General features: G+C 38.3%; 2 protein-coding genes and 1 long non-coding RNA gene across 3 annotated transcripts; 1 reads left to right on the top strand and 2 right to left on the bottom strand.

Moving 5' to 3' along the window:
• Positions 1 to 10,620: 10,620 nt before the first annotated feature.
• Positions 10,621 to 16,158, top strand: LOC127831883 (uncharacterized). The gene is made up of 6 exons (XM_052356958.1): positions 10,621 to 10,940; positions 11,839 to 12,165; positions 12,734 to 13,048; positions 14,138 to 14,356; positions 14,902 to 15,032; positions 15,829 to 16,158. Exons 1-6 carry the CDS (start codon positions 10,865 to 10,867, stop codon positions 16,039 to 16,041), a joined length of 1,281 nt encoding a protein of 426 aa, XP_052212918.1. The 5' UTR covers positions 10,621 to 10,864; the 3' UTR covers positions 16,042 to 16,158.
• Positions 16,159 to 20,787: 4,629 nt separating this feature from the next.
• Positions 20,788 to 110,731, bottom strand: LOC127880581 (phospholipid-transporting ATPase ABCA3-like). The gene is made up of 26 exons (XM_052427894.1): positions 110,566 to 110,731; positions 102,787 to 103,349; positions 101,041 to 101,292; positions 95,917 to 96,170; positions 92,197 to 92,434; positions 89,174 to 89,347; positions 70,243 to 70,424; positions 69,596 to 69,619; positions 67,090 to 67,230; positions 65,597 to 65,632; positions 62,349 to 62,466; positions 56,609 to 56,763; positions 53,041 to 53,196; positions 52,380 to 52,590; positions 51,055 to 51,304; positions 41,223 to 41,367; positions 39,068 to 39,194; positions 37,882 to 38,281; positions 36,890 to 37,488; positions 35,920 to 36,159; positions 33,786 to 33,892; positions 31,519 to 31,728; positions 28,644 to 28,844; positions 27,829 to 28,016; positions 26,610 to 26,780; positions 20,788 to 25,828 (listed from the first exon to the last, which is right to left on the bottom strand). The coding sequence occupies exons 2-26, from the start codon at positions 102,845 to 102,847 to the stop codon at positions 25,405 to 25,407; spliced, it is 5,064 nt and encodes a 1,687-aa protein (XP_052283854.1). The 5' UTR covers positions 102,848 to 103,349; positions 110,566 to 110,731; the 3' UTR covers positions 20,788 to 25,404.
• On the bottom strand, positions 72,738 to 86,816 carry LOC127880584 (uncharacterized). The gene is made up of 2 exons (XR_008049635.1): positions 86,606 to 86,816; positions 72,738 to 74,818 (listed from the first exon to the last, which is right to left on the bottom strand). It is a non-coding gene; the product is annotated as an uncharacterized LOC127880584 (long non-coding RNA).
• Positions 110,732 to 110,942: the final 211 nt, after the last annotated feature.

Raw genomic sequence — 110,942 nt, 5'->3', positions numbered from 1 at the left:
CCATCAATACTGCAATTATAGAAATTTCAAAAATCATGTCATATAAATATTATCCTGAACATGGTGCATTACGTACCAATTTTTTGTGTTGTATATAGCTCGCAAAATTAAGTTTACACTGACCTTTTTACATGATTGTAAATACCGTTACGATAATGGCAACGTCTTTGCAACGACGATAAAATATACGTCATTTAATGCGTGAAAGGTTTCTCCAAACAAAACTAAATACGCTTTGGTCGCAATTTAAGTATGAAATGTATGTTAAATATTTTATGAATATTTGGTTAATAATGCGTATCACTATGGTGCATTGACAAATTATTAAGAAAAGAACACTTCATACCAGTTCATATGCCCGACAATCGAAATGGAGATAGTATTTCAAGAACACTTAGAAACAAATTGTTTTGGCTAACAAGGGTATTGCTTTGCTACGCTTTTCCTCCCCCTTTTTAAACAAGATTGTATTTATTTATTTTGTATTTAATATTACTTTGTATAGAAACATTGGAAAACGACTGATATTAGTTAGTTATTTTCTGAATAATTATTTAAAAAAAACGCATGCAAACACAGTTTTGTCTGAGAGGACAAGGGGGAACTATCTATGAATTTCACCTACAACTTGCATTAAAGCCACACACCTTGAAATGAAATATATGTAATCAATACATATATATGCAATTTGAAAGTGTGCAAAGTTGTCACTAAATCGATAGCCTACCGGTAGTTAGCAAGTAATTTAATCATTTTTTTTTAATTTTTAAAACCGAAGTAAGATGTTCTATACGTTTACGTCCATTACGACAAACGCGATTATTTTCCAAGTTTTTTAAAGCGCAAAAAAAGACGGATTCTACCTTGTAACACAAGATATATTTTTATTGGCATAGATAAAATTAAATCTATAGGCTAGTTAGCAAGTAATTTATTATTTTTTAACCGGTACCGCTTTTAAAACCGAAAGTAGGATTTCTAGACGTATACGTCCATTTTCAACAAACACGATTATATTTAAGTTTTAAAGCGCAAAAAGACGGAGTTCTACCTTGTAACAACCAGATATATTCTAATTGGCATAGATACAATATGTTTCTTATTTGTACTTAAATTTATTTTCATTTCAAGGTGTGTTACTTTAATGGAATCTGCTATCGAACTGGTTCCATGTCAATACTGAATATATTTCACAGGTTCTGGAGCGACCAGAGTTTGTTGAAATGATTCGAGAGATGACAGTTGTAAAAAACACGACGTCAAATGCTTGAGGAAACTGACGTCTGCTGAAGACAAAAGGACCCCTAGCTAAAGTCAGCGGAACTGTCGCCATTTGCATGATGGCGGGAATCTTCTTGACTGTATTCTTGAACGATTTTTTCGCGGATTCTGAGAATATTTTTTTATTGAAATTTCTTGTATTACTGTAAGAAAACAGACACATCTTATTACCAACTAGAATGCTTCTTTTTCTGAGTACATGACAGGTAGATATTTAAATAATATGATTAATTAATGGTAAATAGTTTTCACAATGTTATAGCAATGTATAACTTGCTATGCAGAGTGTTTCGAATATATGTACATGTAAAGTGCATGCCTTGTTAACACTGTGGTGTCTTAAACACTGATTTCCCTGGAGTCACATTGTGAACTTAACTTTAATATCCGAAATGCGCTCTTTGAATGTTCATGTTGGCGATATTGACACAGTTCCACATGTAATCCTGAAAAGCACTGTAGATTAACCATTTGTTGTCTGAAAAATGTAATATGGATGTTATTGCTTTTTGTGAAACATTTTTGAACGAAAATGTGTCTGATGTTAATTTAAATATTCCGAATTTTACATACATTCGTAAAGACAGAAGTCAGAAAAAGGGTGGCGGAAACTTGCTTTATATAGGTAACCATGTACCATTTAAACATAGGCCAGACTTAGAGCCTGATGAAATTGAATCTTATGTTTTGAAATATGCTTTAAAAACACACCATCTTTTCTGTTAAATGTTATCTATCGTCCACCTAATGAGACGCAAAATTGGAAAGAACAATTTGATGCATTACTTAATAAGTTTGAGGGTTTAAACATTGAGTATCACATATTAGGTGATTTCAATTTTAAATACATTGCTGACAGCAAGTCCTATGAATGCAAAATGTGGTCAAAACTGTATTTAAGCAAGGTCTCGTCCAACTAATAAACACACCAACCAGTGTCACAGATAAATCGTCTTCAATAATTGATCATATATATACTTATCGAATAGACAGAGTACGTACTACTTATGTCAAACAAATATCTATAAGCGACCACTATCCGGTATGCATGACAAGGAAAATTAACTATAAAATCTCAAAACAAGGCACTCACTCGAATATTAGATATAGATGCTTTAAAAAGTTTGTGATATCTGATTTCCAATTTGATCTATCGGTTTCGCAACTAAATTTAATTGAAACTGTTCACGACCCAAATATGTCCCTTCAATCGTTATATAGAATTTTGAATAGCGTTTTAGAAAAGTACGCCCCGTACAAGCAAAAGAGAATAAAAAGCACACATATGCCAAAATGGATAAACAGAAAAGTTATTAAAAGTATGCGAGATAGAGATCACTTCCGCAAAATTAAAGACTGGGACAATTATAAACTGTTACGAAATACAACTACTTCATTAATTCTGAAAAGCAATAAAAAATATTACAACAATGCTGTTAAAAATGGTACTTAAAATGGAACACCATCCAAAGAATTGTTTTAACAGCTTAATTGGCTCTCGTTTAATAAAATATGTAAATACCACACGGCAATCTTCATATATAAATATGTCAACAATAAGACTCCAGAATATTTAAATGATATTATAGCGTTTTCTCGAAATCACAAATATAACTAAAGATCTGCCACTGTAGAACACAGAGCTTAATGCATGTACGTAAAGTGTCGCGTCCCTGTAGAACACAGGGCTTAATGCATGTACGTAAAGTGTCGCGTCCCTGTAGAACACAGAGCTTAATGCATGTACGTAAAGTGTCGCGTCCCAGATTAGCATGTGCAGTCTTCTTAGGCTCATCACTGACGAAACTTTCCGGTTACACTGTATTTTAATTAAGAAGAGACTTCTCTTTAACGACAGAATCCATTAACAGCGGAAAAGGTCGTCCCTGATAGGCCTTTGCAGACTTCACAGGATACTCTGGGAGGATTTCTTAAGCCCCGCTTTGCAGACTGCACAGGATACTCTTGGAGGATTTCTTAAGCCCCGCTTTGCAGACTTCACAGGATACTCTGGGAGGATTTCTTAAGCCCCGCTTTGCAGACTGCACAGGATACTCTGGGAGGATGCTTTAAGCCCCGCTTTGCAGACTGCACAGGATACTCTGGGAGGATTTCTTAAGCCCCGCTTTGCAGACTGCACAGGATACTCTGGGAGGATGCTTTAAGCCCCGCTTTGCAGACTGCACAGGATACTCTGGGAGGATGCTTTAAGCCCCGCTTTGCTGACTGCACAGGATACTCTGGGAGGATTTCTTAAGCCCCGCTTTGCAGACTGCACAGGATACTCTGGGAGGATGCTTTAAGCCCCGCTTTGCAGACTGCACAGGATACTCTGGGAGGATTTCTTAAGCCCCGCTTTGCAGACTGCACAGGATACTCTGGGAGGATTTCTTAAGCCCCGCTTTGCAGACTGCACAGGATACTCTGGGAGGATTCCTTAAGCCCCGCTTTGCAGACTGCACAGGATACTCTGGGAGGATTCCTTAAGCCCCGCTTTGCAGACTGCACATGATACTCTGGGAGGATTCCTTAAGCCCCGCTTTGCAGACTGCACAGGATACGCTGGGAGGATTCCTTAAGCCCCGCTTTGCAGACTGCACAGGATACTCTGGGAGGATTTCTTAAGCCCCGCTTTGCAGACTGCACAAGATACTCTGGGAGGATTCCTTAAGCCCCGCTTTGCAGACTGCACAGGAAACTCTGGGAGGATTTCTTAAGTCCCGCTTTGCTGACTGCACAGGATACTCTGGGCGGATTTCTTAAGCCCCGCTTTGCAGACTGCTCAGGATAATCTGGGAGGATTTCTTAAGTCCCGCTTTGCAGACTGCACAGGATACTCTGGGGGGATTTCTTAAGCCCCGCTTTGCAGACTGCACAGGATACTCTGGGAGGACTTCTTAAGCCCCGCTTTGCAGACTGCACAGGATACTCTGGGAGGATTTCTTAAGCCCCGCTTTGCAGACTGCACAGGAAACTCTGGGAGGATTCCTTAAGACCCGCTTTGCAGACTGCACAGGATACTCTGGGAGGATTTCTTAAGCCCCGTTTTGCAGACTGCACAGGATACTCTGGGAGGATTCCTTAAGACCCGCTTTGCAGACTGCACAGGATACTCTGGGAGGATTTCTTAAGCCCCGCTTTGCAGACTGCACAGGATACTCTGGGATGATTTCATAAGCCCCGCTTTGCAGACTGCTCAGGATAGGCTGGGAGGATTCCTTAAGCCCCGCTTTGCAGACTGCTCAGGATACTCTGGGAGGATTCCTTAAGCCCCGCTTTGCTGACTGCACAGGATACTCTGGGAGGATTTCATAAGCCCCGCTTTGCAGACTACACAGGATACGCTGGGAGGATTTCTTAAGACCCGCTTTGCAGACTGCACAGGATACTCTGGGAGGATTCCTTAAGCCCCGCTTTGCAGACTGCACATGATACTCTGGGAGGATTCCTTAAGCCCCGCTTTGCAGACTGCACAGGATACTCTGGGAGGATTCCTTAAGCCCCGCTTTGCAGACTGCACATGATACTCTGGGAGGATTCCTTAAGCCCCGCTTTGCAGACTGCACAGGATACTCTGGGAGGATTCCTTAAGCCCCGCTTTGCAGACTGCACATGATACTCTGGGAGGATTCCTTAAGCCCCGCTTTGCAGACTGCACAGGGATACTCTGGGAGGATTCCTTAAGCCCCGCTTTGCAGACTGCACAGGATACTCTGGGATGATTTCTTAAGCCCCGCTTTGCTGACTGCACAGGATACTCTGGAGGATTCCTTAAGCCCCGCTTGCAGACTGCACTGCACAGGATACTCTGTGAGGATTTCTTAAGCCCCGCTTTGCAGACTGCACAGGATACTCTGGGAGGATTTCTTAAGCCCCCGCTTTGCAGACTGCACAGGATACTCTGGGAGGATTTCTTAAGCCCCGCTTTGCAGACTGCACAGGATACTCTGGGAGGATTCCTTAAGCCCCGCTTTGCAGACTGCACAGGATACTCTGTGAGGATTTCTTAAGCCCCGCTTTGCAGACTGCACAGGATACGCTGGAAGGATTCCTTAAGCCCCGCTTTGCAGACTGCACAGGAAACGCTGGGAGGATTCCTTAAGCCCCGCTTTGCAGACTGCACAGGATACTCTGGGAGGATTCCTTAAGCCCCGCTTTGCAGACTGCACAGGATACGCTGGAAGGATTCCTTAAGCCCCGCTTTGCAGACTGCACAGGAAACGCTGGGAGGATTCCTTTAGCCCCGCTTTGCAGACTGCACAGGATACTCTGGGAGGATTTCTTAAGCCCCGCTTTGCAGACTGCACAGGATAGGCTGGGAGGATTCCTTAAGTCCCGCTTTGCAGACTGCACAGGAAACGCTGGGAGGATTCCTTAAGCCCCGCTTTGCAGACTGCACAGGATACTCTGGGAGGATTTCTTAAGCCCCGCTTTGCAGACTGCACAGGAAACGCTGGGAGGATTCCTTAAGCCCCGCTTTGCAGACTGCACAGGATACTCTGGGAGGATTTCTTAAGCCCCGCTTTGCAGACTGCACAGGATACTCTGGGAGGATTTCTTAAGTCCCGCTTTGCAGACTGCACAGGATACTCTGGGAGGATTCCTTAAGCCCCGCTTTGCAGACTGCACAGGATACTCTGGGAGGATTCCTTAAGCCCCGCTTTGCAGACTGCACAGGATACTCTGGGAGGATGCTTTAAGCCCCGCTTTGCAGACTGCACAGGATACTCTGGGAGGATGCTTTAAGCCCCGCTTTGCAGACAGCACATGATACTCTGGGAGGATTTCTTAAGCCCCGCTTTGCAGACTGCACATGATACTCTGGGAGGATTTCTTAAGCCCCGCTTTGCTGACTGCACAGAATACTCTAGGAGGATTTCTTAAGCCCCGCTTTGCAGAATGCTCAGGATAATCTGGGAGGATTTCTTAAGTCCCGCTTTGCAGACTGCACAGGATACTCTGGGGGGGGGGATTTCTTAAGACCCGCTTTGCTGACTGCACAGAATACTCTGGGAGGATTTCTTAAGCCCCGCTTTGCTGACTGCACAGGATACTCTGGGAGGATTTCTTAAGCCCCGCTTTGCAGACTGCACAGGATACTCTGGGAGGATTCCTTAAGCCCCGCTTTGCAGACTGCACAGGATACTCTGGGAGGATTCCTTAAGCCCCGCTTTGCAGACTGCACAGGATACTCTGGGAGGATGCTTTAAGCCCCGCTTTGCAGACTGCACAGGATACTCTGGGAGGATGCTTTAAGCCCCGCTTTGCAGACAGCACAGGATACTCTGGGAGGATTTCTTAAGCCCCGCTTTGCAGACTGCACATGATACTCTGGGAGGATTTCTTAAGCCCCGCTTTGCTGACTGCACAGAATACTCTGGGAGGATTTCTTAAGCCCCGCTTTGCAGACTGCTCAGGATAATCTGGGAGGATTTCTTAAGTCCCGCTTTGCAGACTGCACAGGATACTCTGGGGGGGGGGATTTCTTAAGACCCGCTTTGCTGACTGCACAGAATACTCTGGGAGGATTTCTTAAGCCCCGCTTTGCTGACTGCACAGGATACTCTGGGAGGATTTCTTAAGCCCCGCTTTTCAGACTGCACAGGATACTCTGGGAGGATTTCTTAAGCCCCGCTTTGCAGACTGCACAGGATACTCTGGAAGGATTTCTTAAGTCCCGCTTTGCAGACTGCACAGGATACTCTGGGAGGATTCCTTAAGCCCCGCTTTGCAGACTGCACAGGATACTCTGGGAGGACTTCTTAAGACCCGCTTTGCAGACTACACAGGATACTCTAGGAGGATTCCTTAAGCCCCGCTTTGAAGACTGCACAGGATACTCTGGGAGGATTCCTTAAGTCCCGCTTTGCAGACTGCACAGGATACTCTGTGAGGATTTCTTAAGCCCCGCTTTGCAGACTGCACAGGATACTCTGGGAGGACTTCTTAAGACCCGCTTTGAAGACTGCACAGGATACTCTGGGAGGATTCCTTAAGCCCCGCTTTGCAGACTGCACAGGATACTCTGGGAGGATTCCTTAAGCCCCGCTTTGCAGACTGCACAGGATACTCTGGGAGGATTTCTTAAGCCCCGCTTTGCAGACTGCACTGGATACTCTGGGAGGATTCCTTAAGCCCCGCTTTGAAGACTGCACAGGATACTCTGGGAGGATTTCTTAAGCCCCGCTTTGCAGACTGCACATGATACTCTGGGAGGATTCCTTAAGACCCGCTTTGCAGACTGCACAGGATACTCTGGGAGGATTTCTTAAGCCCCGCTTTGCAGACTGCACAGGATACTCTGGGAGGATTCCTTAAGCCCCGCTTTGCAGACTGCACAGGATACTCTGGGAGGATTTCTTAAGCCCCGCTTTGCAGACTGCACAGGATACTCTGGGAGGATTTCTTAAGCCCCGCTTTGCAGACTGCACAGGATACTCTGGGAGGATTCCTTAAGCCCCGCTTTGCAGACTGCACAGGATACTCTGGGAGGATTCCTTAAGCCCCGCTTTGCAGACTGCACAGGATACTCTGTGAGGATTCCTTAAGCCCCGCTTTGCAGACTGCACAGGATACTCTGGGAGGATTCCTTAAGCCCCGCTTTGCAGACTGCACAGGATACGCTGGGAGGATTCCTTAAGCCCCGCTTTGCAGACTGCACAGGATACTCTGGGAGGATTCCTTAAGCCCCGCTTTGCAGACTGCACAGGATACTCTGGGAGGATTCCTTAAGCCCCGCTTTGCAGACTGCACAGGATACTCTGGGAGGATTTCTTAAGCCCCGCTTTGCAGACTGCACAGGATACTCTGGGAGGATTCCTTAAGCCCCGCTTTGCAGACTGCACAGGATACTCTGGGAGGATGCTTTAAGCCCCGCTTTGCAGACTGCACAGGATACTCTGGGAGGATTCCTTAAGCCCCGCTTTGCAGACTGCACAGGATACTCTGGGAGGATGCTTTAAGCCCCGCTTTGCAGACAGCACAGGATACTCTGGGAGGATTTCTTAAGCCCCGCTTTGCAGACTGCACATGATACTCTGGGAGGATTTCTTAAGCCCCGCTTTGCTGACTGCACAGAATACTCTGGGAGGATTTCTTAAGCCCCGCTTTGCAGACTGCTCAGGATAATCTGGGAGGATTTCTTAAGTCCCGCTTTGCAGACTGCACAGGATACTCTGGGGGGGGGGGGGATTTCTTAAGACCCGCTTTGCTGACTGCACAGAATACTCTGGGAGGATTTCTTAAGCCCCGCTTTGCTGACTGCACAGGATACTCTGGGAGGATTTCTTAAGCCCCGCTTTTCAGACTGCACAGGATACTCTGGGAGGATTTCTTAAGCCCCGCTTTGCAGACTGCACAGGATACTCTGGAAGGATTTCTTAAGTCCCGCTTTGCAGACTGCACAGGATACTCTGGGAGGATTCCTTAAGCCCCGCTTTGCAGACTGCACAGGATACTCTGGGAGGACTTCTTAAGACCCGCTTTGCAGACTACACAGGATACTCTAGGAGGATTCCTTAAGCCCCGCTTTGAAGACTGCACACGATACTCTGGGAGGATTCCTTAAGTCCCGCTTTGCAGACTGCACAGGATACTCTGGGAGGATTCCTTAAGCCCCGCTTTGCAGACTGCACAGGATACTCTGGGAGGATTTCTTAAGCCCCGCTTTGCAGACTGCACTGGATACTCTGGGAGGATTCCTTAAGCCCCGCTTTGAAGACTGCACAGGATACTCTGGGAGGATGCTTTAAGCCCCGCTTTGAAGACTGCACAGGATACTCTGGGAGGATTTCTTAAGCCCCGCTTTGCAGACTGCACAGGATACTCTGGGAGGATTCCTTAAGCCCCGCTTTGCAGACTGCACAGGATACTCTGTGAGGATTTCTTAAGTCCCGCTTTGCAGACTGCACAGGATACTCTGGGAGGATTCCTTAAGCCCCGCTTTGCAGACTGCACAGGATACTCTGGGAGGATTCCTTAAGCCCCGCTTTGCAGACTGCACAGAATACTCTGGAAGGATTCCTTAAGTCCCGCTTTGCAGACTGCACAGGATACTCTGGGAGGATTTCTTAAGTCCCGCTTTGCAGACTGCACAGGATACTCTGGGAGGATTTCTTAAGCCCCGCTTTGCAGACTGCACAGGATACTCTGGGAGGATTCCTTAAGCCCCGCTTTGCAGACTGCACAGGATACTCTGGGAGGATTTCTTAAGCCCCGCTTTGCAGACTGCACAGGATACTCTGGGAGGATTTCTTAAGCCCCGCTTTGCAGACTGCACAGGATACTCTGGGAGGATTCCTTAAGCCCCGCTTTGCAGACTGCACAGGATACTCTGGGAGGATTCCTTAAGCCCCGCTTTGCAGACTGCACAGGATACTCTGTGAGGATTCCTTAAGCCCCGCTTTGCAGACTGCACAGGATACTCTGGGAGGATTCCTTAAGCCCCGCTTTGCAGACTGCACAGGATACGCTGGGAGGATTCCTTAAGCCCCGCTTTGCAGACTGCACAGGATACTCTGGGAGGATTCCTTAAGCCCCGCTTTGCAGACTGCACAGGATACTCTGGGAGGATTCCTTAAGCCCCGCTTTGCAGACTGCACAGGATACTCTGGGAGGATTTCTTAAGCCCCGCTTTGCAGACTGCACAGGATACTCTGGGAGGATTCCTTAAGCCCCGCTTTGCAGACTGCACAGGATAATCTGGGAGGATGCTTTAAGCCCCGCTTTGCAGACTGCACAGGATACTCTGGGAGGATTCCTTAAGCCCCGCTTTGCAGACTGCACAGGATACTCTGGGAGGATGCTTTAAGCCCCGCTTTGCAGACTGCACAGGATACTCTGCGAGGATGCTTTAAGCCCCGTTTTCCCAGAGCAAGGCTCATATATTTTGATGTCGATATTTATCGGAAATTATGTGGAGAGTTGGTGTTTAATTACTACGATTTTATCAATTCTCAACAACCTTTCCAAAATAATATAATATATTCTTCAAATTAGCATGTGTTAACTTTTCCTTTTCTAGACCGAAGTATGAACAAATTCCTTTGCAAACTAGCAAGCTTACTTATAAAATATTCCCCATAAGTCAGTTGTTTGTATATGGATTTCCTGTTACACAACACTAAGCTTTTGTGATTGGTTATTTACAAATTATAAGCAAACTCTACCGTGTGAAAACTGTACCATGTCATATAAACTGACATAACTGAAAAAGTTCATATTAAAAATAAAAAATGTATAAAATTTTAACAATTTTATTTTGTCTTTATTAGATTACCGGCATTAGTTCAAGGTGAATTTTTCATCAAAACTTAATTAAAAGACAGAAACTTTTCTAGAAACATGATAAAACATTTATTCTGTGTAATCTTGCTGCACCGACGGATCAGTTGCATTGGGCAAACATGGCTAAAGATATGCATATCACTTCACTAGGAAAGTTGTATTGCTCATCGAAGAATAATTTGGTGTGCGCTTGTATTGCAATTGCATGAAAATAGATATTATTGTTGATAACACAATTTCTTTTTTGATAACTTGGATCATACCTTTGCTTTTTTAACTGAAAATCACAGCGATTGCAATGAATATATTTAACACTCGGTGGTTGTTGTATTTCATCTGGATTAGCAGTCATCAGTCAGTGATGCAGTGCTTAGGTAAGAACATTTACACAAAATTAGCATTGAAGAGACTGTTTAACCCTGCAAAGAGATTTTACTGGTTCCAAGCAAAGCTTAAAAACGCATTTCCAACATTACACACCATGTGATGATGATAAAATAAAAAAGATATTTATTGTATACGGTTTTATTAAGATATTTCATTTGTCTTACTTGACTTTATTAAAAATAAAAACTAACCATTTATGTAGAAATGTGAACAGATTTTCATTAAATCTGTAAAACAAGTTACAACAACCCTTCTAGATCTGTAAGGATTTTGAAATGTGATATATGATGCGGGCTTTGGTCACCGGTGGGCCGGGCAGTGGTTACCGCTTGTCCGGGGAGTGATTAACGCTGGTGCGGATAATGGTTCCTGCTGAGGCGGGAAGTGATTACCGCTTAGACGGGCAGTGGTTAAAGCTGGGGCGGGCTGTGGTTACAGCTGGGGTGGGCAGTGGTTACAGCTGGGGTAGGCAGTGGTTACCGCTGGGCAGGGTAGAGGTAACCGCTCAGACGGACTGTGGTTACCACATGGGCAGGCAGTGGTTACCGCTGGGACGGGCAGTGGTAACAGCTGGTCCGGGGATTGGTTAACGCTGTTCTCTGGACATAGTTATCGCTGGGGCGGATGTCTGTATGTTCTAAAAAAGGAATACATAACATTTTTGCATTAAATAGGCAATGCATATATTTGCTCTGGTGAAATCATCCCCCAAAACACTCAACCCAACAGTTCTAAACCAACTGTGCACGTTTTGTTAAGATTGGATTAAAGTGAAGTCTCTAATGGTCTCCTAGTGTGGACGTTTTTGGAAACACAACGCTGCGGGTTAGGTCTAGTAATGCTCATGTAAGCTTAATTATTTATTTTATGATTTTATGTTTACAGAATTTGACAAGTGGTTCTCGATTCCTGAGTTGCTCGGATACCAGTACACTGTAACGAATGAAAATGCGACGTATAAAGAATGCAAGAAGAACTGCTTTGATAAATACAACGGATCTCTTGCTAAGCAACTAGCCGGTTTTGTGCCAAATTTCAAAACCGCTTTCGAGATGTTCGATCTGATGAAACATGAAATATATTTTGCATGGACAGAAGCTAACCAAACATGTGCACAAATAGTTGTAACACATACTGAGGTATTTTTATTCCCAACTGAAAACTGCTCGAGTCCGGCACACTGCCTCTGTGAACAATTGTTTCCAAATACAGGTAAGAGGATTGACAAAATGACCCTACAACATGCTTTTGTAGCAAAACTTTGGCATCCGTTTAAAAGAAATCAAGGCTAATACTTAATTTTCTATTTTAAACCTACGTTCTCAATATAATTTCAATATGAGAAGCCTTAATTCATGTTGACTAAAAACCGTAATTTTAGGGCAAGTTAAAAAAACGCCATCTTATCAGATGAAATTATGTTGTTTGTAATGGTTAGCCAAGTTCAGAATCATAATACATTATTATATCAGTCTCTGTATTTGACTCAACATGTTATCTTATTATCAAATTCAAAATGTAGAAGATCGGTGTAGATAGGGTGAAAAACGAAGTTTTTCCCCCGAATAATGTTCATTTTTTATTTTATTTTTGGCAAACAAGGGGCAAAAGCTCTTAAAAGTGTAGCACAATTTGGCCCCCTTGATACAGATGGGATTAAAATGAAGTCTTTATCGCGATAATAGTCCCTCAATAAGGACGGTTACAGTATTCCAACTGTTAGGTCACTTGGTGCTCAGGTAAGCTAAAATATGATTGAAGTATGATTGAATATTTTCAGAGTTTGAAAAGTGGTTCTCGGTACTCAAGTTCCAAGAATACCAGTTCATTGTAACCAAAGCAAATAGGACATATGAAGAGTGCAAAAAGACATGCATCAGTAAATACAACGGATCTCTTGTTGTGCAACGTTCCGAGTTTTTACAAAACTTGAAAACCGTTCTGTTGGCAACTCGCATGCATTTTTTCGCGTGGACAGAAGCTGAAGAAACATGTGGAATGATTATCGCAATACCAACTAACGTATGGGCGTATAGGAATGCTAGCTGCTCCTCACCGGCACACTGCCTTTGCGAACAATTAATCACAACCACAGGTAACTCGATTGACAGATATACCCGAGGTAACTTGATTGACAGATATACCCCACAATATGCTTTTGTCACGCAACTATGGCATCCAATTAACACCATATGACTTAATACTTGCAATGAATTTCAACTGCTCGCTTTCGTTAAACTGCCTCTGTGAACAATTGATCTCAACATCAGGTAACTCAGGTAACACGATTGACAAGTTTACTACACAATACGGTTAAGTCACACATCTTTGGCATCCATTTGCAAAATATATCAAAGATTATTATTTATTTTATTATTTTTCTATGTTCCTGATATTATTTACATATGTGAACCCTTAATTGATATAATATTGTCCGAAAACCATAATTTAAGGGCAAGTTGAAAAATTAACCATAACTTTTATTAGATGAAATTATGTGGTTTGTAATGGTCGAACATGTTCAGAGTGCATAAAACATGAGTAATTTACTACATCAGTCTTTTCTGAGGTAGTTTGACAGTGGATTTTACTATTTTTTCACTTTGATAGTATAATGCACATTTTTTGTTCATGACTTTACATAATGACCTACTAGTACTTAACGTTTTCAATCAAAATATTTTTGTAGTTACGGTATATGTAAACTTAAACTTAAAAATTAATAAGTTCCAAAAATGGTTCATAATTCGTATAAAATACTAAAAACAGTTTTCAACATTTTCCAGTCACCCTGTAGTGCGACTCAGAAGACCCCAAGAGGTTTAATTGAATAGCAGAGATAGAAGATGTTGAATGCTAACATTAACCTCAAGTACAAAAGGGGGATAATTCTGATATATTTGAGGGTCAGAGAAATGGGCCTTCTTTAGCGGCATCACATAAGATACATACACATTGAATACATATATATATATAATTTTAATTATATAAAAGTATAAAATATAATGTTTTCCCAGCCGTTCAAAAGAACTACTTTCTATTCAATAGTGCATAGTACTACAATTTAATCTGGCGGTTTGTATTTGATCAAATAAAATATAAAAAAAATAAAGGAATATATTAAACAGAAACATTTCTCAAACTACTACGACTATTTAAACTGTTTCGTCGACCCTTAATACAGAGTCACTGTCAGGATCAACACTGCCCGACTTTAATCAGAGCACATGGATTCTGGACAATCTCAACGAGTATTTCGTCAGCTACTACAAGTCCACACTCCCCGAAGCACGTGCATTCTGCAAGACGTTGAACGCGACACTCGTGGCTTTTAGAGATGTTGCTCAGTACTTGAAGCTTAGTGGCAGAATCCAACTTCATGCGGCTGAATATTGGGTCGATGGTATATATATGTGTGAAATGCATAATAAATAGTTTTCGAATTATTATTGTTTATCGGTTATTAAACACTGATTTGGAGTTCTTATGCATATCAATTAAACCGCGAAGTCGTTGGCTTGAGTTTGTTAATAGGTACGCGACAATATAACAAAGAAATGAAAATAAGAAAACAATAATCATGTTATTATTTTTATATGTCCCAAAAACTGTAAATTGCGTGAAGCTCGCAAAAACTAGCCCGAATACTAACCTTCTTACATGATGTTAATAAAATATCGATACTATGAAAGTCAATGTTTGAGTCGAGCTAATATAAACAAAATAATAACTTATTTTAAGTACTATTATCGAATCGCGAAACACGTGCATGTAGGAAACTGAATACCGTTATAGGCCACACTGAAAACGCATAAATTATGTTAATACAGTTCAGAAGTGGTTAATAATGAAAAGCTATATTTAAAGCATCAAAATAAACATTAAACATTACAATAATTGAGCTGAAAGTATTATGTTTTTACCCCAGATTGTTGGTACATATTTCAGACGCAATGCCTGTTGACAACTCTACGTGTCTGAAGCTGAACGCGGCTGAAGGTAGTCTTCAGTCACGTGACTGCAGTGAACTGGCCTACAGTATCTGTAACAGATTTGCATTCCAAAACAACATTTCGCAGGTACACGAATGCTTCAAAACTATAAAGTTTGTAACATTTGTGACAACTATAACTCAGTCCTATTTTTATGTCGTATGTACACATGTAACTCGCCAACATTATGCTTACACTAAATATGTTTCTGTATTGACATCGGGTGCAATAGACAAAGAATTATCCAGTTAATCGTTTCTTCAACTTCAACTTCAATGAGATACTCTTTAACGCCTCGAGGACATCTACTAAAGAGGACTAAAACTGTGCAAATGTAGAGTACGGAGTGCTTCTTAAATTTGCAAATAAAATAGCGTGTCACACACACACACAAAACAAATACGAATATTTGTCAAAATTTAATTGTGATTTGATGCTTATTAAGTTTATTAGGTCAATATTTTTAAGATATAATACACATAACGAATTGACAAACATATCAAAAAGAACAATGAATGCAAGTTCAAATGTCTGACAATCTAAATTTAGATTATTTTTTAATTAAGATAAAAGGAAAATGTTATTGGCTAATACTAGTAATGGGCTTGCTTTGCTGTGCTTTCTCCGCCCTGTTTAAAAAACAACAACAATGATTTACTTTCCTTACTTTACTTAAGTTGTTTTCTTATTATAACTAATAACAGAACAAAAATCTAATAATAATTACTACTTAGTTTTTCCCCATAATTTGATATCAATCCCAATGAAAACATTCTGGTATGACAAGGAAACAAGGTTCATATCTGTGAATTTCACTAAAAGATTTCGTTAAGAGAATCCGATATACACATTGTTTCATATCAAGATTGATTTTACTTCACAGGTTCTGGAGCGACCCGAGTTTGTTGAGATGATTCGAGAGATGACAGTAGTGAAAAACACGACGTCAATGACTGTGAGGAAACTTAAGTCTGCTGAAGACAAGAGGACCGTTGCTAAGGTCAGCGGAACTGTCGCCATTTGCATGATGGCGGGAACATTTTTGATTATCTTCTTGAGCGATTTCTCGAGGATTCTGAGAACAGTTTTTAATTAGACATATAAACAGACACTAATTATTTCAGAACAGAAAGCTTCATCTTCTGAGTGCATGACTTGTAGATATTTTATAATATAAATCAAAGATTAGTAAATAAATAAATTGTTGCCACAATGTTTTTTCCATGTATAACTTGCTATGCAAAGTATTTTTCTGTATCTGTATCTGTTCATATACGTAGAAGGACCACTTCTAGTATATTTCTACGGGGGAGTAGGCTTCTAGACGTGATCCGGGAGGGCTTGTCTGTTTGCGCACCACACTATCGTCCAGATGGTCAACACAAGTGTTTCCACGAAAAAAAGAGTTTTTGTACTGGTTTGTTTGAGCACTAGGAATTTTGAATGCATGATAGTTATTTGTAATATGTCGGTCTAAAACGTTCGACGATGTATTGTCGGAGTAAGTGTTTACTTTGACAGTTCTTCGTTGAGGTTTAAATGTCAGGTATTCATCTGGGTCCACTGCCAGCACCATATCCCCTGCGATATTGTAGAGCATCACCAAACGATTATAGACGCGCCGGTCTTAGTTTTAAAGTAGGAGCATATTTGTAACACATCCTTCTTCTTTGGATTTGTAGTTATTCATTAAAAAACGTGCACCAAGACGTTGAAATTTTTCGATTTTGTCAATATCCTTTTTAAGAAAGGGGTCCCATATGATTTAACCATATACAAGTTGAGATCGAACCAATGCGATAAAAGCTGTTTTACGACATTCTATGGGACAGTGTTTTAAATTCCGTCTAAGAAACCCGAGCGTTTAGTTCGCCTTTTTTGCAAATGTTTGTTATATGATTCGACCAAGTTAAGTCATTTGATATGAGTAATCCGAGGTATGGATTAGAGTCTACATGTTTCAATATTGTTTATCCAACTCGTAGAAGTACGAACTTTTACTTTTAACACTTAGAATATAACACTTTTTTTGCATTAAATTTCATACCCCAGGTTGATGCCCAAACTTCTAGTGAAGCTAAATCTTATTGTAATTTTACATGATCCGAGATGTTACGTATTTGACGGCATAATAAACAATCATCCGCAAAAAGTCTAACCTGTGATCACGGAGTGTATATTGACAGGAGTTGAAACGAGTATTTGACCCTTACTGTAGTCAATTCAAATTTATGCAAAAACTAATCATCTGATTTTATTGGTTTATACGTTATCTTGATGCTTATTAATTCCTCTTTCAAAAAAAATTATAACTTTTTGTATATTTCCGTAGTTATTAATGGATGTATAGCGAGTTAAACACGAGAAATACACATTTTATGTTTTACCCACGCGCGTTTAACCTTGTCGATACTTTGTTACGTAACCAGTAGCTATCGATTAGCGTACATCGAAGCACCGAGGTTATACATTTTGATGTAACCACTAACGTCTTTTTTGTAATTTGACTTTTATTTCTCGGCCGATTTTGACAAATGATATATCATTAGAAAGCCTACATTTCGTTGTTTTCAGATATATAAATATATATGAAGTTTTACTTCTAATTTGGGCAGCCCGGCGAGTTATAACTTTAACTTTTGCAAATATCATACCGTTTTAGAATCTATATTTACGGTAAACATGGTCTTACTTTATACAGATTTGTAACGTTTATATTAGGAGTTCAGTTTTTAAAACTACATCTTGCTTAGGAGAATAGAATTATGTATACGATAGGAAAAAAATGGGTTTAACAATGAAAGTAAATAAGGAATGATTTTGTACGAAAGTAGCTCGCGGTCATAACGCTCCGAACTGATGCTACGGTCTTGGCGATTATGCTTTTGTTTAGATACCGACCATTAAATTTCCGTTGCCAGGATTATTATATTTTTATCGAATATATTGTTCACGAAACATATCAATAAATCTTACTATTAATGAAGCTTAATAAATTAACGGTTTCAGCTCTTGTTTATAACACTGAAAGGGTGATAATTTTAAATGAGACCTCGTATATAGCGGACCCTCTTGATATTTTCGGCTTTGCACACTTGAAATAAAATGGGTGTGAAAAACATTCGTTTGTTGTTTATTATCAAAGAGGTTATTATGTATAATGATATGAAAGGTGATGTACCTTAAATTATCAATTAATTAAACTTATTTAGAGATTCTTGAAAATCACGGTCGGTGTTACGCAGATCATTTCGTATTTTGACATCAGTGCATCATGTCCAACTATTCAAAATCGGATTTTTTTCACTGGGATGATGACGACTTAGATTTAGACGAATTGTTAGGTGATTACACATGTAGCAGTGATGATTCTGAGAATGTTAAACCGTGTAAGAAAGTAAAAGTGACAAAAACAATCGAATTAGTGGGTGTCTACCAGTGTACAGAGTGCCCAAAAACTTACAAGACATTGTCTCGTTTTCGGAGTCATATGATTTCCAAGCACGGATACGAAAGAGTGAATGGTAAATATTTCATTTGTTTCATCATGCTTATTTCATCGATTGCATCTGAATCGGAGGGCATTATTGCTAGTGGTAAAGGGTAACAGATCTTGTTCAGTTTGACAACCAGCTCTTGTTTATAACACAGACAGGGTGTTAATTTTATTACGAGACAGCGTATATAGCGGACCCTCTTGATATTTTTCGGCTTTGCATACTTTAAATAAAATGGGTGTCAAAACATTCATCGTTTGTTGTTTATTTTCAAAGAGGTTATTATGTATAATTATATGAAAGGTTATTTACCTTAAATTATCAATTAATTAAAATTATTTAAAGATTCTTGAAAATCCCGGCCGAAAAATATCAAGAGGGTCCGCTATATACGCTGTCTCGTAATAAAATTAACACCCTGTCTGTGTTATAAACAAGAGCGGAAATCGTTAATTTATTAAGCTTCGTTAATAATTAGCTTTATTGATATGTTTCGTGAACAAAATATTTCAATATATTCCATACAAAATATAATAATCATGACAAAGGAAATTAAATGGCCGGTATCTAAACAAAAGCATAATCGCCAATACCGTAGCATCAGTTCTCTGCGTTAGGACCGCGCGATACTTTCGTACAAAGTCATTCCTTACTTAATTTCATTTTAAAAACCTTTTTTTCTATCGTATACATAATTCTATTCTCCTAAGCAAGATGTAATTTTTAAAACTGAACTCCAAATATAAACGCTACAAATCGGTATAAAATACGAATATGTCAACCGTAAATCTAGATTCTAAAACGGTGTGATATTTGCAAAAGTTAAAGTTATAACTCGCCGGACTGCCCAAATCAGAAGAAATACATAATATATATTTATATATCTGAAAAATACGTAACGTAGGCTTTCTAATGATATATCATTTGTCAAAATCGGCCGAGAAATGAAAGTTAAATTAATTTAAAAAAAAGACGTGAGTGGGTACATCAAATTGTATAACCTCGGCGCTTCGATGTACGCTAATCGATAGCTACTGGTTACGTAACAAAGTATCGACAAGCTATTTGCCGATACGGCCCCGTTTCATATCCGTCTCACCTAGAGTCCGTGCTGTGATTTTACACTAATTGGCAAGACGTTGATATGACATAAAACATTAACGGACCGAGTACAGTCCCCTGGGGGACGCCTGAATCAACGTGTATGCTTCTAGAGAGTTCACCTTCAACTACAACTTTCATAGATCTGTCTTTAAGGATGACAACCAGGACAGTAAGTGAGCTTTAACTCCGTAGTGTGACATTTTTTGTAATAGACGATCATGAGGTACAGTATCGAACGCCTTACTAAAATCCAAAAATTGCAATACGTTTCTTTTCATGAGATGTCAGTAAACCATGCATACAGTAGTTATTAATAATTGTGTCTCTGTAGAATTGCCGGATCTGAATCCATGATTAAATTTGTCAATACACTATATTTATCAAAATGTTAAAAAAAAATCTTGCTCGTTACTGATGTAAGGCTTACTGGTCGGTAGCTCTCAGCTGAATGCTTGTCTCCATTCTTAAATACAGGCCCACATTCGCGTCCCTCCAATCTTAAGGTAGTTTACCGGTGTTTAACGAATACTGAAACATTTCACTCAAGCCCGTCGACAGTTCATTGCACAAGTTTTTAAAACAAAGTTCGGGATGCTATCAGGTCCACAAGCTTTAAACACATATATATTTAAAAGTTGTTTAAATACACCTTTTGAGTTAATTTGAAGATGGGGTATCGTCGGAAAAGGTTGAGAATTTAAGTGTTCTTGTACCGAAGTACCATTGTCTATTGTAAACAACAGAACGGCGGTTTTTACATGTCTAGTCCATGCCTTTGTAGTCTAGTGGTTTCGAAAACATTTATGGCAAAGGCAGAGTCACGCTGTGATGATGTATAATTAATTTACTCTTTGAAATGTATTGATTAATGCGTTAAATTATATGGAGTCACGCTGTGAACTTAATCTTCAATAAGCCCGATGCGTTTTTCAGACGTTCCAGGTAAATGTTGTCGCTGTAAGAACTTCATTCAACTTATTGTAAGTACTGTTTGCGTTAAGCAGGATCCTGATTTTAGTTATTACTTATTCTTCCATAGCAACCATAACTTTAGTCTCATGAAAACCCTGAAGTAGAATGCATATTCTTCAGAAGGGTGTCTTTCCAAACACTGACGTTCATTATAGTTGTCTTGTATAATCACAGAACACAATTTTTGTTTTCAGACTAATACATGATATTCTAACAATCTAACAGGCTTTGTATGGAACAATTTGTGTAAGAACTAAAATAACTAGAAGTTATGAACATAATTTATTTTAAAAACATCAACACAATAAAACATAAAGAGTATAAAATACACCATTTTTCATTAATTAAGTAAAGAAAATGAAGAAATAAGAATATGACAGATAAACCTCATGGTTTTACAGCTATCGAATCACAGTTGAGTTTGAGGTAATAAATATACAAGAGGGCCAAGATGGCCCTAGTTCGCTTACCTGAGATGAGTCGGTTCATTCAATCTTTACCGAACGTCAAACTTGACCTAGATATTGTCCAGACAAACATCCTGGTCAAGTTTCATCATTATTGAACCAAAACTCTTGCATATGGAGTGTTTTTGTTGTTGTAAGATTTGACCTGGTGACCTATATTTTGAGTTTACCCCCCCTTACCAAACATCAAACTTTGCTTACAAAAATAAATATTATGACCAAGATTCATAAAATCTGAAACAAAATTGTGACCTCTAGTGTTTACAAGGATTTTGTATAATATAATGAAAATTTGGACAATCTAAGGGCAATAATTATGGCATTAATTATGTGATATATATAAAACCAATCTTTGTACCAAGTTTCATAATGATTGGGCAAAAAATATGATTTCTAGAGTGTTCACAAGCTTTTTTTTACTATATAAATATTAGAAAACTGCCCCCCCCCCCCCCGGCAGACATGTTATTCAACTGACCGGAACCATTTTCGAGCTCTTTCATAAGACTCTCATATCAAGGAAACAAATGTTCTGACCAAATTTCATGTAAATCGGGCCAAAAATGTGACTTCTAGAGTGTTCACATGTTTTCACTATATACATATAGAGAAAAATGCCCCGTTCACTGGCTGCCATGTTTTTTTACCGATCTCGACCATTTTCGAACTCGTCCGAGATATCAATAAAACCAATGTTTTGACCAACTTTCATGATGATTGGGCAAAAATTGTGACTTCTAGAGTGTTTACAAGGTTTCTCTATAGCCAAATAAGGAAAACTGCCCCACCCACTGGCAGCCATGCTTTTCAACGGACCGGAACCACTTTTGAACTCGACCAACATATCATTAAGGCAAACATTTTGACAAAGTTACATGAAGATTGGGCATGAAATGTGACTTCTACAGTGTTTACAAGGTTTTTCTTTTTCTGACCTAGTGACCTAGTTTTTGACCCAGCATGACCCAGTTTCGAACTTGATCGAGATATCATTGGGACAAATCTTCTGACCAAGTTTCATGTAGATCGGACATGAAATGTGGCCTCTAGAGTGTTTACAAACCAAATGTGGACGACGGACTGACGGACAGACGGAAGACGGACAAAGACCGGTCACAAAAGCTCACCTCAGCAATCAGGTGAGCTAAAAAGTTCTGGGTTTGTCACTGATTTATTATAAACCTAGAATGAATATGTTAAAGTTCTTTGTAACATAAAATGTCATGTATAATAAGCCATTTGGCCCAAATAATTTATGTTTATTTTTGTCTTGTATTTAATAGAATCTTTGTTTCAAAATATTACTAGGTAACACAGAAGTTTCTCAGGTTTGAAAGGTCATAAGAGGCTTTGACTTGTTTAGTCATATATTACTGTAAATAGATACACTGCGGCACTCGCAAATATTTAGATACATTCTGGGTTACTACTCCAAATATGAATGGTATTTAATATAATAAGGCTCAGTAGATATTGCTTGTGTTTTAAACATTTTGCAACATATCGGTATTAAACCAGAATAAAACTGGGGTTTCATTACAAAGGGACAAAACTACACAGGCATACTGGTGAACCCAACAAAGTATTAAGCTAGTTTTTTTTAAGCGACTTGTTTACAGCTATGTGTATCATATATTGGTAAGTTTGAAAAAGCAATTTAAAGTTTATATCACAAAACTGGTGTTTAAAATCCTTATCGATACACTGCGGCACTCGCAAATATTAAGATACATTCTGGGTTACTACTCCAAATATGAATGGTATTTAATATAATAAGGCTCAGTAGATATTGCTTGTGTTTTAAACATTTTGCAACATATCGGTATTAAACCAGAATAAAACTGGGGTTTCATTACAAAGGGACAAAACTACACAGGCATACTGGTGAACCCAACAAAGTATTAAGCTAGTTTTTTTTAAGCGACTTGTTTACAGCTATGTGTATCATATATTGGCAAATTTGAAAAAGCAATTTAAAGTTTATATCACAAAACTGGTGTTTAAAATCATTATAATAGCAAGAAAAAAATGTAAATTACAAAAATTTAAGTTCACCGGTTCTCAAACTCATGACCTCAGCACTGCCACTGGACCATGCAGGCTCCTTCTGTTAAAAGCACATTTTTAAATACTATGTTAGTAAAACAGGTATTTTCCAAATTAACGAGGAGGGGTGTAATATGATTGTTTTGATAAATTGCATACATTCTTTTTTGAATCTATGACAATTGTTTTCAAATGGTCATTTTTTTAACCATTAACAAGTCCATTCAAATAACAGTTTTGTATATGTTAATGTGTAAAGACGATACAAAATACGCTTTTTTTCCTTACATTCTGGGGAAAAAGTACTATGATACAATTAGGATTTCTGTTTGAAATTTGTCAATTGAGTTGATATATATATATGTAGAAAGGTCTGCTAAATATATCATTCCTTAATCAGGTATCAAAGGATTAGCCATAGCTCACTATTTTTATATTGCAATAAAACATGTACTAGTTGTGTGCAGACAAATTACATACACATCAATGTCAGATAATCACATTATTTTGAATTTGGGTTGTGACGTTCAGTTTTTGTCATATGAAAATTGGGACTTACTAAGTCAATATCGCTACAGAAAAAGTAAAAATATCAGGGCCAAGTCTTATGCTTCCAATACAATTAATTCTAACAATTCAATATGAGAAAAAGAATGAGAAACATCTAGTAACAATATAAGATGCAATAAAAAAATCAAACTACGACTTTGTTACACCAAAGCATGAAAACACCATCATAAAAAAAAAAAACATTCACAGATGATTTACCAAGATAAAAACAAACATCTCTTAGTTATATTTTCATACAAATGATATTAACCAATCATTTTGCCTTCCATCCATTTTTTTGTTGTATTTCATGTAGAGTTGTCTTTCTAATTTGCTTCATTTGATCATATTTAATAAATTTACTATTGAATTCTCTATCATTATTGCCCCATTCATTGATATTTGCATTAGTTCTTTAAATTAAATAACATTAGTTTAAGAAAGATTGTTAAATTGAGATTTTTTAAGATTTCTGAAGGTCATTGTTAAATGTGTTTAATTCAAATATCATAAAAAAGTTCAACCTTTTTTCTGGTCCACATACCCTATTTTTTGGAAGATTTATATCAAACAAACTAGTTTTTGTTGCCTAAATAGCTACAATTGTGGTGCAAATTAGAAAACAATTGTTTAGATGAGTCTTGGAAAAACTTATGCTTATACATTTTTCAATCTTGTTTCAAGCAAGTTAAGGAAATAGGAACCTCTGTATGGCCCATTTTGATGGGTTTTTTAAGTACAGACCAGCTGTTGGCCTATGGTAACAATATAAAATAAAAATATGAAAAATATTTCATTTAAAGACCAAAAGGTCATGTTCAGTGGATTTAATAACATTATCACAAATTCTATCGAACGTAGAATTTCATACAAGCTCATAAACATTCAAACTAAAATCATAATTTAGCATCAATTACAAGTTTATCATCATAAAACAGTGTTACAAATGTGATAAATTGGTGGTTAAGCAGAATTACCAACAACATATGAGAATGAACTTCAGTTTAACAATTGCTTTTGGGTTAATCAAATACATAAGTCTGTATCTTAAACTGTATGGAATATTTTCCCTTGGTGTTTCTGTTAAACAATCAAGCCTTCGCTCTTGTCTTATGCATTATCGTTAATATCAAATTTATCACAAATTTGTCAACTGGATTTTTTATGTAAATCCTACCATAAACATTGTGAGAAGAGACAAATTATAAATGAAAATAATAAACACATAAAAATAAAACAGGGCAGTTGGTGAAGCTGCGGCAAAACTGGACTCAATGAGAATAAATAAAAGAAACCATTTATATATTAAGTAACATGCAACTACACAAGTACAAAGTTAAAAATATGATTGTGCATGTGATAAACCATAGAAAGCATACAACAGTCAACAATATTCATTGTCTAAAATAAACAGTAAGTAACAAAGAAACAAATATTAACTTTGGAATTCTAATTTCAGCCTGTATTCTGACAGAATATATTAATATTATGACATAAATATTAATATTGAATTTTGGTTTATGTTACTAGCTTAATTGAATGCTTTGATTGATTTGTTTTTGTTTAAATCAATATAAAGCATGTCTAAATTCACTGTTAAACAATACACATTTGAAAGTTTAACTGTCATGAAATTGGTTCTTCTTGTTTTCTGTACCAACACATCAAAGTAAAAGGTATCATTTCAGAGTCTGAACATCAATAAACGCACACTTATTTCTGCTAAATATATATACAATTTTTTATGTTGTTCCAAAGTGTTATCATCAAGTCTTAAGGTCATATTTCTGCACCAAGACAAGGTCTCTCTGTATTTGTTTTAAATTAACAACACGATTTGCAACATTTCTTTTTGTCCTTTTCCTTCGGCGCAACTTGGTTTTGAGTAAATGTGAGGAAAATTTGCTCCAACGTTGTCTGATGCACCGAATAGTCGTCAACTTCAAACTGCTCTTTAGCTTGCTCCATCACGCCAAAAATTTGCGCCAACTTCGCATTGTCGTCCGGTATCCTGAAATGCACATAGCCTTGATTCGTGTCGAAGACTTCCAGGTCCTTGAAAATCCCTTTCAAGTGGTTGACTAAATCGGTGCTACTGATGACAACGCCATCTTTCAGCCCCATGCGGCAGAACAAAGTGTAGCCGTGACCGAACTTGTTCTTGAGATGTTGGGGGCTGCCCAGGCAGACAAATCTGCCGTTCACCATGATGACAAGCCTCGTACACAGCGCATCACATTCCTCCATACTGAAATAACACACATATTGTTTTACAAGTTTTCTTAGCATAAAAAATATAGAGGGTATTAATATTTGCAGACAAAAAAAAATGGGTCACCACAAGAGTGCGTACCTCAAGTGCAAAATGCATTTTAAGAACATCTTTAAACATATACGACTTACAAAAACTTTTTTTAAACAAGCAAATTCATTTAATTGATATCCCCTAACAAATACATTTTGTTTAGGGATGGGTGCAAATCCCTTGATATACCTATCATCCTTAAAAAATAAAGAAGTGTAGGGTAATTGTTTTTATTCATTACAATTCCTCATTGATATCTATACACCATTGAAGTTTCATTTTGATATCTTACATATTGTCTGAAATATAGCCCTGAAAAGTTTGTGAAAGACGGACTGAAAGACTGACAACAACAATTCTATGTCCCTCTGACTTTGGCAGGGGATAATAATTCAAACAAATAAAAATGAAGATTTAGGAAACATAATATTTGTGTAGTTTACTGTTGCATGTGCGTTTTAAATATCCCCAGACTAGTGACATGTTAAACAATGCAAGAATTGCATGAAGGCAATTTATATTTTTGTTACATTGAGTCCATAAGTTGCCATTCGAAACAAGATTGTATCTACTGTTACTGAACAATACTTTATATATTATTGTAACTAGATAATTTTAAGTAACAATTTTAATTTTATTTCTGTGCGATATTATGGTGAGATTGGACAGATTAGGTAATATTCTTAAAATCCAATCATTCTGGGTCAGACCAACATCCCCCTACCTGTGAGATGTAAGTATGAGGGTACGCCCACTGGCCCTCACGTCAGAGAGCACGTTCCACAGCTGCCTGCGCGCACCAGGATCCATACCCGTCGTAGGCTCATCCAGGAAAATGAACGGCGGGTCCCCAATTAGGGCTATGGCTGTGCTCAGCTTCCTCTTGTTGCCACCGCTGTAACAAAATAGAGCCAATGAATGCTTTGTTGAAGGTCCTCTTGTCTCTACCAGTGTATCAAAATACAGAAAATGAATGCTTTGCTAAAGGTCCTCTTGTTTCTAGCAGTGTAACAAAATACAAAAATGAATGCTTTGCTAAAGGTCCTCTTGTCTCTACCAGTGTAACAAAATACAGAAAATGAATGCTTTGCTAAAGGTCCTCTTGTTAATACCAGTGTAACAAAATACAGAAAATTACTGCTTTGTTATAGGTTCACTTGTCTCTAACAGTGTATCAAATTACAGAAAATGAACACTCTTGTCAAGGTACGAATGAAAAAATTTCTGAAAGCAAAAATAATTTTCATAACTGTTTTATAATTTTTATTACACAATCACACATTTTCCTACTGTTTCCATCACTACTCACATAATGCAGAGAATACAAATATTCACTATTACCTAACATTTGTTTGATTTGAGAACCTATCTTGTAAAGCTGACTTTGTCCAACACAACAATTTGTCAATTCTGTCATAGAGGAAAATAATCTAGCATATGTGAAAAATACTACCACACTGCATTGTTGTCAATTAACCCATTTATGCCTAGCGTCTAGAAAAAAGGCCTTGGCAAACAGCGTAGACCCAGATGAGACACCGCATGATGCTGCGTCTCATCAGGGTCTGCGCTGTTTTCTTAAATGAATTTCTGTAAGAAATATTCTAAATATAGAAATAAATATACTAGACATCCCTAATTTTGGAAATAAATTGATCCAATTTAGAAGGATGGGAGAGTCCACTAGGCATAAATGGGTTAATGGCAAATAACTCAGACCCGTGTGGACTTCAGGAGATAAAAAAAATGTCTCTCGTATCTATACTTATAGTTAGGACACGTTTGATTATGCAATTTAATTCTTTGAGAAATATTGAAAAACTTGCTCCACAAATTTACGTTTAAAAGGGACTTGCAGACCAACCGACAACCCAATAGACTCTAATCAATACCCTCTCAAACTTTGGTTGCTGGGGTTCTAATATTTTCACAAAGAAGCCTACCTATAAAACCCTGTTTCTTTGTCTGCGTGTTTCTGCAGCATCATGATGTTGATCAGTCGCTCCACAATGCCACTGATCTGTGACTCCTCGATGCCTCGCAGCCTGGCGTACATGTAGAGCGTCTCACGGCCTGTCATCTGGTCTATCAGGGCGTCAAACTGCGGGCAATAGCCCAGGTTTTGTTGGACCTTTAAACATTATGAAAAAATTACAACCAAACGTCCAACTGTGGGAAATAGCCCAGGTTCTGTTGGACTTAAATACAATGAAAAAATTTATGACATCATCTCTTATATAGGGAATGAAAAATTTAAAGTAAAATGTTATATTGTCGTACATTTCTAGAAGGGCCAAACAACTGAATTCCATATTCATGACATTATCTCTTATATAGGGAATGAGAAATTTAAACTAAACTGTTACATAGTCATACTTTTCTAGAAGGGCCAAAACTGAATTCCATATTCATTACATCATCTCTTACATAGGGAATGAAGAATTTAAAGAAAACTGTTATATGGTCATACATTTCTAGAAGGGCCGAACACATGAATTCAATGATGGTATTGTCATGTATTAGACATGCACACTGTCAATAATGGTAACATACATGTAGTCATATTGGCTTGGAAGTGCATGATTTCTTAGAAAAGAGTTCAACCTCATTGGGGTTATGTATCAATAAAATATGTATGGCATTTTTTAAATTGATTCTTAAGAATTTCTCCAAATATACCATTGTTACAAGATACATTTATGTTGGAGAGATAAGAGGTAATATACAAAATATGTGTCAAACCTGACAAGTTTTCTACCTTCTTTATGTTACTCTTCACTGAGTATTGATTCAGGTATGCATTGCCTGATGTCAGAGCCTCATCTCCCGTGAGCATTTTAAAAGTAGAAGTCTTCCCAGCCCCGTTCTGTCCCAGAAGTCCAAAGCACTCGTTCTTTGGAATCCCACAGGAGATGTTCTTTACCGCGTGAAAACCCGTGTCGTATATCTTGTCTACATTCTGAAACGAGACAGTCATTTGGAATTAGAATATTTAAAAATAACATTTATAAAAACTTTTAAGTTCATAATATCTTTAGTAGAATTGTAAATTTCAACAATTAGAGCTATTTCACAAACGTTACATATGTACATATACAACTTTGACTGCTATTTTCAAGAATAAATAACTTCAGATAAGTGTCATGCAATTCCTCACTTGAAGCTGATGAAATGAGAAATGTTGAAGTTGCCATTTCATGTATATTGTGTATCAAGCTGTATTTAAGGGCAAATTGTGTAGAACAATTATGATGGATAACAGGTCTTGCATATCTGCACTTCATGGTGATGAAGTTTCAATTTAATGCTTTGAGAAATGTGGAGGTATTTTGCTCCACAAATGAGTAAAATTGTATGCAGAAAATACCGTTCAAAAGAGCGACTCCAATATACCCACTGGTTAAGCATTCAACATGTCATCAACAGTTACAATTTGACAAATTGCAACACCCACATTTTGATTTCTAAACAAGCTTTTTTCTGACCTTTATAGGAAAAATTACTAGTTACAGTTTGGGATTGTGAAATTATGTTGTGAAATTTGTAAAATTGGGATAATAATTGTCATATATTGCTCTTATTTGAAGGAGTTTATATCTGAGAAGGTATTTATTTGCAAAATATACATTTGAATTTGAGGAAATTGCATTAAAAACCAGAGATTGCCAAGCAATATGGTCCCCTACCAGCTCAACCATTGTCAGAAATTCCACCATTGTCAGATTTTTTTAATTATATTTGTTGCCATAGCAACCAGAATTGTTGACGTAGGAACAAAATGAAATGACGTGCATGATGTCCATATTGCCATCTATCCATGTTTCAAGTTTCATGAAAAAATATGAAGAACTTTTAAAGTTATCGCAGGATCCAGAAAACCACCATTTTCAGCAGTATTTCTAGTCTATTTGTTGCCATAGCAACCAGATTTTTGACGTAGGAACAAAATGAATTGACATGCATAATGTCCATATTGCCATCTATCCATGTTTCAAGTTTCATGAAAAAATATTAAGAACTTAGTAAAGTTATCGCAGGATCCAGAAAAGTGTGACGGACAGACTGACAGACAGACTGACTGACGGAGCGCAAACCATAAGTCCCCTCCGGTGAAACGTGAAGGGGACAAAAAAATTATTGTAGTGAATTCACTATTATATTGTCACTTTTATTTGGACAGATTTTTTTAAAATATCACTTTAACTCGCTTGGCAAAAGAACAGATATTCTGAACTATGAGAAAAGTTTCAAAAAGAACTACAGCAAACACCAACAATTGAACTTTCAGCATAAGGGAATTCATCTCAACCCTTTCCCACTCAGAGGCATAGTGAAAATGGCTATGTGCAAACAGCATAAAACCAGAACATCCTGTAAGTAACTCGCAGTCTTTTCAGGTTTTCTGCTGTTTTCTGCTGAATCTAGTGAGACAGGTCTTTAATTAAATTAAACTTTCTAAGGGACTATTATAAGCGTAATAATACGTATCTAAGTGGTTAAGGTTTAACCAGATATTTGCAGGGGCATAATAAGTGTCTTGTTCTGAGAAAATTGGGCTTAATGCATGTGCGTAAAGTGTCGTCCCAGATTAGCCTGTGCAGTCCGCAATCAGGGACGACACTTTCCGCTTTTATGGCATTTTTAGTTTCAAGGAAGTCCCTCCTTGACGAAAATCAAGTTTAAGCAGAAAGTGTCGTCCCTGATTAGCCTGATGCGGACTTCACAGGCTTATCTGGGATTACACTTTACGCACATGCATTATGCCCAGTTTTCTCAGAAGGCGGCTCAATTAAAATTGCATATGAGCCTCTGGGAAAACCAGGCTAAATGCAGGTGTGTGAAGTGTCATCCCTGACTAGCCTGTGCTTAATGCAGGTGCGTGAAGTATCGTCCCTGACTAGCCTGTGCTTAATGCAGGTGTGTGAAGTGTCATCCCTGACTAGCCTGTGCTTAATGCAGGTGTGTGAAGTGTCATCCCTGACTAGCCTGTGCTTAATGCAGGTGTGTGAAGTGTCGTCCCTGACTAGCCTGTGCTTAATGCAGGTGTGTGAAGTGTCGTCCCTGACTAGCCTGTGCTTAATGCAGGTGCGTGAAGTGTCATCCCTAACTAGCCTGTGCTAAATGCAGGTGCGTGAAGTGTCGTCCCTGACTAGCCTGTGCTTAATGCAGGTGCGTGAAGTGTCGTCCCTGACTAGCCTGTGCTTAATGCAGGTGTGTGAAGTGTCGTCCCTGACTAGCCTGTGCTTAATGCGGGTGCGTGAAGTGTCGTCCCTGACTAGCCTGTGCTTAATGCAGGTGCGTGAAGTGTCATCCCTGACTAGCCTGTGCTTAATGCAGGTGCGTGAAGTTTCGTCCCTGACTAGCCTGTGCTTAATGCAGGTGTGTGAAGTGTCGTCCCTTACTAGCCTGCGCAGTTAGGGACAACACTTTTGGCCCAGAAAGGATTTTAGTTTACAAGAGACTTCTCTAAACAAAAACTACCATAAAAGTGGAAAGTATATTCCCTGAATAGCCTTTGCCAACTGCACAGGCTAATCTGGGGTGACATTGCACACATACAATCATCACTGTTTTCCCAGAACAAGACTTATGTTCAATCTGGAGAGATCTGCATTTGCAGCAACGTCTCCTACCTTCAGGATGAGAGAGTCAGTCTTCTGAAGCTCCTGTGCAGAGCTTGCATTGATCCTCCGTGCCTCAGCAGCCACGTCACTGTCCTCCTCCTGACCTTGAAGGTTGACCTGTGACCCCACAGAGGCCCGCATGCCGCCGGTCAATGCATTCTTGATGCGAGAAAGAATCCCGTATTCAGCCAACAGAACAATGGCGAAAAACACAACGCCCTGAAAAAGTAAAACTAAAATTGCAATACTTATGGCATCGGCAAAACAAACATTGCAATATATTTAAATAATTGTGTTTTTTCATAATGTTGTTTTGGAGGTCAGCACACAAACATAAGCTACATGTGTTTTGAACCAGTGGGGACAGTGGTCTAGTGGTAAGATGCTGGGCTAGGGATCGAAAAGGTCCCTGGTTCGAATCCTGCCCAGGCACTGGATTTTTCTGAGCAAAAAATTAATCCCATGCTTGCTCCTCTCCACCCAGGTGTACAAATGGGTACTTGTGAGGGAAGTAAGCCAATGTGCCATGGATGCCTGGTGCGCCATATGTTAACGGACGACTTAAATCCCAGTGATCAGGGGGGTTGATTGTGAAGTCGGCTGAAGATGTATATCGAAGCAGACTATAAACCGCACCTTTAACCTTTAACCTTTTTTTGAAAGGAATTCAGTATTTCTACACTATTTAGGGTTTTATATGATAAAACTTACATTTTTTGCAATTAAAAATGGATTTCTGAAATATGAAATATACAGCAGTATATTGTTAAGTGAGAAGATTGTAGCAAGATACACCATGGGAAAACTATATTGCAATAAAAAACAATATACTAGAATATTGTTGCAGCCCAAATTTGTAACCTCAGAGAATGTTAGATTCACCTCAAAGAAAGATGGAACCGTAGAGAAAGATAACAAAAATATCCGTGAAACTGATGGATGCTCCCAGGACCAATGGACTGTTGATTACAAGAATTGATTACAAGAATAGTTACAAAACAAGAAATGTGTTTGTCAAAAACACTATGTCCCCTTCTGCGCCGCTTTGACTTTTTGTTTGACCTTTGACCTTGAAGGATGACCTTCACCTTGACCTTCCACCACTCAAAATGTGCAGCTCCATGAGATACACATGCATGCCAAATATAAAGTTGCTATCTTCAATATTGCAAAAGTTATGGCAAATGTTAAAGTTTGACCAAACAGACCAACGTACAGACCAACAGACAGGGCAAAAACAATAAGGGGAAATCACACCACGAAAGATGAACAGGCAATAAGCACATGAGAGGAAAGGCTGTATTGTGCAATAAATTGACACTTGGCAGGATAATTGTGTGACCAAGAACTTAGAGCTAGGGACACAGGTCTCACTAAAAATGCATTGTCTCCTTATGTTGAATATTGGTGAGAAGTTCCTCACGAAGTTGAAGTATAAACAATCTGTTTAATGATAAAAGATGGACCTGTATGCGAGACATTGACATTGGAGCTAGAAACAGACACACACTGTCATCACATATAAACATTAAAATAAGTGATATCATGATATTTTAAAGCAGCATTATGCATTTGTCAAGAAAAGCTGTATAATGGCAAAGTTTGACATTGGCACCCTTAAAACAGACCTTGACCTTTGAGCTAGGGACACGGATCTTACAGATGACACCTTATCTCCACATGTTGAACATTTGTGGTTGCTGTTGCTGTTTCAGTCAACTCAAGCTGCAGATGCTCAAATGTGACTTTTAACCTCTAATTGTGATTAGACATACAAACATACACCCAACCATTGTGACTTTAACCTCTAATTGTGACCTTCACACAAACATACACACAACCATTGTGACTTTTAACCTCTATTTGTGACTTGAAATACACACATACACCCAACCAATGTGACTTTTAACGAGTAGTTGTGATTAGACAAAAGCGCCACATGTGATTAAACTTAGTCTTGATCTGAAAGTCATGCAGGTAGACTAACACACAGAAATTCAGGAAAGAGTCTGAAAGAGTTCCTGTAAAAATTCTGTAGGAGTGTTTTTTAGAGAAAATTGTTCAGTCCAAGGACCATAACTTTGCAAAAAATCAATGGACCTGAAAAAAACTTCAATTTGATCTGTAAGTCATGCAGGTAGACTAACACACCAAAATCAGGTTAATATCTCAAAGCAATTAGAGAAAAAAAAAAGCAGAATGCCAGACAGACGGACGGACGGACAGTCCGACTGCTATATGCAACTCTACCAGGTGCATAAAAAACAACATGTTACCTGGATGGCCATGAAAAGAATCTCCCTGCCAATGCCAGGTTTCTCCCATTGCAGGAAATTATCGTAGTACGTGAAACATGTGGTATCGTCACCCTCACCACAGAAATCTACAATCAATGTAAAAAAACAATTGAGTCACGTTCTGAGAAAACTGGGCATAATGCATGTGCGTAAAGTGTCATCCCAGATAAGCCTCTGTAGTCCGTACAGGCTAATCAGGGACAACACTTTCTGCCTAAACTTGATTTTCGGTAAGGAGGGACTTCCTTGAAACTAAAAAAAACATAAAAGCGGAAAGTGTCGTCCCTGATTAGCCTGTGCGGACTGCACAGGCTAATCTGTGACAACACTTTACCCACATGCATTTTGCCCAATTTTCACAGAACAAGACACAGTTCATTACAACTGGGAATTTCTATTTGTTTGTTTGCTTAGTTATATTTTTGCCATTTTCATCAGAATTTCAGTAAAATTGTTACCATCAGTTAACCAACTCATGCCTATCCCAGGTTAGCTTAATTACTTAACATTACCAGTAAACAATCTCAAGAGAGTCTATATAAGTACAAGTTTTTTTTATGTTTTCTTATGTTCAAAATCCATGAATACAAAACAGTGTGTTTTTTTTGCATTTTAAGAATGGGGTCGGGTCCCTTTGGATTGGGAAATTTGCGGCGTTTTGACTAAAATGGGGAAATTAGTGTTGTTGTTGTTTTGCTTTAAATGCTTCAAAATTGAGAATACAAGTGTTTTCAGTATTATATTTACTAAGGTTGAACAAGGATGGGAGTTAAACAAAATATTGAATTTTTTTTGGAAACCTTTCATTGGTAATTTTTAGCTCACATTTGGGAAAAATTTATACTTTTTTACAATTGGGAATGGGGCTGATTAACGGACCCGATTTTGAATGAAAACAAGATGCGTTTGTGAAACACAATGTCCCCCTATATGACGTTTGACTTTGAAGGATGACCTTGACCTTGTGAAGGATGACCTTGCCCTTGACCTTTCACCATTCAAAATGTGCAGCTCCATGAGATACACATGCATGCCAAATATCAAGTTGCTATATTCAATATTGCAAAAGTATTCATAAAAAAAGCGATTTGGGCCACATATATTTGACCTCTGACCTTGAAGGATGACCTTGACCTTTCACCACTCAAAATGTGCAGCTCCATGAGATGCACATGCATGCCAAATATCAAGTTGCTATCTTCAATATTGCAAAAGTATTTATGAAATAAGCGATTTGGGCCACATATATTTGACCTCTGACCTTGAAGGATGACCTTGACCTTTCACCACTCAAAATGTGCAGCTCCATGAGATACACATGCATGCCAAATATCAAGTTGCTATCTTCAATATTGCAAAAGTATTCATAAAATGAGCGATTTTGGCCATATATATTTGACCTCTGACCTTGATGGATGACCTTGACCTTTCACCACTCAAAATGTGCAGCTTCATGAGATACACATGCATGCCAAATATGAAGTTGCTATCTTCAATATAGCAAAAGTTATTGCAAAATGTTAAAGTTGGCGCAAACAGACAGACCAACAGACAGACCAACAGACAGACCAACAGACAGGGCAAAAACAATATGTCCCCCACTACTATAGTGGGGGACATAAAAAAAAAATTGCAACATGATGTAAAATCACAACTAGTTTCAGAGCTTATCAAAGCTTATCAACTGACAACTGCCCTACTTGAATACACAAGTTATATCACCGGGCTTGGGATCAAACTCACAATGCTGGCAAATGTAGTCCAGGGGGCCGTTTCATAAACTATCCTATGACAATTTTAACTTACGAGAGAATTTTGTAATCGAAATAAATAAACAAACTAACTTGCCATGCTCATCAAAAGTATATGTTGTTAGAGATGCCAATGAAAATTAATAAAGTAATGAAAATTTATAATCATATGCTATGGACTTAAGCAATTAAGCATCTTTGAAAAATGTGTACTACGATGTTTATTGAAACCATCCCCAGCACTCTACTAAATGAGCAACCAGTCCATATCTATTATAACCTAGAGAGTATGAAGGTTATGAAATAACAACTCGTGCAGAGACTTATACATTATGTCAAACAATATCTCAGCAATTCCATACCTGGAAAGCAGCAAGGGTTCGTGGCATTCGATCGTCCAGCAGCAATTAACTTGCAGACGGTTTCCCGTACGGGCCCACAAATGTCTTTATAGCCCGAGTTAGTGTACATGTCCATCAGAGCCAGGCCAAGGTCGTAGTTGGGGAAGATGATGATGAAGATGATCTCCAGGGCCTTCCCGATAGCTTCTGTACCCAGGAGGGGGATGCTGAGGGTGTAGGTCGCTAGCAGGAATATCAGACCTGTAAGGATGTTAGTAGTGATATCAGGGCTTTTCTCATAGCTTTCATACTCACCAGTGCAATCCAAACTATGTAAGTATGGAACAGCAATTTAAGACCTGTTTGAATTTCATTATTTTTCCAATCAACTCTGTACTCAGGTCTCACAAGCTGCCAAAGAAAATCTTAACTTAATTTGTATTAAATACTAACTACTTAGGATCAATTTTTACATGAAATCCTGTGTTTTTTATTCTTACCACAAGTGGAAAACACTTAATGAATCCATTCAGCATTTATATGATTATATAATTAATGAGGCATTTAGGAGAATATTTAGAAATATCTTAGAACACCCTAAAATATTGGAACTACAATGTACTCTGTTTTATTTCTTCAAAATCCAAAACTGCTTAAAATAGTATATGAACATATAGGAATCCATTGAAAGAATAAGAACACACTTAAAATTTAATCACTGTTCCTGATAAATAAAGTTTTTTGTAAAATTGATTTAACAATCTCCCAAAAAATATATAATTTAAAAAAATATATTGTTAAAAAAGAAAATGATGTCTTATAAATTGCAATTTAATTGCTTTTATCTGGAGCACAGTTTTACACTTAATTTACTACCTAAAACTGTCAAGACTTCAATACTACAGTCCAAACTTTGTTAGTAGATATAAGGCCAGAAAGTTATTATTGCCATTTTGCAAAAATAGTGTTAGCCCTGATATTGAATACCCACCGGACAGAAGATTTATCATCGAGACCGCCACCATCCCTGTAGAAGGAACGTTGAACAGGAAATGCAGCATGTAAACAAACGGCAGAACTGACCATCCGTAAAGCAAGAAGATCAAAAACACGATACCCAGTCTACCGTCGTTGACGTACGCATCTGTTCCGAAAATGGCAAACAAGATCATTATAATGAATACGGGTACCAGATAATTGAACATGTCCCAAACAAAGCACGAGAGCCAGTATGCGAATGGTCGCACTCCACTGACTGCCTGTAAGTGTTTCGCTCCAACAGATCGTTCTTTGATGAGGAAAATGATGAAACTTGTCGCCATGAAAGCCATTCCAAAGAGAATTGAGATAGCAATTGTGAAGGCTGTGCCGTTTGTTGCAAAGAAAATCCGCCGCACGTTGTCAGACTCTTTTTTCGGCAGAGGGTGGTTTGTGACCTCAATGTTTGAGGTTGGGTCAAACTTTCGGAGGATTCCGTTCATCATGAACTGCAGCGATATGGCGATTCCATGGTATGGTTGACCATTGAAGTGTGCTGTGGCCATGACTTGACTTCCCTGTTTGTCAAAGTCCGATGCCACTATGTATCGTCTGTAAAATGTTGAATAAGAATAATGTAATAACCACTGACAGAGCTGAAAAACACATAGGGCCCAATAGACCATTAAATTGTATAGTGCGCTACTGTATTTTTTTAGAACTCATATGTTCTCTATTTGAAAGAATTTTTCTAGCTATCAGACATAAACAAAAAGTTGTATATACAGACCATATTACAACCCAACAAATGCCAAACATTTGCATATCAATTTATCCCCTCTTAGTTGAAAAGAAAGGGGAATAATGAATGATAATGTTTATTGACACTCAGTAATCAGATGGAATCTTAACTTGGGTTAAATTAATTAAGTTTTCTGCTCAGATGAATTAACAAACTTTTACATCATCATCAAAATTAACATAAAACGCAGCAGCTATATCTACCTGTTGAACGTAGAAATCCCTTGATCTTCTTGAACGGCCTTAAAATAGTCATTGAATGTTGGATACGTTGTTCGATCAACAAGATCTGTGTTTCCAAACAAGCTCTTGTAAGCATCAGCATAACTGGTGGTGGTAAGGTCAGAGTTGACACCCTTACTGTAGGGCACGGTGTATTGCTTCCAAGGATTCATATTCAACACAAGGGCCGGGTCATCGCCAACATCTGGGATTGCTTTTTCGACAGATAGGGCCAAGATGGTGAAAATAATCGGAAGCAGAAGTTGGGCCACTGCGATGGCAATGTTTCGTGTTGCATGGATGAATTTCTTGACAAGCATTCCATAGAACTGCTGGAAAGCGTACACGGCCCCGGTGTTTCTTCGGATGCCTTCATTGTATGCTGAAAATAGCAAAGTGATAAAAGTGTCTTAATGTGCAAACAATTAAACTAGAATGGCTTATTACTCGAAAAAAAATCTTTATGTACAAATCAGTTTCCCACGCAAAATATGTTTCAGATGTTCTACGAAGGTGGTATGCCAAAAACATAAATACGACAGAAATGTAAATCTTAGTTCTATATCAAGAAATCACATCAATCCATGAAAACCCCAATCTGAAGGTGTTTTTTTTTTTATAAAAAGGGGTCATAACTCCAGTTGTGTTGAAAACCTGCAAATCAAAACATAAAGTTGCCCAAGTTCACCTGGTAAAAATGTGTGTTAAGTTTCAGCCCTTAAGCAGTAATACTTATTGAGTGACACGCAACACAAATATTTTAAAGGGGCTACGAGCGACAGTTGTATGGAAAAGCCTCACTAATGCATTCCATACAACGGATAATACTGTATCCTTAAAAATCTCCCCATGAGAGCTATGTTCTCACGAGTGCTAAATATGTCATGTTTTGCTTAAAAAAGGGACATAACTACAGTTATATTTAAATATGTAAACAAAAATATGGAGTTGTGCAAGGTGTGCTGATTAATTTATTTGCAAAATTGTATTCATCTTATACCAAAACATTTTTTTTGTTAAGTGCAAAACAAAGAAGTGGAACAGAGAATAAGACGAATCTGCATGCCCCTCCCCTACCCCACCCTCGCCTTCATAGAGTGGGGGCATAGAAAGGGAAGAAATCAGGTGAAAGGATAAGTAGTAACAGTCTGTGTAAACATTGTCTCACCGATGTAGTTCACAATGGGTTCCTTCAGGTGTATAACAGTATCTGGGGGTGGATTGTAGACGTTCTGGTACCCCACAGCAGTGCCGTTCTTGGGCCCTGACAGAGAACTGAAGGATGGGGAGCCAGGCTGAAAAATTAACATTATCAACTTCAGACAGGTTCTGGGAAAACCAGGCTTAATGCATGTGCATAAAGTGTTATCCCTAATTAGCCTGTGATGTCCACACAGGCTAAACAGAGACGTCATTTAACGCCTCAACAAGATATTCTCTTAAGACACTTAATTTAAACGAAAAACACCATTAAAGCTCAAACTAACATCCCTGATTAGTCTGTGTGGACTGTGGACTGGGTTGCTGACCCCCTAGCACAGACATATAAATTAACACCTGTTTGAACTTTACAACACAATTTATTTCTTAAATCTTTATTGACCTCATAGTCCCTTACTAATCCACAGTATTCGTTGGAGTGTATTCCATAACGTTTGGCATTTTGCTTCTCAATATCTGCGAACGACTCTGGCAAATGATTGCAAATATGGTCAGCACTTGTACAGTGTTCAATTAACCCTTTCCCACTCAGAAGCAAAGTGAAAATGGCCATGTGCAAACAGCATAAAATAAGAACAGCCTGCGAGTAACTTGCAGTCTGTTCAGGTTTTATGCTGTCTGCTGCTCAACAGTATCTAGGGGTTGGAAATGAAGCCTTTAAAACTTGAATCTAGTAAGAAAGGTCTTTAATTAAATATAACTTTCTAAGGGACAACAAAATACGTCAAAATATGTATCGAAGTGGTGAAGGGTTAATAAAACATTACCACGGTGTCTGTAGTGCATAATGTTTTCACATGAAGCATCATTGCAGATGGCAGCTTACCAGTATAGTACACTTAACCCTTCAGATACTGGTATTGCTTTATGATTTATATCCACATTTTTATCTTTTGGTTCCCATTTAAGTTTGTTATTCACTGATTTCTCAATCATCCGGACTTTATAGGAGTCGTTTGTTCTTTTAATAATCTTCATCATCTTTAACAACAAACATATTTTCAAAGGCTGATATTAACTGGAAGATTAGGAAACAACAGCTAATGACATCCCTCTTAAATAAATACTGTTATTGTAATACATGGATAATAATGCCAGTATAATACGCAGATTGATTAAATTGGATTTTTCAAGCCTCACAATTGGTGGTACTTGCCTCACCCAAAATTGTTTTCACCAATTTACGCGAATGTAAGATATGCAGAAAATCATACCCCTGCATCCATCATGGTAACCTTTAGCATAAGTCTGTCAATGATATGTGCCTTATTCAGTAAATTCATGCACCAATAGCAGTCAGGCCAAATGTAAAATACCACGAATTCTACTTAATTCCATCTGTTTCATATGAGGAGAGAGTAATGAAAGTTGCAACTTAGATTTGTTTTACAAATTTTCATTAGTTTTTCCTTTGCAACCTTAATTTTGAGTACAGACTTTCAAAGTTTTCACTTTAAGCCATATTAAAGCAGTATAGTTAACATTCATTATTCAATTGTACTTTAAAAATTCATTCATTTAAGAGTCACATGCACTCTTATGTTGGGACGGCATTAGGACAAATGATATTTACAGCACTTGCGCTTCATCCCTTTTCAGTCTTCCTAGGGCTAGATCTAGACCTACCTTAGTGTTAAGTTCCACAGGGGTTACAGGGTTGTCTACCTTAATGTTTTGTTCCACAGGGGTTACAGGGTTGTCTACCTAAGTGTTTTGTTCCACAGGGGTTACAGGGGTTGTCTACCTTATTATTTTGTTCAACAGGGGTTACAGGGGTTGTATACCTAAGTGTTTAGTTCCACAGGGGTTACAGGGTTGTTTACCTTAGTGTTTAGTTCCACAGAGGTTACAGGGTTGTCTACCTTAGTGTTTAGTTCCACAGGGGTTACAGGGGTTGTCTACCTTAGTGTTTTGCTCCACTGGGGTTGCAGGGGTTGTCTACTTTAGTGTTTTGTTCCACAGGGGTAACAGGGGTCGTCTACTTTAGTGTTTAGTTCCACAGGGGTTACAAGGGTTGTCTACCTTAGTGTTTAGTTCCACAGGGGTTACAGGGGTTGTCTACCTTAGTGTTTTGTTCCACTGGGATTACAGGGGTTGTCTACCTTAGTGTTTTGTTCCACTGGGGTTACAGGGGTTATATTGGGCAGCAACGTTGACTTCTCCTGAAGTGCTTCTTCTTGGTAGTTTGGGTTGTTGACATTGAGATGAGGCATCGTCACATCTTCATCTGCCACTCCCTCACCCACCCTTTGAAAAGGAAACAATTGTCCATTGTAGTTAGAAAGTTATATGAGTAAATGTTCAGAATAATGAAAATACTGAAATTCCATTCAAAGCACCCTGATCCCATAATTAACATCAAAGCGCTGAAGGCACTCAAGTTGTTCGCTTTTGCATAATCTTAGATGCACTTCAGTTTTCAAAATTATGTTATAGCTTTCTATTTCTTAAGTTTGAAATGAATACAACCCATTCAAATTTATAAAGAGTGTTTCTTAAAGCACAGGTCAATCAAATGCTCAAGTTTCAATTTTCTTAAAGCACAGGGGGAGATGTGTGTGCACTGTTTATCCTCATATTTATGTTATACAGATAGCTTCGACAAAATAACACCAATAAGTCTCTTTTTTTCACAATTGGCTGCTGCACTGGCAACCATCTTTAGAATTTTGTTTCCTTGCTAAAAAATAACAAGCCTATAATCATGTACATTTTCTGTTATGTGTATCCAATACTGTATCTATTTTCTTTAATTATTGAGCAACAATTTTGCCAACATGACAGACTTTTAATGCAGCATTAAGCCCCGTTATCCCTGAAAGCAGCCAATAAGTACAGATTACAATGATAAACTGGCAAATGTCATCGCACAAGCTGTTATAAACACTAGACTGGCCAATATCGCTGAACAAGCTCTTAAACCTTATAATGCTGTCTGCTACAGTGTACCAATGGTTAAGTATAAACAGGCAGTGGTTATCGTTACTAGCTGCAGTTGTCATCCCTAGCGTAGCTAAAGCATACTGATTTGCAAAACTGCCTCTCTACTTTAGTGTGAGCTGACGCTCACACTAATTATGCAGGACATATTATTGCTAAAATAATGACTCGATGTTATGACGAGTCGTCACATCTACAACTGACACTCCTTCAACGACCCTTTGAAAAGGAAACAATTGTCCATTGTAATTAGAAAGCTATATGGGTAAATGTACAGAATAATGAAAATACTGAAATTCCATTCAAAACACCCTGATCCCATAGTTAACATCATGCAAGACATATTATTGCTAAATAGAGAATACTAGGTCGGTGCCGAATAAAGCAAAGTTTATTTTGCGAGGCTTAGAAAATCTGAACCACGAGCCTTGGCGAGTGGTTCAGATTTTCGTGCCGAGCAAGATAAACTTTGCTTTATTCGGCACCGACCTAGTATTCGATTTATCCCATCCATTTTCTTAGTCGTAAATTATTTCTTTAAACATAGAATAGGAAAATCGAACTAGACGGAAAATCCCAAAGATATTTTAAGCAAACATTGTTTCATTATTTTAATCGTGTCAAGCCTAATACATTACAAAAAGATCAGTAACCAACCTGTTTTTCGTTTATCATACCTCTACGTCCCCGATTTTTAAGAAATAATGAAAAAAAGACACTAAACAACTGCATCTTTAGCGTGAAACAACATGCATTGTGTCGTATGACGTATTAATAATGACGTCACGAGTACGCGCACTTAATATTTGTAAATAATGTTTATTTGCTTTTTGAGTTGCATTATGTGTAAAAACTATATTACATCTTGGTATCAAATTGTTTGTTTTGTTAAATCTGATTCGATTTTACTAAAAATGATAACTTTATAGTTGAATCCGAGTAATATGAACATTCTTCGCCGCGCGTGACAGCTATATTTCAGCACTGCTGAAATAAAGGTAAATTTATTCCACAGTGGTTTATTTCGACAATGCACGTCTGATGATGGGATAAAATACAGACTCAATGTTATGAGGAGTCGTCACATCATCTTCTGACACTCTTTCACCGACCCTTTGAAATGGAAACAATTTTCCATTTTAATTATAAAGTAATATGGACCAATGTACAGAATAATAAAAGCATTGAAATTCCATTAAAAACACACTTAACTCATAGTTATCATTATGTAGGACATACAATTTGCGCAACAGTTTTTTTACTGACTTAATGTTCAACAATTTACACAAATGCCCTCGGAAGCCTTGTCATCATAGATTCATTGGCCCATACGAATACGTCCAAATAAAGGTCAATGTCACGGTCAAAATGAGGTCAGGTTATGTGGGTGTGTTGAGTGTCCTTAGATAACATCCAGTTATTAGCCTGTGGTATTGATGTTAGACCAAACATGTCTTTTCAGTATAACATCCATGACAATATCACAGCTTATTAGCATGTTGTATTGATGTCAGCAAAAAATGTCTTTTCAGTATAACATCTATGACTGTATCACAGCTTATAAGCATGTTGTATTGATTTTAGCGAAAAATGTATTTTCAGTATAACATCCATGACTGTATCACAGCTTATAAGCATGTTGTATTGATGTCAGCAAAAAATGTATTTTCAGTATAACATCCATGACTGTATCACAGCTTATAAGCATGTTGTATTGATGTCAGCAAAAAATGTATTTTCAGTATAACATCCATGACTGTATCACAGCTTATAAGCATGTTGTATTGATGTCAGCAAAAAAATGTATTTTCAGTATTACATCCATGACTGTATCACAGCTTATAAGCATGTTGTATTGATGTCAGCAAAAAATGTATTTTCAGTATAACATCCATGACTGTATCACAGCTTATAAGCATGTTGTATTGATGTCAGCAAAAAATGTATTTTCAGTATAACATCCATGACAGTATCACATCTTATTAGCATGTTGTATTGATGTCAGCAAAAAATGTATTTTCAGTATAACATCCATGACAATATCACATCTTATTAGCATGTTGTATTGATGTCAGCAAAAAATGTATTTTCAGTATAACATCCATGACAGTATCACATCTTAGTAGCATGTTGTATTGATGTCAGCAAAAAATGTATTTTCAGTATAACATCCATGACAATATCACAGCTTATAAGCATGTTGTATTGATGTCAGCAAAAAATGTATTTTCAGTATAACATCCATGACTGTATCACAGCTTATAAGCATGTTGTATTGATGTCAGCAAAAAACAAATTTTTTAAATAAAATTCATTTTAATTATTAAATACTTACCTGTCATCGTATGCTTATACTTTCCAAGGGGAAATAACTCATCCGGAATTTTAACTGGGAATCCGCCACCTCAATACTGTAATACAGGCCAGGTTAAACATTATAGTGCAATGCAACCTAGCCAAAAATCGGTAACCAACCCTCAATATTCTTTCAATATATATACAAAAATATTAATCGAATAGCGGGGTGGGAGGTGGGACTTACCGATAACAGGTAAGTATTTAATAATTAAAATGAATTTTATTTAAAAAATTTGTTTTAATGTCATAAATACTGACCTGTTATCGTATGCTGATTTTGCAGCTGCGGTGGGAAGGTTTCCCAACACAGTAGAACCCATAAACAGGGTTATCAGCTAATGATATCAAGTAATCTTCGTTAAAACGGTATTAATTATGACTTCTCGGACAGAGTAATATGTCGTAAAGAAGACACTACCGTTAGTGAAACCACAACAAGCCCAAACATATACAAATTGTATTGTTGGCACTTCAGAAAACGAAGATAAAAAGATGACAAAGGTGGTCGGATTCCTCCAGTAAACAGCTTAGAGCACGTCAAAAAGTGGGGTGTGATTAATATATGCCCACAAAACAGACAGAGCTCTTAATTCATGCGGTCAGATCCTAAAAAGGAATGAATCCTTAGATAGGATAAGAGTAACTTTCCTTAGTCGAGGTCTAACCCCGAGAAATAGAAGCCGCAGACACATCTCCCCCCCCCTTTTTGGGGGAAATGAAGAGTGTCTTTTGAGAACCTCGAATGGACTTCCGACTAACAATGCTGAGATAGAACTTCAAAGCCCTGATTGCCCAAAGAAGTTTATCCTCATCTTCATTACCAGTTTTAAAAAAACTTGGAAACTTGAAGGTAGAAGCCATATAGAGGACTTGATATTAAGCAAGGAATCCTGGCTGACACAACAAAGTGAAGACGACATTAGATCCAACTGGAATTGGTCGTATTCAACAGAAAAAGCATGAATTTCACTTCTCCGTATGGTAAAAGCCATAATAAGAAGGAAAACCGTCTTAAAATTATATTGAAACTGTTAATAAGCCTGATGAAAAAGGTTCATAGGGAGCTTATTAAGCATCCCACATGTAACACAAGTCAAAACCGCTTAAGAAGGTAAAGGAACGAAAAACATAGTGTTGACGTTCCATAGTTTGGATCAGTTCCAAAAAAGGTAAGACAGCACAGAGTTGCGATGACTTACACAAAACAAGGTATACGAAAGCATAATCTTTATCCTTTGATGAAGAAAAGAACAAATTTCTTATCATCAAGAAAAAGATGAGAAAAACCTCTATGTATCTAGCAGAGTGATTAAGGTAATAACTATGCTCTCGAATACCAAGTCAAAAATGAATTTCCATAGAACCTTATACAGTTCTGATGGAATTATCCTTGCACAAGTAACAAGGATTGAAACTCTAACAGAAAAACGTTCTTCTGTAGAGATAACTAAAAGTTATTAATGGCCAGACATGTAGTGGCACATGTTTGGATCAGTAAAAATATATCTCTCTGAGATATGATATTTGACCTGTGAAGAAGTTTCCTGAAAATAATTGTACAGGAGACTTAAAAGGTCGTAGAACCATAATCCCATGGTTCATTAAGTATATTGCATGAAATTATGGCAAAAACTCAGTTATTGCAAAAACTCACCAAGAAGGCAAGATATTCCAGTGTATGTCAATGGACGAATGTATAACAATCGCACACCCTGCTGGATCGATTTCTGTGAACTGCATTATTGACGTTGTTCAGCAAACCGGTATATACTGCGATATACGATCGCATAACGCTAATTACTAGCGTTTGATGATAAACAACATTCTTTGATATACTATGTACAACATGCAACTTCACTGCCGCGCATGCGCAATTACATTATTTGAACCCAACGGAAAAATAATTCGAAAGAAAAAACTGCAGGACAAAACGTCCAACAGGGCGTTGAGACGACCTGGTATGAGTAAGACGATAGAGAAAATTTGTTGTTCTTGCAAAGAACGAATAAGTTCCTGATTTCCAGTTACAAGGAGTGATAATATGATCACCTCTGTGTCTGTAAGTAAACCACAACCGATGTGTGATAGTTGAAACCATCACAAGGGAATCGTGAAAATGTGTTGTAAATGAAAAACAGCTAAAAAGAATTTTCGCTTTTCAAGATGTAGATGTGCAGGTGATATTCATTAGAATACCACATAATTGAGAAAATCAAGATACGTTGTTCTATGTGATCGTCCATAACCTTCTCTGCTCACATCTGTATAAGATGTAAGGAAGGTTGTGGTAGAATAAACTATATTCTTGCCAAGATAATCTTCTAGTCTAGACACCACTGAATAGTGGTAAATAATGACAAAAAGATGGAAATCTGTGTCATTGAATAATCCCGAGATAAATACAATTAACTTAAAAATAAAGCTGAAACGGACGTAAGAAAAGACGTCTCAGCAGAAGGACCGGTGACCGGACCGGTAAATACCGACCGGTGACCGGAACCATTTGTCAAGGATGGGTGGGCAAAGAAACCACGGCAAGCCGAACTTTCCCACTCCAAACACACTTGAAAATTGGTAGAATAGGACAGTGTTTAACACTTATAAGTTTATGACCTATCTACAGAATATAGCCTCTTCTTGAACCAATAACAGGCGCCTTAAAAATCCTGGATAATACAGGTCGTGAAGTCATCGATTGCAAAGTACTGAAATATGATTGATAGTGGTACCTCCGGAATCGGAGGTGTGATGGCAGAAAAAGGTGAAAACCCTAGGAGTAACCTTAAGGGGTCAGCTAGCCGGTAGAATGCATGGAAGTCTTAAATTCTGAGTTGATTAATCCATTTACTTCAAGACTCCTAACCGGGACGAATTCGGAAAGGAATACGACCAGTTATAGAAAGACGGCCTGTTATGGCCAGAAGTGTAATAGAAGAATAGTTTTAAGATGAGGTCCCTCCAGATCCTAGGATCTAAGATCTGAGTTCAATAGGTCCTAAGCCATCTACAAGACTGTAGCCGCTATGCGGTCAATCTGATAGGCAATCCTATGTATCAGAACTCTTGTTGATTCCAGTAGCTTGAAAATATGCACTGTCGTAGGAGCAATAGAAAAGCAGAACTCGATACAAAATGTCGTCTTGCTAATCCTGCTAGCGTCATTAATGTGTCCCAACTGTTCAGTGACACTGACTGCAAAGTCTGTAGCCGACAGGTAAAGGCGGTTAAAACAATTCATCCTTCGGGTCTTGAACATAAATTAATAGAGGTCAAATAGTAATGTTCGACCTCAATGCTAGTCTCCGAGCCCACTTCAGCTGATCTATCTGCAAGCCCAGTAGTCTGCATGTAGCCGGTTGAGATATAAGTACAAATAACAGATATAGCATGATTTGGTAACCGTCGCCAGTAGAACATCAGTATTGAAAAACACAAAAAGTCATGTAGATTGTTGAATCCATAAAATATAGTATTCAATACAATCATAGCCAGGGGTATACAACTAGGTAATGTAGACGATACCCGTGATACTAAAAATTGACCGATGAAAACACAGTGGAATACCGGTAATTGGTAACTGGTGACCAAACCGGACCGGTCAATGACCGGTAACTGTAGCCAGGTGAACGGACCAGTCATAATATGACCGGTGACGTTACCAGTTAAAGACCGAAAATGGTGGAATCCATATGGTCTGATATCAATGTCAAGCACTGCTCGGAAAAGAAGATCGTGCCAAAAATCCAATCCGATGGCGATGAGACATCACTTATTCTGACTGGTGATCAGTGATTGGTGATATGACCGATGAATGGTGACCGATGTCTGGTGATCGGGACCGGTATAATATAACTGCGTCAGAATGGAAATATCTGGTGCAGAAGAATGACCATCCACGAAGTCATCTGATAATGTTAACCGGAAAACAACGGTAGATTATCAGTATTAATAGGCATAAGTGTCCTTGTAGTCGTAGTGGAGAAAAGAACAGCTTATCCCGAAGCCTGAAAGTTAAACGAACTTGTGTTCGTATACAACTACGGCTCGGTGACTGCAACATGTGTGGATGCCATAAGAAAAACCATCACACGTGGAATGGAGACATGATATTCCTAAAGGAATAAAATGGCGAACGTCGATATGACCAGTAGGTTCATTAACGCCTAGGTGAGAAGTGGCGACATCCATATAACTGCAATGCCGAAATATTGTTCGGCTACGCTGGAAATATTGTCTTCTACAATATTGTCTCCGTGAGCATTGACGTGATTGCTTACGAGCGTATCAACGCCGAGAACTGCTCAATGAAGGAGAGGTATGTTCGATAACTATCCTGTTGTGCTCAATGAAGTCCCCTGATGTCTACGTGAAGGTTGACGACGTCCTTGTTTCCTGCGATGTCGAGATCTGGATCGGCTACGCTGTCGAGATGTGGATCGGCTGCGATGAGACCGAGATCTTCTAGAATAACGTCTCCGTGAGTGACGACGTGATCGCTTACGAGAGCGGCGACGATGAGAACTGCTCGACGAAGAAGAGCGTGTCCGATGTCTACTCCTTGATGAAGACGATGTATTCGACGACGAATAGGAGAATAATTCAATGAAGAACACCGAGTTCTTCTTCTTGACCGGTGACTGGTGTTATCGGTGGCAGGCCTAACTGATGACTGTTGACCGGTGACCAGACCGGTGATCAATGACCGGACCGGTGACATGACCTGACCGGTGACATGACCGGTGACTGGACCGGACCGGTGATCAATGACCGGACCGGACCGGTGACATGACCGGTGACCGGACCGGACCGGTTTACCGGACCGGTGACATGACTGGTGACCGGACCGGACTGGTGATCAATGACCGGACCAGACCGGTGATCAATGACCGGACCGGTGACATGACCGGTGACCGGACCGGCGATCAATGACCGGACCGGTGACATGACTGGTGACCGGACCGCCCGGTCAGACGTCGATCAAAGGTCCGTGATCAACGTCCCCGGTGACGTACCGGTCATATCATGACCAGTGTTGTCACCGGATAATGACCGTACGGCTGATGCCAAATGGTCCGGCATTGGTCGATGTCCTTGACCAATGCCATCGGGCAAAGACCGGCTGATGGGTGTCGCCATATGGTCTGATATTGACCGACTGTCTAAGAGACTTAGAATAGTACGGTCGCAATCGTGCCCGATACCCGGTGACTGATACTGCAACTATCATCCATGATCTGCGAAGTCACCGGGTATTTATCCACTCTTGTTTCTGCGACCATCATGTAGTCGAATATATGAAAAACAAGAGCAAAGCATATTCAACCATAAACTGGTCACAGACCAGATTATCATACGGCACATAAAATCATTATTTGACCATAATGAAAATTATAATTATACTGCCGTAGATCATAAATTAAACAAAAGTTTAATTCAAAACAGATGAAAAATAAAATGACGATCAATTAGATTGTCATACGGAACGTTAAAATCATTATTGCACACAATGGCAAATGATAAACAATCTGTCAATAGAAGAACACGCTTTGCACGATCTCGTAACACATTAGAAGAACATGCTTTGCACGTTCTAGCAATGTATTAGAAGAGCACGTTTTGCACGTGGTCGTTCGCGCCTGAAAACACCCAGCATGGTAGAAATAAACCATTGTTCGATAAAAACAAGCATGGCTTACATTTTACAAATGAAACAAAATCCATTAAATCCACACAAATTAATCCGAATGAGAAATAAAAATATAAATAACACAATTTATCTATTCAAAACCCCAATCAACCAAGTGAAAAACAATATTTTAATTCAGAGCCGTAAAAGACACGAATACACCTGGTTGATCTGGAAAGAATATTGAGGGTTGGTTACCGATTTTTGGCTAGGTTGCATTGCACTATGTTTAACCTGGCCTGTATTACAGTATTGAGGTGGCGGATTCCCAGTTAAAATTCCGGATGAGTTATTTCCCCTTGGAAAGTATAAGCATACGATAACAGGTCAGTATTTATGACATTAAAATGTATTTTCAGTATAAAACCAATCAAAGCTTATTAGCATGTGGTATTGATTTTAGACGAAACGTGTCTTTTCAGTAGGACAAAGTGAATGTCAAAATGATGTCAGGTGATGTGCGATTGTTGATAGGATTCAAAGAAATAATCTATTAAAGTATCAATAATTTGTAGGAAACATAATTTATGTTATACAAAACTTGTCATTTCAAGATTGAAATTGTTAAAAACCTTATCTTGTCAGCATGCACATTTTCACATTATTTTTCTTTACCTACACATTTTAAAAACTATTTCAAATTATTTCATTTTAAACTTATATTTAAATCTAATACATATCAACCAATACTTTACAATGAATATATGAGAACACATATCTCAACATAATAAAGGTGAACCAATAGTTCAAATATGAACACATTTTTCACAACTGATACATGCAACCAAATATTTCACATATAATACACGTGAAACAAAATTACAAAACTCATCATAAAGGTGAACCAATATTTGAGATCTAGAACATACAAACCAATTTTTCTCAATTTATACATGTAAACAAATTCATATTCAATACAGGCAAACCAAAATGTCTCCTATTTTACTCACTTCAGGAACACCTCCTCCATGGTAGTAGCGGACACACCAAAGCTATTCACCCCCAGCTCTTTCAATTTTGCCTCAATCTCCTTGAACAGCCCTTCAAACTTCTTGGACTCAGAGAACGGTAGAACGTATGTCACCTCCGCACTGATCTGACTCTTGAGCTGAGCTGACGGGATCCGAGACTTTACGAGTGCTGTCAGGTTGTCAACGTTGCATGACTGACCTTTCACTATCACCATGTGGTACCCCGCACCTTTTGTTGTACAAACATGTGATATACATAATTAACAGTGATCTGGGAAACCAGGGCTTAGTGTACATGCATGAAATGTCAACACTAACTGAGTGAATACAGGGGGAAAAAACACATCTAGGATCACACATGGTACAGAGTGTAACTCGAAGTGAATACGGGGGAAGGAACACATCTAGTTTCTTAGTTTTAAAACTTAAAACAAATTTTTTAGAAAAGACATGTCTATTCATATGTCATTGACAATTTGCTACCATATAAACAATTTCAAGACATATTATCACATTTTTAGTGCTGACAAACCTAGAGGATAGCAAGTTGAGGACCAAAAAGAAGCAGAGCGCAGCACCTTGATATTTCTATCTAGATCTGTCCTTAACAACAGTATAAAGTTACACTCATCGTGAACTCTGTATATCAGCTAGTCCGACAGTGTATGTATTTGCAAATAAAGAAGATGGGAGGGACACTACAGGGCTTTATTTATACAGCCACAGGAATCTATACAGCTGACTTGGTTGTTTTTAAATCATAAACTGTAATATAGTATTCTTTTTTGGATGTTAAATTCCATTTATTTCGTAGGTTGACTGATCCACCAATATATCCTTAACACATTATAAAAATTAAAAAAAATGACAAAGGCAAATTTCTATTCATTTTTCAAAACATCAAAATCAACATACTGAAACATTCAACATTCCACACAAAAGTCATTTAGTTAAATCACCAAATTTCATGCCAACATGATTTAACAGTATAGATCACAAAGCTAAACCTTATTAAATATATGAGCCATGCTCTGTGAAAAGGGGGTTTAATGAATGTGCGTAAAGTGTCGTCCAAGATTAGCCTGTGCAATCCGCATAGGCTTATCAGGGACAACACTTTCCGCTTTTATGATATTTTACGTTTAAAGAAAGTCTCTTCTTAGCAAAAATCAAGTTTAGGCGGAAAGTGTTGTCCTTGATTAGCCTGTGCGGACTGCAAAGGCTAATCTGGGACGACACTTTACGCACATGCATTTAATCCCCTTTTCACAGAGCACGGCCCAAATGTGAAACTGGCAAATTACCATAAAGTTTCTTGAGGAACATTGAGGTGCCACAGCATTTGACAACCCCATCAGACATGATGGCGATCCGGTCTCCCAGAATGTCTGCCTCGTCCATAAAGTGTGTGGTCAGGATGATGATACGACCCTCTCGGTACTTCTGCAGTATCTCCCATGTCTGACGTCTCGCTGCAGGGTCCATACCCGATGTGGGCTCATCCAGAATAACCACCTTGTACAAATAGTTAATTTCTTTACAAGATAAAACTTTCATGCGTTTGTAGTCTCTTTGAAAAATAATTTAAATTAAAAACCTTTCTTACTAGATTCAAGTTCTAAAGCTTTCATTTCCAAACTAAGATAGTGATGAGCAGCAAACAGTATCAAACCTGAACAGACAGTGAGTTACTCGCAGGCTGTTCTGGTTTAATGTTGGTTGCATGTAGCCATGTTCACTTTGCTTCTGAGTGGGCAATCGCTTAACGATGCCAGAGTTAAAAGACGATATGTACTAATTCCTAGGGCTCCATATTAACTTTTTATCCACTTGGCGAGTCAGACTTTTTTATTATTTAAATGCAATAAAAAAAAATCCTCATTTATCTATAAGCATACCCATTGTACATTCATGAATTTAATTATTAATTCCAATCTGAACATTGAACATAAGAGACTTTCATACCTTGGAGCCAGCAATCAGAGCTATGCCCACAGACAGTTTGCGTTTCTGACCCCCGGACAGTGTGCTAGATAACGCGTTCCTCTTGTGTTCCATACCCAGAACTTTGATCATCTCCCGCACTTCGTTATTCGCTCTTTTAGTATCGCATCCCTTCAGCTGTAAAACAGGATAACATTTATATATTGAGTCTCCCCATGGGAAAAATGGGCTTAATGCATGTGCGTTAAGTCATACACGCCATAAATTTTCAGACCCATTCCGGGGCATTGAGCTCAATTTTCCGGGACTTTTGCCGATTTTCCGAGACATGTATACATATAGCGATATATATATATATAGACATATATTCATTTTTGGTACTCATTTTTTTGCAAATCGTAAATTGCTAAGTTCAAAAGCCTATCAGAAATACACTAGATCTATTAACGACAAATTAAACATTATCACGTTCGTTTCTAGATATAAGCCACGTGTTTTTCGTGTTAGAAAAGAGCACCAAATTGCTTTTGTGTACATGTCACATCATCTGCAGGAAACGGGTGGGCATATCCAGGGTCGCATACAAACTTTGTAGCGCAGAGAACCTTGATTTCTGAACTTTTGAATAAAAAATCTGTAACGCGTAGTTGTTGATACTTCTTTATTCATTTATAACATTTATAACATTTATAACAAATCATGAAATGGGAACATACATTCATACATAAATACATACATACGTACACTAAAGTCATTAATTTTCTATTTATTTAGTTAGTGTAACTGTCAAACAACCAATCACAGTACAAAAAAACAAGAGGGCCTGAAAGGCCCAAAGTCGCTCACCTGAGATAACAAGATATTATTGGGACAAATCTTCTGACCAAGTTTCATGAAGATCGGAAAATAAATGTGGCCTCTAGAGTGTTAACATGGTTTTACTATCGCCATATAAGGAAAAATGCCCCGCCCCCTGGCAGCCATGTTTTTCAACCAACCGGCATCATTTTTGAACTCGTCCAAGATATTACCGGGATGAATCTTCTGACCAAGTTTCATGAAGATCGGACAGTAAATGTGGCCCCTAGAGTGTTAACAAGATTTTACTATAGCCATATAAGGACAAATGCCCTGCCGCTTGGAAGCCATTTTTTTCAAGCAAACATAATTATTTTCGAACTCATCTAAGGTATCATTGAGACCAATCTTCTGACCAAATTTCATGAAGATTGGACAATAAATGTGGCCTCTAAAGAGTTAACAAGGCAAATGTTGACTCCACACAACGCACAATGGACAACAGACGATGGACAAAAAGCGATCACAAAAGCTCACCATGAGCATGTTGTGCTCAGGTGAGCTAAAAATACAGTAGATCGTTAAATTATAACGTATACTATTAAAGCCAATTAACAACCACATTAAACAATGCCGCCTTTTCGGTTTGACTGCGAACGTGAGAAAATCGATATGATAACAAGACCCCTGTTAAATGATTGATTTTGACACGTAGCATAGTCACCTTTATGGGTTGGGCATTGCCATGGAGACGCTACGGATTAGTGGGAACACAGATGCGAGGTGCAGGTAAGCCTAAGATAAGGTACATGTATATATGGATTTTGTAAAATCCGGGACATTTGACAGATTTCCGTGACTGTGGGACACAGGACAATCCCGGACAATCCATGACGTATGGCGTGTATGGTTAAGTATCGTCCCACATAAGCCAGTGCTTTCTGCACAGGCTAATCAGGGATGACACGTTCTCCCCAGACTGGATTTTTGTTAAGAAGAGACTTACATTAAACTACATGTTCTATAAAAGCAATTAGTGTTGTCCTTGATTAGTCTGTGTGGGGACTCCACAGGCTAACTTGGAACGACACAGGCTAATCTGGAACAACACAGGCTAATCTGGAACAACACAGGCTAATCAGGAACAACACAGGCTTATCTGGAACAACACAGGCTAATCTGGAATGACACTTTACTCACATTTATTAAGACCAGTTTTTCCAGAATCGGACTCTAATTTACTCATTATAAACAATTAATCAAGGCTTTAAGTCAATATGTCATGATTTCGATAACAAATCTGGATTTTGTATCTGTTTAGAGCTGTGGATCAATAGTAAAACAGTGTTATATGATTTACATGTTAAGACAGCAAATAAAGCTCCTAGGTTGCCCACAACAGGTAAACACAACTCTACAGTTTCAGTATATACGGAATATTACGCTAGTCAATTGTTCCATGTGTGTTGTATCAGTCGAGTGGCTTGTGTGATGACGTATCTCACGAGAGGCGGAGCCTTGAGTGTGATAGGAAATAGCGCAAGCCACAAGACTGATACAAACACTTGTTACAATTGACTTGCGTAATATTTGTTTTATTATATACAACTTTGAATCATTTAAGTTAAAACAAGAGCACCTCATAACAGGTGCCATGCTCGGCTGCGGGTGCAGTTTTGAATAGATGAAATCTTGTCAGATTTTTTATTTTTTATTTTTAAGAGGTCATAGTGACCTTGACCTTTGACCTAGTGACCCAAAAATGGAAGTGGCATGTAGAACTCATCAAGGTGAAGCTACATATGAAGTTTCAAAGTTGTAGGTTAAAGCACTTTGATCTTAGAGCCAAATTTCAAAACCTTGACAAAATGTTAAGGTTTTAGCACGATGCGGACGACGACATACATGACACGACGAACTGGCTATGACAATACTTCGGGTTTTCTCCGAAAACAGCCGAGCTAAAAATGAGTTTAAGCGTTCATAATTAACCAAGAATGCTCTTATAATTTTCTGCATTCAAAGTGACGTCATTAAAAGTAGTCCGGCTAGTATGGTAATACGGAATTGGAAAACTAGGGAGTAGTATAATACGGGAATTATTTCTGTGCAGTTGTATTTAACTGATTGATACAACTTGTTTTTTGGGGGGAACATAAAGCAGGTATATAATAAAAGATTGTATTCTTTTATAAGGGATGTCATTTTTTTTTTAAATATCTGCATATTGGATCAACTGTAGAACAAAAATGAGTCAGAATTCAATAAAGGATATTTTAGATATTATTTATGATTAGCGTTAAACATGTCAAATGGTGAGATGGATAAACACATTTTTGCTTAAGATTTTTTATAGACTCAGAATTTGTTTTGGAACACGAAAAATGAAATTGAGCCTCGCACTGTGAACAGGGGGCCTAATACGTGTGCGTAAAGTGTTGTTCTAAACTGGATTTTTGTAGAGTTCCTTAAAACAACAAGAGATGTGTTTGTCAGTAACACAATGCCCCCTACTGCGACACTTTCATTTATTTCATTTTTTTTAAATCATTTAATGGCAGGTACAGATAACTATCTCCCTTTAAAACTTATTACTTCCCTTGGATTTGTTTTTTTGACCTTTGACCTTGAAGGATGACCTTGACCTTTAACCACTCAAAATGTGCAGCTCCATGAGATACACATGCATGCCAAATAAATCAGAAAGTGTCTTCCTGATTAGCCTGTGCATTCTGCTAATCTGGGACGACACTTTACGCACATTCTCACAGAGCGCAACTCAAATACAAACCTTTGCAAAAAAGTAGAGATGTTCCTCCACCGTGAGTAGATCAAACAGGATGTTGTGTTGAGGGCAGAGTCCCAGGTTCTGTCGCACCTTTTCTATGTCCGTACGTATGTCGTAGCCATTTATGATCGCAGAGCCACTTGTAGGGGACATGAATCCTGGAATTAGGGCCAATAACACATACATGACAAACACTGGGCAGGTATTCTGTTATAAATTTGCTTCAATCAAAGTTAGTTCATGTTCTTATATTGTCAAATTATCAAACATATGCTTAACAACTTTTATGAATTCCAGTTTCAATAAAGATTCTGCCAAAAACAAGAAGTCTTAGCTAGAGCATTGGCATTAAGAAATATTGTACTGTTTGGTCTTGTCATGTTATAGAAATTCTATTTTGCAAAAGATGGCATAGAGTGTGTCATTTTTAACAAAGAGAAAACCCCTGCATTATTTCACATCATATAAAACCCCTGCATTATTTCACATCATATAAAACCTTTGCATTATTTCACATCATATAAAACCCCTGCACTATTTCACATCATATAAAAACCCTGCATTATTTCACATCATATAAAACAGGGCTTAACACTAAGGCACGTCCGAACGACATTCACTGCCTGTACCTAGGTCTGAGCTAGCCAATGTCCCAGTAACATGCCCGACAGGTCGTGTGTATTTTGGGCGGGATTATGTGTTCTATATCAATAAACTGCGTTTTAAAAAAGCTTTTGAAAGATGCAAAAACCTTAATACAGTATGATCAGATGACAATTAAATCCCAGAGTGAAGTCGGAGACTACAAACAGATCGTAACTTGAAATAGATTTGGAACCCCCTGATTGCAATCAAAAAGAGGCCAACAATTCAGAAAATCCCCGGCCGTTTTCCTGGTAAATCACGTCATTTCCTATTTTTAAACGGAATTCCGCTAGATACGGTTTTGATTGGTTTCCTCGAAGTGATGTGTTTTCACGATAAAAATACGTTTTAAACTAAAAGCCGGGATCGCCCAGGATTGTCCGGGATCGATGAAAGTATAGAACTCGACATTAACACAAAGTTAATATACAATTATTAATTATTTATCAATTTTAAATCATTTTAATTTATTTGATTAGAAGTGTTTTGACAATCTTTTTTATGCATTTCAATTAGCAAAACTAATATTAATGGTCGATCCCGGCCTTTAGTAGAGAGTTAACCTTATACAATTGTTACGACTACCGTAACACGTTATTTGTTATTTTGCGACACCTAAGATTCACTTACTGTTTGTTGTCAGACGGCAACCGCAGCAATCTATATGCTAAAAAGGTTTTAACGTTCATGTCGTTTAAGTTTGGCTTTACGGGTGGGGATGGGGGTTCCTCGGATAAGAAAAGAAAAGGGAAGGAGGAAAGTATGAGGAAAAAAAAACAAGGAAATTTCTCTCGAATTGGCGTGAAGATTACAAATAGATGTCTTAAGTAGATAAATATTGAATTCATTAGCATTAGTAAGGCAAGCTAATAAGAATGATTGAATCATAATTGAGCATCTCCACACACAAGAAAATACAAGTTAAATGATAATAAAACATGCATGCCCCCCATATGGGCTGTCCGTTGTACTGGCAGCCATTGTGTGAATACGTGTTTTGTCACTGTGACCTTGACCTTTGACCTAGTGACCTGAAAATCAATAGGGGTCATCTGCGAGTCACGATCAATGTACCTATGAAGTGTCATGATCCTAGGCAAACGCGTTCTTGAGTTATCATCCGAAAATCATTTTACTATTTCGGGTCACCGTGACCTTGACCTTTGACCTAGTGACCTGAAAATCAAAAGGGGTCATCTGCGAGTCATGATCAATCTACCCATGAAGTTTCATGATCCTAGGCATATGCGTTCTTGAGTTATCATCCGAAAATCATTTTACTATTTCGGGTCACCATGACCTTGACCTTTGACCTAGTGACCTGAAAATCAATAGGGTTCATCTGCGAGTCATGATCAATCTACCTATGAAGTTTCATGATACTAGGCATATGCGTTCTTGAATAAGCATCCAAAAATCATTTTACTATTTCGGGTCACCGTGACCTTGACCTTTGACCTTGTGACCTCAAAATCACTAGGGGTCATCTGCGAGTCATGATCAATCTACCCATGAAGTTTCATGATCCTAGGCGTATGCGTTCTTGAGTTATCATCTGGAAACCATTTTACTATTTTGGGTCACCCTGACCTTTGACCTAGTGACCTCAAAATCAATAGGGGTCGCTGTGGTGTAATGGATATGGTGTCCGCCTAGCGACCGGGAGGTCACGGGTTCGATCCCCACCGTGGTAGCGTTCTTTAGATCTTCCCCAAAGACACCAAGTACTGGTTCTAGGCCCAGGAAACGGACTCGAGAGCGTTAATATAAGCCTTCGGCTTTCGATGCAATCGAGCTAAAATAAATAGGTTTAAACTAATAGGGGTCATCTGCAAATCATGATCAATCTACCCATGAAGTTTCATGATCCTAGGCGTATGTGTTCTTGAGTTATCATCCGGAAACCATTTTACTATTTCGGGTCATCGTGACCTTGACCTTTGACCTAATGACCTCAAAATCAATAGGGGTCATCTGCAAGCCCATATGGGCTGTCCGTTGTACTGGCAGCCATTGTGTGAATACATGTTTTGTCACTGTGACCTTGACCTTTGACCTGAAAATCAATAGGGGTCATCTGCGATGATCCTAGGCAAACGCGTTCTTGAGTTATCATCCGAAAATCATTTTACTATTTCGGGTCACCGTGACCTTGACCTTGTGACCTAAAAATCAATAGGGGTCATCTGCGAGCCATGATCAATCTACCTATGAAGTTTCATGATCCTAGGTATAAGTGTTCTTGAGTTATCATCCGAAAATCATTTTACTATTTCGGGTCACCGTGACCTTGACCTTTGACCTAGTGACCTGAAAATCTTTAGAGGTCATCTGCGAGTCATGATCAATCTACCTATGAAGTTTCATGATTCTAGGCATATGCGTTCTTGAATTATCATCCGAAAATCATTTTACTATTTCAGGTCACCGTGACCTTGACCTTTGACCTAGTGACCTCAAAATCAATAGGGGTCATCTGCGAGTCATGATCAATCTACCCATGAAGTTTCATGATCCTAGGCGTATGCGTTCTTGAGTTATCATCCGGAAACCATTTTACTATTTCGGGTCAGCGTGACCTTGACCTTTGACGTAGTGACCTCAAAATCAATAGGGGTCATCTGCAAGTCATGATCAATGTACCTATGAAGTTTCATGATCCTAGGTCCAAGCGTTCTTGAGCTATCGTCTGACACCACCGACCGACCTACCGACAGACAGACCGACATGAGCAAAGCAATATACCCCCTCTTCTTCGAAGGGGGGCATAAATATAAAGGTTTTGATAATACTTTGGTCGGGGCACATGAAAGATTGGTCAGGGCTAGTAGGTTCTGCATTTTCTAGCCCGAATGGGCTAGTTGAAAAAAAAAGTTAGTGTTAAGCCCTGTAAAACCCATGCATTATTTCACATCATATAAAAAAAACTGCATTATTTCACATCATATAAAACACCTGCATTATTTCACATCATATAAAACCTCTGCATTATTTCACATCATTTAAAACCCCTGCATTATTTCACATCATATAAAACCCCTGCATTATTCCACATCGATGGACCAATCACAGGTCAAATGTTGCAAGCTAAAAGTGTAATAATTCTTTTCCAGACAAGTTTGTGTCAGCAGAGAGACTGGAACAGAAAGACAAATTAACTATTTTCTAATAAAATTTCAATATTGTGCTGATCCGATCTTGTAAAACAAATTGCTAGGGAAATCCGGCTATATGCATAAGCCTAAAGTGTTGTCGCAGATTACACTGCTTAACAGGGACGACACTTTCAGCTTTTATGTATTTTTTTTTAAAGGAAGTCTCTTCTAAAAGAAAAATCAGTCTAGGTCGAAAGTGTTGTCCCTGATAAGCCTGTGCTGACTTCACAGGCTAAACTGAGATGACACTTTATGCACATAGTGTTGTCCCTGATAAGCCTGTGCTGACTTCACAGGCTAAACTGAGATGACACTTTGCACATAGTGTTGTCCCTGATAAGCCTGTGCTGACTTCACAGGCTAAACTGAGATGACACTTTATGCACATAGTGTTGTCCCTGATAAGCCTGTGCTGAATTCACAGGCTACACTGAGATGACACTTTATGCACATAGTGTTGTCCCTGATAAGCCTGTGCTGACTTCACAGGCTAAACTGAGATGACACTTTGCACATAGTGTTGTCCCTGATAAGCCTGTGCTGACTTCACAGGCTTAACTGAGATGAAACTTTATGCACATAGTGTTGTCCCTGATAAGCCTGTGCTGACTTCACAGGCTAAACTGAGATGAAACTTTATGCACATAGTGTTGTCCCTGATAAGCCTGTGCTGACTTCACAGGCTACACTGAGATGACACTTTATGCACATAGTGTTGTCCCTGATAAGCCTGTGCTGACTTCACAGGCTAAACTGAGATGACACTTTATGCACATAGTGTTGTCCCTGATAAGCCTGTGCTGATATCACAGTCTACACTGGGATGACACTTTATGCACATAGTGTTGTCCCTGATAAGCCTGTGCTGATATCACAGTCTACACTGGGATGAAACTTTATGCACATAGTGTTGTCCCTGATAAGCCTGTGCTGACTTCACAGACTACACGGGGATGACACTTTCAATTTCAGAATCTCATGTAGTTCACTCACCAGTTAGCATTGATATGGTTGTAGTCTAGTTCACTCACCAGTTAGCATTGATATGGTTGTAGTCTAGTTCACTCACCAGTTAGCATTGATATGGTTGTAGTCTAGTTCACTTACCAGTTAGCATTGATATGGTTGTAGTCTAGTTCACTCACCAGTTAGCATTGATATGGTTGTAGTCTAGTTCACTCACCAGTTCGCATTGATATGGTTGTAGTCTAGTTCACTCACCAGTTCGCATTGATATGGTTGTAGTCTAGTTCACTCACCAGTTAGCATTGATATGGTTGTAGTCTAGTTCACTCACCAGTTAGCATTGATATGGTTGTAGTCTAGTTCACTCACCAGTTAGCATTGATATGGTTGTAGTCTAGTTCACTCACCAGTGAGCATTGATATGGTTGTAGTATAGTTCACTCACCAGTTAGCATTGATATGATTGTAGTCTAGTTCACTCACCAGTTAGCATTGATATGGTTGTAGTCTAGTTCACTCACCAGTTAGCATTGATATGGTTGTAGTCTAGTTCACTCACCAGTTAGCATTGATATGGTTGTAGTCTAGTTCACTCACCAGTTAGCATCGATATGGTTGTAGTCTAGTTCACTCACCAGTTAGCATCGATATGGTTGTAGTCTAGTTCACTCACCAGTTAGCATTGATATGGTTGTAGTCTAGTTCACTCACCAGTTAGCATCGATATGGTTGTAGTCTAGTTCACTCACCAGTTAGCATCGATATGGTTGTAGTCTAGTTCACTCACCAGTTAGAATTGATATGGTTGTAGTCTAGTTCACTCACCAGTTAGCATTGATATGGTTGTAGTCTAGTTCACTCACCAGTTAGCATCGATATGGTTGTAGTCTAGTTCACTCACCAGTTAGCATCGATATGGTTGTAGTCTAGTTCACTCACCAGTTAGCATTGATATGGTTGTAGTCTAGTTCACTCACCAGTTAGCATTGATATGGTTGTAGTCTTTCCAGCTCCGTTATGTCCCAGTAGAGATGTAATTTGACCTTCAAACATGTTCAAGGTCGTATTCTCCACTGCAACCTTAGCCTTGAAGGACTGTAAATTAATTCACATATCAGTGAACAGTGCACACTGATAAATGGAGTATTGCATAACTACACTTTATGGTGGAGACATATTTCATGTTTTGATTCAATTGCTTTAGAAGTGTATAAGTAGTTTGCTCCACAATCTTAGAACAAGCCCACCGTCAGTATGACTGCTAAGTACCCCGTGCCAAACTCTGTTTGCCTGGGTATACAAATACTTACATTCACAACATTAAAATATAATATTTTTCATAATTGAGTCAAATCTTTTGATTACTGCATAAATAATATCTGTAGTGCATACAACTAAAACATGATGCTAGGGGGACAAGATTTATTTGCATACATATGAGTCGTGTTCTGAGAAAACTGCACATAATGCAAGTGCGCAAAGTGTTGTCCCAGATTAGCCTGTGCAGTCCGCACAGGCTAATCAGGGACGACACTTTCCGCCTAAATTTGATTTTTGCTTAGAAGAGACTAAATTTAAACGAAAAATGTCATAAAAGCAGAAAGTGTCGTCCCTGATGGGACAACACTTTACGCACAAGCATTAAGCCCAGTTTTCTAAGAACACGGCTCAAATGACTGGTTCAAAACATCATTACATCTATTTGATTATATGAACAATGAAATTCACTGATGGTGACTATATACAATTCAATAACTTTTTTGGTAAAACTTAAATACTTGAGATTGCAAAGTAAGGGAAACAAATAATACAACACCATGCAGGACGTAAGGGTGATACAACACCATGCAGGACGTAAGGGTGATACAACAATACAGATTATTAGGACTTCAACATTTACGATGACATCGATACTTACATGCCATAAAAAAGCAACAAATTAATATCATTTTATTCTAGTTTATATGTTCATAATTGTTCAATAATATGTATGATATATACAGTTATTACAAATTTGTTAAAGGGTACATTAGAAAATCATGCTGTTTTTTATATAAATAGGACAGATACATGTAGTTATGTATTTATTTTAGTATTTTGTTTTGTTAGGTTCAGACTGGACTTCTGATAAACTCTCCAGTATGAGTAAATCATAGATGTACGCTGGCATATCAACTCTTTCAGTGCTGGAACCGAATTTTGAAGGCCTTTGCAAACCGTTTGGATCCTGATGAGACGCCACAGAACGTGGCGTCTCATCAGGATCCAAACTGTTTGCTATTCTGATAGCATTCTTTGAAAAATCAAAGAAAATGCTAATTTTAGAAATTCAGCAGATGACATTTTAGCACACGACAAATTTCCCAGCATGCAAAGGGTTAAGTAGCAGGCGAAATTAAAGAGACTTGTTCAGAGCTTGATTAATAAATGGACAGAAAAAAAATGTAATAAATTCTAAAATGAATTATATCAAAATAAGAGTACCGGTAACACTAATAAATTGGAGAAATACAAAAATCACTATTTCATTTATGGAATATCAACAATTGAAAGGGATAAAATTACAAAGAGTTTCTAAGGCTTTTAATTGGCATTAAAAGAAATATGTATATTACTACTTACAATAAAAACAACATGAAGATTCAAAGCCAGGATGAGCATGTGATAGCATTTTTTATTTTGATACCAAAAGACCAAGTTCCAATTACAGCTAAGGCAAAACAATATACTAATTCTTTGTCTTTGTGATTTATACTATTTTAGATTAATTCAAGATTATTCCAAGCATTATTATTTTATTAATGTTAGATAACATAATTTTTCCAAATACAAAACTCTGTGAAAAGTTTCCTAAATTATTCTCATTTGAACATTTTCCTTTAGTATTCTAATTGTTATCCAAAGCTCAAAAGGTAGATGACAGATTTCAAGAGTATTAGTTTTCATTGAGAGGAAAGAACAAAGCACTCAAAAGCAACCAAAAATATAAAAAAAAACATTGAAGTAAAGCAGCTTCTGTCTCAAGGGCGACTCAAGCTATGGATTTTTTCATTTTTAAATTGGTTTTTTATTCATTGATGATCACAGAAAATCTATGCTTTGGCACTTAAATTATGGCATATTAAATCAAAACTAGTCATTATACGAAAGGCTCAACTTTGCAGCTGACATTTTCTTGCTGTTTAAACATCTTGGAAATTAACAGTTACCTAAAAACCCCTGTCAATTGAAAATAATGCAATGCATGCTAACATTTCATTTTAATACTAATGAAAATAAATTGTTCATTTCACTGTGAAATATTTTCTTTGTAATATTCACTTTAACTATGTTTATGTTAGACAGCTTTTCCAGCTTTTACTGCATTCATAATTCATAAAATATTTATTTTCCACATGTTGCTTAACTTGGGAATGAATTTTACTGATTCATTTCTGGGAATTTCCAGAACTACTTTCACACCATTAGACTAGGCCAATTGTTATTGCAGAATAGCCCACCATTTTTTCCTCCTTTGTCTTAACAAAAAAGAAGTCTGGTGTTGTGGTAGAATTTATAATTTATGTTAACTTACAGATATCTTGTATTTAACCCTTTCCTCATCAAAAGCAAAGTGAAAATAGCTTTGGCAACCAGCAAAAAAACAGAACAGCCTGGGAGTAACGCGCAGTTTGTTCAGGTTTTATGCAGTTTGCTGCTCATCAGTATCTTAAGGTTAGAAATGAAGCCTTTAAACTTGAATTAAGTATGAAAGGTATTTAATTAAATGTAACTTTGTAAAGGACTACAAATGCGTCAAAATATGTATCTAAGTGGTAAAGGGTGAATTCAGATCAACGTATTTAAAGTCGCCCAGAGATTGAAAGCTGCTTATATAGAGACTAGCTTGTAGTTAAGGCCTCCTAACATTCTTGAGTCGCGTTCTGAGAAAACTGGGCATAATGCATGTGCATAAAGTGGCGTCCCAGATTAGCCTGTGCAGTCCACACAGGCTAATCTGGGACAACACTTTCCGCTTTTATGGTATTTTTAAAGGAAGTCTCTTCTCACCAAAAATTTTGTTTAGACACAAAGTGTCGTCCCTGACTGCACTGCGGACTGCACATGCTAATCTGGGACAACACTTTACGCACATGCATTATGCCCAGATTTCTCAGAACGCAACTCAAGAATGTTAGGAGGCCGTAACTACAAACAATGTTTAGGTTTGTGTCAGTGGTCTTACTTTCTTACACCTGTCAAACACGCCTCCATCAAACATCTGAAGCATGCAGAGCAGAACAATATAAGCATGTGAAAATGACATGGCATTGTAATGCATGGATAATATAAGTCGCGTTCTGAGAAAACTGGGCATAATGCATGTGCGTTAAGTGTCGTCCCAGATAAGCCTGCGCACAGGCTAATCAGGGACGACACTTTCCACTTTAATGACATTTTTCGTTTAAACTAAGTCTCTTCTTAGCAAAAATGCAATTTAGGTGCGGAAAGTGTCCTCCCTGATTTGCCTGTGCAGTCTGGGACGCCACTTTACGCACATGCATTATGCCTAGTTTTCTAAGAACGTGACTCATATGATGATAACTACAGGTTTGTTAATAAATAGTATATCTCAAAGTGTCAGTGAAGTCATGGCTATGGTGTTCAACTCGTGACCGAGATGTCTGGGGTTCAATCCCCACTCAGGGAATGTTGCCAGGATCCTTCCAAAGACACCAAGTACTGGTTCCAGGGAATGTTGCCAGGATCCTTCCAAAGACACCAAGTACTGGTTCTTCACAAGAAACAAACGCAAAAGTGGCTATACAAGCCAAAGGCTGTCAATGTAAGTGAGCTATAAAAAAATAGACTAAAGTAAAGATACATCACATACTAGCAAGATACACTGATTATATGATGATACAATGTAAGCTGATATATTCCATGAAATGCACTGATTTGTGAACAACTTTAATGCTTTATCAATATATTCCACCAGCAATTATGTATTCACAAATGTTCCTTTAAATGCACACAATGTATTTAATTATGCAAGCAGCTAAAGTATTTGTTTCAGGCCTTACACTGACATTTGCCAAATTTTCCAATCGCTACACATTTGGCTAAAGGCCTTATTATTTATTCTCTTCGACTTCGAGAGGCGCAAACAGTCATACTTTAAGATAAGAAAACCTCACAATAAGCCCAATACATTTAAGATTTCAAAGTACAGTTCAGATTCAATTTTTTTGAGTCAAAGTCTGCTCTCATGAATATTGTTTTCAATGTTCCTTATTCAACTGCACTGTAAATAATCTGACGCACTGACTATATTAACAAGAGCACCGCATAACGGGTGCCACGCTTGGCTCTGAAAGCTTGTCAGAATTTTTTATTTTTTAATATTTTTTTTAAAGAGGTCAAAGTGACCTTGATCTTTGACCTAGTGACCCAAAATGGGTGTGGCGTGTAGCACTCCTCAAGGTGCATCAACATATGAAGTTTCAAAGTTGTAGGTGGAAGCACTTTGATTTAAGAGCCAATGTAAAGGTTTTAGCATGACGCCGACGGACGGCTGACGGCTAGCAGGCTATGACAATACCTCGGGTTTTCTCCGAAAACAGCCTTGCTAATAAAACTAACAAATATTCTCAGTCTACAGTCTCTAAACATACATTCTCTATTAAATTTAACTACTAAATATTCTAACCCAGATCAGTGATTATTAATTATTCCTACCTTTCGTAAGTTTCGTATACTGATGCCAATCCTAGCGTCAGGCGGGTCACGCTCGAAGTTCTTGGGGTTAATGACTGCTCCATTTTGGTGTCCGTTAATCATGTCAGAGTCATTTACCTTTGACCCACACCAATACGACGGCTGAAAATAAAGGAACATCATGCAAATAAATAGAAAATACTTCGGCAAATGTTGAAGACCGATAAGTTTCTCTAGCGATGCTTCCCAAACCTGAACAAGGAGCCCTGGCAAGTGGTCACCTTTTTTATGCTTCGCAAATAAACATTTCTGTTTTCAATAATTATCTAATTGTATTTCCCACCATTTTCTAATGTTTTCTTTCTCCAAATTGAAAACTAACACAAGGAGCAAAACAAGATAAACATTAAATGACAGAATTGAAATAAATAAAATGACATTATAATTGCCTGTGAAACCTCTGTAGTGGCTATGCTGGAATAAAGCTTAGTTTATACCTCAGCATTTATTTTGACCCTGCATACCTGATGATGGAATAAGTATGATATCAATAATAAAATTGAATGTTTACTGAGACACTATCGACAAACATAGATTGGAAATCATTAACACAGAATATGGCTTTTTACAAGACAATTCAATTTACCTTCGATTCATACAGTATTTTATTTTTATAGTATTGTTTTTATTAATAATAAATGATAGGAAATGTTCATGTAAGATAATTATTACAAAGATGTCATCAAAAGTTATTTCAAATTGAGCATGATCTAACTGTTTATTTTTGGGATTTCATGCACACTGTTTGTTGAATGTGTATTCCGTAGTTAAGCGATTTAATGGTTCTTCTTCCTTTACAAGCAATTTATGCATTATTATCATATTAAATTATTGCATTACATACAATGGATTTTTTCATGCAGCAATTTGAGAACCCATCACTACAAACAATGTCACCATTAATGGCTTAAATGATAAACTTTTTGTAAGCTTCCCACATACAGTGGCAATTTTGAGCTACAAGTTGAATGTTTAATAGTGAAAATGGTTAACACTTTATTTTTATTACAGCTGCACTTCTTTGCACAACTTCTATAAAGCGCAGTATGCCTAATAACTACATACATGCAAAGACAGCAATAATATATTTGGTAAACTAAGAAGAGTTAAGTTTTACATAAGTTTTAATTTATATTTTGTTGACAGCCACCAAAGGGCATTGCCTCACAGCTGTACTTCAAAGGAGGTGCTTCAGGACTGTACTCCAGTAGATCCCCCTCACTGAGAGATACACAGCAAAATGAGGCAGAGCTGGGAGCCAAAGAAGACCAACTGGAGAACATAGTAAGTCTCGAGCTGGGAGCCAAAGAAGACCAACTGGACACCATAGTAAGTCTCGAGCTGGGAGCCAAAGAAGACCAACTGGACACCATAGTAAGTCTCGAGCTGGGACCCAAAGAAGACCAACTGGAGAACATAGTAAGACTCGAGCTCGGAGCCAAAGAAGATCAACTGGAGACCATAGTAAGTCTCGAGCTGGGAGCCAAAGAAGACCAACTGGAGAACATAATAAGTCTCAAGATGGGAGCCAAAGAAGACCTACTGGAGACCATAGTAAGTTTTGAGCTGGGAGCCAAAGACCAACTGGAGACCATAGTAAGACTCGAGCTGGGAACAAAAGAAGACCAACTGGAGAACATAGTAAGTCTCGAGCTGGGAGCCAAAGAAGATAACAGTCTCAAAGAAATAAACACCATAGTCATGTGCCTGTTCATAACTTAACAGCTGCAGGACGGCTACAATCACTTGTCCTGATGATCCATCACCTGTCCAGATTAATACAGATGATCATCTTCCAACAGTAAACAGGAAACAATTGACTAAACCACTACTTCCATAGTTGAAAATGAAGCAGTTTTAATACACTTAAAACATAGAAATTCAGTTAAATTACTGGTGTGCTTCAAATAAATTAAAGAAAACGACCTATTTACAAAAAGATGAAGTTAGTGTTCAAAATGCCTCTGACATTAATGCATTTTCGAAATTCTTTTCTTGAATTAAATACATGTTGTGTACTTTGAAAAATCCAGGTCACAAATATAAAACTGGCAAGACAAATGAATGCCAGGAGAATCAAAACCAGTTAGCTGTTGCCCATAGAGCACATTCCAACAGTTTCACAGAAATATCAAACCTGTCAACATTGATTCATAAGTCATAATAGCACATGTCTACCTATTATCTTATTGTGGCTAATTGTATTAAAACATGAAAATAAATCCGAATTTTATACTGAATTGTTTATCTTTTGCAACTGTTTCTAATGAAACATGCATTGTGGCTACTTATTCAGGCCCTATTAGTCCCATGTTGTTATGATTCTATAAGTGCAAAAGACACAACTATGAACTTACTAAAATCATTTGCCGATTAAATGTGTAATTATTGCAAGATTGAACCAACAAACTACTAACTCAAACAGTTAGAAAAAACACATCTACTGCAAAAAATATAGGAATATCACCTTTTTTCCACACCAGTACTTTGTCTACAAGTAAAATACAGATGGTTCCATAAAGGCATGATGCTTGAATATAAAACCTTGAACAAATGCTCAGTGTTTCCATGGCAATACAAAAACTGGTAGATTTTTGTTGGTGAATGATTTAGCGATTTGGTGGAACAATCGAAAATGCATAAAATAACACAATTAATTCACTAATTAATTACAAAATGTGTTTTTGCTTGATAAGCTACCTATCTGAGAATTAATAATGAATGTGAGTTATACATTAGCAAATGAACAAGAAGTTTGAGTATTCTTCATGAAAATACAAGTACTTTTGAAAGTTCTTTCTTAAAATAACCAAATTTATAAGTTTTGAAACACAGGCAAACCAATAAAAACAGAAGAAATTCTATAACCATTCACAGAAGCTAGTGAAACCAGAACAAACACCTAGCCACCAGTTTAAGATCGGGATGTTTTTTCACAATATATCTCAGCTATGTCATGGTTTATTATTCTTTATTTCAAATATGTCTCTCTTCAGTAAAGAGAATATTTTGGAGTAATTTTGTCTAATTAAGTATGGATTTTCACAGATTTCTATGAGTAGTGTGTATTGCGTATTGTCAGTGTACGGTCAAACTGTAAGCTATCATAATTACCAGGAATGGGAACCACGGGGGTTGGGCGATACCGGCTTCCCCAGGGTTGATGTTGTCCACATACCAGGCAATCAGCATGTAGAGTACCGTATCAACAATAAGCATCACCATGGCGTCAATCAGTGCAAAGTTGTCATCCACCGTTCCTGGTTCGTAAAAATTGCTCCACTGTGCTCCTTCACCTGAATATGAGCAATAACATGAATTAACCCATTTATTCCTTGTGGACTCTGCCATCCTTCTAAATTGAATCAGTTTATTTCCAAAATTAGGGATGACTAGCATATTTAATTCTATATTTAGAATATTTCTTACAGAAATTCCTTTAAGCAAACAGTGCAGACACTGATGAGACGCCATATGATGCGGCGTCTCATCTGGGTCTACGCTGTTTGCCAAGGCCTTTTTTCTAGACGCTAGGCATAAATGGGTTAAGATATTAATAAATGTCCTTCAAAATCAGGTCACTTCTATTGCCTCAGACGAACTTATATGGCAATGTGTCCTTTGTATGGCAAAAACGTGTCTTATTTATCAAATCCAGTTCCAATATTCCAAATTGATGGTTTGGTTTTAAGATAGTTGGAAATAGAACTGTTAATTATAGAAATAAAGAGTTTCAAGTTATAATATCCATTTGTATGATATCTTTAAGGTCATTATTTTTTCTTTTACAAGTTTTATCAATTTCATTAAAAAATTATATATCAATCAATAATACTTTTTTACTCATTTAAAGTAATTTCACCCAAAAATTCTCAATTTAATAGGTATTGGTCATAATCCCAAAGAAGTGAAACAAGAGGGCCAAGATGGCCCTAGTTCGCTTACCTGAGAGGAGTCGGTTTTATTCAATCTTTACCAAACGTCAAACTTGACCTAGATATTGTCCAGACAAACATCCTGGTCAAGTTTCATCATTATTGATCCAAAACTCTGGCATATTGAGTGATTTTGTTTTTGTAAGATTTGGCCTGGTGACCTATGTTTTGAGTTGACCCCCTTACCAAACATCAAACTTTGCTTACAAAAAGAATATTATGACCAAGATTCATAAAATCTGAAACAAAATTGTGATCTCTAGAGTGTTTACAAGGATTTTGTATAATAATATGAAAATTTGGACAATCTAAAGGCAATAATTATGGCATTAAATATGTGATATATATAAAACCAATCTTTTCTACAAGTTTCATGATGATGGGGCAAAAAATGTGACTTCTAGAGTGTTCACAAGCTTTTTTTACTATATAAATATAAGAAAACTGCCCCCCCCCCCCGGCAGCCATGTTATTTAACTGACTGGAACCATTTTCAAACTCAATTCTCATATCAAGGAAACAAATGTTCTGACCAAATTTCATGACAATTGGGCCAAAAATGTGACTTCTAGAGTGTTCACATGTTTTCACAATAAATATAGAGAAAAATGCCCCGCCCACTGGCGGCCATGTTTTTTCATCGATCTGGACCATTTTCAAACTCGTACAAGATATCAATAAAAGCAATGTTTTGACCAACTTTCATGATGACTGGGCAAAAAATTGTGACTTCTAGACTGTTTACAAGGTTTCTCTATAGCCAAATAAGGAAAACTGCCCCCCCCCCCCCGGCAGCCATGTTATTCAACTGACCGGAACCATTTTTGAACTCAACTCTCATATCAAGGAAACAAATGTTCTGACCCAATTTAATGAAAATTGGGCCAAAAATGTGAATTCTAGAGTGTTCTCATGTTTTCACTATATACATATAGAGAAAAATGCCCCGCCCACTGGCGGCCATGTTTTTTCACCGATCTGGACCATTTTCGAACTAGTCCGAGATATCAATAAAACCAATGTTTTGACCAACTTTCATGATGATTGGGCAAAAATTGTGACTTCTAAGAGTGTTTACAAGGTTTCTCTAAAGCCAAATAAGGAAAACTGCCCCGCCCACTGGCGGACCCAGTTTTGAAACTCGACAGAGATTTCATTGGGACAAAGCTTCTGACCAAGTTTCATGAAGATCGGACAATAAATGTGGCCTCTAGAGTGTTTACAAACAAATGTGGATAGACGGACGGACGAAGGACAAAGACTAGTCAAAAAAGCTCACCTGAGCAATCAGGTGAGCTAACAAGAGCTGTCAGAGGACAGCGCGCTCGACTATTCGAGTGCTTGACAGTATAACATAAGCCATCATGGGGAAATTGTTCATATTCAATAATTTATTAGGACGATCTTTCAAAAATAAAAAAAAGGAATACAAAAAATTTTTTTTTTTGGGGGGGGGGGGGGGGGTTGAGAGGGGGGCATAATTTGGGGTGTGGTCATTTATAAGACGTTCTTTAAAAAATAAAAAATAAATATTTTTTTTTTGTGGGGGGGGGGGGGTGAGAGGGGTTATAATGTGGGGTGGGGTAATTAATGAGATGATGTTAACAAAAATATTTTTTTTTTTTTTTTTGGGGGGGGGGTCGAGAGGGGGGTATAATGTGGGGTGTGGTAATATATTAGATGATGTTTAACAAAAAAAATCTTTTTTTTTGGGGGGGGGGGGGAATCTGGGTAGGGGCGCGGGGTATTGCTTGGGTGGAATCCATTGTGGTATTCAGGTAAGTGTTGTTTTGTTAAAGTAATAATAAAATGTGATCACTATTTATCTTTCTACCGCATATTTACCAAATCTGAAGTTAAGAGTGGTAATTAAATAATTAGTTTTATGATGCTAATAGTCTTTTACACCTTTCTGCCGATTGCCGAATTAAATTGAAAGGTGATAATTAATTTGTTTTTTACTCCCAAACTAGCCTTAATGACAGCAGTGTGTTTTAATTAAAGAGATAATGAAAAACACGAGCGGTTTAATTGTATTTTAAGTTTAATAAAAGTATTGAGTTTGTAACACTTCGGAAAAGTAATTCATCTAGACAACTATAAAAACGGAAGTAATCCTTTTGTCTTCTTATTACTTTATCATTATTATAATTATTATCGTCCTGAATATTGTCAAATTTAATTAAATGTGAAAAGAAAAGACAGCGTCTCTGCTTCTTTCTTTTGCAATTATGACTTCTTGACCCGGATGTCAGAAAGGTGCCCGTGTGTTATCGGTAACAATCAATGTAATATAAACAATTGACAGAGATATTTATTATGCAACTGTTATGACAACAGCACTATAACACATCCCGATCAATATACTGGGGTATTACTGTGAAACAAATAGTTGACAACACCAAATTGATTTGCTATTTTCACAACACAAAACTATATTGACAAATTCTTTCGGAAATGGCCGATTTCGGACACTGATTTTTTAGTGAGTATTTTACTCGGATTTTAAATTTTTACCAAACTCGGGGGTGCGTATTATACACGAGGGTGTATTATATTCATGGATTTACGGTATGTCAAATGCTTGATACAGTGGTCTGCTCTTGTTTATAGCTTGGGGTCATGTTGGTAAACAAGTATGCAAAATATAAAAGCAATATGTCAAAGGATATAAGAAATATTTGGGGTAGTACGCAAAGTTTAACATAGATTTATCAATAATATGCATATTCTAAGTATAAAAGGGGCAATAATTCTGTCAAAATGCTTGATACAGTTGTATGCTCTTGTTTATAGGTTGGGGTCCTGATGGTTAACAAGTATGCAAAATATGAAAGCAATATGTCAAGGGACATTGAAAATATTTGGGGTAGTACGCAAACTTTAACATTTGCTGCATATTCTAAGTGGAAAAGGGGCCATAATTATGACAAAATGCTTGCTAGAGTTGTCTGCTCTTGTTTATAGGTTGGGGTCATGTTGGTAAACAAGTATGCAAAATATAAAAGCAATATGTCAAAGGATATAGGAAATATTTGGGGTAGTACGCAAAGTTTAACATAGATTTATCAATAATATGCATATTCTAAGTTTAAAAGGGGCAATAATTCTGTCAAAATGCTTGATACAGTTGTATTCTCTTGTTTATAGGTTGGGGTCATGATGGTTAACAAGTATGCAAAATATGAAAGCAATATGTCACGGGACATTGACAATATTTGGGGTTGTACACAAACTTCAACATTTGCTGCATATTCTAAGTGGAAAAGGGGCCATAATTAAGACAAAATGCTTGATAGAGTTGTCTGCTCTTGTTTATAGGTTGGGGTCATGTTGGTAAACAAGTATGCAAACAAGGGCTGTTTGTAAAACATGCATGCCCCCCATATGGGCTGTCAGTTGTAGTGGCAGCCATTTTGTGAATACGATTTTTGTCACTGTGACCTTGACCTTTGACCTAGTGACCTGAAAATCAATAGGGGTCATCTGCGGGTCACGATCAATGTACCTATGAAGTGTCATGATCCTAGGCATAAGCGTTCTTGAGTTATCATCCGAAAATCATTTTACTATTTCCGGTCACCGTGACCTTGACCTTTGACCTAGTGACCTCAAAATCAATAGGGGTCATCTGCGAGTCATGATCAATCTACCCATGAAGTTTCATGATCCTAGGCATATGCTTTCTTGAGTTATCATCCAGAAACCATTTTACTATTTCAGGTCACCGTGACCTTGACCTTTGACCTAGTGACCTCAAAATCAATAGGGGTCATCTGCAAGTCATGATCAATGTACCCATGAAGTTTCATGATCCTAGGCGTATGCGTTCTTGAGTTATCATTCAAAAACCATTTTACTATTTCTGGTCACTGTGACCTTGACCTTTGACCTAGTGACCTCAAAATCAATAGGGGTCATCTGCAAGTCATGATCAATGTACCTATGAAGTTTCATGATCCTAGGCCCAAGCGTTCTTGAGTTATCGTCTGACAACCACCTGGTGGACGGACCGACAGACCGACATGAGCAAAGCAATATACCCCCTCTTCTTCAAAGGGGGGCATAAATATGAAAGCAATATGTCAAGGGACAATGAAAATGATTGGGGTAGTACGAAAACTTTAACATTTGCACGCTAACGCTAACGGAAACGCCGACGCAGGGGTGAGTAGGATAGCTCCACTAAATATATATTTCATATATAATAGTCGAGCTAAAAAGGCCATGAGAATGCGGCAAATTATATTAGAAATGTTAAACTTGAAAAAGGGGCATAACTTCTTTTTTTTTTCAAAATGCAGGATGATTCAAGGGCACATCCCTTATAACTTCATAACTATGAAACTCTTAAAACATTGAAAAAGTCACTCAAGACACATAGTCATTCATAAAGCCTTATACCTACACCCTTTTGTTTATAATTATTGTTCTTTTTTTGGTAATTTGTAATATGTTATATCTCTGCGAGGCATATTGATTTAATTACAAATACCCTGAACAAACTATATTCGTGGCCTTAATTGATCACAAAAAGCAATGTTATATATGATATATGTATATTGCTTGTCAATTTCATAACATACATATTGGATAGTTTTAAGCCGTAAATCAGTGAAGTTGTTGCTAAGTAACTAGGCTTGGTTCACATTTATTGTATATTGTAGAAACATTCAGTATTTTCATAAAATCAATATGATGAAAATATATGGAAAACCTACTAGTATAATGTGCTACACATCATTATACTAAAGCCAGGGGGGTTGAAGATTAGATTGTGATATGTGTAAGGTTGTGAGGTACATAATATATTGAATGCTTTTGAAGCAAGTGGGTGTCCAAACAATAGGACATTGGGTTGAGTAAACAAGTATTATTTAACCTTTAATACTGCAAAAATGGAACCACTTTTCATATTTAGTTGCATAGAAGAACAGCATTTGATTCTTACAAATCTGATTCACTATGACCAAAATACAGACTGACCTACACTGGCAAATTAGTATTAACATTATTAGTATGTTGAGCAGGCAGAAGGCTTCTGTAACTGCCTGAAGCAAAAAATACAACTTATTAATGTGAATTAAGTACTCGACCTTATAAAATTATGCAGTGTTTGTGATGTTTTTCTGTACTTTTCAGAGTTTTTCATGTTTTTGCCGAGATTATACAATGCCATTGTGTTAACGTTTTATTAGGCATTTAATATTTTAAGTGAAGAAATTATAGTCTATTATCATAACATGAATTAAACAAGAGCACCGCCTTGCGGGTGCAGACCGCTCTTCTATTTTCTTTTTAAAGGTGAAGGGACTCTCATTTTCAATCACAAAAGAGGGAGGGGTGGAGTGAAGAGGGGTGTATAGTGTGGAAACGTGGACATTTATTACATTACCTTCCAAAAATGCGAAAAAAAAATGCAAAAAATAAAAAAAATTCGGAGGGGGGGGGGGGGGGGGGGGGGGTGGGGGATGGGGTGGGGGGTGGATTCTTGGGTGCGATGGTTGGACGGTATTTCAAACATAAAACAAGGGCTGTTTGTAAAACATGCATGCCCCCCATACGGGCTTTCCGTTGTAGTGGCAGCCATTGTGTGAATACGATTTTTGTCACTGTGACCTTGACCTTTGACCTAGTGATCTGAAAATCAATAGGGGTCATCTGCGGGTCACGATTAATGTATCTATATAGTGTCATGATCCTAGGCAAAAGCGTTCTTGAGTTATCATCCGAAAATCATTTTACTATTTCGGGTGACCGTGACCTTGACCTTTGACCTTGTGACCTCAAAACAAATTTTCTTAAGTAAAATTCATTTTAATTATTAAATACTTACCTGTTATCTCTAGCTTACCCCTTTCCAAGGGAGTTATTTCATCCGGAAAATATTCAAGCGCTGGGAATCGTCCACCTCTATAAGAATCCAAATCAGATTAAACATAGTACAATGCAACCTAACAGGAAATCAAGAACCACAACTCATCTTTCCTTTACGCAAACATAAAAAGGCGATGAGCGGGGTGGGAGGTGGGACTTACCGATAACAGGTAAGTATTTAATAATTAAAATGAATTTTACTTAAGAAAATTTGTTTTAATATCATAAATACGTTACCTGTTATCTCTAGCTGATTTTGCAGCTGCGGCGGGAAGGTTCGCATATTTTTTCCCATCACAGCAAAACCCATATAGAGGGTTTACAGCCAGAGATAGTAGAATCAAGTCCTCTTATAATCTTTGTTAGTACAGTATAGTACTTAATTCTCGGATGGCACCAGTGTACTTACGCCATAGAAGAAACTACAGTTTGAGCCACTACAAGAGGACCCAACTTATACAAATTGTCTTGTTGGCACTCAAGAGAACGAAGATAAAAAGAGGAGAAGGTGGTCGGATTCCTCCAGAAAGCAGCTTGAAGCACATCAGATAGTGGGGTCTGATTAATATAAGCCCACGAAGCCGAAAGAGCTCTTAATTCATGCGGTCTTATCTTAAACAGGGATAAATCCCTCGATGAAAGAGAAGAATAAGCTTTCCTTATAGTCGAGGCTATCCAACGAGAAATAGAAGCCGCAGACACATCGCCCCCCCCCCTTTTAATGGAATGAAAAGTCTCTTGCGAGAACCTCGAATAGACTTTACCTTTTTAAGGTAGAACTTCAAAGCCCTGACCGGGCAAAGGAGTCTATCATCATCTTCATGTCCACAAGTTCTAGATAGACTTGGAACTTTGAAGGGTTTGGAAGCCATAGAGGGGAGTTGATTTTTAGCAAGGAATCCTGACTGACACAACAATGTAACAGAACCATCAGAAGAGTCAAAACGAAGATGACTATCCTCGATAGAAAGAGCATGAATTTCACTTCTCCGTTTGGCTGAAGCCATAGTAAGAAGGAAAATGGTCTTCCATGTTAGGAATTGTAATGAAGCCTGATCAAGAGGTTCATAGGGAGCCTTAATAAGGGAACCAAGCACACAAGCTAAATCCCATTTAGGAGCAAGTGTACGAGATACAGGACGACTAAGTTCCATAGCTCGAACAAGTTCTGAAATAGCTGGATCAGCACAGACTTGTGAAGACTTAGTGAAAGCCAATGTATGCGAAATCATAGATCTGTATCCTTTGATGGAACTAAGAGAAAGTTTCTTATCATCAAAAAGATAAATGAGAAAATCTGCTATTCGTCTAGCAGAGGGATTGAGGGGATTAATTTTCCCTCGAAAACACCAATTGGAGAAGAGTTTCCAACGAGCATCATAGACTGCTCTGGTGGATTTTCTCCTTGCCGAAGCAACGAGGGTTGAAGCCCTGACAGAAAAACATTTCTTCTGCAAAGATTGCCTGATAACGGCCAGACGTGTAAGTGGAACATTTTTGGGTCCGCATGTAGTCTGCCGCTTTGAGACAGAAGATCTGACCTGTGAGGAAGATTCCTGGGATAATCGTACAGGAGACTGAGAAGATCGTTGAACCAAGATCTTCTGGGCCACCAAGGGGCAATCAGGAGTATCCTGCAAGAGCTCACCCTGATTTTCCCCAATATTTGGGGAATTAGAATGGGTGGGGGATAGGCGTAAGCGTCCAGTTGGTCCCATGCGAACGAAAGCGCGTCGATTGCCCACGCTGCTGGATCGTAAACTGGACTCACATACAGAGGAAGTCTGTGATTGTGTCTGGTTGCAAATAGATCGACCAGGGGATAACCGAACTTGAAAAAGATCTGGTTGGTCACTTCTTGATGAAGTGTCCACTCCGATGGAAGTAACTGGTGTTTGCGAGACAAACCATCCGCCAGGGCGTTGAGGCCAGCAGATGAATGTTGAGTGTTTTGCAAAGAACAAGTAATTTTCTGGTTTCCAGATACAGGGATTGAGAATGTGTTCCCCCCTGTGCCTGGATGTAAGCCACCACAGATGTGTTGTCTGTTGACACCATCACACAAGAGTCTCGAAGATGTGATTGGAAATGAGATACAGCTAGAATTACTGCTCGCATTTCTAGATTGTTGATATGAAGGTGAGATTCCTGATGAGACCACAACCCTGAAATTATCAGACTGAGAGGTTCCAGGTGAGCACCCCACCCTTCCTTGCTCGCATCCGTTATTAGATATAATGACGGTTGCGGGGGAAGAAGGGGTACTCCTGCCAACAGAGTCTCCTCGTCTAGCCACCACTGAAGATGAGACCTTAAGGAGGGAAGGATTGGAATCTGTGTTAATAGATTGCCTGGAGACCATTTCCAACAAGCTGAGAGATAGTGCTGAAGAGGACGTAGGAAGAGACGTCCCAACTGCACAAAGTCTGCTACTGAGCTCAGGATACCGTTGAGAGAGAGGAATTCTTGAGCTGTTATATGAGATTGGGACAAAACCCAGTTGACCTTCATCAGAAGGTCTGATATACGTTGAATAGACACTCTGACCCGATTGATGTGGGTCAAGAAATTCATTCCCACAAACGTAAAGTCCTGTGAAGGAATGAGGTCTGATTTGTCTGCATTGAGAAGGAGCCCTAACGAGAGGAGCTCCTTCCAAGAGAATTCTAGGTTGTACAGAAGCAATTGACGATCGAGCTGGTGTAAGAGCCAGTCGTCGAAATACTGAAGAAGAATAATCCCGTGAACTCTGAGGTGTGATCCGACTGCCGACATTAGTTTGGTAAAAACTCGTGGGGCTGTCGCCAACCCGAAAGGCATAGACCGGAACTGGTAGACTTGGCCTTGAAAGGCGAATCGCAAGTACTTTCGGTAGTTGGGATGTATAGGAACATGGAAGTAAGCATCTTCCAGATCCAAAGACACCCCCCAGTGCAGGGGTTTGATGGATTCCCGTATGAAAGAAGGAGTCTCCATTTTGAAAGTTGGTTTGAGGAGATACATGTTGAACACTTATAAATCTATTACTGGTCTCCAGGAACCATTTTTCTTTTGAACAAGAAAAAGACGACTGTAAAATCCTGGAGAATAAGGATCTTGAACCCTTTCTACCGCCTGTTTTTCCAAGAGCCCGAGAATGGACTCTGGAATATGTGGATGCCGAGATACCAGCTCTATAGGGACGCGAGAAAGTGGAGGCCTTTTTTCGAATTGAAAAGTCAGGCCTTTTGTCACAAGAGAATGAACCCATGCGTCTGAAGTAATTTGAAGCCATCGATTTGAGAAGTGGAAAAGTCTGGCCCCGACTGGTATTTGCGGCATCGGAGGTTGTGGCGGTAGAAAGGGAAGGGACCTAGGGCTGATAAGCAGGAGGTGCGCCCCTGCCGGTAGAAGGTTTGAAATTCCTCTGTCCCGGCTTGGGTTTGCCCTTTTTCCCAGAATCTTTATTAGAAGACTTGTGTGACAAAGAAGGTCTGTTATAGGAAGACTGCCTATTAGGACCTGACCGTGGATTAAAAGAAGGCTTTTTAGAGAAAAGGTTATTTCTCTTAGCCGTCTTGAATGCTGGAACTGCTGGTGGCCTAGAAGCAGGATGCTTAAAGACCCCTTGGCATTGTCCAGAGTTGTTTCTAGCTAAAGAAGCATGAAGTTGGTCATCCTTGTCAGCTGTGATTGCTTCTTGTATCCTTCCACCAAAAAGAAACCCTGATGTGAGAGAAGCTGTTCTGAGCGAGTTTATACCAGGTTCCAACAGAAAATCTTAGGTAAAGAAGTAAGGATAAGATCTCTACGAATCCTTAGCATCTCGGACATTGAAGAAGCAGAAGTGTGAGATAAGGCCAGTGTGGTCCGTGAGAGATGAATTAACAAATCACGGAGTTCCTCCGGAACAGATTCCGACCAATCACACACCATTTGTAAAATTGTCGCTAGCATGAAGTCAATTTGGTTAGTCAAACCTAATGATCTACGTTCCCTCATTTCCCAAGTTTCCAACATTGAAAACGGAACAGAAACTGAATTGGAACCACTTGGCATTACAAGAGATAGCTTGCTTATGTCCGGATCTGGAACCGGAAGTTTTGAAAAATCCAACCCAGATGTTGCATGTGGTACAGGAGGTTTGTAACTTTTACTACCTTCCTGGTGTTTTGGATCAGCTAGTTCCTTAGGAATTTTCCATGTTTCTCCTTGTTTTGGAATAGTCTTATTAGCTGATTCCAATGATTGAAGAACAGATAGAACAGTAGAACCAATGGGAAGTCGTGGGTCAGGACGAGCCGTCGACTTAATAACCCTGTTGGGATCAAATGTACGAAAAAGTTGTTCTGTCACAGAAATCGTCGCATTTGAAGACAGTTCAGCAGGTCTTGGACAGTAATCTTCACCAAGAGTACGAAACATCAGTTCATAGATCTGACCAATCGGAGCTAAATATTGATCCGTCTCAACATTAGATTCTGCATCTGAATCAGCCTCACTCTCTACAACACCAGCAGTTTGTATAGAATCAGCAGGAACAGAAGTGAGAATATCTTGTACCGGATTGTAATTGTCTGGTAACAGCGAATGATCATCCCCGACGTCAGTAAACTGATAATGTAAACCGGAAGAAGGTAAATTATCAGCATTGACCGGTACAAAATGTCCCGCCGAATTCTGTATCCATAGTGTATCAGGATTCGACAGGGTAGCTGTAGGGGGTACACGACTAGATACTGTAGATGATACCCGTGGTGTTGACACTGACGCCGTAGTAGTGAGATGAGCTCCTGAAGATGCAATACGTGTGACAGTCAACGTTGGAACCGACACATTTGGCATGGAAACATGCGATTCCATAACGGAACACGATGGTGAACGACTATACGTATGGTAAGTCCGATGCTGTCTACGTGAACGTTGCCGACGTCCTCGTTTCCTGCAATGTCGAGATCTGGATCGGCTGCGCTGTCGAGATGTGGATCGGCTGCGATGAGATCGAGATTTTTTGGAATACCGTCTCCGTGAGTGACGACGTGATCGCTTATGAGCGCCGCGACGATGATAACTGCTTTACGAAGAAGAGCGTGTCCGATGTCCACTCCTTGATGAAACCATCCGCCAGGGCGTTGAGGCGACCTGGTATATATTTTGCCAGCAGATGAATGTTGAGTGTTTTGCAAAGAACAAGTAATTTTCTGGTTTCCAGATACAGGGATTGAGAATGTGTTCCCCCCTGTGCCTGGATGTAAGCCACCACAGATGTGTTGTCTGTTGACACCATCACACAAGAGTCTCGAAGATGTGATTGGAAATGAGATAATGCTAGAATTACTGCTCGCATTTCTAGATTGTTGATATGAAGGTGAGATTCCTGATGAGACCACAACCCTGAAATTATCAGACTGAGAGGTTCCAGGTGAGCACCCCACCCTTCCTTGCTCGCATCCGTTATTAGATATAATGACGGTTGCGGGGGAAGAAGGGGTACTCCTGCCAACAGAGTCTCCTCGTCTAGCCACCACTGAAGATGAGACCTTAAGGAGGGAAGGATTGGAATCTGTGTTAATAGATTGCCTGGAGACCATTTCCAACAAGCTGAGAGATAGTGCTGAAGAGGACGTAGGAAGAGACGTCCCAACTGCACAAAGTCTGCTACTGAGCTCAGGATACCGTTGAGAGAGAGGAATTCTTGAGCTGTTATATGAGATTGGGACAAAACCCAGTTGACCTTCATCAGAAGGTCTGATATACATTGAATAGACACTCTGACCCGATTGATGTGGGTCAAGAAATTCATTCCCACAAACGTAAAGTCCTGTGAAGGAATGAGGTCTGATTTGTCTGCATTGAGAAGGAGCCCTAACGAGAGGAGCTCCTTCCAAGAGAATTCTAGGTTGTACAGAAGCAATTGACGATCGAGCTGGTGTAAGAGCCAGTCGTCGAAATACTGAAGAAGAATAATCCCGTGAACTCTGAGGTGTGATCCGACTGCCGACATTAGTTTGGTAAAAACTCGTGGGGCTGTCGCCAACCCGAAAGGCATAGACCGGAACTGGTAGACTTGGCCTTGAAAGGCGAATCGCAAGTACTTTCGGTAGTTGGGATGTATAGGAACATGGAAGTAAGCATCTTCCAGATCCAAAGACACCCCCCAGTGCAGGGGTTTGATGGATTCCCGTATGAAAGAAGGAGTCTCCATTTTGAAAGTTGGTTTGAGGAGATACATGTTGAACACTTATAAATCTATTACTGGTCTCCAGGAACCATTTTTCTTTTGAACAAGAAAAAGACGACTGTAAAATCCTGGAGAATAAGGATCTTGAACCCTTTCTACCGCCTGTTTTTCCAAGAGCCCGAGAATGGACTCTGGAATATGTGGATGCCGAGATACCAGCTCTATAGGGACGCGAGAAAGTGGAGGCCTTTTTTCGAATTGAAAAGTCAGGCCTTTTGTCACAAGAGAATGAACCCATGCGTCTGAAGTAATTTGAAGCCATCGATTTGAGAAGTGGAAAAGTCTGGCCCCGACTGGTATTTCCGGCATCGGAGGTTGTGGCGGTAGAAAGGGAAGGGACCTAGGGCTGATAAGCAGGAGGTGCGCCCCTGCCGGTAGAAGGTTTGAAATTCCTCTGTCCCGGCTTGGGTTTGCCCTTTTTCCCAGAATCTTTATTAGAAGACTTGTGTGACAAAGAAGGTCTGTTATAGGAAGACTGCCTATTAGGACCTGACCGTGGATTAAAAGAAGGCTTTTTAGAGAAAAGGTTATTTCTCTTAGCCGTCTTGAATGCTGGAACTGCTGGTGGCATGGAAGCAGGATGCTTAAAGACCCCTTGGCGTTGTCCAGAGTTGTTTCTAGCTAAAGAAGCATGAAGTTGGTCATCCTTGTCAGCTGTGATTGCTTCTTGTATCCTTCCACCAAAAAGAAACCCTGATGTGAGAGGAGCTGTTCTGAGCGAGTTTATACCAGGTTCCAACAGAAAATCTTAGGTAAAGAAGTAAGGATAAGATCTCTACGAATCCTTAGCATCTCGGACATTGAAGAAGCAGAAGTGTGAGATAAGGCCAGTGTGGTCCGTGAGAGATGAATTAACAAATCACGGAGTTCCTCCGGAACAGATTCCGACCAATCACACACCATTTGTAAAATTGTCGCTAGCATGAAGTCAATTTGGTTAGTCAAACCTAATGATCTACGTTCCCTCATTTCCCAAGTTTCCAACATTGAAAACGGAACAGAAACTGAATTGGAACCACTTGGCATTACAAGAGATAGCTTGCTTATGTCCGGATCTGGAACCGGAAGTTTTGAAAAATCCAACCCAGATGTTGCATGTGGTACAGGAGGTTTGTAACTTTTACTACCTTCCTGGTGTTTTGGATCAGCTAGTTCCTTAGGAATTTTCCATGTTTCTCCTTGTTTTGGAATAGTCTTATTAGCTGATTCCAATGATTGAAGAACAGATAGAACAGTAGAACCAATGGGAAGTCGTGGGTCAGGACGAGCCGTCGACTTAATAACCCTGTTGGGATCAAATGTACGAAAAAGTTGTTCTGTCACAGAAATCGTCGCATTTGAAGACAGTTCAGCAGGTCTTGGACAGTAATCTTCACCAAGAGTACGAAACATCAGTTCATAGATCTGACCAATCGGAGCTAAATATTGATCCGTCTCAACATTAGATTCTGCATCTGAATCAGCCTCACTCTCTACAACACCAGCAGTTTGTATAGAATCAGCAGGAACAGAAGTGAGAATATCTTGTACCGGATTGTAATTGTCTGGTAACAGCGAATGATCATCCCCGACGTCAGTAAACTGATAATGTAAACCGGAAGAAGGTAAATTATCAGCATTGACCGGTACAAAATGTCCCGCCGAATTCTGTATCCATAGTGTATCAGGATTCGACAGGGTAGCTGTAGGGGGTACACGACTAGATACTGTAGATGATACCCGTGGTGTTGACACTGACGCCGTAGTAGTGAGATGAGCTCCTGAAGATGCAATACGTGTGACAGTCAACGTTGGAACCGACACATTTGGCATGGAAACATGCGATTCCATAACGGAACACGATGGTGAACGACTATACGTATGGTAAGTCCGATGCTGTCTACGTGAACGTTGCCGACGTCCTCGTTTCCTGCAATGTCGAGATCTGGATCGGCTGCGCTGTCGAGATGTGGATCGGCTGCGATGAGATCGAGATTTTTGGAATACCGTCTCCGTGAGTGACGACGTGATCGCTTATGAGCGCCGCGACGATGATAACTGCTCGACGAAGAAGAGCGTGTCCGATGTCCACTCCTTGATGAAGACGATGTATTCGACGACGAATCGGATGTAGAAGAATACGCCGATGATGAAGACCGAGTTCTTCTTGACCGGCGATTGGTGTTATCGGTGGCAGGCCCAACTGATGACTGTTGACCGGTGACCGGACCGGACCGGTGACCGGACCGGACCGGTGATCAATGACCGGACCGGTGACCGGACCGGACCGGTGACATGACCGGACCAGACCGGTGACATGACCGGTGACCTGACCGGACCGGACCGGTGACCGGCCGGTCATATTATGACCGGTTACGTCACCGGACAAAGACCGTAGAATGGCGGCTGCCATGTGGTCTGACATTGATCCAGTCGTTCCATGATCAATGTCGCCGGTATGCATGGTGTGAGTCATAAGATCTGATGACGATCGACTGACAACAACACCATCTTGCCCGGTACCCAGTGACTGACAAAACCGCTGGTCATCCTTGACCAGTGGAGTCACCGGGTAATCAACGTCGGATGGAGGTTCGTTGCGTTTGCGGCTGATCGACGTCCTCCGGCGACCTGCTTTTGTCCATACGTCGTAAGCCCACAAATCGCAAACCGCACATTTGTTATTAAATGTGCAACCGGTACATGCCAAGCAAGTATCGTGGGAATCCCACCTTGCTTTGATATGACCACAAGAACCTCTATCCTGTAAGTTCATTCTGAAATAAAAGAAACAGAAAGAACCTACAAAAGACAAATTAATGATTATAAATTCAAATAAAAAGTTAAACCACAAAATGTAAACACAAAGAACGCTGTCCAATTGACCTCAATTACTTATTGGGGAATAGGCACGAATTCCTCGTGGTTCACGTGCTCATGACGTCATGTACATGAGCGACGATGCAAACAAAGAAACCCAGCAAAAGCAGAAATATGACAATTACTGCAACAAAAAGTATAGAAATATAAACCGAATGATACAAATAAAACATAAATAAACTTTATCCTTTTAAACTCCGCCAAAAACACAGTGAAAAGAACACATAAGTCCTGAGCCTAAAATAGGCGTGCACATGGTTTTATCTGGAAAGGAAAGATGAGTTGTGGTTCTTGATTTCCTGTTAGGTTGCATTGTACTATGTTTAACCTGATTTGGATTCTTATAGAGGTGGACGATTCCCAGCGCTTGAATATTTTCCGGATGAAATAACTCCCTTGGAAAGGGGTAAGCTAGAGATAACAGGTAACGTATTTATGATATTAAAATCAATAGGGGTCATCTGCGAGTCATGATCAATCTACCCATGAAGTTTCATGATCCTAGGCGTATGCGTTCTTGAGTTATCATCCGGAAACCATTTTTACTATTTCGGGTCACCGTGACCTTGACCTTTGACCTAGTGACCTCAAAATCAATAGGGGTCATCTGCAAGTCATGATCAATCTACCCATGAAGTTTCATGATCCTAGGCGTATGCGTTCTTGAGTTATCATTCAAAAACCATTTTACTATTTCTGGTCACCGTGACCTTGACCTTTGACCTAGTGACCTCAAAATCAATAGGGGTCATCTGCGAGTCATAATCAATGTACCTATGAAGTTTCATGATCCTAGGCCCAAGGGTTCTCTGTGGACGGACAGACCGACCGACAGACCGACCGACAGACCGACATGAGCAAAGCAATAAACCCCCTCTTCTTCGAAGGGGGGCATAATAATAAAAATAAATATTTGTGTTTTTTAACCGTTTCGAAAAAAAATAAATTGGGGGGGGTGGGGTGATGGGGGGGGGGGGGTATAGTATAGTGTGAGGGTTTGGTGGTCATTTGTGAGATGACCTTAAAAAAAATTAGAGTGGGGGGGTTTGGGGGGGGGGGGATTCGGGGGAAGGGCATGGGGGATGATTTGGGTGGAGTTTATTGTGGTATGTCAGGTAAGAGTAGTTTTGTCAAAGTTTCAATCAAATCTAATCATAAATAAAGCAGTTATGGCATTTTTAGCAAAATTTAATAATCTGACCTTGAGAGTCAAGGTCATTCAAAGGTCAAGGTGAAATTCAACTTGCCAGGTACAGTAACCTCATGATAGCATGAAAGTATTTGAAGTTTGAAAGCAATAGCCTTGATACTTTAGAAGTAATGTGGATCGAAACACAAAATTTAACCATATATTCATAGTTACTAAGTCAAAAAAGGGCCATAATTCCGAAAAAATGACAACCAGAGTTATGCAACTTGTCCTTTTACTGTACCCTTATGATAGTTTGCGAGTGTTCCAAGTATGAGAGCAATATCTATGAAAGTTTAGGGGTAAAGTGGACCAAAACACAAAACTTAACAAAATTTTCAATTATAAAGGGCCCATAATTCCGTCCAAATGCCAGTCAGAGTTACATAACTTTGCCTGCACAGTCCCCTTATGATAGTTAATAAGTGTTGCAAGTATGAAAGCAATAGCTTTGATACTGTAGGAATAAAGTGGACCTAAACACAAAACTTAACCAAATTTTCAATTTTCTAAGTATAAAAAGGGCACATAATTCTGTCAAAATGCCAGTCAGAGTTACATTACTTTGCCTGCACAGTCTCCTTATGATAGTTAGTAAGTGTTGCAAGTATGAAAGCAATAGCTTTGATACTTAAGGAATAAAATGGACCTAAACACAAAACTTAACCAAAATTTTCAATTTTCTAAGTATAACAAGATGCGTTTGTGAAACACAATGTCCCCCTATATGACGTTTGACCTTGTAGGATGACCTTGACCTTGACCCTTCACCAATCAAAATGTGCAGCTCCATGAGATACACATGCATTTCAAATATAAAATTGCTAGCTTCAATATTGCAGAAGTGCAACACATGAGCAATTTTGACTCATTTATTTGACCTTGAAGGATGACCTTGACCTTGACCTTCCACCACTTAAAATGTGCAGCTCCATGAGATACACATGCATGCCAAATATCAAGTTGCTATCTTCAATATTGCAAAAGTATTCATAAAATAAGCGATTTGGGCCACATATATTTGACCTCTGACCTTGAAGGATGACCTTGACCTTGACCTTTCACCACTCAAAATGTGCAGCTCCATGAGATACACATGCATGCCAAATATCAAGTTGCTATCTTCAATATTGCAAAAGTACTCATAAAATGAGCGATTTTGGCCACATATATTTGACATCTGACCTTGAAGGATGACTTTGACCTTGACCTTTCACCACTCAAAATGTGCAGCTCCATGAGATACACATGCATGCCAAATATCAAGTTGCTATCTTGAATATTGAAATACTGCAAAAGTGTACATTAAATGAGCAATTTTGACTCATATATTTGACCTTTGACCTTGAAGGATGACCTTGACCTTGACCTTTCACCACTCAAAATGTGCAGCTCCATGAGATACATATGCATGCCAAATATCAAGTTGCTATCTTCAATATTGCAAAAGTTATTGCAAATGTTAAAGTTGGCGCAAACCAACCAACCAACAGACCAACAGACAGGGCAAAAACAATATGTCCCCACTACTATAGTGGGGGACATAAAAAGGGCACATAATTCTGTCAAAATGCACGCCAGAGTTATCTAAATTTGCCTGACCAGTCCCCTCATGATAGTAAGTAAGTGCACCAAGTTTGAATGCAATAGCATTGATACTTTTTGAGAAAAGTGGACCTAAACGCAAAACTTAACCGGACGCCAACGCTGACGCCAAGGTGATGACAATAGCTCATAATTTTTTTTCAAAAAATAGATGAGCTAAAAACATAAATATTGAACTACTTTTTTCTTTAAATTCTTACGGCTGTCAAAAGATATAATAAACTCAGACTCTTTATTTCAAATCACGCAATTTCTCTATAATGATATCACTTGCCCAAAAATTATGGCCTTGTGAAAAATACCTGATGCTCCCAAAATATTTGAAAAAAGCAACAACATTTGTCACAAAGTAAAACTCACCTGTGCCTTCATAGATCAGCATGGACTTAATGCCGAATGCCATGGCCTGGTTATGCAAGAGGCACGCAACATACTTTTCTGCTTTGGACATCGTCTCGTAGTTATTAGTCAGGAAAAAGTATGGAAAGTAGGTCAGGAAGTAGAGAATTCCCGCTGCAAAGGCTGCGGAGTTCGCTGCAAGAGAAGAAATAGAGGTTTTTTGTCTGAACCTTTCCGGAAGGAAGAAGAAATAGCGCTGATTGACTCATTTTTAAAAGTTTGACATAACAACAAACAAGAGATGTGTTTGTCAATGCCCTCTTCTGCACCACTTTGAAGCCATATATTTGGCCTTTGACCTTGAAGGATGACTTGATGTTGACCTTTCATCACTCAAAATGTGCAGCTCCATGAGATACATGTGCATTCCAAACATCAAGTTGCTATCTGAAGCGACATAGAAGTTATGAGCATTTTTCGAAACCTAAATGCGAAACCTAAATGAATAATGTGACGGAAAGACAGACAGACAGACAGACGGACATACCAATATATCAATATATGCCCTCCTTCGGGGGCATAAAATTTTTAAAAAAATAATGTTTTGAAGACAAAGGAAAGAGTTGTACTTTCAGACAACATTGCATAAAGGAATACAGATAAACAAAATGTTGTGATCTCTGCCCAGAGAATGTTAAATGCACTTTGTTTGTCAAGTTGTTATTTCCAATAGAAAATAACATGTTACTGCCCTATCAGTGTGCTATATATACGGTACTGCCTGATCAGTGTGCTATATATAGGGTACTGCCCTATCAGTGTGCTATATATAGGGTACTGCCCTATCAGTGTGCTTTATATAGGGTACTGCCCTATCATTGTGCTATATATAGGGTACTGCCCTATCAGTGTGCTATATATAGGGTACTGCCCTATCAGTGTGCTATATATAGGGTACTGCCCTATCAGTGCGCTATATATAGGGTACTGTCCTATCAGTGAGCTATATATAGGGAACTGCCCTATCAGTGTGCTATATATAGGGTACTGCCCTATCAGTGTGCTATATATAGGGTACTGCCCTGTCTGTGTGCTATATATAGGGTGAGGCTTAGAATATCAGAACAGCGAGGTTTGCAGAGCCGATGCTTTTTTATTTATGCTGTTTATCCATGTTCGAACATTACCTACACATCATCTAGATACAAATTCTGACCAATTGTGGTAAATCTCGTATGCAAACTACTTGAATAAGAGAGCAGACACCATGCTGAATGTTTAACACGCACAAAGTGACCCAGTGACTTAGTTTTTGACCCAGCATGACCCATATTTGAACTTGACCTAGACATCATCTAAATACCACATCTGACCAAGTTTGGTGAAGATCAGATGAAAACAACTTGAATAAGAAAGCGGACACTTAATACGGACAGACAAGCTCACTCCTATATACCCCCTTAAACTTGGTTTGTGGGGGTATAACAATGAATTATAATCCTTTCAATGCTTCATTTTTAGGTTATCAATATATGTTGTATGATGTTGCATGATGTTGTATGATGTTGTATGATGTTCGACTTGAAAATCATGATGTCATAATCACTTGTGCTTAATATTTGTAAAATATCTGTTTACTGTACTGTTTTCATTGCTTTTTATTATCCCCAACGTTTTTCGGAGAAAAAGTGGGGATATTGTGGTGATGTGCGTCTGTCCGTCCATCTTGGTCACCTGCTCCTCCTACACTATTAGCACTATAACATTGAAACTTACATACATGGTAGCTATGAGCATATATGCGACGGTGACAGTGACAGAATTTTGATCTGACCCCTGGGTCAAAAGTTATGGGGGTTGGGGCATGGCCGGGAAAGAGATTCTCACTCATTTTCTTATTTTTTTTTACATTAACTTCTTCATTTCTGCACCAATTTACTTCAAATTGATACTGAGCCTCTCTTGTAACAATACGGTCAATCTCAACTATGCATGACCCCATTACCAACCCTGGGGCGCACCGGCCACATAGGCAAGCCCACCCAAAAATTGCCTTTTACTAAAATTTCTTCATTACAACACCGATTCACTTCAAATTGATACTGACCCTCTCTTATGACAATACAGTAAATCTCAACTATGCATGGCCCCATTAGCAACCCTGGGGCGCCCCGCCCACATAGGCCACGCCCATCCAAAATTGCCTTTTACTATAATTTCTTCATTTCCACACCGATTTACTTCAAATTGATACTGAACATCTCTTATGACAACACGGTCAATCTCAACTATGTATGGCCCCATTACCAGCCCTGGGGCGCCCCGCCCATAATAGGCCACACCCACCCAAAATTGTCTTTTACTATAATTTCTTCATAACTACACCGATTCACTTCTAATTGATACTGAACTTCTCTTATGACAATACGGTCAATCTCAACTATGCATGGCCCCATTACCAACCCTGGGGCGCCCCTGGGTCAAACATGCGGCGTGGGGATATGCGTCGGCCTCTGCCGCGCCATTTCTAGTGTCTGAAATATATTACATCCTGGTATCCACTTGTTTGTCTTGTTAAATCTGACTCATTTTCACCATAGTATAACCTTATAGTTGATTCTGATTAATGTAACTTACATACAAACATTGAATGATAAAAACCCTGTTCAAGTGATATATAAACAATTATATAGCCAACTTCAGATCAGGTAGATATAAATGTAGTGGTATCATTAAAAACAAGATGTGTTTGTGAAACACTATGCCCCCCCATATATTTAACCTTTGACCTTCAAAGATGACCTTGACCTTTCACCACTCAAAATGTGCAGTTCAGTGAGATACACATGCATACCAAATATCAGGTTGCTACCTTCAATATTGCAAAAGTTATGGCCAATGTTCAAGTTTTTGGACGGACAGACTGACAGACTGACTTATTCAACTGCTATATGCCCTCCTTTGGAGGCATAAAACTGATATCAGGCTCTGTTATAACAGGCATATGTCAATGAAGTGGCATAATAATAAATGATAATATTTACCTTTTGAGAAGAAAGTGCTGACCATGAACGCGAAGGCAATCAGAGCCAGGATGTACAGCAGAAGGAAGACGAAGAACAGCGACATGTCCGCGTAGTTGATGACCCTGCCCTTCTCCTGGAGCTTGATGCTGAAGATCAGGGTGTAGGCAATGATTACCAACACCAGGTAGATGAGGTTCTTCACAAACCACGAGATCCAGTACATGGACGTCTTCAGGCCCATCATTTTCATCGCCTCCTGTGCACAGAGAGAACGAGAATCGCGTTCTGAGAAAACTGGGCATAATGCATATGCGTAGTGTCGTCCCAGATTAGCCTGTGCAGTCCGCACAGGCTAATCATGGACGACACTTTCTGCCTAAATTGGATTTTTGCTAAGAGGAGACTTCATTTAAACAAAAAATGTCATACAAGCGGAAAGTGTCGTCCCTGATTAGCCTGTGTGGTTTGCACAGGTTAATCTGGGACTACACTTAACGCACATGCAGTAAGCCCAGTTTTCTCAGAACAAGGCTCAATTTCATGGTACATTAGGCATTTGGGGAAAATTGCATAATTTCAAAGAAATTCTGGTGCAGGGAAGGCCCCCGGAAGGGACCTCACACCAAACATTTCTAAACAAGAGGGCCTGAAAGGCCCAAAAATGCTCACCTGAGATAACAAGATATTATTGGGACAAATCTTCTGACCAAGTTTCATGAAGATCGGAAAATAAATGTGGACTCTTGAGTGTTAACAAGGTTTGACTATAGCCATATAAGGAAAAATGCCCCGCCCCATGGCAGCCATGTTTTTCAACCAACCAGCATCATTTTTGAACTCGTCCAAGTTATTATCGGGATGAATCTTCTGACCAAGTTTCATACAGATCGGACAGTAAATGTGGCCTCTAGAGTGTTAACAAGATTTTACTATAGCAATATTAGGAAAATTGCCCTGCCCCTTGGAAGCCATGTTTTTCGAGCAAACATAATTATTTTCACACTAATCCAAGATATCATTGAGACCAATCTTCTGACAAAATTTCATGAAGACTGGACAATAAATGTGGCCTCTGTTAACAAGGTTTTACTATAGCCATAAATAGCTATATAAGGAAAAATGCCCCGCCCCCTGGTGGCCATGTTTTTAAAGCAACCCAAACCATTTTCGAACTCATCCAAGATATCATTGGGACAAATCTTCTGACCAAGTTTCATGATGATCGGAAAATAAATGTGACCTCTAGAGTGTTAACAAGGTTTTACTATAGCCATATTAGTAAAAATGCCCCACCCCCGTGGTGGTCATGTTTTTCAACCAACCGGCATCATTTTTTAACTCCTCCAAGATATTATTGGGATGAATCTTCTGACCGAGTTTCATGAAGATCGGACTAAAATGTGGCCTCTAGAGTGTCAACAAGATTTTACTAAAGCCATATACACTGCAACGCCGATATATCGCGGTTGGTGGGGTCCAAAGATCGCGAGCGCGATATATCCGGCGCGCGATATAACTCGAGAAATGTCTAACTTAATTGTATTGCAGTTAACTTGTCAAATTTCCCCAATGTTTTCATTTTATATACAGCGCTGCTACATATTTGTATTGTAGTAATTGCAAACCAATGCTACAATATACGTTTTCGTCACTACATAAGTATCTGTGTATTTATCATAAAAACCAAAAAGTAAATTATGTTTTTATTTTTATGTACGATCCCTCGCGAATCAGCTAAAATAAAAAATTCTTGCCGTAAAAAATACATTGTGCATAGATTCGAATTTACCCCAAGCGTAAGGGTAACGATACCACGTGTTTGAATTATATATGGAAATGTCAACGCCACATAATTCGCGTGATACCGTGGTACTTTTGTTGAAATTTACAACGAAACTTTTAACGGAAATTTAATTATTGCAATGTTGTACCAGCTACGAAATTTTAATTTACAAATAAATACACCCACGCCAATTTTCGCGCGCTTTTTATCAGAACAAAGAAATTCATGACCAGTACCGAAATTTAACGATTTATATACCATTAAACTGCCATTATTACCTTTGCAATGACACTAATTGGATATTTCCTAAGTGTTAAAAACAACCCTAACCTTGTGTAAACAACATTGTCACTAATCGAATGTTTCTCACGCTTCACTGCGTGCCATAGTAAGCCGCGAAATATGGGGTGTTGATACTAGCTAGAACCGGTTTTTTGCTTAAGTTAGCAAATTCTCAGATTAAAACATGTCATTTAGTGATCATGCTCGTCGGATTTTAGGGAGCCATAGCCAAAGCGTGATATATTGGACAGCGCGATATAACGGTCCGCGATATATCGGCGTTGCAGTGTATAGCCATATAAGGAAAAACGCCCCGCCCCTTGGCGGCCATGTTTTTCAATCAAACGTAACCACTTTCGAACACATTCAAAATATCAATAAGACAAATCTTCTGACCAAATTTCATAAAGATTGGGCAATAAATGTGGCCTCTTGAGTGTTAACAAGGTTTTACAATAGCCATATAAGTAAAAATGCCCCGCCCCCTGGCGGCCATGTTTTTTCAACCAACCGGCATCATTTTCGAACACGTCCAAGATATTACTGTGATAAATCTTCTGACCAAGTTTAATGAAGTTTGGACAATAAATGTGGCCTCTAGAGTGTTAACAAGATTTTACTATAGCCATATATAGCCATATAAGGAAAAATGCCCAGCCCCTTGGCAGCCATGTTTTTCAAGCAATGTTTACAATTTTTGAACTCATCCAAGATATCATTGGGACAAATTTTCTGAGCAAGTTTCATGAAGATCGGACAATAAATGTGGCCTCTAGAGTGTTAACAAGGTTTTACAATAGCCATATAAGGTAAAAATGCCCCGCCCCCTGGCCGCCATGTTTTTCAACCAACCAGCATCATTTTCGAACTCATCCAAGATATTATTGGGATGAATCTGCTGACCAAGTTTCATGAAGATCAGACAATAAATGTGGCCTCTAGAGTGTTAAAAAGATTTTACAATAGCCATATATAGCCATATTGGGAAAAATGCCCCGCCCCTTGGCAGCCATGTTTTTCGCAAATGTTTCCATTTTCAAACTCATTCAAGATATCATTGAGACCAATCTTCTGACAAAATTTCATGAAGATTGGACAATAAATGTGCCCTCTAGAGAGTTAACAAGGCAAATGTTGACGCCGCATTACGGACAACGGACAAAAGGCGATCACAACATCTATCATTATATTATTCTTTGTTTAGAACAATATGTCACTGATAACAAGAGCTGTGTTTGTGAAATATAATGCTACCTACTGCGCCGCTTTAAAGCCGCACGGCAGCTATTTTAGAAAAAATTACCTTTGACCTTGAAGGATGATTTTGACCTTGACCTTCCACCACTCAAAATGTGCAGCTCCATGAGATACACATGCATGCCAAATATCAAGTTGCTATCTTCAATATTGCAAAAGTTATGACCAAGGTTAAAGTTTGTAACACATACAAAGACAGACAAACACACAGACAGGCAGAGAGGCAAAAACAATATACGCCTGATCATTCAATCCGGGGGCATAAAAACACAATTTTTAGCCAGATAATATGCAAACTATGAGGTATTTTTATTCGGTCTAAGATAATTTTGTTAGTTTTAAGTCTTATAATGGATGGGTGAATATGAGCCCAGCATTTGGCCCCTGCTAAAATAAACCAGGCCCCAATCCCATACCTTCAATTTCTTTTCTTTCTCGTACGCAAGATTCATCGCCATCTGGATGGTGTTCAGTATGAAACTGAACACTAGGAACAGGGGCAGGTTAGACTGAAGGACAGTGGCCAGCACGTCGTCCAAGTATGGAGGGTAGGGCATCTTCTGCATGGACACGTTAAGGCCGGTACCAATGTCACTCGTGGAGTTCTTCAACTTGATGAATTCTTTGTTGATAAGGTACTGGAGTGTGAGGAAGCCAGTGTCGTGGTAGACTGAAATAGGGACGAACATTGTAACATGAAGGGATTGTCAGATGTTTAAACCTTGTAGTGACCACCATACACACATTTTGACCTAATTGTAGTCCCTTAAGAAATCAAATTAAACCCAAAGATATTGATGGGCAGCGAATAGAATAAAATCTGAACAACCTGTGAGTTATTCATAGGCTGTTCTGGTTTAATGCTGGTTGCACATAGCCATTTTCTCTTTGCTTCTTAATGGAAAAGGGTTCAATAAGGTTAGTAAATGCATATTAACTTGAAATAAATTTGCTATTTAATTATGAAGGATTAAGTAGACTTTGTCACTGCAGAGATACCACCCTCTTCCCCGCCCCCATTTTTTTAATTGTGTACACGCTGAAACAAATAAATAATGCAATAGATATTCAAAGTTGAACAAGATGTGCTTGTGAAACACAATGTCCCCCTATATGACGTTTGACCTTGTAGGATGACCTTGACCTTGACCCATCACCACTCAAAATGTGCAGCTCCATGAGATACACATGCATTTCAAATATAAAATTGCTAGCTTCAATATTGCAGAAATGACATTACATAAGCAATTTTGACCCATATATTTGACCTTGAAGGATGACCTTGACCTTTCACCACTAAAAATGTGCAGCTCCATGAGATACACATGCCTGCCAAATATCAAGTTGCTATCTTCAATATTGCAAAAGTATTCATAAAATTAGCGATTTGGGCCACATATATTTGACCTCTGACCTTGAAGGATGACCTTGACCTTGACCTTTCACCATTCAAAATGTGCAGCTCCATGAGATACACATGCATGCCAAATATCAAGTTGCTATCTTCAATATTGCAAAAGTATTCATAAAATGAGCGATTTTGGCCACATATATTTGACATCTGACCTTGAAGGATGACCTTGACCTTGACCTTTCACCACTCAAAATGTGCAGCTCCATGAGATACACATGCATGCCAAATATCAAGTTGCTATCTTGAATATTGAAATACTGCAAAAGTGTACATTAAATGAGCGATTTTGACCCATATATTTGACCTTTGACCTTGAAGGATGACCTTGACCTTGACCTTTCACCACTCAAATTGTGCAGCTCCATGAGATACATGTGCATGCCAAATATCAAGTTGCTATCTTCAATATTGCAAAAGTTATTGCAAATGTTAAAGTTGGCGCAAACCAACCAACCAACCCACCCACCAACCAACCAACAGACCAACCAACCAACAGACCAACAGACAGGGCAAAAACAATATGTCCCCCTCTACTATAGTGGGGGACATAAAAAGGAGCATAATCATTTGTAAATTTTATAATAGAATGATCATCAATGCACTTTAATAACTTAATATCATAAGAAACAATGTATTCCATCTGTAATGTTTTACATTGATAAGTGTACAAGAACTTTGTAGGACAGGTCTTTGGAACAAAATACAGTTCAGAGCTTGTGTACATTGTTTACTTTTTACTTGTAACAGAACAAAACACTGTATATTTGGTTCAATTTTCTATTTCCTATTGATATTAAAGTGCATGTTCCTGTCTACTTGACTGTGACTGAGACATCTTTCCAAGTAACTTTGTACTCATTTCAGTCTTCACGTCAGATTTTTTTAAAGGATGGATTTTTTTAACCCTTTCAGTGCGGGAACCGAATTTTAAAGGCCTTTGCAAACAGTTTGGATCCAGATGAGACGCCACAGAACGTGCTTCTCATCAGGATCCAAACTGTTTGCTATTCTGATAGTATTCTTTGAAAAAAAATATAAGAAAATGCTAATTTTAGAAATTCAGCAGACGACATTTTAGCAGACGACAAATTTCCCAGCATGCAAAGGGTTAAAAGATAAACATATTTGCCATTTTTAATTGGGAATATGTTGATAAATTATCTGTCTGAACTTGCATGTAAGAAATATGGAAATAGTTACAGACATTACAAAATAAGATTGAATTTCTACTTCATATTTTATTATGCTGTGATCTCAGATAAGAGTTTCTTTTCTTGTTAATAATGAATACATGTCATTCAATAACACTTAATTGAACCTCATTCCTGAAAAACTGGGTTAACCTTTAAGCCTTTACCACTTTAAATAATACATACGTCCTTTGACGCATATGTAGGCCCTTAGAAAGTTACATTTAATTAAAGACTTTTCTTACTATATTCACGTTTTAAAAGCTTCATTTCCAATCCTCAGATACTGATGAGCAGCAAACAGCATAAGACCTGAACAGACTGTGAGTTACTCACAGCTGTTCTGGTTTAATGCTGTTTGCACATAGCCATTTTCAATTTGCTTCTGACTGGGAAAGAGTTATGTACAGAATGAATGTACAGAAAGTGGCGTCCCAGATACGCCCGTGCAGTCCACACAGACTTATCTTTCTGCTTTTATAGAATATTTTTTTTATAGCTAGACTCTTCTAAACGAACATCAATTTTACGCAGAAAGTGTCATCCCTGATTAGCCTGTGGCGCCTGTACAGGATCATCTGGGAGGACGCTTTCCACACATGCATTAAGCCCATTTTCCGAAAACAAGGCTCCATTTGTTATTTGTCTTTAAAAATGTCATTGAGTTATAAACATGCTAGAAATTAGCAATGAGGTATCATTTCAGGGACATATATAACAACAACCTGTCATTACCCAATGCTCCATGGTTGGCTTTGGTCTCAAATAATCAATAATTGCAGAAGTCAGCATATTAATAACAAATTAAACGAATGAAACAGAAAAGATATTGTTTGTCTTCCAGATTAATTTTACCTGACAGACAGTGTATGATTTTCAAACTGCCTTTCAAAGCTTCATACCGTTTATGACATGTATCTGCCTTATCAAGCATCATTTACCTGGGATTGACTTCATTAACCCATTTATGACTAGTGGACTTCTAAATTGGATCAATTTATTTCCAAAATTAGGGATGTTAAGAATATTTGGTTCCATATTTAGAATATTTCTTACAGAAATTCCTTTGAGCAAACAGCGCAGACCCAGATGAAACGCCACATCATGCAGTGTCTCATTTGGGTCTACGCTGTTAGCCAAGGCCTTTTTTCAAGATGCTAGGCATAAATTGGTTAATTTTCATGATGTGTTTTATGAACCTTCATAATGCAGTCAATTATAAATTTCCTTTCAAATTACAACGGATGACAAAGCAATTCACTTAATACACCATTCTTATAATCTTCAGCATTTACCGTTTCCATGGCAATTTACCTTTAAAAGAATTCACCACCACCAAGATAGAAAGGCCAATTAGGCTAATGGCCATTAGCTATTGGATCAATTCACTTATATTAATCTTATGTTATGTAAACCTTTATTATGTGTTCAATGTAAAATGTCAAACAATCTGATGCTAAGTTAAACTTTTTATCTCTCTAATCAGGGATCCAGATAAGGTTTTGTGAAATTCTTAAATTACTACCAGATTTTCAAAAAGAATTCTGAACTCTGAAATTTTATTCTTAACGTTACTACTAAGTTTTGGAAAATAATTCTTATTTTTTATTAATGACCTAGAAATAAAATCAAAATAAACATACTAGCAACTTTATTTATACGAGTTCAACAGTGTCTTTTCAGTATTATACAATTTTATTTTTCAAATACCTTCATATGCCCAAACTGTGCTAAGATTGCATGCCTTAGATGAATTTTTACATATTTCACAATTAAAACGGGTCTCCCCTTCAATCTTTTCAACGATTAGCCACGGGACTTGTCCCTTCCACTCGTTCAATGTTTTTTGTGTGTTTAAATTTGGACCCGTCGTGTCGCGTTTTTGTTAAGCTTTTCCAACTGTGTCGGAAACTGAACATACAACATTGTATAAGATCATTTCTATAATGTCTTTCTAAACATCTAACTTCGGCTCACTTTGCGTACAATATGTTAAAAGCGTGTTTTTGGATGCTTTGCAGTTTTTTAAGACGCTCTCTGGGTGCCGCCATTGTTTTTTGACAGATAGACTGTATACGCCGCTTTTATTGCTAAAAATGCGCTTTGTTAAACAAACCCGATAACCGTTGTATATAAGCACCGCAAAGATCTTTAATACGCGAAAAGAACTCAATAAAAATCGATATGAACCGATGTAAAAAAAATATTCGTATCTTGATTTTGTAATTCTTAATGGTACTACAAGATTTTAAAATAAATACGTAACGGACTTGAAAATAATTCGTAATTACGAAAATACGACCCTTATCTAGAGCTCTGCTCTAATGAAATGGGTTTTAAACAATTTACTGATGAATGTGTGCAAATAGAAACACGGCTCGATTTAATTTTAAAGAGGGGAAAAAACAAACTGGTGCAAATGTACTAAAATTCCAACCCAGCTAAAGCAGTTTTTTAGTGGTCACTTATTCAGTTACCATAGCAACTGCACATTGCCTGTGAAAGCAAACTTAAATAACTGAAATATAATGCTCATTCCCCATGCAGCCCTCTATATGCAATTCTCCACAAAATAATGAGGATTTCCAAATATTGCACATGTCTCTTGCACAGGAAAAGGTTGTCTGCGTTATTCTTTCACATTTTATCTGTTTTTGATTTTTGTCATACATGTACCATGCATATCTGTTTTAAGGTGGACATTTTGGGGTTCAATATTCCAAGAATTATCACCCACTTCTCTGATACCAGACATACAATTTAATATATAATTCAAGTTTTGTTACATGAGGTCAGGTCTTAATTATTGGGTGGTTATAAAGCAATTGTTATTTGAAGAGGTGTTCAACTTAAAACCCATTATGTGACGGCCATTAAACAATAATAATTATTGAAGATTGATTTTGCTATTAAATTCAGATCTAAGTGTCACTTACAAGGCTCTCCGCCAGTGCCTTCTTTATTCCTCGGACCAAAAGCCTGAAAGAATGGGTATGTTAATTCCGTCCTCCAGCGATCGCCGTCAGCCTTTCCATTACGCCAAGTGACACGTAGCGTGTACTTCAGGTCTGTAGGAGAAGCCGTTGTGGTGTCAGAGGTGAACACGATTCCCGCCCATAGTTTGTTGTTTGGCTGTTCTTCCCATTCAGTTAACATAGCCGCCTCGCTCGCAAATCCAGTAAATGTGACTGTGAACAGAAAATGGTTCAGTTAATGCCTATATATTTTAGCTTAATTTCGTCTAAAGCATGTGACCTCTTGAAATTCTCACCAACTTATTTTCTAGGTATAACCAGTACTTTGTGATATAACCCATTTATGCCTACCTGGCTACAGATTGTCCATGGCTTTCCATGGATTTCAGCATGGACATTGTCCACAGAGTATTGAAACACTTGTCCATGGACGGAAAATTATACTGCTGAAAATTATATCCATGGACAATGTCCATGATGCAAACCGATAGCAATTGTCCATGCTGTCCATGGTAATTGTCCATGCTGTCAAAAATTCACTATATACATATAGAGAAAAATGCCCCGCCCACTGGCCGCCATGTTTTTTCACCGATCTGGACCATTTTCGAACTCATCCGGCATATCAATAAAACCAATGTTTTGACCAACTTTCATGATGATTGGGCAAAAATTGTGACTTCTAGAGTGTTTACAAGGTTTTTCTATAACCAAATAAGGAAAACTGCCCTGCCTCCCCCCCCCCACCCCCCGGCAGCCATGTTATTGAACTTACCAGAACCATTTTTGAACTCGTCTCTCATATCAAGGAAACAAATGTTCGTACCAAGTTTCATGAAAATTGGGCCAAAAATGTGACTTCTAGAGTGTTCACATGTTTTCACTATATACATATAGAAAAAAATGCCCCGCCCACTGGCGGCCATGTTTTTTCACCGATCTGGACCATTTTCAAAGTCGACCGAGATATCAATAAAACCAATGTTTTGACCAACTTTCATGACGATTGGGCAAAAATTGTGACTTCTAGAGTGTTTACAAGGTTTCTTTATAGCCAAATAACTGCCCGCCGCCTGGTGGCCATGTTTTTCAACGGACCGGAACCACTTTTGAACTCAACCAACATATTATTAAGACAAACATTTTGACAAAGTTACATGAAGATTGGGCATAAAATGTGACTTGTACAGTGTTTACAAGTTTTTTTCCTTTTTTTGACCTAGTGACCTAGTTTTTGACCCAGCACGACCCAGTTTGGAACTCGACCGAGATTTCATTGGGACAAAGCTTCTGACCAAGTTTCATGAAGATCGGACAATTAATGTGGCCTCTAGAGTGTTTACGAACAAATGTGGACGGACGGACAGACGACGGACAAAGACCGGTCACAAAAGCTCACCTGAGCAATCAGGTGAGCTAAAAATCGAAGAAAATGCTAATTTTAGAAATTCAGCAGAAGACATTTTAGCAGACGACAAATTTCCCAGCATGCAAAGGGTTAAATTCAATAGAAAGTTAATTAAATCTAATAGACGCTTAATTATTCACCATGAACCAAGTGTTTTAAAGATTTGTTTTTAAATGCAGCTTTTATTTATATTTTGGGAATACAACTCTTTTTCATTGTATTTGTCAATTTGGGAAAACAGTTATTTTCTTTAAATCAATAACAAACAAGATTATTGTCTGACACAACAAAATACTTACAATTTGTAAGATTGTTGACATTCTTAACATCAGTGATTAATTTATCCGTAAATGTGTTCATCGGTGTGTAATACACAACACTTTTCGAATTGGTGATCAAGTTGTCTTCCAGGAAAAATGGACTGAACGTTGTATCTGTATCTACAAACTTTGACTTCGACAGAGCCCGAATGATAAGCAGCAGGAGCGCGAAAAAACAACGGCACAATAATCTCGAAGATCGTCACACAAATTTTACGCCTTTGTAATTTCCAGTTTTTCCACAGAAGCAAGATAAACTGGCTTCCGGCCGATGACATCTTCGATATCTTTCTTTAAAACAAGCTCACAATTAGTTTTACTTGATCATATTCATATTTATGGCCCTTTATTGTGTTAAGCAATACTTCTTTATAAAAGTTCCAAATAGTGTACTTTTGAAAAAAATGTATGTTTATTTTTTTTCAACTCTCTGAACACTATAATAAAATGTTATATATTTCAATTGTTTTAATTTGTATCTTCTTTTCCTCCTCTCAGTCCAATCTTCTATCTACTCGGAGTTTCCAGCCAGATCAGCAAATCTGAAATCAGAAATTGTAACATGATTTTGTTTGCATGACAAAAACAGCTTTTTCCAATAGTGATAAATGCCCCCCCCCCCTTTCCCCATGTTGTAATATGTAGCAAGTTGTAGTATGCATTTAAACAAGATCTGTCTGCATTGGAAGACATAATTATGCCCCTGAAAAACGCTTTTCCGAAACCTTAACACAGATTTCGAAAACCTAAACCCTAAGTCCTAGGTCAAAGGAGTAAAAAAATGTGTGCGTATGGAAAGGCTTTGTCCATATACACATGCATACCAAATATGAAGGTTACATCTGAAGCGACATAGAAGTTTTGAGCATTTTTCAAAACCTTAACACAAAAGTGTGACGGACAGATGGACAGACAGATGGACAGTGTGATCACTATTTTCCCTCCTTCGGGGGCATAAAAAGTTATCATCAAAGCTGAATAAGAGGGCCAACATGGATCACCTGTGCAATCACGCAATTATCATTCCTGTTAAGCGAAGCGTTTCAGGAGGAGAGATTGTTTCAATCAACTAACACACCAGAGATGGTGTAGACAAAAGCAAGCCCCAAAAGCTCACCATGCGCACATAAAAAGGGGCATAACTTGAACAAATTTAAATGCAGAATAATAATAATTGCGCATGCTCAGTATTTAAATTATTATCCCCACGCTTTTTGAAAAAAAGGTGGGGATATTGTGGTGATCTCCGCCGTCCGTCCGTCCGTCTGTCCGTCCGTCCTGGCCACTATCTCCTCCTACACTAAAAGCACTAGAACCTTGAAATTTACACACATGGTAGCTATGAGCATATGTGCGACGGTGCACTATTTGGAATTTTGATCTGACCCCTGGGTCAAAAGTTATAGGGGTTGGGGTGGGGCCGCGTCAGAAATTATCACTCATTTTTTTAGGTTATTTTACATTTACTTCTTTATTTCTACACCGATTCACTTCAAATTGATACTGGACCTCACCTATGACAATACGGTCAATCTCAACCATGCATGGCCCCATTCCCAACCCTGGGGCGCCCCGCCCACATAGGCCCACACCCACCAAAAATTTCCATTTACTATAATTTTTTCATTTCTACACGGATTCACTTCAAATTGATACTGAACTTTTGTTATGACATTAGGGTCAATCTCAACTATGCATGGCCCCAATCCCAACCCTGGGGCGCCCGCCCACATAGGCCACACCCACCAAAAAAATCCATTTACTATAAAAAAAATTTAGGTTATTTTACATTAACTTCTTCATTTCTACACTGATTCACTTCAAATTGATACTGAACCTCTCTTATGACAAAACGGTCAAACTCAACTTTGCATGGCCCCGTTGCCAACCCTGGGGCGCCACGCCCACATAGACCACACCCGCCCAAAATTGCCTTTTACTATAATTTCTTCATTAATACACTGATTCACTTCAAATTGATACTGAACCTCTCTTATGACAATACGGTCAATCTCAACTATGCATGGCCCCATTACCAACCCTGGGGCACCCCGCCCACATAGGCCACACCCTCCCAAAATTGCCTTTTACTATAACTTCTTTATTTTTACACCCATTCACTTCTAATTGATACTGAACTTCTCTTATGACAATACAGTCAATCTCAACTATGCATGGCCCCATGATCAACCCTGGGGCGCCCTTGGGTCAAACATGCGGCGTGGGGATACGCGTCGGCCTCTGCCGCGCCATTTCTAGTTCACTAATGCATCATTAATTACTTTAAACTTCGAGTTCTTTGTTAACTTGAAAGAGAACCGTTCATAAATATTTAGCATAGTAGAAACAAACCAACATGAAAACCATGAAACATTCCGTAAATAAAGCATGACAGCTGCGATACAATACTCATTATTTTTCACAATCATTAGAAAACATTTGCAACAACATAGAGTCAAGAATGTACGAGTACCACAAATGCAAGAATAATTATTTTGACCCTAAAAAATATCAGTGTCACATCTTGTTTCTGCACTTACCAAATCACTCTCCTTGAATATCATATACGGTATGAAAAACATGCAGTTACATATATAATGATAAGATGATTAAAAAATTCTTTCTTTATGTTGAAACCTCACAAAGACTTTAAAAAGTTATTTACATGTCAACCTTGTCAACATGTATAAGTTAAATAGTTTTCTAATCATATTCATCTGTTGCATAAAAAGCAATGTTTTATCTTGTTCTAAATTCTGACCTAATATTTCTGAGATTGTGAAAGTGAAAGTGAATGTTTCACCCTTTAAACCAACCAGAGTGAGTCATATCACATGATAGAGACATTGTGATAACATTATCTTAGGCAACATCTTCAAGTTGTGATTTTGAAACGTAAGGCTTTAATTAATTACTAATAGTGTTTTTTTAATGTACTGGTTCCACCCATACATCCAACATTTAAGTCCACAATATTTTGTATCCTCAAGTAGCCTTTAAATATAAATTTTACATAACTAAACAATTTTCTTCCTACCATAATTTTTATAATTTTTTAATGATCATTTCACTTTTGTTTTCTTTCTACATGTTCATAGTAATTCAATACTTGAAAGTCCAATAAATTACTTCCTCCTTAATCGATTTAAACCTGTCTGTGAATTCCTTTTAGCTACATATAGCATAAACTTACTCTTTTTTAAAGAAAGATTACCAAGTCACTTATAACTAAACAACTTTACTTCACCTAGCAAGCCTGCTAACAAAGTACATGAAACCAACTGTATTTAATACTTTAAATATTGTTAACTGTATTTAGCAATTGCTACCAGGTATTAAATTGTAAACAGCTTAATTCATGCTTGCATGACTATTCTTTTGCCAAAAACGTGGCAGAACACGCGACTTCAGTACAGCAAACAAAGCAGAACAGTGAGGTCATTTTGTACTTCATGATCATATTGTACTAACAAAATACTGCAGAAAACCAGTATTGATTTATTACTGGTGTGTTTGTTCCAGATAAGGACATAGGCTTTCGAAATGCTTTAAAACATATTGATGTGGGTACACTAGCACTGACTACCAAGCTATTAATAAATGAGACCAAGTTAAAGGGGCATTCTCTATGACTTAAACTACAGGGACAATATTATTACCCTTGTGACGATAATAAGTCTCAAGAAAGAATCTTAACTAAATAAATGGTGATTTGTCTTAGAAAAACACTGCAATAATGTAAGGCTCATTGTTCATGCAGTATTTCATAAAGTGTTTAAAGGTAAAGCTAACATTTAATTGTATTGTGTAACAGCAAATTGTACTCTTCCAGTTTAATTTGAAAAACAAACTTTTCAAAATGAAATGATTTTTTTTTTTTGGAAACATGACTCGTGCTCATTTCTAGGAAAGAATGATAACTATCATATGATTCTATTTTAAAGCGGGTATATACGATTTTTATATGTGCTGAATTGTAAAATATTGATACAAATATGTTATAATAACACACAATATGCAAGAAAAATGATACATTTAAGACGAATTTCATCAAATACAGCAAATACAAATTAGGGCCCTGAGCCGATTGTGACGAAGATAATTCGTAATTATTTTCCTACAATAACCGATGCATTCGTCTTTTTAGTAAGTGTTTGTGTGTCGTATGAATCGATATCGCTGCAGGAATTTCAAATGAACCGTTAAACTAAATTTAGATTCACATCGTACATGCATGATATACATGCTGGCGAATTCGGCTGTACAGCCTTTTTCGATTTCAGAATTACATATCTGGCTTATTTAGCATTTTTCGACACATGTTCTTCTTAACTTTTATTTTAGTTCATATTGAAATATATGTATAATAAGTTTTTACACATTTTATATTAATAAATAAATATTTGACAAGATCGTATATACCCGCTTTAAGAAACATGACAAATGCTCATTTCTTGGAAAGAATGATAATTATCATATGATTCTATTTTAAGAAACATGACAAATGCTCATTTTTTGGGACTCACTAATGCCCCACTGAACACTAGAAAGTCATGAACTGGCTTTGTAAAGAAAGAAAAAGGCAAACCTACCAATACAAAGGGATGATGGAACAGAATTGTTTCCTTTTACATTCCAGCAAAAACAACAGAATAAAGGCCATTTTTGTTTAAACGATTTATGCCTAGCGTCTAGAAAAAAGGCCTTGGCAAACAGCGTAGACCCAGATGAGATGCCGCATGATGTGGCGTCTCATCAGGGTCTACACTGTTTGCTTAAAGGAATTTCTGTAAGAAATATTCTAAATATAGAAATAAATATACTAGACATCCCTAATTTTGGAAATAAATTGATCCAATTTAGAAGGATGGGAGAGTCCACTCATCATAAATGGGTTAAGGTATGTGTGGGCACTCTCAATAATTATAATCTCCCTGTGTTTCATACTTGGTCCCCCATAGCCTATAGGGACTTGTTATTCAAGTCACTGCAGAGGTCTCTTACCTATTACTGACCAAAAGGTCAGGTTATCACCTAATTATTACTCACGGACCCTTAACTTCCAATATACTGGCCAGTAAACTGCAAATTGGTACTTCACCTGAATTGTTTACATGCCACGGTATTTGTGATTATTTCCTGGATCTGCAGTTTTTGGCCTCATAGAGACATGACAGATTTTCTATAAGAGTGGGTTGTAGTTCTGCCAAAATTGGTCACAGCAAAAATGTATCCCTTTACAATTAACTAAATAATTATTACTGACAGATTAAAGGACAATTTAAAGATTTGATTTTTTTTAAATGAAAATAGTTACGTTAAATGTAGTTTGCTTTGGTATTATTTTCATCATGTAGACTTACTAATTAATTAATACTTAATGGACTTTGTCATTAAAAAGGGACCATAAATGGTGGGTCAGGGCAGTTTCTTACATTATTAAATTCAGATACAGAATCCTGACACAAAATACATGTATCTTCTTGATATTAACATTTTGATTTATCCTTTCAAAGTTTCATCCATTCGCTTTAAAAAATCGGACCCTACATATATTTAGAGTATGACATATCTACGATTAAACTTGATCACATGTTTATTTATCTTTATTAAGTAAATTCAAACATATATATATATTTTTTGGTTTAAAAAGCGTGAATGTTACATTGTACATTTAGTTTTGAAACAAAATAAATTAAGCAGACATCGTGCAAAATTTGCTACAAATGTTATGTAAATATAAAAACTTTGGAAAATATTCACTTTTAAACAGTAATTTGGCTTTTATTAGTCTTTTAGAAAATTTATTTATTAGATGGTTTATAACAAACTAATTACATTAGTTAAATGTTTTCCTATCAACATGAAGACGCAGCAAATGATAGGAAAGATATGTACAAATACCAGTAGCTAGGATGCATTCTTACAAGTGGCATGTTACTAAGAAAATATTTTATCTGTAAAATCAATTATTTTTCCTTTTTTGTTGCAAGGATATTACAATTTACATGACATCATGACACATCTCTCTTGTGTTGACATTGTTTCCATTCAGTATAAACAGACAATAGAACACTTTAAATTGGCTGCAGAATATACTGGAAATGTACAGGAAAATGTGCTATGTTTAATATGTACATAATTGCATTTGTTAAGTCCAATCAATGATTTTGTATAATTTATCTTGTATATTTTTTCCAATAGGAATTCAATATTTCAAATTGATGGTTCTTTTAAGTCTACACTCATTTCTAAAAAAAGTTCATGTTACGAAACCGCAGTTCAAATTTTATGATATTCACTGGTTTGAGTCATCAGAAAGCCATTTATGGTATTTGCTCAAGCAAACATGCCTCAGGGATGATGGGAAAGATAGCGGGCGAAAAACTTAACAGTGATGTGTTTTCTGTTACCCACATTTACCCAGAAATGTGGACCTTTTTAATTCAATTTTTATATACTTCACAGTACTATTATTTTTGGGGTTTTGTTTTGGTCCAATTAGGGACAAAAATTCAGCCCCATTCCTAACCTAAAAGTTTTGTTTGCAGCCCTAATATCAGCCTAACATTTCAAATTAAAGCCCCCCTCCCCCTCTAAAAAAATACATTTTTTAATTAAATTTAAAGAATTCCCAAAATGTTTTTAAAAAAAACTGCTTCATATTTTCAGCAATTTCAATTAGTCTCTTAACCTTAAAAAAAAAATAATGTTCACATTAATTTATTCATTAGAGCAAGAACCAGTCATCTAGCTAGCTCATTCATTAAATAGAGCGCTGTGCTAGAGTTCACTTCTGACAGTTGCATGTTGAAGCCCCACACAGAGTGTACTCACCATCTCTTTAACCCATTTATGCCTAGTGGACTCTCCCATCCTTCTAAATTGGATCAATTTATTTCCAAAATTAGTGATGTCTAGTATATTTATTTCTATATTTGGAATATTTCTTACAGAAATTCCTTTGAGCAAACAGCGCAGTTCCAGATGGGTCTACGCTGTTTGCCAAGGCCTTTTTTCTAGACGCTAGGCATAAATGGGTTAAACACGGTTATTTTCATAATAATATTCTAAATTCCCCTGGATATTGTTATGCACAGGGGCAAAGACCAAAAGGTGGCCAATGGGTGTGCTTTTTTCTTAATTTGATGTCTCCTGAAATGTAATGTCTTTATTTCTCTAGAGCTAAAACAACCTGTTAGATAATAAATGAAAATTAAAATACATACGAGTGATCTTCAACTGAATATTAAGGGGTATCCTTTTTTTGAAATTCAGGCTCAGGGCTACCCCTGATCATACAGAATTCAGGCTAATGTGTGCAACTATAAGCTTAAAGGCCCAAGGGGAAAAACCTCTTATTATATAGAACTACATGAAAGCATACAATTATTGAATAACTTTTGCATCTCAAGTTACAACACTGCTTTCACATTAAGCAACATTATAAACTGATGGGTTACAATTGACAAGTTTAAAGATAGAGTTTTATTGCATGTAGTGTTGACAATACGTCAATGGCAATTGTATAAAACTAAAACAATTAAACATTTAACATAATACTTCAAAGTGTGGATATGTCTATGATTCTTTCAGACTTTTAGTAATAACAATTTTGTTAATTAAGGAGTATTTTACTTTTATGAAAATAAAACTAGCCCAATAAAAAAAATTACCTCTGCAAAATAATGATCGGTACAGCATTATACCAGAATAACAACATTTTATAATTTCAAAATCTGGAGAAAAAATCCATACCTGACATTACATTAGATGTTCATCCAGTGAAGCTTCCAATAATCTGTTGCCAATACTAACTCTACCTTAATATACTGTCACGTTTTTCCACACATTTTTCAAGCTATAAATTACAACAGATCATTATTGGTTTCCTGCTTATTTCTCAATGTCTACCCAGGGTAATTACAGGTGTGCATTATTGCTAATGAATGGGAACCAGCTAGGTCAAGTTAAAAGGTAGTACAACATCAGTCAGTTAAAAGCTGGTACACTATAAGACCACAAGTATGGTTAACACAACATGATTCTGTGCCCTTGCACCATTTGAGACTAGTTCAAACGTAAAAAAAATTGTTATGAATTAACTTTTATTTTTGATTGTATGCTGATATGGA

Source organism: Dreissena polymorpha, chromosome 5 (assembly GCF_020536995.1).
Source record: "Dreissena polymorpha isolate Duluth1 chromosome 5, UMN_Dpol_1.0, whole genome shotgun sequence".
Taxonomy (NCBI): Eukaryota; Metazoa; Mollusca; class Bivalvia; order Myida; family Dreissenidae; genus Dreissena; species Dreissena polymorpha.
Note: the sequence above shows the minus strand (reverse complement) of the source record. Positions and strands in the feature narration are given on the sequence as shown.

Coding starts and splice junctions, on each gene's coding strand:
- LOC127831883 (XM_052356958.1), top strand. CDS start 10,865: ATGAATATATTTAACACTCGGTGGTTGTTGTATTTCATCTGGATTAGC. Junction 10,941..11,838: donor GTCAGTGATGCAGTGCTTAG/GTAAGAACATTT, acceptor TTATGTTTACAG/AATTTGACAAGTGGTTCTCG. Junction 14,357..14,901: donor GGCTGAATATTGGGTCGATG/GTATATATATGT, acceptor TACATATTTCAG/ACGCAATGCCTGTTGACAAC.
- LOC127880581 (XM_052427894.1), bottom strand. CDS start 102,847: ATGAACACATTTACGGATAAATTAATCACTGATGTTAAGAATGTCAAC. Junction 70,425..89,173: donor GCTGATCTATGAAGGCACAG/GTGAGTTTTACT, acceptor GCTCATATTCAG/GTGAAGGAGCACAGTGGAGC. Junction 31,729..33,785: donor TTCTTTTCATGGCCATCCAG/GTAACATGTTGT, acceptor TTACTTTTTCAG/GGCGTTGTGTTTTTCGCCAT.